The following is a 144,179-nucleotide window of genomic DNA, read 5'->3' as shown; positions in this document are numbered from 1 at the left end:
TTTGAATGGACCGAGTTTATTGATTAAACAATGGTCCGAGTTTAATGATGTTAGTATGACCGAGTTTAGGGTAGCTTGTTTGGTCCGAGTTTAATGGTAGTCGGTTGGGCCGAGTTTAAGTGACTATCTAAGTGGACCGAGTTTAAATGACTATTTAGTGGACCGAGTTTAAAACATGATCACCCATGTCCGAATTTGTATGTTAATTATATGCCCGAGGTTGTATGCTATGTCATGTGTTATCCGAGTCTCAAACAGGGGAACCCCCCCCCACACACACACTTGTCTGATATTGTGTAACTGTTTGATGCTGTGTAATTGTCAAATTGAAACAAGTAGCTACATGATATTATGTTAGTCCTGTTAAGCCTGTGTGACGTATGATTCTATGTGAATAATTGTGTGCAACGGTATGATTCGGCATGCGTGAACATTGTTTGTAATATCGTCGTGTACACAACAAACACACACAAAGCACCGTTGTTTGAATATCGAGGATTTGTAAACCCTAATGGAACAAATCATGTGCAATATATCCTAGGTCGTGTGTAACGGACTTAGAGACTAATAAACCCTAGAAGCAATAACATACCGAGCAAACCAAGGTGAGTTCACACTCTTACCAAGGCATGGGATTCCCGGGGTGTTGGGAATGGGATTGAAAGGATAAGGATGAATAGATACACTACTGACACTATGACTGGACTACTATATTACTATCCTCGGATGTGAAGGATACTTATACTGATCACTATCCTCGGTTGTGAAGGATACTTATACTGATCACTATCCTCGGATGTGAAGGATACCTATACTGATCACTATCCTCGGTTGTGAAGGATACTTATACTGATCACTATCCTCGGATGTGCAGGATACTTATACTGATCACTATCCTCGGTTGTGAAGGATACTTATAGATACGAATAGTCTAGTGGTTATACAACGTGGGAAGCCCCCACCAATAGAACGTACTAACGGCCCAGTAGAGCCACCTGTTACAAACGAACTTACTATTACACATTTACTTTCTGTGAACTCGCTCAACTAGTTGTTGACCCTCTGTTACATGCCTTGCAGGACGTTAGGTATATGGAGCTTGCACACGGAGGAGCTGGTCGTTGTGGGGCTTGGATCTTGATCATCTTGTTAAACACTTTTGATATTTGATACTTATTTGCTATGGGTTTTACAATAATACGCTTCCGCTAAACAATGACAACTTACTTATGTTTTGGAAACACCTTTCATATGGAATTGGTTTGGTTTATATTGCATTTACTTTTACTTTATACAATGTTCTGTATGATTGGTGGCTTGATCCTGGTCAGTCACGCTCCCAAGCGGTGATACCCCGCAGGTGGATTTTGGGGGTGTGACAGATTGGTATCAGAGCCATTGGTTATAGAGAACTTGGTTTTAATATGGGGAAAATTTTTTTATTAAAACCAGACTATAACCAGAACAGTGCTCTCAACGATCCACAACGACGCTTCGCTCCACGTGCAAGACTCGACATCCTAGGTAATAAGGTTTATGTTTATTACCTGCTTGCTAGAATTGCATAGAACTTTGCTCGTAGTATGCTTACATTACTTTGCTCACTACTTGTTATTGCTTAAGAACACTTACGTGCTTACACTCTTCTGTCATCGCACTATTCGCGAACTTTTCTCACTTATGATGCCTTTGATGTGAAGATCAATGGCCGGACGTATCAACATGACTCAAGCCCAGCTAGAGGCTCTTGTTCAGGCTCAAGTTGCTGCGGCAGTTGCAGCTGCTCAAGCAGGTAGTATACCCTGCAGTATAGACACTAGGATCTTTAGATCCTACATTAACTCTCGTATTTAACTTTGTCCTATTCGTACACAATAGGTCAACACGCGCAGCAGCCTGTGTGCACCTTCAAGAATTTCATGGATTGCCGTCCTAACACGTTCAGTGGCACGGAGGGAGCAGTTGGACTCCTTCACTGGTTTGAAAAGCTCGAGTCGGTTTTCGAGATGTGTGAATGCCCTGAGGCTCGCAGGGTGAAGTTCGCCACTGGCACACTTGAAGGGATTGCGCTCACTTGGTGGAACGCACAAGTGCAGATCTTAGGGTTGGCAGCTGCTAACGCCACACCCTGGAATGATTTCAAGGAACTGATTAAGAGGGAATACTGCACTAGAGAAGACATTCACAAGTTGGAAGACGAGCTGTATAACTTGAAAATGGTTGGGTCGGAAATCGAAGCTTACACCAAGAGATCAAATGAGTTGGCTGTGTTATGTCCAACTATGGTGGACCCTCCATACAAGCGTATTGAGTTGTATCTCAAGGGTTTGGCACCAGAAATCCAGAGCCATGTAACATCGGCAAATCTTGACGACCTTCAGGCCATCCAACGCCTCGCTCACCGCATCACAAATCAGGCAGTGGACCAGAACAGACTGCCAAAGCGTATCAGTGCTACTACTACCACTACTACTTCTACTACACTTGCTACTCCCAGTGAAAGTAAGCGAAAATGGGATGGGGATTCTAGCAAGGGGTCAGCTTCAGCGCAGTCGCAAGCCCAGCAACGAAAGACAGACAGTTACCAGAGTCCCAGTCAGCACTCCTCAGGCAGCCACAGACAGGGAGGGTATCGAGGAAACCTCCCAAAGTGTAACACCTGCAACAAACATCACAGTGGCCAGTGTAATAAGGTTCGTTGTCAAAGATGCCTCAAGATGGGTCATGAGGCCAAAGATTGTAGAAGCGCTCGACCTGCGAACCAGAATCAGCAGCAGCCACCAGCACAGCAGAATCAGCAGCAGGGTAACAAAGGGTGTTTTCAGTGCGGTGCAGAGGGTCACTTCAAAAGGCATTGCCCTCAGCTGAACAGAAATCAGAACAACAACCATAACAACAATCAGGGTAATGGTAACAACAACAACGGGGGAAACACCAACAACAATGGCAATGAAGCTCGTGGTCGTGCATTTGTGTTGGGTCGAGGAGATGCAGTGAATGATCCCAATGTGGTTATGGGTAAGTTCCTTCTCGACGATATTTATGTTACTGTCTTATTTGATTCGGGTGCTGATACAAGTTATATGTCCTTGAAAATGAGTAAATTATTAAAACGTACACCAACACCCCTAGACACCAAACACGTCGTAGAACTAGCTAATGGTAAAAGTGTAGAAGCCGCTCATGTAGTCAAGGGTTGTGGTATTGTTCTAGCGGGTCAGACTTTCTCGATTGATCTCATACCCATAGTATTGGGTAGCTTTGACGTCGTCATCGGTATGGATTGGTTATCCCAACATCACGCGGAGATCTTATGCAAGGAAAAAGTTATTCGTATTCCTCGCTCCAGTCAGGAACCTCTCGAAGTTCAAGGCGACAAGAGTGGTGCTGTGGTTAGCATCATCTCTTACTTGAAGGCTCAGAAATGTTTACGAAATGGCATACTGCCATTTTGGCTCTCGTTACTGATGCAGCAGCAAAGGAAAAGAAGCTGGAGGATATTCCAGTTGTACGTGACTTCCCTCAGGTGTTTCCTGAAGATTTACCCGGTTTACCGCCTCATCGTCAAGTCGAGTTTCAGGTTGAGTTGGCTCCTGGAGCAGCACCTATAGCTCGTGCACCGTATCGTTTAGCTCCAACCGAACTGAAAGAACTGTCGAAGCAACTGCAAGAGCTCTTGGAAAAGGGATTTATTCGTCCAAGCTCTTCGCCTTGGGGAGCTCCAGTGTTATTTGTAAAGAAGAAAGACGGTACGTTCAGAATGTGCATCGACTACCGTGAACTCAACAAGGTGACGGTGAAGAACCGTTATCCTCTTCCGCGCATAGATGACTTATTCGACCAGTTGCAAGGGTCGTGTTATTACTCCAAGATTGATTTAAGGTCAGGGTATCATCAGCTGAGAGTCCGGGATGAGGACGTCTCCAAAACCGCTTTCAGAACTCGTTACGGACATTACGAGTTTCTTGTCATGCCATTCGGGCTTACGAACGCGCCTGCAGTCTTCATGGATCTTATGAACAGGGTGTGTAAACCCTATCTAGACAAGTTCGTCATTGTTTTCATCGACGACATTCTAATCTACTCCAAGAGTCAGGAGGAGCACGAGCAGCACTTACGTCTTATCTTGGAACTTCTTCGAAAAGAGCAACTGTACGCAAAGTTTTCAAAATACGACTTCTGGCTTCGTGAAGTCCACTTCCTAGGCCACGTGGTAAACAAGGATGGGATTCACGTCGATCCATCCAAGGTAGATTCGATCAGAAATTGGCCTGCACCGCGTACACCGACAGAAATACGCCAATTCTTGGGTTTGGCAGGTTACTACAGACGGTTTATCAAGGATTTCTCGAAGATCGCGCAACCACTTACACTACTGACACAGAAGGGTGTCACCTACCGTTGGGAAGGATACTTATACTGATCACTATCCTCGGATGTGAAGGATACTTATACTGATCACTATCCTCGGTTGTGAAGGATACTTATACTGATCACTATCCTCGGATGTGAAGGATACCTATACTGATCACTATCCTCGGTTGTGAAGGATACTTATACTGATCACTATCCTCGGATGTGCAGGATACTTATACTGATCACTATCCTCGGTTGTGAAGGATACTTATAGATACGAATAGTCTAGTGGTTATACAACGTGGGAAGCCCCCACCAATAGAACGTACTAACGGCCCAGTAGAGCCACCTGTTACAAACGAACTTACTATTACACATTTACTTTCTGTGAACTCGCTCAACTAGTTGTTGACCCTCTGTTACATGCCTTGCAGGACGTTAGGTATATGGAGCTTTCACACGGAGGAGCTGGTCGTTGTGGGGCTTGGATCTTGATCATCTTGTTAAACACTTTTGATATTTGATACTTATTTGCTATGGGTTTTACAATAATACGCTTCCGCTAAACAATGACAACTTACTTATGTTTTGGAAACACCTTTCATATGGAATTGGTTTGGTTTATATTGCATTTACTTTTACTTTATACAATGTTCTGTATGATTGGTGGCTTGATCCTGGTCAGTCACGCTCCCAAGCGGTGATACCCCGCAGGTGGATTTTGGGGGTGTGACAGCACAAGCTCTCACGAAATTCTCACACACTCTGTTATAGCTGATTAACCTAAACCCTAAAGCCTAACCTTGTTTATATAACACAAGGTTTACAAGTTGGACTAGGGTTTACTACATGGACAAGCCCAATTCGTCCCCCCTAGACCCAATGTGGGTTTTGTTTAGCCCAAACTCTATTAATTTACTAATACAAAGCTAAACCCGCTAACCGTTTATCATTTTACTAATTACAAGATATCCAAAGACCAAATCTAAGTTGTTGTCAGAAATATGCACCAACAAACTCCCCCTTGACAATAGCTTCATAAAATAACTTTATCTTCAGTCTTCTTGCACTCTTCATGTAGTCTTGCACTGTCTTTGGTCTTTGGTCTTTGGATAGCTTCAGCTTCAATAGCTTTTGTCAGCAACAGACTCCCCCTAAGCTGATGCATCCAATCACCAAATCTTCAACACGTTAGCACTTGAGCAAACTCTAGTTTAGCATTTGCACAGCAATCTCCAAACTCTTCAATCTTGTCTGCAATGTAGAAAGGAGGTTCTATCATGCATCCAATCAAACTCTCATCTTCACAGCAACTTCTCAGCAACAAACTGCTTTAATCTGTATACTATAAAACAAACATCTCGAGAAACCATAAGAATTTTTCAACAAAGTTAAATAAATTATTATTTTTCAAGAGATAGTTAAACTGTATTACAGATTAAGCATTTTCAATTTATCACCAACACGCAAAACTTTTGTTCAACACACAAGAACCTGTCTGATTTAAAATTTTGAACTCACTTTCTAACACCGTCTCCCCCCATCAGTAACAATTCCTCCAAGAATAACAGTTTTCCATACTTTAAGAATTTTAAACAGAAAAAGACACTATTTTTGGATTTTTATATTTTCTAAAAGCAAGTAAATAACAAAAAGCAATAAACACTCTATTTTTGTGAGAATCACCGGTAAGAAGATCATATCAGCACAATCAAACTGCTTCACACAATTAGATAATTCTTTATGTAATTTTTCATGAAAAGCAGTCCAAGACGACTACCAGTATGTTTGTCCACTTAAACAAAATGCATGAACATTTCAAGTACCATTACCGTATGATACGTTAAGGTAATTTTATTACTGATATACTAGTGTGTCCCACATCAGGATATACCCCCGCGATCAAGGTATGCACAAAAATTCATCGTAGTAGGTGAGTATACTGAATTCATCCGTTTTATTTTTCAACGATAGATAATTGGTGAACAGGTCAGTACTTCCGTACAGCAGAGAGACCAAAATATCTTATTGAGGGCTAAGACAAATACCATTTTTGGTACGATTTATGCTTTTTGCACATTTGAATGACTCTCTATGAGAGCTTCTTCATTTATGGGATTTGGCATTTTTGCTCTTTTAAGATATCCTGATTGTGCCTAGGTCAGCATGTATCTGGATGTAGCCGAAGAACAACCCTGATATCCCCAGATGAAATAACAGTATAAAGACCCAAAACCTCAGATTTTGGCAATCTATCAACGCAAGATTTAAGGTCATTAAACCATACACCACTGATGTGTTCCCCACTCATATTCAGTTCATTTATGTTTATATCACATTGGTAAGTTGATTATTTCATGCTTTTTGCCTACGGGTACATCGTATGATGAAGCTGCTATCACACTTAAGCAATATTAATTTCAGCTTGAGTGTGACAGTCTAACTAGCTGATGTACTATCATTTCTTCTTTTTCACACAGTGATAACTCATTTTTAATTTTCAATTTTTTTATGTTTTTGATTTTTCAATTTTTTTTGTATTTATGATTTTTAAGAAAAGCAGTAAACTATTTACAAAAATTCTTATGAAAAACCGGTTATTCAGGATTCCTCATCCGGTTGAGTTCGACTAAATGTTCAAAGCGAGCCCTGTCAAATGCTTTAGTATAAAGATCTGCCAGGTTATCTTGTGTGTTGACTCAGCACTTTGAACTTCAATTTAAATCATTTAATATATATATATATATATATATATATATATATATATATATATATATATATATATCAACAATCTCACATCCCCCTTCATATGCCTGAAGCAGCCACTATCAACATAAGTTGATAATCCTCCTAAGCAGCTCCTGCACACACCAACTAAGAAATTAGTTAGATTGGGGGACCCAAGCCTTAATGGTCTTGGGTCGTCCAAATTCACCAACCACCGGAACATCCATCCCATATCCATTACTCCTAACTGGAGTCTTGGATCTCAGACCTGTTGATGGAATTTGATATTGATTTCCACTAGGTCTCTGGTCCTGAGGGTTCCTATACGTGTTTGGACTATTAGACCTTTGAAATTTCTGATTTTGAAACCTTGAGTTTTGATTCCAAGAATCTTGATTATTATAATTTCTAAAGCCATTGTTATAAAAAGGTCGACCACCATTATTCTGGTATCGATTTTGATATTGACCTTGACTTCTGAAATTATTTGAATTGTAATTGTTCATTCTAGGTGAACTGCTTCTTGGTCTCTCATATCTGCCTGGTGGAGATCTAGGCTGAAATCTTGGTTGATTTCTTTGAAAACGAGGAACTTGTGGAGTTCCATTTTCAGCCTTATCTACACCAACAACATTCTGTGGTTGCTTAGGAGCAGATTTCTTTGGAGAATTTGAGCCTTTCTCCTCACTATCACCTTTCTTCTCTGGTGATTTCCCTCTTTGTTTGTCACTAATTTGTGCTTCACTGTTTTTGTTAGGACAACAACTAGCTACATGTCCCTTTATGTGACACCTGAAGCACGATCTCCTTTTCAAAGACTTCTTAGCTGGAGTCTCTGAGGTAGATCCCTTATCAGATGGTGATGATGCCTTCGAAGAATTTGGTTCAGTTTGCTTGGATTCAGATATTTCTTTGTTTTTATTATTAGCAAACTCTACATTGGATTCATTTTCAATAACAGTGGTTTCGTTGTTCATATCACTACCTTGAACAAAATTAATCTTTTTAACAAAAGTTTGATTTTTGCTCTTAGGAGGTGATGTTAGTGCAGTAATGTCTATCGCCTCCGTCAATTCCGTTCGTAGCAGAAACAGAAGAACTTTAGTGATTATAGTGTAATATCTTGTTACTAAAAGGTAAGGTGGCATTATTGTAAATAAGGAAAGATTCCTTATTGCCCCTTGGCCTATAAATAGAGAACTTAGGGTTTTCATTTAGAACTTTTGTAACTTTGGTCACTTTAGAGCTTGGGAGAAGATAGGAGCTAGAGAGAGAAACTAGAGAGAGAAAGTGACATCGTGATTCAGGTTCTTGTACATTTTTAGATTTGATCAATAGAATCACAGATTATATTACGTCTTGTGTGTTCGGTCACGTTCGTGTACGGATTCCGCACGTCACACGTTCGGTTACGCAATCGTTTCGGAGTCAAAACCGGTCCTACAAGTGGTATCAGAGCAGGAGCTCGATTGCACTGATCCAACACACATTTCCGCTCGTGATTTCATCGATTTCAGATCCGGATTTCATCTATTTCTTCATCTTTTTCATATTTTTCACGTTTTTAGCTGAAATTCGTCAAATTGAACGGGTTTTTACGGTCCAAATCGTCTGATTTTTTGATATGTTGTGCGTAAACACCTGATCTATAACCCTACCAAGTTTCAGATCCAAATTCCCAACCGTTTAGGAGAAAGCTAAGATTTTCAGTTCGATTTCGCGTCATAATTGCAGGTTTCGCTTATACGTACAATATAGTTTCGCTTATTCGGTCATAATCACTTTCGCTTATACAGACTTGATAGTTCCGCTCATAGGTGTAACAGTAGGTCCGCTTATTTCCAAACAGTTCCGCTTATTTGTCCAACAGTTCCGCTTATTAGTCAGTTAAGTGGTTCCGCTCGTATGGACCAATAGAGTTTCGCTTTTTAGTCATCACTGTGGTTTTGGTTCTTCGGTCCAATCAAAGTGTTGTGAGATTTGGAATTGTCTGACATATTGAAAATGTGAACAGATGTTGTCAGCATTAGTGATTAGATAAGGCTCAAAGCATTAAACATTTGCATGTGCAATCATAGTCGTCAGCTGCATGTGATATTCAAAACAGTTGTTATCGAGAGCCATTATAAAGTGCATGTGACAAACATTGAAAATTGTTTTAATTTGAGAGGTGACTTTTATGTGATGGCCCAATGAGAATAAATCAAACACAAATGATGTCGGCCATAAAATTAAATGAATTGAATTGTGAAATGAAAATTATCGACCCATGAGATTGGTTCCTGTTTCGGTCCAATAGGACTATAAAGCGAATAACTTTTGTCGGCCACATTTATGTTTGTTTAAGAGATACATGTGATTTGCATAATTGATGTCAGCTCGTTAAAGTTTTGCGGCCCAATGAGTTAAAAAAAAAAAACAACAAAAACAATTAACCAAAATTTATGGGCGGCCCAATCATATAATTGAATTAATAAAGTTGTCGGTTACATGGTAAAAGGCCCCTAATTGATTCTGTTTGTCGGTTACAGTTTTAAAATTTGAACTTGTCATTTTAGTGGTCGGAATTTAGGTCCAATAGAGTTGATTTGGTGAAAATTATTATCGACCAGTTGTGTTTTGAATTGATAAATCTATTAAATATAAAGGCCCAATCATAGTTTGTATGTGTTAAGTGTTTACGGCCCAAGTGCATAGTTTGAATTTTAATTGTTGAAGTCTTATTGTGTGGCCCAATCAATCAGATCACATGGTTTGATTCAATGGGGAAAGTCACTTGAAAGGGTCAAGGTAGTCTGAAAGTGAATTTTGTGTCACACGGTTTGAATTTGATCCCAGTTCACAAGAGGTGGTTCAGTCTCAGGTCTTGTGGTTTTGTCAGGGTATTTGAATTTGATCCGGGTCATAGCACTTCGTACGGTTTGACAACTTAAATCTGAGTTCGCATCAAGTTCAGTCTGCACAATCTGTCATCCTTCAGCCCGCACAAGAATATTCACCAGTTCGAGTATTATTTTGATTCAGTTGTTTGATAAGTGTTTAAACTGATAAGTGTTTGTTTGTTTGTGATTCAGGTAATTCGAGATATTCAGGTAATTCAAGGTTTGCATCATGGCTGAAGAATTCTACAACACGTTTTTCAACGTGTTCACATCCGAATCGTCAGAGATTGCAAATGTTACACCAAAAACTATCACGAAGGCGATCAACGAAAATGTAACGCCCGGCTCTTTTGTACTTTCCATTTATAGAAAGTTTTGTTCGTATTTCTATTTTTGGAAACTTTGTAGTCTTGTAATCGTTCCTTTCTTTGTAATCATTATCAAACCGAGACTTGGATCATTAATGAAGCTTGTATTTTGTTACGTTTATGTTATACGCATTCTATGTATGCTCGTATGATCGATTTGGTGAATCAATCAATGTCTAATCGTTATTCTTGGAAACTATGTGCGAGACTTGTAATTAATCTAAACTTATGCATTGAACGTCTTTTGAACGAGAACGATACTTGGTTATGACATTTATACGCTTAAACATACTTTGGTTTTGATTATCATGCTTAACTACACCTTATACTATGCTTTTGTATCAAAACAAGTCCCTAAACTCTCAAGATTGTACCTAAAAGGATCAAATACAAACTTCAGGGACTAAAGTGTAACAAAACGAAAGTTGGGAGACCCCTACCCGCCGCGTGACGCGAGAGTCCTAGACGTCACGCGACGCCCTTGTTTCGGCAGAAGGTGTGCTTCTTGAGCTGTTGTGCACGAAATCCAACTCTCCAACCTCACCCAATCACCTTTAATCCACCTCTAATCACCTCCAATCATCTTCTAACTCCTCCATTATAAATACCCACCTTCTCCAACCCATTTGATACTTTCACAACTCTCTAATCTTCACAAATTCACTCTCAATCTGCAGTAAATCTGAGTTTTGGACAGATTCTTGTAACTTCACTAAAGTGAGTGTAACTTGCTTATTTCTTAACCAAATCACTTGATTCTTCTTCCTATTGCTTTGTTATGTCCTTGGGTTTGAATCCTTGGTTTTTCCTTGGAAGAATCATGCTTGGATTTGCCCTAAAATGGACTAAAACTTTCTGTTTTGTTTATTATTAATCAACAACTTGTTATTTCTTATCCAACTTGTGTCTAACACATCTCACACCAATGTCCTAATGCTTACAACCTCTCCTATGGTTGGGTAAGCTTAAAAACATGGTTGAGACACTAAAAATCAGAGGATTAAACCTCATAAACTTGGTGTTTTGATTAGGGTTTTAACCCACAAATCATGTCAAACTTAGACTTTGATGCATGAGTGATTATGGAACAACTTGGGTTGTCCAAACATACAATCCTCACATGATTTGATGATTTCTCTTAGCTTAGTTCATTTACCTACTTGTATAAACCTTAGTTCGTGACCCTCCTTGGTTGTTTTTACATCAAGTGTAGTGGTGAACATCTAAGGGGTATCTAAATGGAAGCTTGTCTTCCTACCCCATACATGACATCTATGACATAACTTGAGGTACCTAAATGAAGAATAAACCTTCTACCTCTTACTTGAATATCTAAAATATATATATTCTACAAGTTAAATAATATATATGTACATACACCTCTTTGATAATCATCTAAGGACCTAAACCTTGCCATGATTCTTATGAGTGTTCAACTCATGAAATCATTATAATCCTTGTGGTTACCAAGTGTCATGCAAGTGTTAAAGGGAAGATGAGTATTTTGATATTATATTCTATTACATTTTCGTGTCACCTTAATTCCGAATCTTCCGAACTCCCCAAACTCATACGCTTTGTTTCTTTGTGTAGAAGAACAAGGTGCTCCAACTAGCTAACTCAACCACCAACTTGCTCTCGGATTCTCAAGTTTAAAGACTTGCAAACCGTGAGTATACTCGTATTTCCCCCTTTTATTTTTTACCACTTTTGGGGTGTAACATGTTTACCTATTGAAACTTACACATGAACTTTTGTCTAAACACATGAACATTCCTATAACATGCTTGTATATGTGATGGCTTGATACTTTAAATTTGGGTGATTCTTATGTGTTGAACTTATCATTAACTTCGTACGAGCCAAACCGTGACATATGTAGCGCTATAGGATTAACGACCCGCCTCTACTGAAACTTTGGTTGTGTCATGAGCAAGTTGCGTTTTCTTGGTTTGATATGTTAGACACATGCCATATTTAATGTTTATCTTGAATCGCATGCTTGCTATGAGGGATTGTTCACACTTTTATCTTATGCTATGTATGTACCAACCTTGTATACTCGCCTTTGCTTTTGCATTGAATTGTATTTTAAACATGTTACAGGTTGATGATGATGAAATGAAAGAGGTAGCACGATGCCTAGATACACACTTTAGACGTTAGGTTTAATATGTTGTATCGAATTTTGGTTATGTTAGTTTGTTATTTTGATTAAACTTGTTGTTATTTGGGATCTTGTATTGATGACTACTTGAAGTTTGGGAAATGAAATTTGGATTATTAAATTATTGTCACAAATAGTGTTATGATGTCTCGAGCAATCTTCACACTTCGTCTCATCCCGATGTTTCCGCCATTGGTTGGGGTGTGACAGATTGGTATCAGAGCCATAACTATATGGAATTAGGAAAATTGCCATGCTTTTGCCCTAGTCTATAGTTTTAGGAACTTTGTCTCTTATTTGTTGTTTAAAACATTTGTACTCTACCTTACATGCTTCCTAGCTACACTTCTTGTTATTAAATTTATGCGCCTTTCCTAAGGCTAACACGAATACAGTTATGCTATTTTATACTCTTGTAACATCAACGAGACAACTTTACCAAAATAGGCGTGAAACCCACAATTTGGTAAACGACTCTCACTCTACCTTTAATCTATTTTTGCACGAAATTTCACCATTAAGCTAGGAGTGACATCCACAACTTAATGGTAATTTCCATTTCAACTCTAGTGGACCCTTGTCAAAGTGTCAAAATTTTATTTTGGCCGACAAGTACCAACCACATTTAGGGTACGAAATCGTCAAGTTAGGGGTGAAACCCGCATCTTGTCGATTAAGTCCCATTCCTTGATTTTTATTCTCGCCAAAGTCCCGAATGTTCCAATCATTTAGAGATGTGTAGTAACCGGAAGGGTAAGATACCGTTAATCGCTTCTCGACGAGAGTATCTTACTTATAGGCCAAAGCACAATATCTCTAAATCGAAAGGACTTTCGACCCACTTTGGAATTGTCGACGTTTCTCTACCCGAAACAATCCTATGTTTTATTGAGCCTCTCTTTTATGTAACTCAATTTATATGTGATTTTATACTTGAACGTTCTTTCATTTCGAAATGTCGTTTTAATCATTTCGCACGTTACCGCAATCATAAACAATAATAATTCTCGTGAACAAACTAAATTTATACCCTCCTTACGCAACTTATGTGTTATACTTGTTGAATGCATGTGGAAACTTATGCTCTATGTGAACATTACTTGATACATGAACAATTACTTGCTTTTACATACACAAACCTTATTTTCAACTAATGATCGAGACTCATCCTTTCCTTCACTTTTCAATCTTTTAGATGTCGTCTAGTTCCTCCAAGAGACGCAAGTCAAAGAAGGGTTCGACTTCCACCGCCATGTCTCAGAAAGATTGCATGAAATTTATGGCCAAGCAATTTGCTAAAGTCCTACCCGACATCGTTAGCAAGATTCAAACCGATTCACCGCATGGCTCTGTTGACTCAAAGGCAGACAAACCCAAACCGACCTTCCAGTTTAAGCAATTCATGGCTTGTAAACCCTTAAAATTTACCGGCAAGAATGGTGCTACCGCCATGATGAACTGGTTTGATGCCATCGAGCTTACCTTCTTGCAAAGTGGTTGCCCTGACGAACTCAGAACCTTGAATGCAACTGGGGTGTTTCGTGAAAAGGCACTCGAGTGGTGGACGACTGAACGTAACAAAAGAGGAAACGAGGTCGCACATGCTATGCCTTGGGACGATCTCAAACAGCTCATGAAAGATCACTTCTGTCCCCCTCATGAACTCCAAAAATTGGAGAACGAATTTTGGAACCTCACTCAAAAGGGGAGTGACATGGATGGCCTGATTACGCGCTTTAAACAACTCAGTGTTCTTTGCCCTGGGCAAGTTGAGACCGTTCCTAAGACCATAGCCAAATTCGTTCGTTGTGTTGCACCTTCCCTGACAAACCACCTTGCCTCTGCTAATCCCCAAACCATCGAAGATGCTTTTCGTATAGCCACCGAACTTAACAACAACTGCGTTCTTCAGGGAACCTATGACAAGGTTTCAACAAAGAATGCACACCAAGCTACCGTTGACTCTTCTGATGAGCCCAAACCCTCCCAACAGTCTAAGAGGAACCAAGGCAATAAGCGGAAGGCTTCAAGCCAAAACTGTGCGGTCGTCACTCCGCCAAACCCACAATGCCTTCAAACTGTGCCCGCATTCAACAGTGAACGCAAGGTGTATTCTGGAACACACCCAAAGTGCGACAAGTGCCGATATCATCACCCTCTAAACACTCAATGTCGGAAGTGCGACAGGTGTGGCCGAGGTGGGCATACCGCCCCATTCTGCCGCTACACCAGTCATGTCAACCAAAACCAAGCTCTCTTAGCTCCAACCCAAGTCGCTCCTGTGCGAGCATGTTTCACGTGTGGTGATACCAACCATATGGCCAATGTGTGTCCTCAACGATATCAACCACAACAGCCTCGACAGCAACTACCACAGCCACAACCCCAGCAACAACAACAACAGGTTCAAGAACCCGCTAGGGGTCGAGCTTTCCTCCTCACCACAGCTCAGGCTCAAAACGCAAACGACGTCATCACTGGTACGTTTCTCATTAACCATGTCTATGCTTCATGCCTATTTGATACTGGTGCCGATAAAAGTTTTGTGTCGTTAGAATTCGAGTCCTTGCTCAAGTGTAAACGCTCTAAGTTGCCAAAATCTTTCGCTGTCGAAGTCGCTAATGGTAAAACCGTCGCTGTCGATTCCGTTCTCTCCAATTGTTCCTTGATTCTCAACGATCATACGTTTTCGATCAACCTTATACCTATGCAAATGGGTAGCTTTGACATCATAGTAGGCATGGACTGGCTTAGGCAAGTTCGTGCTGAGGTTGTTTGTTCTGAAAAGTTTATCCGCCTTCCTCTTCCAAACGGTGATTCTCTACACGTCTATGGTGAAAAGCCTTCTCGAGGCCTTAAGCTTATGTCGTGTATCAAAGCAAACAAATGCTTACGCAAGGGTACCTTCGCCTTTCTCGCCCACATTGTGGAAAAGAAGGACAAAGGCCCAAGCATAAGCGACGTTCCTGTTGTACGCGACTTTCCGGATGTATTCCCCGACGATCTTCCTGGTCCGCCTCCTGCTCGTTCTGTTGATTTTCGCATCGATTTAGTGCCTGGTGCTACGCCTGTCGCTAAGTCCCCCTATCGTTTAGCACCCTCTGAGATGCAAGAGCTCTCGAGTCAACTTCAAGAGCTCCTTGACAAAGGCTTTATACGCCCTAGTACTTCTCCTTGGGGCGCTCCCGTTTTGTTTGTCAAAAAGAAAGATGGATCATTTCGTATGTGTATTGACTATCGTGAGCTCAACAAGCTTACTATCAAAAACCGATACCCTCTTCCTCGCATTGATGACCTCTTCGACCAATTGCATGGCGCGACCTGCTTTTCAAAGATCGATCTTCGTTCTGGGTATCATCAACTTCGAGTACTCGAAGAAGATGTACCTAAAACCGCTTTCCGTACACGTTATGGTCATTACGAGTTCGTGGTCATGCCCTTTGGTTTGACCAATGCACCTGCTGTTTTCATGGATTTAATGAACCGCGTGTGCAAAGCATACTTGGACCGTTTTGTGATCGTCTTCATCGACGATATTCTCATCTATTCTAAGACGCAAGAAGAGCATAAGCGACACTTGCACCTTATCCTTGAACTCCTTCGTGCTGAACGTCTATACGCCAAATTCTCCAAGTGTGAATTTTGGCTAAAAGAGGTTCAATTCCTTGGTCATACTGTCAACGAACATGGAATTCACGTTGACCCCGCTAAGATCGAAGCTGTGAAAAATTGGATCGCACCTAAATCTCCGTCTGAAGTTCGCTCGTTTCTTGGTCTTGCTGGTTACTATCGTCGTTTCATCTCCAACTTTTCAAAAATCGCTGTTCCTTTGACCTCCTTGACTCAAAAAGAGAGACCTTTTGTTTGGGGTCCCGAACAAGAGGAATCTTTTCAAACGCTCAAGGACATGCTTTGCAATGCTCCTATCCTAACGCTTCCTGATGGTAACGATGATTTCGTCGTGTATTGCGACGCTTCAAACCTTGGCCTTGGTTGCGTCCTTATGCAACGTGACAAGGTTATCGCTTACGCATCGAGACAACTCAAAATTCATGAGAAAAACTATACTACCCACGACCTTGAACTTGGTGCAGTCGTTTTTGCATTGAAGATTTGGCGACACTACCTCTATGGTACTAAATGTGTGGTCTTCACCGACCATAACGAGCCTTCAACACATCTTCAACCAAAAAGAACTGAATATGCGTCAACGTCGTTGGGTGGAATTGTTAAACGACTACGATTGCGAAATCAAATACCACCCAGGTAAAGCGAATGTAGTAGCCGACGCTCTTAGTCGTAAAACTCACGTCAAGAGTATCCGTTGTTTCCAACTCGTCCACGACCTTCAAAATCGCATACGTAACGCTCAGTACACATCCGTTAATGAGGGTAACCTCTACAACGAGATGCAATGTGGTGCTGAAGATAGTCTCGTGTCCAAATCTGATGGCATTTTATACTATCTCAATCGTATCTGGATTCCCGACCGTGATGATCTTCGCAAATTCCTGATGAAGGAGGCCCATAACACGAAGTATTCTATTCACCCTGGTGCCGACAAGATGTACCATGATATGCGTACATCCTATTGGTGGCCTGGAATGAAGAAGGATATAGCCACTTTCGTCTCAAAATGTCTCACATGTTCCAAAGTGAAAGCTGAACATCAACGTCCCTCTGGCTTACTCAAACAACCAAGGATCTGGAAATGGGAGAGCATTGCCATGGATTTTATCACTAAGCTTCCTCGCACTACGGCTGGTCATGACAGCATTTGGGTAATCGTTGATCGATTGACCAAGTTAGCTCACTTTCTCCCTATTCGTGAAGATTTCAAAGTCGAGAAATTGGCTAAGGTCTACATGAAGGAGATAATCTGTCGTCATGGTATTCCCATCGACATCATTTCTGATCGTGATGCTCGCTTTACGTCTCGTCTCTGGCAAACTTTTCAATCTGCTATAGGTACTAAACTCAACCTTAGCACTGCCTTCCATCCTCAGACTGACGGTCAAACCGAGCGTACTATCCAAACCTTAGAGGATATGCTTCGTTCATGCGTAATAGATTTTGGTGGCAACTGGGATTCACACTTGCCCTTGGTCGAATTCTCGTACAATAACAGTTATCACACGAGTATTCAAATGGCACCTTTCGAAGCATTGTATGGTCGTAAGTGCCGTTCGCCTATTTGTTGGCACGAGATTGGTCAAGCCCAACTCACCGGTCCCGAGCTTATACAAGAGACGACGGACAAGATTTTACAGGTTCGAGACAACTTATTGAAAGCCAGGAGCAGACAAAAGAGTTACGCTGACAAAGGACGCAAACCTATGGAATTCGAGACAGGTGACTTCGTGCTTCTCAAGGTATCCCCTTGGAAGGGCGTGATTCGATTTGGCAAGAAAGGGAAACTCGCACCTCGCTACGTCGGTCCTTTCAAAATCCTCGAGAGGATTGGCGAGGTTGCGTATAGACTAGACCTGCCCGAAGAACTCAGCAATGTACACCCTGTCTTCCACGTATCCAACTTAAAGAAATGTCTAGCTGACGAAGGACTTCACGTTCCCCTCGAAGACTTGCAAGTCAACGAAACGCTTCACTTTGTGGAAAAACCGGTCGAAATCATGGACCAAGGAACCAAGCAATTGAGGCGCAGTCGAATTCCTATTGTCAAGGTTCGATGGGAAGGAAAGCGTGGCGCTGAATTTACTTGGGAGCTTGAAAGTGAAATGAAGTCGAAGTATCCTCATCTTTTCCCCGAGTCTTCCTAAATTTCGGGACGAAATTTCTTAAAGGAGGGGAGACTGTAACGCCCGGCTTTTTTGTACTTTCCATTTATAGAAAGTTTTGTTCGTATTTCTATTTTTGGAAACTTTGTAGTCTTGTAATCGTTCCTTTCTTTGTAATCATTATCAAACCGAGACTTGGATCATTAATGAAGCTTGTATTTTGTTACGTTTATGTTATACGCATTCTATGTATGCTCGTATGATCGATTTGGTGAATCAATCAATGTCTAATCGTTATTCTTGGAAACTATGTGCGAGACTTGTAATTAATCTAAACTTATGCATTGAACGTCTTTTGAACGAGAACGATACTTGGTTATGACATTTATACGCTTAAACATACTTTGGTTTTGATTATCATGCTTAACTACACCTTATACTATGCTTTTGTATCAAAACAAGTCCCTAAACTCTCAAGATTGTACCTAAAAGGATCAAATACAAACTTCAGGGACTAAAGTGTAACAAAACGAAAGTTGGGAGACCCCTACCCGCCGCGTGACGCGAGAGTCCTAGACGTCACGCGACGCCCTTGTTTCGGCAGAAGGTGTGCTTCTTGAGCTGTTGTGCACGAAATCCAACTCTCCAACCTCACCCAATCACCTTTAATCCACCTCTAATCACCTCCAATCATCTTCTAACTCCTCCATTATAAATACCCACCTTCTCCAACCCATTTGATACTTTCACAACTCTCTAATCTTCACAAATTCACTCTCAATCTGCAGTAAATCTGAGTTTTGGACAGATTCTTGTAACTTCACTAAAGTGAGTGTAACTTGCTTATTTCTTAACCAAATCACTTGATTCTTCTTCCTATTGCTTTGTTATGTCCTTGGGTTTGAATCCTTGGTTTTTCCTTGGAAGAATCATGCTTGGATTTGCCCTAAAATGGACTAAAACTTTCTGTTTTGTTTATTATTAATCAACAACTTGTTATTTCTTATCCAACTTGTGTCTAACACATCTCACACCAATGTCCTAATGCTTACAACCTCTCCTATGGTTGGGTAAGCTTAAAAACATGGTTGAGACACTAAAAATCAGAGGATTAAACCTCATAAACTTGGTGTTTTGATTAGGGTTTTAACCCACAAATCATGTCAAACTTAGACTTTGATGCATGAGTGATTATGGAACAACTTGGGTTGTCCAAACATACAATCCTCACATGATTTGATGATTTCTCTTAGCTTAGTTCATTTACCTACTTGTATAAACCTTAGTTCGTGACCCTCCTTGGTTGTTTTTACATCAAGTGTAGTGGTGAACATCTAAGGGGTATCTAAATGGAAGCTTGTCTTCCTACCCCATACATGACATCTATGACATAACTTGAGGTACCTAAATGAAGAATAAACCTTCTACCTCTTACTTGAATATCTAAAATATATATATTCTACAAGTTAAATAATATATATGTACATACACCTCTTTGATAATCATCTAAGGACCTAAACCTTGCCATGATTCTTATGAGTGTTCAACTCATGAAATCATTATAATCCTTGTGGTTACCAAGTGTCATGCAAGTGTTAAAGGGAAGATGAGTATTTTGATATTATATTCTATTACATTTTCGTGTCACCTTAATTCCGAATCTTCCGAACTCCCCAAACTCATACGCTTTGTTTCTTTGTGTAGAAGAACAAGGTGCTCCAACTAGCTAACTCAACCACCAACTTGCTCTCGGATTCTCAAGTTTAAAGACTTGCAAACCGTGAGTATACTCGTATTTCCCCCTTTTATTTTTTACCACTTTTGGGGTGTAACATGTTTACCTATTGAAACTTACACATGAACTTTTGTCTAAACACATGAACATTCCTATAACATGCTTGTATATGTGATGGCTTGATACTTTAAATTTGGGTGATTCTTATGTGTTGAACTTATCATTAACTTCGTACGAGCCAAACCGTGACATATGTAGCGCTATAGGATTAACGACCCGCCTCTACTGAAACTTTGGTTGTGTCATGAGCAAGTTGCGTTTTCTTGGTTTGATATGTTAGACACATGCCATATTTAATGTTTATCTTGAATCGCATGCTTGCTATGAGGGATTGTTCACACTTTTATCTTATGCTATGTATGTACCAAACTTGTATACTCGCCTTTGCTTTTGCATTGAATTGTATTTTAAACATGTTACAGGTTGATGATGATGAAATGAAAGAGGTAGCACGATGCCTAGATACACACTTTAGACGTTAGGTTTAATATGTTGTATCGAATTTTGGTTATGTTAGTTTGTTATTTTGATTAAACTTGTTGTTATTTGGGATCTTGTATTGATGACTACTTGAAGTTTGGGAAATGAAATTTGGATTATTAAATTATTGTCACAAATAGTGTTATGATGTCTCGAGCAATCTTCACACTTCGTCTCATCCCGATGTTTCCGCCATTGGTTGGGGTGTGACAGAAAACATCAAGCATGATAACTTTTACGGAACTCATTCAAAGCCACCAACTCTGGAAAGCATTGAGGATTATACCTGGTGGAAAGAACGTTTCATCAACTGGGTGAAAGCGTATGCGCATGAAAGCTGGTTCTGTTTGGAATTTGGATACGAAAAGCCAAAAGATGATAAAGGCGAAGAACTACCATTCAAGAGATTTACCAGAGAAGATAAATCCGAGTTTGCTGCCGAGCAAAGAATGATTGCATTGATCCAGTCAGCAATCAGAAATGATATATTTGCCTTGCTCACTCATGATGGATCGTCAAAGTCAGTTTGGGAAGCTTTAAGAGTTAAAGCGGAGGGGGGAAAACAGATTAGAAAAAATAAAATTGCTTTACTCAAAAAAGAATTTGATCTGTTTGACAATATAAAAGGAGAGACAGTGAGACAAATGATAGAGAGATTCTGTCACCTCAAAATCGAGCTTGAACGTTTTAAAATTGACAAAACAAGAGAGGAACTTGTTGATAAAGTCATTGAAGCGTTACCACGAGCAGATCAGTGGCAAACGTTTGTTTTTATCTTAAAAAATGATGCTTCGTATGATGAAATTTCTCTTGATTCTTTGTTTGAAAAGATTGAAAGTCATGATCTGGAGTTACAAAAGCAAAGCAAGATGACTGGTTCTTCACATCAATAGAATGTGGGCTTGTACTACAAAGGCAGTGTACTTTCTGATAAATGCATTGGTTCACCAAAAACAGCATTTAGTGGTGAGAAGATGATAGAACCACAAACAACGTCGACAAGTCATCATTCTGGATATCATTCATCGTCAAAGTCAAGTTCTGATGAAACTGAAGAGATTCTGTGCAACATTGCTCTCAAATTGAAGAATTCTCCTGCAATGAGCATCAATGCAGCGAAGCAGCAAATGAGTTTTCTTGCATCGGTTCTGGAGTCATATGAAGGTCTTGTAGTTGGCAAAATTGGAAATTCTGAATTGACCAAAGAAGACTACGACCAGATTGATCCAGAAGAGATGGAGCTCATAGACATCCGTTGGTGTTTAGCTAGTTGTATTCGAAGAGCTCAGAGGTATATGGAGATTACCGGGAAACAATCGCTTGGAGGTGCGTCAACAAAGCTTGGATTCGACAAATCCAAAGTGACCTGCTTCAAATGCAAGCAAAAAGGTCATTTCAAAAGAGAATGTAGAAACTCTGAAGTTGCTGAAGAAAATGAACGTCCTTTCAACGATGACTACTATCGAAAGGCGATCTACCATCGAAGCAGAGAAGATCCGAAACTGATTGAAGATAAACCCAAGTCAAGGGCTTGTGCAGTCTTCCATGAGGATGAAGGATTTGATTGGAGTCAGATTTGTCCAGAAGAAGATCGGCTTGATTATCGATTCAAGATTAGAACAAAGGAAGATGCAGAAACTATTTCAAAGAAACACGATCATTATGCTTTTGTTTCTGAGATTCAAGATGAAAACAAAGACAAAGAAACTGCTGAAATCCGTGAAGAAAAAGTTGAGATCAAAGAGAAAACTCGAGAAGAAATCTTGAGTGAGAAGACTTACAAAGAAAGAAATGTGGTCTACAACAGAATGGACGACATGCAGGAAGAGTATGAAAATTCTGTCAGCAGTCGAAGATGGGATAAGAAGAGAGAATGTTACTACAACAGAGAAGGAGAACCGGTTGTTCCAATGAAAGACATAATTTTTGATGATGTTCTTCTCGTAGTCCCAATGAGAGCCGAATATTATCGAAATGTGATGAAAGATGACACATATGCTAAAAGGCTTGAAAAGGAGATTAGATATGCCATGCTATCATGTCTGAGAAAAAGGGATGAAGAGAGAATGAAGAAGAATGTTGAAGAAATGGTGAATAATTTGAAGAAAGTTGCTGAAGAGGTTAAAACAGAAGTTGTTGAAGTTGAAGCTGTGAAGGAAATCAAAAACGAAGAAGTTGAGGAGAATGAAGAGGTTAAGAAAGCTGTTACTGAAGAACAGCAGATTGAAGAAGAAAAAAAAATGAGAAGCTAGAAACTGGTAATGTTGGTGATGAAGTCAGTGTTGAACAAAAGCAGAATGATGCTGAGATGAAGCAGACAAAAGCTGCTGAAAACACCGAGGTGCCAATCACTAAGGTAAATTCTGATTCTGAAAGCTTAAAACTGATTGATCAGTGCAAGAAATGCATGGAACCGTGCAGAGCTTGTACTGAAAAAGATGAGCAATTCAGAACAAGAGATCTTGAATTCACAAAAATCGAAAACATTTTCAAAGAAAAATGCAAAGAGATGTTAGAAAAAGAAAAGGTTTTTAACGAAAATGATGAAAAACTTTCAGGAAAATGTACAAAGTTAGAAAAAGAAAATGAAGTTTTGAAAGAAGATGTTTTGAAAATGAAAAATGAATGCAAACAAAAAGAAATTGCTTGTCAAGAAACGAAAAAGGAATATGACTCAATGAAATTATCATATCATGTTACAAAAGAGTCATATGATAAAGTAAAAGACGAAATGAAATATGCTCAATCTAGAATGAATTATCTTTCTGAAACAACCAAAGAGCTTAAACGAATGTATGCTATAAAACAAGAAGTTGTTAATTCCTATATTGAAGATGTTGCTAAGCTAAAGCGACAGATTGCTGATTTAGAACAGGATAACAACAAGTTAAAAAGTTACCACGTGTCGTCATATGTGCTTGAACGAATTTTCAATATAAAACCGAGAGATGGTGAGTCTGAACAAAACAAGAAAGGCATTGGCTCAGAGTTTCATCAAGTTCCACCACCGGAAAAGTTTGCATTTTATGATGAGGAAAAGGTCGAAAAAGCTTTCAACATGGTAGACCAATTGCCAGACAACATTGACATAACCTATTCCAAATCTGATGATTCTCATGATTCAGAGGTGGTAGGTAAAGTCGTTGAAAGTGTGTTGAAAGAAGAGTCGATTGTTACAGGTAAATCTGAATCACAGGATGAAGATGAAGGAAATCTTCATGATGCATATATGAAAAACATAAAATCCGAGAAAAATTTGAATGATGATTCAAAGGGATTGGTTTATACCATGATTGGATCGGACAAATTATTCTTAGATGTTGTATTCCCGATTCAGAATGTGATTTCAGAAAAGCTTGACAAAGTTTTCAAAATGGTTGAGATTGAGAAGTCTGAGATTTCAAAATTTGTTGGTAAGAGTCATAAAGGTTCGTATAACAAACCTGGTTTCAAAAAGAAAAACATGAAGGCTGGGTTGGGTTATAAGAAGAAACAACATCGGAACAAAAATGAGATGCCAAATTATCAGGCAAAAATGATTTTTGTTCAAGGAAACAGTTTAGCTGAAGAAAAAGAACTCAAAATGAGACAGTCTAATGATGAGTTCTTTGATAAAAAGAAAAAGCAACAACCACAGGTCAAAGATGTGTCCATGAGAACATGTTTCAAATGTGATCAAAAAGGACATCTTGCACGAAAGTGTCCAAATCTAAAACCTGTGGATGTTGACAACAAGAAGATTGATTCTGAGAAACAAAAATCTGAGTATGTGAGACAAAGGTCAACCAGATTTGATTCAAAACAAACTTCGAGGTACAACACAAACAAGTTTGCTTCGAATCAAAATTGGAAATCAAACCAGAACAGGTTCGATTCAAGACAGACCTGGAATTCTCACACACCCAGATTCAGAACAACACAGAGTTGGAAAACATCAGTTGATATGACAAAACCCCAAGAGTTTTGGAAACCAAAAGTTGTTGTTCAAAACCAAAGTGTTCAAAAAGATTCATATTTTTACAAACGTGGTACACCGAAAGGTCATACATGGAGTATTAAAAAACATGTTGATTCGGTAAAAGATGAGAAAGCTCAAGTTAAAATTGAGAAAGTTTTTGTGAAAAATGACAATGAATTTCCAGCATTGAATGAAAATTATTGTGTTGAAATGCCTAAGGTCCAACAGACCTGGGCTAAATTGTTCAAGTAATTCAATTAGTTGAATGTGCAGGTGCTCAAGAATACTGATGACTGTGAGATTGAAAGTTGGAGCAGCCTGGCACATGAAGAGGAGGCAGACGCTGCTGGACCCTGTGTTGGTTGAAACAGGGGGTTTGTTTGTTTTTCTGTACATAAATAAACAATATTTTCAAAACCCTAAAAATTGAAAAATTAAAAACTCAAAAATATATTTTTAGTTTGTTAAAATTTGTAAAACCAAAAAATATGTTTGTTTTTAATTCTTGTTAAAAACAAAAAAATTTCAAAAATATGTGTTGATTGAATACGCCGAAACCCTCACGGCTGAACAAACATGATTACTTTCACCAGATTGAAAAACGGTTTTCAAACTGTAAAAATCAGTGTGTTGTAAATCATGGGGGTACTGTATGTTATGTTTTCTGTAATTCGGTACACGAGAAGCAGAACATGGATGGCGAGACAAAGCTATCAGTATCGGTTTGTCAAATTTCCTTTAATGGTTTTGCATTTTAGGGGGAGAAAAATTGTTAGAAAATACAAAAACATTAGAAAATTTGAAAAAGCCAAAAACATGATAAAATTCAAAAATTTGAGTTTTGCGTAAAAAGAGGAAATGATAGTACATCAGTAGACAGTTACGGTATGCTAAAGAATTGTAATGATTAAATAGCGTTAAACACTCTCACTGATGATATGTCGATAGGTTTTTATACACTTAGTAAACTTTTTCGGGATATAAACCTAAATTCAAACACTTGCTTATTTCGTGGGGAACACTACTTGGATATATAGGTGACCCCTGAAATCTCGTTTGAAAGGTCCCTTATTCTGAGATACTAGGTCTTTATACTCAGTGATATCTAGGGTATTATTCCGGGACTTCTGCTGAATGGAAGTTCTGACCTAGTCCCCGAATAATACTTTCTGCAAATGCTTGAAACATAGCATCACCTCAGCAAGCTGATGAAACAATAAAATTGATAGTCGCTGTTGTTGTAATCAAAAGATCCTCTAAAGGGGACACACCGAAAAGTCGAAGCCGTCATCTCTCTGCGTATATGGAAGTATCGACCTGAGCTCTCACGGCCCTCGCATCTAACCCCTTACAGATATCATCTGTGGTATACTCACCTGTAAGACTGAATATCTGGGATTCTGGATACGGGAGTATATTCAAGAGGTGGGACACATGAATGAGTTTAAGTTCTTAAAACATCTAATTCGTATCCTGAATCAGTTGAAATTTGTATGAAAATTTAAGTGGATCAGTATATCGACAATCTAAGTGAATTGTTTAATTCTTAATGTGTAACTAAGCTCAACGGTACTTGTGACTTGTCAAAAACTGATATGATCCTCTGACGCATACTCAAACAAAAATATTGTCTGTAAATATGTTTGTATATATTTCTTTACTGCTTTATATTTTCAGAAAATACAAAAAGATTTTGATTTCTGCTTTATTTTCGATAAACCGATGTCTGAGTTGCTGAGTTTCAAAATCTAAGTAAGCTGATTGTGTTTATGAAAATAAAACAAGTTCATTAATTTGATACTTGAATTAAAATCAAAAATTTCAAAAACAGTTTGTGATATCTCCAAGGTCATTAGTTTGGACTTGGACGATTAACTGTGAGGGAGTTGGATTCTTTAACACTGCCAAATCTGTAAAGATTGTTGATAGGGGGAGTGATTTAGAGAGTTGAATAGTGCCAGATTACGATTTCTGGAAAATTGAATCTTCAAAATGTTGTTACTTATAAATGTTTGAGAATTGCAGATGTTATACCAGACTACGATCCCGAAAGCCGAGTATAAGGGGGAGTCTGAAGACGAGCTCAACGCAAAAGGAAGCATGGATTTGAGAAGCCATGTAACTATCCCAAAAGAGCTTGTATACGGAAAGCCAGGTGTCGATCCCAAAAGCACGGAAGCTTGAAGAAAGGGGGAGCCTGAAGAGTTTACCGAAAGGGGGAGCTGAAGCTGAATACAGATCCACGGGGATTCTGTTCAAACAAAAGAGAGTCTACGTTGATGAAGACGTGTTAAAGCTTCAAGAAGACTCAAAGCGAAAGACAAGACGCTACGAGATTGACTGCGGCAATATCCAAGGGGGAGTCTGTTAGTGCAGTAATGTCTATCGCCTCCGTCAATTCCGTTCGTAGCAGAAACAGAAGAACTTTAGTGATTATAGTGTAATATCTTGTTACTAAAAGGTAAGGTGGCATTATTGTAAATAAGGAAAGATTCCTTATTGCCCCTTGGCCTATAAATAGAGAACTTAGGGTTTTCATTTAGAACTTTTGTAACTTTGGTCACTTTAGAGCTTGGGAGAAGATAGGAGCTAGAGAGAGAAACTAGAGAGAGAAAGTGACATCGTAATTCAGGTTCTTGTACATTTTCAGATTTGATCAATAGAATCACAGATTATATTACGTCTTGTGTGTTCGGTCACGTTCGTGTACGGATTCCGCACATCACACGTTCGGTTACGCAATCGTTTCGGAGTCAAAACCGGTCCTACAGGTGAATTTTGCTTTTTCAAATGTTCCCTGTTATTGTTCTTCTTAGCATCATCACTCTCAGACCCCTCACTTTGACTTGATGCGAAACTACTTGGTGCAGTTGCCATAAAGTCTGCTAGCTCATCTTCATCTGGCAGGAAAGAATAGTCATGACTAAGAGGAGGTGGGACTTCATTAAAGCCCTGGAAGCCCAAACTGGTCTTGTCATTACTCTTCTTTAACCCACCCATCATGTGTTTCATAACAAAAGTAGAATCCCTGAATTGACCTAATTTCTTTTCAAGTTCAACAATTTTGAGTTGTGCATCTAACAACTCTTTGCATTTTTCAGAAATCTCTTTTGTTTTCTCAGCCATCATGTCATGAGCTAAGTCTATGACTTGAAGTTTTTCGTTTAGTGTGCAGGTTAAGGCTTCAATTTCACTTTCATAACCTCTTATCTTCTTCAAGTATATAGATTTGTTTCTTTTAGAAAAAAAGTTTGACTCTTTTATGCTCGACATCTCGCTTACCAGACTCTGATTTTGTGTTCTCAACCTGTCAACCTCACCCTGTAATTCACAACACCTCAAACACACAGAATTAGATTTTACCTCTTCCTCGTGAACTTCTGTAGTTTCAAAGCAACAACCTTTTCAGCTTCACTCTCTTTCTCTACTTCAGCATCCACTTTCGCTTCAGCATTCTCCACTTGAGATTCAGCATCACTCACAGTAGTTTCAGCCTCATCAAGTTGCACTATCTCTGCCATTAATGCCTGAATGGCATTTTTATTATCTTCCAGATGAACACTACAATCATTTGAACCTTCTTGTGATGTAGAGCTCGCAGCTTTATTCCTTTTGACATCTTCATTTACTTGATACCTCTTTTCTAATGCATCCTACATATCCTTTGAATTTGTGTACTTCTTGAAGATATGCTTGATGCTATCAGGTAAGGATGTCTTTACTGCAGCCAAAGCTCTCTTTTCAGCCTCATACATCTTTTTATCATCCTCTTGCATGTTCACATAGTCTATTCTATGTGGTCTGCCCTCAAAGTCGTGTGTTGGGTTTGTGTACCCATCTACAATACAGATCCACATGCGTGCATCCTGAGATTCAATGAAGGATTTGAAGCTGTCCTTCCATGTAAGATAATTCTCCACCTTCATCATCTTAGGTGCGTTCAAATTGGTCATGTTCGACATTTTAAACATTGCAGACTGAGAAAACCGTACAAAATATCTCCGAAAACAGTGGTTACCAAATTACACCGTTAGAATCGTCTCGAAAATACGAATCTAATAATATATAATGTCAAAAACCGAATTTGGGATTTTCCAGAGTCTTTTTTGTCCTAGAAATGCAAGGAATTCAACGGTGCAGACGGTTCTGTTAAACGAGCTACGAATCAATTTCTATTTGCAAAACACTGAAATTTTATCGACGCTTGCCAACTGAAATTCCACCCTTTTAAATTTGCTGGTTTAAATTTGCTGTTAATTTCGCTGGGAAGCAATTAATTTCGCTAGTCAGTCAGTTAAATTTGCTGGTCTATTTCGCTGTCAAGTTGAAGTTCGTTGATAAATTTGCTGCCAAGTTCGCTGATCAATTTCGCCCAAATTCGCTGGTCAATTTCGCTATTACGACGACCAGTAAATTCGCCGAAAACCGTAATAATTTCGCTAAGGAAAATTTTACGGTTACCAAAGTCGCCTTTGGATTTAACTTCTCTGGTAATTTAGCTGATCAGTTAATTTCGCAGGTCCTGACTGCGAAATTAATTAAATTCGCCTGTAAATTTGGAAGTCCAATCTTTTCGAAATTTTTGATGATTTTCTGGATTCTCCTAACACAAGTCTGCAAAATCAGAAAACCTAATCAGACAATAATTTCGAAAATTTATCAAGAACAGATCGAAAAACACGAAGAACACGGAGAACAGTCTTCAAATCTTCAAGTCTTTCAGCCAACAACTTTTCCAGAATCAACCACAACTTTCCTGAAAACCTGCAACACACCAAACAAACAAAACAGAAGATCAAAACAGCCAAAATTTTCGAAAATCTTATCAAACCAGCCAACAATTTCGAAACCCTAATTGTCAGATTTAACAAAAAAAATTCGAAAAACTCCCTGTTCTTGCAGCCAACAATTCTGAACCGAGCCTTCAAGAGCCTAATGCTCTGATACCAATTGTAGGTCCCCTTGATGTATGGATCTTTCACAGAATTGTCAATCCGATCAAGAGTGCGGAATCCTCTTGATCAGAATATAGCAGAAAACGTGTAGGAACAGAAACAACAATTCACTTTCAAACCAGGTTTCTATTGATTATCAATTACAAGAATTACAATCAATCAAACCCTAACAATCTCCAAATTCGTCTAAGCTGCACAAGCTCTCAAGAAATTCTCACACACTCTGTTTTGGCTGATTAACCTAAACCCTAAAGCCTAACCTTGTTTATATAACACAAGGTTTACAAGTTGGACTAGGGTTTACTACATGGACAAGCCCAATTCGTCCCCCCTAGACCCAAGGTGGGTTTTGTTTAGCCCAAACTCTATTAATTCACTAATACAAAGCTAAACCCGCTAACCGTTTATCATTTTACTAATTACAAGATATCCAAAGACCAAATCTAAGCTGTTGTCACAAATATGCACCAACAATTTGGTTGCCCGTTATGCATTTATGCATTCGGATCGGTTTATGTAACTAGTTTACGTAAGTTTAACGAAACGGGTTTAACCTTATCTTTTTTATCTCAAAATCCGGAATGTGTTTAGTTTACCCATATTATACAAGAATCCAAACTTGTAAGGTCTAAGTCACATTCTATTCTGGTCATCGCTTAATCTAGCGTGTCGTAGCGTTTTAGATACTTTAAGCTAGCCGGTCTAAGTCTACGACTTAAATAAGACCGTTAGCATTCTGAATTGGTTATATATTACCATCACTCCAGACTAGAGCCACCCAGTAAAAGCTACCTGCATTTAGATAGATTGGATACGACTGAGTTATTGTGCTGTGAATCAAGTATTAGCTCAGGTAAATACTTTTAACTTATTTTCCCTTATACGGGCTTGGATATGGTATTATAATAATACCACTTGGTCGGGTATGAAATCATTTAATCGGATTGTGATTAATAAATTTACATAACCTATTTTAATCTGTCTTGTTTGATAACATAAACATTGGGGGTTAATTCGACCATGTCCTGGATATCCTCGGCTCATTTGATTTGAAAATGGCCACGACCTATGCACGGGGTGTAGGCATACACCTGACAGATGCAAATGCTAAAATATAAACCCTCATGTTGGGGATAACTCCTTTGTGGGTTCTATAAGTGGTGAGTCGGTTAATCATGATCGGCTTCCAAACCGGCCCCGATTGTATGACAAACATGTAAAACAGTATACAAGATTCTGTTAAAGATTGTCCCAAGTTATAAATGGTTTGTGCCTTGTGCACTTAAATCAATTTTCATAAACTCTTTTCAAAAGAGTCAGTTAATTGTATTTACAAGTGAAAACTGACGTATTTTCAAAAGACTAAGTGGCACGTACTACTCGTAATAGGCTGGGAGTTGCTCTGTGTCGAAAAAGAGGATCTTGCAAGTCCTTAAAGATGCCATAAAGTCTGCTAAGCTCCATTTTATACATTCTGTAGTGATCCACCTGTGGAATTGATATTACAGGCTCGTCTATAATAAATACTTTGATATTTTCAGACATTTGAGTTTGTAATAATATTTTTATATTCCAAGACTTCGGCTGTGCTATTCTGTGTATGTTTGACCATAATGATATCAACTACGTCACGATACTCCTCACCGGGCCCACCGGTAATATATGGAAATATCGGGGTGTGACAGTATATGAGGTTTAACCTCTGATTTTGAATGTATCAACCTTGTTTTTAAGCCTAACTAACCGTAGAAGTGGTTATAAGCATAAGGACATAGGTTTGAGATGAGTTATACTCAAGTTGAACAAGTTTAGTAAAGATTAGATGAAATCAGAAATGAACAGTGAACTTTGGAGCCTTTTTTCCGATGTTCCAGGGACTTATTTATTGTCAAAAACCCTTGGAATCGAAGCTAAGGTCAATCCAAGCACATAGGAAAAAGAATGGACTAAATCGGACAAGTATTGAGTGAGTTATGCTCACTTTTGTGAAGCTTGAAGAATCTGCTCGAACACTGAATTGCAGCTACTTTTTTGAGAGTCTGAGAGTGATTTGGATGAGTTTGTAAAGTGATTTGGGCTTAGATTAGTGTGGTATTTATAGTAGAAGGGTTGTGGGTGGTGGTTGTGGATCATTAATGCAAGAAACACACCTTAAATCACTCAAAACCCACCAAAAAGTCGACCAATCCAAGGCTGTTAACGAGCTGGCTTCGGATTCATAGGTCTCGCGGCCAGCAAAGGTTTTTAAGGGGGTCTTCACGGCCAGAAACAAGGCGCAGGGGTCAAGTTTTAGTTCATTGCAAATAGGCCCCTGAAGTTTATAAATTAGGGTTTTAAGGTGTTTTAGGGGCTATTTTCGACATATAAGCATAGTTTAAAGGTAAATAAAGTATGATGAACATAATCCAATATAATTAAGTGTATGAATGTCATATTTAAGTTTCATATACGTTCAAAAGACGTTTTATGCATAAGTTTCAGATATTTTGCAAGTTTAGCACATAGTTTCCTAGAATTTCGAATAAGTATAAATTGTTTCACGAAATTGAATGTATGAGCATGTATAACGTATGTAAAACATGAATTTAAAAAAAAATATGAGTTTTATTTATGATCCAAGTCTCGGATTTTACAACGATTACAAAGAAAGAACGATTACAAGAACACAAGACTTCCAAAAATAGAAATACAAGCAAGCCCTTCTAAATATGGAAAGTACGAAGAAGCAAGGCGTTACAATCAACATCACCAAAATATAAAGATTTGGCTTTAGGGAATCTATGTGTATAGAAATTCAGATTTTACATCTCCAAAGTTAAAGATTTTGCTATGTGGGAGGTTGAACACAATTTAGAGAAAGTTGATTTTCTACTGATAGAGATAGAAATTCTAATAGAAACTATTTAGCATTCATATTAGACTTTTTATCCATATCCATATAATTACACTAAAAATAACTATTTTTTCTCTTTCCTCTTTAATTAAATAATATTTTTTATACCTCTGTCAATACATTTTCTCTTTTCTCCACTCATAACCACCTTTAAAAATATTAAAAAAATTATAAGGGATAACAGTGTTTCTCAAATATTTACAGATGAATAGTAACATTCACATATATTTAATCTCTTCTCCACTCACAACTATTCCTTATAATATATGTAACTCACTCACATAAATATAAAGGATCCACTCTGAATGCTCTTAAACCAATAAATTTCCATCAATTCTTAGATTCAGTTTTACCTTTACACTATCTATAATATGGATTTGTTGGCTCATTTAGATTTTTAAAATTATTTCATTCATCATCATTATATATATATATATATATATATATATATAGGGGACCGCTAGAATGAGAACCACCTCGAGTTGTAAGAACCGTGAGAACCACACCATACGGGGTGAGGTGAACCAATTTTTTTTTCAAAAACGTAGATGCATGTATTATAAACACATTCGTAAAAAAAATGTCGTGCGTGTAGTTTTTTACACCACAAGTTTGTGGTTTACGAGTTCCGTAAATTTACGGATCAAGTAGTTCTAGCGGTTCTTACAACTCGAGGTGGTTCTCATTCTAGCGGTCCCCTATATATATATATATATATATATATATATATATATATATATATATATATATATATATATGGAAGAGATATTAAGAGAACAAAACGTTAATTGAGAACCATGTAAACCAGTGGCGTGTAACACCCTTACTAGTTTTTTTTTAACAATTTGTCATATAATATAAGCATTTATACGGCATATATGTCATTTTACAAAAACATTCCAAAATACTGATTTTAAGTGTCTACATAATTGACATTATGAAACAAAACAAAATCAATGCGGAAGCTTCATTTAACGTGTGTTCGGTTCTTATGTCTCACTTGATATTCATCCGAAAGCTTCATAACATTCACCTAGAGTCAAAACCAACATAAACATTAGTTATGAAGGCTTTGAAACATGTTTAAACAAGTTCCTTAAACAAAACAATCAAAATATAAGATTTTTGCCAGCTGAAACAGCCCTCGCGGGCCGCGACGGAGACGGCTAATGCCCTCGCAGGGCGCGACCATCGTTGCGTGACGCGACGGTGATGGGTCTCACCTGTCGCGTGACGCCAAGACCCATTTTAGATAGAATGATTCTTGTTTTGTGTTGTAACTTGCCCAACTATGCATTTATACCAAGTCTTAACTTGTAACTAACATAACTTTCAATTTACTTATCCGTTTTACGCCATTCTCGCTTCTACGTGATCGTAATTCATTTACCTCTACGTTTATCACCTTGGTTCGTAACAAACTTGATTTATAAGTCAACGGCTTATAAATCCCTTAGGTGATTGTTTGACCCGTTTCACTTTAACACAATACACATATTCAATGAAAATAATTAATTTACCATTTCTACCCATTCCGGGCTTGTTAGAAACTAGCGTCTTCGCTTCCATTACATGATTCGTGTACGTGTTTATGACATGCTTGGTATCTCCTATTCAAGCATAATTTTTTTTATCGAGACTCAATTTAATCAAGTCTTCTAAGTTTCAACCCAATCCAAGGTTCATCAATCAGATTTTTGGGTGCCCGTTTCTCGACTTACGCATTCAATTAATCGGTTTGTTGCATGACATTCAAGTCACTTAAAATTTGCTATCTTCCCAACTATATATTTTGACCCGTTTGGTTTGTCGAGTGAATTCCATCACTTCTTAGACTTTCCAAACACTTACAATTTCACTATTTCAACATCATACATATTCCAACTATTTATTTTGACCCGTTTGTTTTGTCGAGTGAATTCCATCACTTCTTAGACTTTCCAAACACTTCCAATTTCACTATTTCAACATCATAAATATTCCAACTATTTATTTTGACCCGTTTGGTTTGTCGAGTGAATTCCATCACTTTTTAGACTTTCCAAACACTTACAATTTCACTATTTCAACATCATACATATTCCAACTATTTATTTTGACCCGTTTGGTTTGTCTAGTGAATTCCATCACTTCTTAGACTTACCAAACGCAACCATTTTCGCTATATCAACATTAAACATATCTATGACTAGGCTTGTCTATATAAATGTAAAGAGACGTCAAGTCGCGTACCTTTCAAAGCATATCCTTCAAGCGCGCGTCCGCTCCGACTTGACCGCTTGAAGATTCAACCACCGTGCCTATAGAGTTCAACCAACATCGTGTTTAGAACTCATATCTATGACTAGGCGTGTCTATATAAACACCTTTTGGGCATGATTTTTATTCTTCTTCTATCTAGTTCATATTTAACTTTTAACCAAGTTTCAATCATCAAACTTCAAGTCCTTATGGCTAGCATTCATAAACAATATCAAGACTTGTATCATAATACAATTTCTACACTATTTCAGCATTGAAATTCAATGTTTATCACTTAGTTACAACACCCACTTAACACATGTATGGGTAATTATCAATTTCATAATTTTCATCACTAAATCACCAAACTTTCGACTAGGGTTTACTCCTAGACACAGATTTAACACAACATCACTCATAGATTCAACATTCAAGGATGAATTTCAATTATGAGTGTTCATCCAAATTTCAAGATGTAACCAAAAGATGAAATTTAACATATCTTGTGATCCCTTCACTTAGGTGATCACTAATATGAGCTTGGATTTCGATTTGGAACTGATTTGGCCTTTCAATTCGATCATTTTTTGCAAGTTAGGGTTAGGTTGGAGGAGTTCTTGTTCGCCCATGTGTTTACTTCGACCAGAACACACACTTAGTGTGTGTTTTGGTTTTTTGTTGTTTTATTTAATAAAAACCATTTTCGGTTTTGTCACTTTTGGCCCCTCAATTTTCCTCAAATTTTATATAGTGTGTTTTTTACCAAGTTTCCTTATTATTACATGGCTTGTGATTAACTAGGTTATTTATTCCTAGTCACTTTATCTTGGTTATAACCGACATTTAATTTATAATATAAAAATTTATATTTTCGGGGTGTTACAAGTCCACCCCCCTTAAAGGGGTTTCGTCCCTGAAACCTTCTTTAAGTAGTTATTTGGTTTAGACTAAACTAACTTAGTTTCATTTTCAAGGCATTCTTTCTTTTAGTCAAAAATTATCATTTGCACTGACGCGTGCGTCTTCCCACGTGTAAGTCCTCACGGACTGTAACTTGTATCTTGTGTTTCTTATCCCGTCACCTATTTGTCCCAATTGTCAATCAACCACTCAATAGTATGAGTTCGTCAACATGTTTACTCCATACTAACCCTATATTGACAAGTGTTTTGTATAAATCACAGCACTATTTTGACTTTGGATGGTCTTATCGGCTAGACTGATTAGTCACCATTTTACTTCATACCTTGTTATTCGGGTATACTATATTGCCGTCATCGGCCCTTTGTGCGCTTATAATTTCATATCTAGTAACTCATATTACAACGTGGTTGTATTCTATATCACTTTTTATGACTATGATCGAATCGCATCAGGTCATGTTTAAGTTTTCATAAACTTTTCATTATTAGAATCTTCTTTCTAACGTATCGTCTTACACCTATCGGTGTTAAGACCCATATTGAAAGGACCGCTTTTCCGCCTTTATAAAATAACTTACAAGAGTAATTTAAAGACTTCAAAATAACAACTTTAATACATAATTTTACAAAATTTGGGCATGACCCGTCCGTAAAACGAGTATACCCCTGTTTTAACCACAATCAAGACAATACCATTCTACAAGATACTACTAAGACCAAAACATCAAATACTAAAAGGTGTGTTTACCAACAAATTGTACAAAAAGTATTTTGACCCAAAACATTAACATAAACTAGCGGAAGCGCTTGGTAAGACATATTTTGATCACGTGCTCGCTCCAATTCGCCGAGTCGCCTAAGTCGAGGATTTACCTACATTTAACAACAAGCTTTAGAAAGTTAGTCATAATACTTATTTCACTTACAACACCAACTTTTGAAATTGCATTCCTTTATATACTTTCATTACTCTTACGCATTCGGTTACCCAATTAAATGGGTATGGCATATACTCTCATAATGAGATTCAAGCATACCTCTTACGACCCGTTAACATCGGGTTAATAGCTTACAACATAAATCTTTCGTTCTATCCGTATAACGGATTGAACTTCATACATTCTTTATTTCATTCATGACCACCCGTTCTAAGCGGATGGTACCATATTCTTACTCGACTTGTTCAACTTGAACCGGTCGATTTGCATAACTTGTCATAACCTTCGTTAGCATAACCAAATCCGTAAAGGATTTACTATCTACTTATCAACCACCATAATATTTATAACAAGGGTTGTGTGTTGTGATTATTAATAAAAATTCAAGTAAAGTTTTGTATGCAATGGAACATACCTCGATCTTGTGAGCCTTCCAGTTTCTTAGTACTCGAACCTTCTTCCTTCACGCCTATATCAACACATCCATTCATTCGTTTAGTAACCCAAACTTCATTCCATTATTTTCCAAATTACACATAATTGTTCTTTCAAGCATTTCATCAAACACTTAGTGTGCGTTACATTAATAAAGCATAATGTACAAACATTCAAGGCATACTTTACTAGTTCATCTTGTATGTCATTAATAATCAACCTAGTTCTTGCACAATCTTTATTCTACATCAATTTAGCTAGCATTCAAGTACTACAAACAAGATCGTATATCAAGATAACATGCAATCATAAACACTATGATCTTCCTAATCATAACACAATTTCACAAAGTGGGTTTTCACTACAACCTTTCATACAACCTAAAATCAACATGATTCTTGTTCTAGAAAGCAACTCTAACTCAGATTTCCCATATTTGATACAAGAAATCGAGATTGGGTTGAACCCCTCTTTCTACAAATCATAATTTCAGAAAATTAAACTCACCACTTCACTAACTAGGGTTAGATTTTCGAAAAAGAGGGCTCAGGCACTGGATTATCTTGTGATTTAGGCTTCAATAGCTTGATTTCTTGAGTTTAGGGTTTCCCTCTTCTTGCCTGTTCTTGGTCGATCGTTCCCCAGACACATTCACTGTGTTTTTGGGTTTAATTTGTTTTTAGTAATTTAAGTTTAATCATTTTGCACTTTACCCCCTACACTTAGTTGCTAATTACAACTCTAATCTTAAAACCACATTTAACTACCATCTTACCATAAATCCTTAATTATATTAAGTTTATTATCTATCCTCATTTATTTTATTGTGTTTTCATTTTTGGGGCGTTACACGTATCCTTTATTATTAACTATTTTCTAATTTGTCTCATAACATTCATATTTGTTAAACGTTGTTTCTTACTAAAACTAAATTTTAGTTTAACGTTTTTCTCTTTAACACAGGACAATTAATCATATTGAGAATTTGACGACAAGAATTATTCTTTTTCGTTATTGCTTTTTTTTTGCGGGGAATCATAACTAGTTCCCACGCTTTACCCAAGTGACTCGTAGGTTATTTTGCTTAGCCTCGTAGGCTATTTTTTTAGGCTTTCACCCTTTTATGGTGAGGCCCCTATAGTTTATTTCTTTCTATTCCTGACGCGAGGGTCATTTAATCCTATAAACCCTTACTTTGTTTATAATCCCAAAGGTTATGACGATCCCGTAAATCATCTTTTGACTGTGTCATTTCATATTCTTAGAAATACATTTTTGGTGTCATGGCATCCCTTTCGGGCCTAAAAAAATTCGTTCATTTTCATTTTCGAATTTTATCAATTTGACCGTAGTCTGAGGCTACACCCGTTTTCTTTTTAGACTAATCTTCCGACTCTATGACTTCCTACGTCATTTACGCACCGGTTTGTTTTCCACTCACCATTATCCGGTTCACACATTTATTTATTTACAACCCATTACCCGGGTTCTTTTATCTTAATGTTTTAATGCTTCCGTTGTCTGGTTTGCATTTTCCTTTTTATACACTGTCACGACCCATCACATAGGTTTATTAATATTTTATGCTCCCATTAATGGTTTGCGCTTATTTGCACTACCGAGCATGATACTTTATTCGGCCCGTTTAGCATTGAAATAGTTAAACATAACTATCAAAATTTCTGTTTTGCATAATTTCTATCGTCTTTCGGTCATAACTCTTAATTCGAGTCTTTTGACTTTTAATCTGTGTTCCCATCTCTTGGTTTACGCATATATATATCTGAAATCATACCCATCTATCGGGTATTTTACCGAAGTCATTATCAAAGCAACCATCACGCATGCATCAAGACTTCATTTAGATTTATTTGGTCGTATTAGCGGAATCCATCGCCTTTATCTGACCGAGCCCTTTATTCTTTTATTCATCTTGTTTGACTTGTTCGTGTGAATTTCATCACTTATGACAGCTATACTTTATCCCTATGCCTTAACATTCTCATTTGTTGGTTTATATTTTCGTTTACTTTGATTCTTATCCCTTCCTTTGGGCTCGCTATTCTAATGCAATACACTTCCGTTACCCGGCTTGCGTTTTTCCTTTATTATTAAACATTTTACTTATTTGATTCGAACACCATCTCTCTCTTGTTAGTGACCCTTAGATCCGTCTCTTTTATCAATGTTCCGAAGGTTCATTCCTTAAGCCTTATTTGGTAAAACCACTGCTATTATTATACGGCTTTTGGGGTTTACCCATTTTCATTCCAACACTTTTTAATACGTTTATTTTACTAATCTTTTATACAATCACACCCATCAATGTGATCATCTTTCTTTCTCATAAGGATTTTATTTATAACATGTTAATTAGATAGTTACCCATACCCAAGTTTCTAAATCTATATTTATTGATACTTCATTGTTCACAGTAGCGAATAATACATATCATCCATTTAGCTTCTTTCTCGAGGAAATTTTCTATCCGAGTCTTAATTTTTCATTTTTGACCTTAATCCATTGTAACAATAACAGAATTCAACTCATTTCATTTTATTATTCCATGTCGTTGTATGGAATTTACCCACATCGTTTATCAATATAAACGATGTTTCTACGTGTTTTATTTGGTTTGGGCAAGTATATAACCTTGTCCTTATCATCTATTACTATTGCAAATTTCCGGGTTCGGGTGTAATTACACTCCTTCCAAATACATCATTTATTTACTTTATTAAGTTTCCCGGGTTCGAGTGTACGCGCACTCCTTCCCATTACGACACTTATCTTTCATTTCATTCTCGGGTTCGAGTGTACGCGCACTCCTTCCCATTGCAATATTTATCGAGATTACTTTTACCTCGGTTTCACATGCTCACCATTATATATATATATATATATATATATATATATATATATATATTTCTTTTATATAATTCACTCATTTCACTAATCATGTATACCCATATGCAACTATTATTCATCATGTGAATTGTTGCATTCTAATTTTCTTATCGTAATTTAGAATGTGTACCTGATTGATATTCGCCCCGATGTACTTCGTTGTCTTAAATCATCACTTGATTTGGGTCCTTTGCTAGCATGTACTCTGTCATGCTTCCGAACCTTCCGCCATTTAAATCATTTGACTCCCGTTATCTTCAGATGCGACATCATATCATTCGAACATTTCCAATTTATTAACAATCTTGTTTTTCAATGTTGCCCGTATTGTTATACGAGACATCCAAATATACTTATTTCACAACTACATATTTTATAGTCAATCTATGGTTAGGCTTTATACTACTAATCGTCTTTTACCAATACTAGACCTCTCGAATCTGAAATGTTTATATCAATTGTCAAACATTTTGTTTCATTATCATTTGCATCTTTCACTTTGATTTAGCCAAGTTTGTAACTTGCTTAAACCATTCGTGATTAGTGCACTTTCCGGGTTTGAGTGTATTGACACAATCTTCCAATGCACTTTAATTCATATTATTTTCCTAATGTTTTGTTACAATCTACTCATATAAATAATTCTTACCGAATGTTTGATCAAGCTTTGAACCGAACACACTTTGTCAATAACCTTGAGCTCTGATTACCAACTTGTAACACCCTTACTAGTTTTTTTTTTTTAATTCGTCATATAATATAAGCATTTATACGGCATATATGTCATTTTACAAAAACATTCCAAAATACTGATTTTAAGTGTCTACATAATTGACATTATGAAAACAAAACAAAATCAACGTGGAAGCTTCATTTAACATGTGTTCGGTTCTTAGGTGTCGCTTGTTCTTCATCCGAAAACTTCATAACATTCACCTATAGTCAAAACCAACATAAACATTAGTTATGAAGGCTTTGAAACATGTTTAAACAAGTTCCTTAAACAAAACAATCAAAATATAATATTTTTTTCCAGCTGAAACAGCCCTCGCGGGCCGCGACGGAGACGGCTAATGCTCTCGCGGGGTGCGACCATCGTCGCGTGACGCGATGGTGATGGGTCTCACCTGTCACGTGATGCCAAGACCCATTTTCGACAGAATAATTCTTGTTTTGTGCTGTAACTTGCCCAGCTATGCATTTATACCAAGTCTTAACTTGTAACTAACATAGCTTTCAATTTACTTATCCGTTTTACGCCATTCTCGCTTCTACGTGATCGTAATTCATTTACCTCTACGTTTATCACCTTGGTTCGCAACAAACTTGATTTATAAGTTAACGGCTTATAAATACCTTAGGTGATTGTTTGACCCGTTTCACTTTAACACAATACACATATTCAATAAAAATATTTAATTTACCATTTCTACCCATTCCGGGCTTGTTAGAAACTAGAGTTTTCGCTTCCATTACATGATTCATCTACGTGTTTATGACATGCTTGGTATCTCCTATTCAAGCATATTTTTTTATCGAGACTCAATATAATCAAGTCTTCTAAGTTTCAACCCAATCCAAGGTTCATCAATCAGATTTTTGGCGTCCCCGTTTCTCGACTTACGCATTCAATTAATCGGTTTGTTACGTGACATTCAAGTCACTTAAAATTTGCTATCTTCCCAACTACATATTTTGACCCGTTTGGTTTGTCGAGTGAATTCCATCACTTCTTAGACTTTCCAAACACTTACAATTTCACTATTTCAACATCATACATATTCCAACTATTTATTTTGACCTGTTTGGTTTGTCGAGTGAATTCCATCACTTCTTAGACTTTCCAAACACTTACAATTTAACTATTTCAACATCATACATATTCCAACTATTTATTTTGACCCGTTTGGTTTGTCGAGTGAATTCCATCACTTCTTAGACTTACCAAACGCAACCATTTTCGCTATATCAACATTAAACATATCTATGACTAGGCTTGTCTACATAAATGTAAAGAGACATCAAGTCGGGTACCTTTCAAAGCATATCTTTCAAGCGCGCGTCCGCTCCGACTTGACCGCTTGAAGATTCAACCATCGTGCCTATAGAGTTCAACCAACATTGTGTTTAGAACTCATATCATTTCATATTACACGTAACTTGCCATATTATTCAATTACGCGTTTCATTCGTTTAAGCATTTAATCAAACACCTTGTCGGCATGATTTTTATTCTTTTTCTATCTAGTTCATATTTAACTTTTAACCAAGTTTCAATCATCAAATTTCAAGTCCTTATGGCTAGCATTCATAAACAATATCAAGACTTGTATCATAACAGTAATTCTACACTATTTCAACATTGAAATTTAATGTTTATCACTTAGTTACAACACCCACTTAACACATGTATGGGTAATTATAAATTTCATAATTTTCATCACTAAATCACCAAACTTTCGACTAGGGTTTTCTCCTAGACATAGATTTAACACAACATCACTCATAGATTCAACATTCAAGCATGAATTTGAATTATGAGTGTTCATCCAAATTTCAAGATGTATCCAAAAGATGAAATGAACATACCTTGTGATCCCTTCACTTAGGTGATCACAAATATGAGCTTGGATTTCGATCTGGAACTGATTATTCGATCAATTTTTGCAAGTTAGGATTAGGTTGGAGGAGTTCTTGTTCGCCCCTGTGTTTACTTCGACCAGAACACACACTTAGTGTGTGTTTTGGTTTTTTGTTGTTTATTTAATAAAAACCATTTTTGGTTTTGTCACTTTTGGCCCCTCAATTTTCCTCAAATTTTATATAGTGTGTTTTTAACCAAGTTTCCTTATTATTACATGGCTTGTGATTAACTAGGTTATTTATTCCTAGTCACTTTATCTTGGTTATAACCGACATTTAATTTATAATATAAAAATTTATATTTTTTTTTTGTGGGGGGGGGGGACATGGCGACCTGGCTAGTGACGAGCCGTAGCACGGGCTACAGCTCAACTTTGTACGGCAGTGTAAATTTTTCGATTCTTATACAAAGTACACCCCTAAACAACTACGAGGACACGCCTAAAAAATTGTAAGCCCAAATTGCAGTTTATATAGCCCAACCCAAATCAATTTACATGATTGTTACAAGTTACAAACCAATTGTTATTAAAGCCCAAATCAATTGTTAATGAAGATTGTAAATAATAACCCCAAATCAATTGTTATTAAAGATTGTAAATAATAAGCCCAAATCAATTTATATAGCCCAACCCTTTGAAGTTTGAATGTGCGGCACAAGGAGGATACCAAACATCAACTAAGGAGAAGGAGGGGAAGTCGCTGAACTGCTGATGTTGTGCTGAACCGACGCAGAAGTGGGCTGAAGTCGCTAATGATCATTGATCAGATCATCCAAACAAGAATAGGCAACAATCAACATCGATTAGTTGATCATCCGCAAATTGTTTGTGAATTGTGACTTGTGAGTATTCTTTATTTCTTTTCATCTTGAGTTCTTGAAGTGTTTAATTGTTTGATTAATTGTATTCTTGGTAATTTTATATGTTTGTACTTGTCAAATTTTCGTTGTTAAACTAGGGATTGTTATTCAATCTTGAATTCTTTGAAGTGATGACGAAACCATAATCTAAAAAACATTCTTTAATTGGGAACTTTTTCAAAAGAAAATACAAAGAAATTAATGAAAATCGGGATGTCACTACGGTTTCAGCTTCTTGCAAACGAAAAGATATGTTTAGGGAGGAAAAAAGGCGAGAGTGGAAAAAGAAATACTTGAAGGTGAAATTGAAACGAGTAAAGGATTAAACCAAGAGGTTTCCCTAGCACGAGTCGGTTATACACGATGGGGTTCACATCATAGAACCATCATCAGTTTGCTTAGATTGTTTTCGGAAGTTGTTATCGTACTTCAATATGTTAAAGAAGATAGAGATTGCAGTCAAAAACGAACAAATGCAAAAGGTATTCTATCGTATTTTAAAAAAATTGAGTTTGTTTTTTATATGCATTTGATGGGAGATATATTAAGCTACATAAATGCTCTTTCAAATCAACTTCAACAAAAAGGTAAAGATTTATATTAGAAGCGGCCAACTTGATAAATGGTACAAAACGAGCATTAAATGCTTTAAGACAAAATGGGTTTGAACAGATGTTGGAAAAAGTGACTTCCTTTTCTAAAAAATACAACATTACAATGTTGGACTTGACAGAAAGTTATGGTAATCCAAGAAACCGCAAGAATGTCATTACAAATCGACATCATTTTGAAGTTGACATTTTTAATGAGGTTTTGGACATGCAAATTCAAGAATTAGGAAAACGATTTAGTGAGGTAACAACTAGTTTGATAAAAACTATGTCGGGTTTACATCCTTGTAATGGTTTTTCTAAGTCGCTAATGATCATTGATCAGATCATCCAAACAAGAACAGGCAACAGTCAACATCGATTAGTTGATCATCCGCAAATTGTTTATGAATTGTGACTTGTGAGTATTCTTTATTTCTTTTCTTCTTGATTTCTTGAATTGTTTGATTAGTTATATTCTTGGTAATTTTGTATGTTTGTACTTTTCAAATTTTCGTTGTTAAACTAAGGATTGTTATTCGATCTTGAATTCTTTGAAGTGATGACGAAACCACAATCTAAAATACAATCTTTAATTGGGAACTTTTTCAAAAGAAAATACGAAGAAATTAATGAAAATCGGGTTGTCATTACGGTTTTAGCTTCTTGTCAAACGAAAAGATATGTTTAGGGAGGAAAAAAAGGCAAGAGTGGAAAAGGAAATACTTGAAGGTGAAATTGAAATGGGTAAAGGATTAAACCAAGAGGTTTCCCTAGCACGAGTCGGTTATACACGATGGGGTTCACATCATAGAACCATAATCAGTTTGCTTAGATTGTTTTCGGAAGTTGTTATCGTACTTCAACATGTTAAAGAAGATGGAGATTGCAGTCACAACGAACAAATGCAAAAGGTACTCTATCGTATTTTAAAAAACTTGAGTTTGTTTTTTATATGCATTTGATGTGAGATATTTTAAGCTACACAAATGCTCTTTCAAAAAAACTTCAACAAAAAGGTAAAGATTTATTAGAAGCGGCCAACTTGATAAATGGTACAAAACGAGCATTAAATGCTTTAAGACAAAATGGGTTTGAGCCGATGTTGGAAAAAGTGACTTCCTTTTGTAAAAAAATACAACATTACAATGTTGGACGTGACAGAAATTTATGGTAATCCAAGAAACCGTAAGAATGTCATTACAAATCGACATCATTTTGAAGTTGACATTTTTAATGAGGTTTTGGACATACAACTTCAAGAATTAGGAAATCGATTTAGTGAGGTAACAACTAGTTTGATAAAAAAATATGTCGGGTTTAAATCCTTGTAACGGTTTTTCTAAGTTTGACCCATCGAAGATATTGGCATTTGCTGAGATGTACCCGGATTATTTTACTGCACAAGAAATAGGGACTCTTTTGGGTGATATCGAGTCATTTCATCACACTAGAAGCGATGATGATAAATTTGCAAACTTGAATGGAATAAGTGATCTTGCGCGTGTTATAGTTGAAATGGGAACGCATAGTTCTTATCCTTTAGTTTATCGGGTAGTGAAGCTAGCTTTGCTTTTACCAGTTGCGGTTGCAACCGGTTGAAAGATGTTTTTCGAAATTGAAGCTTGTCAAGAAGGATTTACGCAATCGAATGGGCCCAGAAGTTTTGAACAATGCTATGGTTTATGCAGTCGAAAATGATTTTTTACATGAAGTAAAAGACGACGATGTGATGGAATGATTTCAAGCAATGAAAAAGAAGAGGATAAATCTATTTGGTATTTGTTATACTTTATTTATTTATTGTCGTTTTTAATATTGTATGATTGCATGGTGAATTTTTTTTCTAGATACCCCTAAGTTGATGTTCTAGTTCCGCCACTGATGTGAACAATGTTTTAAAAACCGGTGTTTGAACCATGCCGGGTTGGGCTCTGAAATGGTTTAACCGGTTCAACTGGGTTGTACCAGACGGTTCAACCGGGTTACGAGTTAACCCTATGATTCCATAAAATATAAATTCATCTAAAAAAAAGCCCAATCTCAATTAGAAGTTACGTAACTGATCATGGTTATATCTAAAAAATGAACTATTTTCTTGTAAAATATTAAGCATTTTCATTACTTATAAACAATATTACATTAGACGATGTAGATAACATATTCAAACAATGATGGAATATTAAAATGGAAGGCACTAGGTTAATTACCGAAAATATGGAAGGTCAGTATTAGTATTTACTAAAATTAAAAAAAAACAAATTTTAAGATAATGCAAACCGGTTGAATGGTTTGAACCGGTAGAATCTGGATTTACCGTCGATACATAAGACATACCGTATTCGGGTTTTACCGACCTTTATAGTATCGGACATGTATCTGATTTTAACCGATATAACCGGCTGGTTCATACCAGTATTTAAAGCATTACATGTGAACGATTCTATACCACACATTTTATCTAGGCCAAAGATAAAAAAATAAAAAAAATTACTTCAAATCACACGTTTTTAAGAGTTTTTTCTTTTGTTTTTTTATATACAATTTTTAATTATACACATTGTATATTGTCAATTTTTAAACTATAAATATGTGTATATTATAAAACATAAATATATACGATACTTATTTTTCAACTTTTAACACGTATTTACACATATGTACAATACTAGAATAAACATGCTTAAAACCATAATCTTCGTTTATATGCATATATGTACAATCATTTATACACATTTGTATATATATGTACATTATCAAATATAGATGTATGTACAATACTTGTGTCTCAATTCTAAACACCTATATACATAAATGCATAGTTAAAGATTCAAAATATACACATGTGTATATATCTAAAAAATTACATTTTTTTGTATTTTTACTTAGGAAAAATGTATGGTCCAGAATTGTTCTCAATGTTCTCAATTCACATAATACAAACCCTATATATATATTTGTGTACGTATGCATGTGTGTGAGTAAGGGTCACCAAATTGGGGAAAGAATCAAGGAAGCCACCAAGATTGTGGTCCAAAATATTGTGGTCAATTTAGACGGAGCGGTGTTAAGATTGGGGCCTCCCGTCCCATTTTTCTCCGAAACACCATATTGTGTTCCCTAATGGAGTCCTTTAACCCTTCGATTAACCAAAACTCATAGTTTCCTTCTTAAATTATCATCATAGACAATAGAGTAGTGAAATGAATAAAAAAATACTGGACTCACAAGTTAGAAAAGATTGATTTTTATCTCTACAAATAATATAACACTAGCAAAAATACTAATTAGTTAAAAACTAGTGTCATTCCCTCGTGTGGTATGGCGGTCATTCTATATATACACAAAATAGAGAATAATGTTTAGAGTAATAACAAACTTAGTTACATAAAAGTTATGCAAGCACAAATATAAAGTTCTGAGTTACAAAATAACATAACTGTGAAGATGAGTGTTGAACTTTAGATAAAAGATTTTGGAGATTTTCTTTTTCTTTTGTGTAGTATTCATCGTTACCAAGACGAACATAAGAGCATTTGTTGGTAAAATTTGTTGTGTATTTGTTAGAAATCATTTTTAGGTAGGCGTTGAATATGTATCTGGCGAACCTGGTGTGCGTTGACATAACTCAATTTGCATGAATATTATGTTGAAACGTAGATAAACATAAACACGTCATAATGGTATATTCGGAGTTGTTTATAAAAATTAAAAAGACTTGATTGGCTTTTTACTCACAAAGATATTCTCAAATAAATAAAATATGTAAAATATAAAATAACATATTTAAAAATTATAAGAGAAAAAATATTTAAATATAATTATACAGATGTAATCATACTGTTTACTATCCTTGGATTTTAATGTGTACTAGTTTTTTTAAAGTCGCGCGTTTCGGCTAAACCGAGGAAATGATAATGTAAAAAATGTGATTTGAAAATAAAGCATATTGTTTAGAAAACCAAACCATTAGAACGGTTTAGTTTATCATTGTAGCGTTTTATGATATAAAATAAATAAATTATTTTGAGTACAACTTCGTTTTTAACAAAATTTAAAACGGAATGTCGAGGGAAAAATCAAACACAACTACGTACTTAAGTTTTTAGAAAAAAATTATAATCGTAAATTATCAAAGAAGTATCAAATTATTTGATAAATTAATATATGTTCTAAAAAAGAATTATTAAAAAATGATAAAGAAAATATATGGTTTTAAAAAAGAAAAAAAAATAAAAGTATGTTTTTAAAAGTAAATATAATAATAAACTATTATAATATATTAAATAAAAAATAATAAAATGCTATATATAATTTTAAAAAAGGGAAAATAGCCAAAATGGCCAAGACTTGGTCAACCTTTCGAAAATGGCCAACTTGTCTTGGGGAGACGCCACCAATGGGGTCTAGCGTCTTGGCGGCTGACCAACCATACGTTGCCACGTGTCCGACAGTAAACTCAGGCGTCTGGACGTCTTGGCTGAGACACACGGCTTGAGACGTTTCATTATGGCTGCCCATTTTTCAGACGGCTTGAGACGTTTCCCCCCGGCTTGAGCCATTTCACTCTCTTTAGCCGGCTACATCAGCTCGAGCCGGATTTCTTATTTTAACACGTTTGTTGTACGAATTGAAGACGTTTCTGTACGAGTCTAAGACGTTTTATTTGGAAATTTAAGACGTTTTGCATTTATTTAGAGGGACCCCTTATTTAAATACTGTACATTATGAAAAACCGTATTTGAAGTATAAATCTAAGATTCTAAGAGTTTGTTTTTTGTAATTATCTCACAACATGAGGGTCAAGTTTGTTATTTATACTGGGGGGAAGTGGGATGTCATTAACGGAAACATTGAGTATGTTACTCATGGCGATTCAAGGAGACTTGGTTTAGAAATTGAAACAGATCATTCATATAATAGTTTTTTAAACTATGTTTCTAAGATGTGTGATACTCCAAACATTACACGGTTGTCATACCGGATGTCTACGTTTACTGATCCGATCGATATAATTAATGATCGAGATGTTAGATTTTTTTTTTGATTTGGCGATGCAGAATCCTTTTGAATTATATAAATTATATGTTATTCAAGAGTCTGGTGTTGGTTCCTCTGGTTTTTCTTCTTTAAACAATTTCAAAACTCCAGATCTAAATATTTCAGTAAAAGAAAGTGTTGTTGTTTTAAACGATGAGTGTCCTATTTTAGAAATAATTTTGAAAAATCATCCACTTCTAACAACGAATCAGCTTCTTCATCTATAGTGTTTGAGGCCGGTCATATATTCAATAACAAAGAAGAGATGAAGATTGAGTTGGGAAAGAAATGTTTGTTAGAGCATTTCGAGTTTAAAGTTGATAGATCATCAAAGACACGGTATGAAGTGTCATGCATGGGTGATGGTTGTGAATGGCAATTTAAGGCATACGCTATTCCTAGTGGTAGTTTATTTTTTGTTAAACATATGAACGATAGACACACCTGTTCGAAGACGCAAACACACCCACATTTCCGTTAGGCTAACCCAAAGGTTTTGGGTCACTTTTTAAAGGAACAACTAAAAGACAGTGGTAGGATATATCGAGCGAAAGAGATAATCAAAGATTTTAGACAAAGGTTCGAGGTTGAGATAACAAATCTTCAAGCTTGGCGTGGTAAAAGCCATGCACTTGAACTTCTACAAGGAACAACCCGAGACTCTTTTGCCGAACTACCAATATACTGTTACAATTTGAAGCTTGCAAATCCTGGAAGCGTTACTCGCATCTTGGTTGATGAGCAGAGTCGTTTTGAAATGGTTTTTGTTGCTTTAGGTGTTGCAGTAATTTACACCTTTTCTTTTGTACTTGCTCTTATTTTTTTTAAAGTAACATGGGTTTTGATCTTAATTTGTTATCATTAATTTTCAGATTCGTTTTTTTTTTTTTTTTTTGAATGGCTAAACTTGCACACCATGGGGATTGAACCCATGACCTCCTACTATCTTACACCTTATCTAACTCACCAACAGCTTTATGTTTAATCTAAGACCGGTCGTTATCATTGATGCGGCACACCTAAAGGGTGAATTTAAAGGGACGTTGTTTTTAGCAGTGGGCATGGATGGAAATAATCAGATTTTACCAATTGCTTATGGCATTGGAAAATCAGAGGATGGTGAATCTTGGACATGGTTTCTCTCAAACTTAGAGACTGTGTTGGTGAAATAGCAGATATGGCGATCATTTCGGATAGGGCGAATTCTATACATGTAGGTGTTAGAAACGTGTTTCCACGTGTTTACCACGGGTTGTGTTATCGTCATTTAATGATGAATTTACGTTTGCTGTCGTCTAAAAAAAAGAGTACGAGGCACTATGGTGGAAGACATGTAAATCTTATCGGATGTCTGACTTTAACGAGTCATTCAATGCTTTGTGTCTTGTCGTTCCTAGAATACGCCAGGTTTTAACAAATATTGGGTTTGGTAGATGGGCAAGAGCTCATTGTCCCGGCAATTGATACCACTATATGACATCTAATAGTGCGGAGTCTATTAACTCTTTGTCTAGATTCTCGCGTAAGATGCCGATAACGCAACTTATCGAATTCTTCCGCGAGTCTATACAAAAATGGTTTTATGACCGTCGACTGCAGGGCATGTACGAGAGCCACTCACTAACTCAGTGGGCATAGAAGAAAATTTTAAAGAAAATTGAAGGGTCTAGAACCTGGACTATTGCAGGCATCGGGGTAAACAGTTTTGTTGTTGAAGACGGTGGGAAAAGGGGTGTAGTTGATTTTTTGAATCGTTCGTGCAGCTGCCGTGTCTGGGAAGTTTCGGGTCTACCTTGTGGGCATGTGATTGTTGTTTCAAGATTTTTGGGTGAATCTAACTGCAGTCATTATGCATTCTCGTGTTATTCAAACGAAGTATACAAAAAAACGTATGAAAAATCGATTAATCCTCTGCCTCATAGGTCTGAATGGGTGATACCAGAAGGCCTTGGCAGTGTATTACCCCCGCATATTACAAAACGTCAATCTGGCCGTCCAAAAGAAAACACCCGAATCTTGTCTCGTGGGGAAGAGCCCGTTCAGGTATATTTTTCGCGGTGTCAAACATACGGCCATGTTCGTGACGTTTGTTTAGATCCAATGCAGGTCACAGATTTGTTCACGTAAATCATCAGGCAAAGGAAAAGGGAAAGAGATAGAAACCCAGAGTCCAATGGATGACATTTGTCCATCTTATAATTTAGCAGAATTTTAATAATAGCTTAGTTTTTTATGTTTTAATTAGGAAAATCATGTAACAAATTCTCGTAACCGCAATAGTAATAGTAATTAGTACTTTTAATTTATATAAGAATTAAATTTTACAATGTGTACGTCTAGCCTTCAAAAATTAGTTGGTGTGTAGCGCCCGGCGTAGAGTTCATCAGCCATGTAGCGTCTATATCTGACACAAGCATCCTGCATGTTTACTTCGTTCCATGTCAATGAACGGTTGTAAACTAGATTTTCCATTAGCATCCATATGATAACACCTGAGTTTCGGCCAATATGAGCTCCGTGATCAGGCCACACAACATCCCCGTAATACTCTAAGGCTTCTACACTATCTATCCCCGAGTGTTGCCAGTATGATATACGGCCCAGAAACCGTACGAATGGAGATTCAAATTCTAAAATAATTTGATGTATTTTCCTGTGTATGCAAAATCCTTCTCCGCAATTACTTAGGTTACAGTTATCGGGAAAATAAGTATATATTTTAAGCGAACGCATATTTATTTTTAGAAGTAACCAGTGGTTTTCGTTGTGCGCTACGGGCATGTAAATCTGCAAAAAAAAAAATTGAAATGTAAATAAGCCCCGAAAAAGGTATTATTTTTAGGGAATTTTTTTTAAAGTTACAAATTATTTAAAAAATCAATATTTTTTTATAAAACATAAAATATAAAAATTGCTAATTTCTTTAAACAGAAAGTTTATTTTTAAATTTATTAAAATACGTACAAGTCTATTCTTTCCTTGTCAAATGTTGGTGTAAAAAAGTAAAGGTCTGCAAATTTATAAAAAGCGTACATTCCGAATAAGCATATTTCACAACGTACCGTATCAACGTCCCAAAAGGGAGGAAAAAATTCTTTTGAACCATCTCCATATCTGTAGGCCTCTCTATTTTGTTCTATTGTCATGTTAAAAAAAAGTAGGCGGGACTACTGTCCACCGATAATCATTTGACGACATCGCCCTTAACCGTCTGTGAAGCTCCCGTTGATACATTAGCTTGTTACACCATGCATTGATATGCTGAGAAAAATATGGTAAACGTTTGACTAAAAAAGCACTATCATTAACAGGAAAGTTATTTCGAAGGTACCGTTCCTGAATAAATCCGTTTCCACAAAATCCAAGTAATCCGCCCCACCATTCTTTTCCGAGAGGTGTTTTACTCATGTAGGTTGAGTAGCAAGTTGGAGTATCGCCGTCATAGTAAAACTCTAGAATATTTGGCGACCAATGTTCAAACCGATCATTTTGGTTTATCCAAATGGTGCGTTGCACAGAATGAGGAATGTTTGAGTAAGACATCTGGTGTGGCATTATTGACATAGTGAGGGCACACATATATATATACACACATGTTCACAATAAATATAATATAATATATAATATATAATATTTAAATATAATATTCAAAACATACATACAAATAAGTATATATAATGAATTCTCTTTTATAAAATATAAATTAATACAAATCATTGAATACATTCAATATCGTCCTCTTCTATCTCGTCGACCGATTGTTTAGGAATAAGCGAGTTGTAGAAAAGTATCGAAAGATGGCGCCTCATCCTTGTAGCCGTTATGCTTGTGTCTTCACCATCATTTAGTGGTTTTTTTGTTAATCAACCGGTCTAGAAATATACAAACCCAAACCCCACAGTCCCCTAATGATCCTGACTGCTGTGGCACGTCATCTGCATATACTATTTGAAACGGATACTTTAATGGTAAAGGTTTGTTGTCATAGTAACCATGCATACGAAGCCAATGGTCAAAAACAAAATTTATAAAACAAACCACTCCCGTTCTTCCTTTTTCCAATTGTTGCATGCCCATCAAGCTACAAAAAAAAACGAGCATTGATAATTTTAAAGTCATACCTTTTGAGAGACCGTTAAGTAAAACTATTAAATAATCAGCTACAAAAAACCAGCGTTTATAAATTTTTACCTGTCGTAAATAGTGAGGGCCTGGTTAACTAGGTTGAAAACTCCTAAAAACCAGTGAATTGATGGTATAAATAACGGTACATACACCTCGTCAACGCTAAATATCGGAGGAAAAGGTTCGACAACCCCGTTGAAGTAACCTTCGAACTTCTAATCCAAAGTTTGACAAAGCATCTGGATATGGGGGTAAAATGGACCAACAGTCGGATGGATTTCTTGAATGATACATGTGTAGCATCCATCCAAAAAGGTGTTGTTATAAGGTTGGACAATTTTAGGGAAAGCTTATAGGAAAATTTAGTATATTTAGTATTAACAAAATTATTTATTTATAATGCTTACATCATCGCTTAACCAGCCAATCCCGTTAGTGCCTAGCAATGCCGCCCAGAAATCAGGACCAACAAAGCCGCCTGCTGGGAGGGTTAGTTGTCTATCGCCGCTAGTTGGTGCCCAATTTTGTATCGTTTTGATTAAATTATCTTCATTATTTGCTATCTTTTTTTGCTTCCGCTTCATGTTTCTGTAAACTACAAACGGTGATAGCATAGCCTTGGCGGGCTTCACAAGCCTTTCAGACCGCCTCAGTTTCATCATCTCCGGATCCTCATTCTACAATAACATTAATTTAAGAGGTAAATTAACAAAACGTACATGGATAACTAAAATAAACATATACGCAGCCCAAACTTACGGTTTCTTCCGTAACATTTTCTGGATTTGCTGACACATGATATACATCCTTATCGAAGTTAAAATAGGAATCAGCTGCCGCCTACAAATTAAAAAAAATGTTAGAAACATTTTTAAATAAATTTATTTTTTAGACTTTTATAACCAAATAAACAGATTTTTGGATGAATACATTATCGTCTTCTTTTTGCGATTGTTCCATCGGTGTTCGTATGTGGCTTGGAGTATTAACCGGAGCCATACGAAAAGTTTGCAACAACTCCGACTTGATCATGTCAGTCAACGCCCGGTTGTTTGAGAACATCATTGACTGAAATTTAGAGACAACCTGCTCTTTAGAATAAAATCCTGATGAAAACTGACCGGGAGCAGCATCCCGTTGCAAGTCAGCCATGTTTAACGGAATATCATGCGTCTGAACCGGTACTTCAGGTGCAAATCCGTGCATTTGAGGCATCTGAACCGGTACTTCATCATCTCTGAACAAGTCGGCCATGAAGTCCTTCATTGGCTGGCCGCAGTTTTGACTCGGGTCGATTGAATGTTGCATTGGGGGGGGGGGGTAATTTAGTCGGCATAGCAGGTTGATACATTTGACATTCACGGTCCAAATAATCCGAGCTTGAAATGTACCACTGTGTCTCGGCCTCAAACTCAATTGGTAGTATGAAGTTTAGCGGTTTATATTCACGTCTCTATCAGATTGAAACCAAACATTTTACATAAAAATGTTACACATAATGCATATAAAAATGGTTCATAAACTATTAACGTTTGAAACTGTTAAAACGTCGAATTTGTTTTTTAAATTTTATAATTTATAAAATTATAATTTGAAAATTCATTATAATTTTCAACATTTAACAGTTTTTGTTATAACATTATAATTTGAAATTCATATAAAATGTTTCAAAAACTATCAATGGTAGGAATTTTTTTTTATAATTTTATAATTTTATAATTTTATACTTTTAACAGTTTTTATTTTATAATTTTATAATTTTATCGGTTTTTATAATTTCTTATAAATATAATTTTTTAAAATTATAAAATTTTATAATTTTATAAAATTTGTCAGCAATTTCAGACACAATATAGCAATTTACCATTATTGCATTCGCTAAGATGCCATCAACACTACCCTTCATCAGCCTTTGTCCTTCTTGCCATCCTAAAAATCTTGGAATGGTCTGACCATTGAAATACCCCCTCCTTTGTTTGAATTCCAGAAATACCTCTAGAATCCACATCTATAAATGCATTAACATATTTAACAGGTATTAGTCTACAAATTAAAACGAACATTACACTTAAAATATAAAATATATATACGATTTCCCAGGTACCTTAAAGGGCCAAACAAATCCGTCTAACGAAAAACCCTTCGCGTCTTCCTTCTGACGAATGTGCATATCATACACGTTCCTATACGTGCTCTCCTAAAAATAATTACCCCATGGATATTGGTTAAAGTCATTCAGATTAGCCACCAGGTGTAACAGTTTATTATCGATTGCATTTGAATCCTGCAACCCTAAAAACCCTTGGCCCAAAAGCATCAGTAGACATATCCGTGTGCAATCTTCGTTGCTATATAGCATCGGACCTTCAGACATACCTCTTATTCGTTTGAAAGCAATACGTTCACGGCCCGGGAAATGTCGGTTTTTAAATGAGTCAGGGTGCTCAATCGGTGTCCAGTTACTGAACCCGAACCTTAACCCCGTTATAAGACAAAATTGTTTCGGGGTAAACATTAAAATTTGTTGGCCTAGGCGATATGTAATCCCTAATCTAGGTGTAGGTGTATGCACTTGTAATTGTGCAACACCGAGTAAGAGTAGGCTATCACACATAACACACTTAATATCCAAAAAAGGCCCAAAACATGTCTGCCTAATCTGGGATTCAATAGGTGTCGTCATTCTTTCGTTCAAAGTCTTTACTATATTCCACGTTTGCCGAACTTTGATCTTTTTGGCCTTGTAAAGTAACAAATGAAAGAAAAAACAATTGAATCTTAAGTTTGCGTTATTAAAAATAGTAAATATACTAAAATACTAAAACAGTATAATAAAGGAAATAAAAGAGATAAACAAAAGTGATAAAATATCACCGCTACACTTGGGACAAGATTTTCTCCAACATCTTGCATGACGTGATGTCACACCCCGATTTCCACGTGTCTCACCGGTGGGCCCGGTGGGGGATTACCGTGACGATGTTGGCAACAATATAGTCAAACCACACAATTATATAATGCACAGCGGAAGCATAAGATAAATATATAAATTTCAACCTCTGATTGTAATATCAAAATGTATTACAGGGGTTGAATATATCCACAGTGGATCGTAAATAAACATAAAGTATTTGTTCCATCAGATACTGCAATCAAGCTTGCGAGACTTATCACGACGCTAGGGAGCTAATACCAGCCAAATTACGTTCAGGTACCTGCACTTAATCTTTTGGGGAAAATACGTCAGTTTACACTGGTAAATACATTCAACTGACACATTTGAAAATGTTTATTAAAAATTGATTTGAATGCACAAGGCACAAACTCTTTTATAACTTGGGAAAATTCATAATGATCTTGTGAACGTTTTACATGTTCTTTTATGCGTTCAGTAGCCCGGGTCGTGCCGGGTTAAAGATTTATAGACACACCACGTTTGCGTAAAACCGTAGTATAAAAACCAACGGCTACGTCTTTTAATTTTAATGTCGACACTTTATACCGGGTGTACGCCTACACCGGGATGTCGATGGTCGTGGCCATTTCGTAAAATGATGCCAAGGATATCCGGGACAACGGTCATTAAACCCCCCAAAGGCTTATAAGCAACAAAACTGTTTAAATGAGCCGATTATATTTAATCAATTAACCACCTAAGCGATGGAATTATATAATGCTCAATCAAGCGGTATTAACATACCGTAACCCAAGCCCATATAGGGGAAATAAGTTAAAGTATTTACCTTTGCAAGTATAAATCCTTAATTTAGATCAAGTCACCGATAGCTTTTACTGGGGCTCCTAATCTGGAACGAAGGTTTTAATTAACCTCTTAGAATCCTAACGGTCCTTATATTAGCCGTAGCTTAAACCGGTTGATTCCGATACATAGATATGGTTAATTCGCACGAAAAGGCGAAAACCGAGAATGGAGTATGATTTGGACCCAACAAGTTCAGAGACTTGTTTTATATGGGTTTATGGTTCACACTCTGGATTTTGGGGTTCAAATAATATAATTTGACCCGTATCGGCTATTGCACGAAAACTAGTTCCATGAGCCGTACCGTGTGCGCAAATAGGCGAAACGGTTAACCATAAGTGTCCTACGCTTATTTCCTAAGTCAATATGCCTTAAAAGTATTTTGGTATCAGTAGGATACCTTCCGTGACGCCCGTAACGAGTTTAAGTTTATATTATGCCCCGTAGGGGCTTTTTGGTCATTTTAAAGACTTTAAAAGGGCTTTTCGAGTTCTACAGGAAATCTGAGTTTCCCGAACAGCTTATAAAGCTTAAAATACTTTATTTATTATTTAAAACCAGTGGCAACTGGAATCGGGTCAAAAGACCTTGTAGAACTCCCGTTTTGGCCAAAAAGGGCATATTCGGTATTTACCGAACCGTAGCCATAACCGCAGGTTATGAGCAAGGTAAAAATTATTAAAAATCTTTAAAATTCCCAAAATATTATTTTACCACAGTGGGTAAAAGTTTTGGTGACGAAAACTTGGGTTAGATGGGCGTTACGCTAATTGCGCTGTTAATTACTAAAGTTTATTTAAATTGCGCTAATTAGCATAACTCTCATTCTAGACCTCGGATTGACGTGAAACTTTAAGGACATGCTTATAATTTAATAAGCAAGGTTTTGGTCCGTTCACGTGTCCGAAATACTCGTTTTAATTTTAAAAGGCCGTTACGGTCAACTTTTAGGCGAATGACGGAATTGCGCAAAAGACTCGGATAACTCATGAACCGACCACAGAGGTTTATACCAACATGTGACCTGGTCCTAAGAGCGTCCTAAGGTATATTTATACCTCACTAAAACGGGTCAGAACTGAAGTCAAAGCAAAAGTCAAACTTTTGCGACATTCGGCTCCGAACCGGTTCAATATAGCAAATGGTCGATTCAAACGAGCGCAAACAGGTTTATATACTTATTATCATGTTTTATGATTGTCAAAACAGGTTCCATAACATATACATTACAGATTATGCATAAATCGTTAAAATAGCTTTCTGTTGACTTTTTAACCGCACGTTTGACTCGACATTTGACATAGTTAGAGTGGTGATCGGGGGGAACCATTTTAGAGGTTTATTACCCACATAAATACCAACTCATAACCACTTTTGATTCGTCATAAGACTGAACCATTATTGATTTATTGTAAAGTCAAACCGTAGTTACGACGGTTTGGTTCTTAGCCATTTACTAAGGAAATGTGGAACCACAAAGGGTTAGATCACTTACAGAGGTTGTGTTCTTGCTTATGGAGCAGAGATGAGGACTTGAGAGCACTTGGGATGATCAAAGATGTGAGTTTGAGTTGTGTGAATTGTTATGAGCTTAAGGCATGCTATTTATAGCCAATGCCAAGCAAACATGATCATTACAACACTTACAATCAGACCAGAGGTGATGGTAGGTGTCCCCTAAGTGATATGGGTCAAGTGTAGGGTGCCCATGCCTCATTTATTGAGGTTTGATCGTTCAAATGGTCCAAAGGCCAAGTAGTTACAACAATTCTGCATATGGGCGTCTAATGCGGCCCGCATGGAGGTTCCATGCGTTTACAATGCGGGCCGCCTGGGATTAAAAGATCAGACGCGTAATTGAGGAGGCTCGCGGCCCGCCTCAACTTAACCCAACGTGCAATGCGGGCCGCGTGGGGTTAAGATTTCAGAAATTTTAAATCTTTTGTCATGATTACAGAATCTGGTAATTAATAACGAAATCTTTCGTAATGATTTACCTGACCTTTCGGGTTTGAAGGGGTAACTTTGCGGTTTGGCCCTCGGTTATTTACCGATAGGGACCTCGTGTTATTTACCCGCGCTATTAAGTCCCCGGTTTATTTATTAATTATATTGGAAAGCCTTAACTTTCACTGTTGACGCTTTTAACCCTTCTCATACGAATTTGAGTATAACTCTTTCGTTTTAAGACGGAACTTAGCGGAATTTATACAGTATATTCTAGTGAGCGTATAATACTGTTACGAAGTCTTTTGGGAACGTTAAAGGGTCACTCAGAGGTAATATTAAACATGTTGACACAGTTAACCCCTGTAGTTCGTAATCTCTCACTTTCTTCCGCGTTTCGCTTCCGTACGTTTTATGATTTATTCGTTTGAAGGTACAAGCATTTATTTAGGGTTACTATACAGTATATTACCCTGGTTTTATAACCCTCGAATTTATATACTTTCAAGGTTTGTCAAAATTAGTCCTTTATTTATTATAGATGCCACGTGTAAACAAATGACACGTGTTAACACATCATTGGACACAAAAATTCGAGGTGTTACATCCTCACCCCCTTAAAATAAATCTCGACCCGAGATTTACTCAAACAAATAGGGGTACTTTTCTTTCATTGTAGCTTCGACTTCCCACGTATATTCAGGACCTCTACGAGCATCCCATTTGACTTTTACAATCGGTACGTGCTTTCTGCGAAGCTTCTTCACCTGTCGATCTTCAATCGACAAAGGTTTTTCTATAAAATTTAAGCTCTCATCTATATGCACATCTGTGTGTGGAATCACCAATGATTCATCGGCGAAGCACTTTTTGAGATTGCAGATGTGGAACACATTGTGAATTCCATTGAGCTCTTCAGGCAAGTTCAGTTTATAGGCAACTGATCCGACTCGTTCAATGACCTCAAAAGGCCCTATGTATCTCGGACTCAGCTTGCCTTTCTTGCCGAAACGCATCACTCCCTTCCAGGGTGACACCTTAAGTAATACCTTTTCACCCACTTCGAAGTGAAAATCCTTACGCTTTGGGTCAGCGTAGCTCTTCTGCCTATCACGGGCAGCCTTGAGACGTTCCCGGATCTGGACAATCTTGTCCGTCGTCTGGAAAACAATCTCTGGTCCTGTTAATTGGACCTCTCCTACTTCCGCCCAACAAACAGGCGATCTGCATTTCCTACCGTATAATGCCTCGAAAGGCGCAGCCTTTATGCTGGTGTGGTAGCTGTTATTGTAGGAGAATTCGATCAGGGGTAGGTTTTTATCCCAGTTACCACCTAAATCAATCGCACACGCACGAAGCATGTCTTCTAGCGTTTGGATAGTACGCTCACTTTGACCGTCCGTCTGTGGATGGTAAGCCGTACTAAAGTTTAAACGCGTGCCCAAAGATTGCTGGAAACTTTTCCAGAAATGAGATGTGTACCGAGTATCCCTGTCGGAGATAATGGACACAGGTATGCCGTGTAAGGCTACAATCTTATCAACATAAAGTTGGGCTAACATATCGGAGCTATACGTCTCCTTGATGGGTAGAAAATGAGCTGATTTAGTCAGCCTATCGACTATGACCCATATTGTATCGTTTCCTTTCCTGGTTTTGGGTAACTTGGTTATGAAGTCCATAGTTACGCATTCCCACTTCCACTCGGGAAGCTCAGGCTGTTGTAGTAAGCCAGACGGCTTTTGGTGCTCGGCTTTGACTTGAGCACAAGTCAAGCACTTTGCTACATGGGAGGCTACAGACTTTTTCAAGCCTATCCACCAATAATTTGCCTTTAAGTCTTGGTACATCTTGTCAGCACCAGGATGGACTGAGTATTTGGAACTATGGGCTTCCTGGAGAACAACATCTCGTAGTCCTCCATAAATCGGAACCCATATACGTCCATTCAGCCTCAAGATTCCATCCTTGCTAAGAGTCAACTGATCCTCAGTTACTCCTAGCTTTTCATTAGGGTAATTAGCTTCCAACACAGCCTCTCGCTGTGCAGCTAATATCCTTTCAATTAAGTTGTTCTTTACTTCAATGCTCTTGGCATTGATTCGAATGGGTTTTACCCTTTCCTTTCTGCTCAAGGCATCGGCGACCACATTCGCCTTGCCGGGATGGTACCTGATTTCACAGTCATAATCATTCAGGGTTTCCATCCAACGGCGCTGTCTCATGTTCAACTCTTTCTGGTTGAACAGGTGCTGGAGGCTTTTGTGATCAGAATAAATCACAAATTTAATACCATAAAGGTAATGCCTCCACAACTTCAGTGCAAATACAACGGCACCCAACTCCAAATCATGGGTGGTGTAATTCTTTTCATGCACCTTTAATTGCCTTGAAGCATAGGCAATCACCTTGCCCTTCTGCATAAGCACACACCCCATGCCTGTGTGTAATGCATCGCAGTAAACTACGAATTCATCTGTACCCTCAGGTAAGGTCAACACAGGTGCGTTGCTTAGCTTCTGCTTCAGTATTTCAAAGGACTCTTGCTGCTTCGGGCCCCAGATGTACTTTTCTTTCTTCTTGGTCAAAGAAGTCAAAGGCGCAGCAATCCTCGAAAAATTTTCAATAAATCTCCGGTAGTATCCTGCTAACCCCAGGAAGCTACGGATTTCGGTAGGCGTCTTTGGCTCTTGCCAGTTCATGACTGCCTCTACCTTAGCGGGATCCACTTGGATACCACGCTCACTCACAACGTGTCCTAAAAATTGAACCTCTCGTAGCCAGAATTCACATTTCGAGAATTTGGCGTAGAGTTTCTCATGCTGTAGTAATTCGAGAATGCAACGGAGGTGCTTCTCGTGGTCAGCTTGGTTCTTGGAATATATAAGGATATCGTCGATGAAGACTATGACGAATTTGTCCAAGTATGGCTTGCAAACGCGGTTCATGAGATCCATGAACGCAGCCGGTGCATTTGTGAGCCCAAAAGGCATCACTAGGAACTCGTAATGACCATAGCGAGTCCTAAATGCAGTCTTGTGTATATCTTCATCTCTGACCCTTAGTTGATGATAACCCGACCTTAAGTCGATCTTTGAGAAGTAGCTCGCTCCTTGCAGCTGATCGAACAGATCATCGATCCTTGGCAAAGGATATATGTTCTTTATGGTAACTTTATTCAGCTCTCTATAGTCGATGCACAACCGCATCTATCCGTCCTTCTTCTTTACAAATAGGACTGGAGCTCCCCAGGGAGATGAACTAGGTCTGATAAAACCTTTCGCCAGCAGTTCATCCAACTGGGTCCTCAGTTCTTTCATTTCCGTTGGCGCTAGTCTGTAAGGTGCTCTTGCTATCGGAGCTGCTCCAGGAATGATGTCAATTCTGAACTCCACTTGTCTATCTGGTGGCAAACCAGGTAGTTCTTCAGGAAAAACCTCGGGGTATTCAGAAATGACAGGAAGATCCTCGATCTTCGGCTTTGGTTCTTCTATTATCACCTGAGCCATGTAAACTACACAGCCTCTGTTCAAACATCTAGAAGCTTTCAGCATAGATACGTCTTCGGGCAATCCGTACTGCGTATCTCCTCGAATGGTAAGAGATTCACCACTCGGAGTCTTTAAAACTATCTGCCTTTTGCCGCAAATGATTTGGGCCTGATTACGGGATAACCAGTCCATGCCTAGCACAATGTCAAACCCCGCTAATTTGAAAGGAAGTAGGGATAAAGGAAAAGAATGGTTCCTAATGGACATTTCACATCCTTCTAGAACAGTAGAGACGGTTTCTATCGTGCCGTCTGCTAACTCTACTTCGTATTTCACGTCAAGGGTTTTGATTGGCATATTTAGTAGTTGGCAAAATTTCTGGTCTACAAAGGATTTATCAGCGCCAGAATCGAATAGTACTCTTGCAAATATATTATTTACGAGAAAAGTACCTGTAAGCACATTGTCGTCCTTAACCGCTTCCTTTGCATCCAAGCAAAAAACTCTCGCATTTGACTTCTTAGTCTCTTCCGCCTTCTTGGCATACTTCGGGCAATTACTCTTTATGTGCCCCTTTTCGTTACAACCATAGCAGGTTGCATCCTTTATCTTTTTGCATTCCACGGTCTTGTGATCCTTGGACTTGCATAGCCCACAGGATGGAGTCTTTTGTTGCGACTGTGAACCAGACGCAAACCTACACTTCCCGGAGTGAGGTTTCTTGCAGACCTTGCAGTGAGGTCTTCCATCAGCTTGCCCCTCCTTCTTTGCCTCCGATCCTTTCTTGCTCTCACCGTTTCCACGGTGCTTTTTCCCAGACCTTCGTGAGGTATCATCCTCACGTTTTCGCTTTTCAGCCTCCTTGCTCCTTTGTGCCCTCAGACGGACAGCATCAAGTGTAAGAGACAAGGAGAGGTCAGTAACTGACTTGAAGGTCATCGGCCTAGAGGCCTTCACACTGGCCTTGATTGCCGGCTCTAAGCCCCCAATGAATCGGGCAATCCTTCGAGGTTCTGGTGTCACAAGATATGGCACCAGGCGTGACATGGTGTTAAAGCTTGTCAGATATGCTTGACAATCCAGGTTTGTCATCACTAGTGAGACAAAATCCGCCTCAATCTTCTCAACCTCGTGCTGAGGGCAGTAGTTTTCTTTTATGAGGGCAATAAACTCCCCCCATGACATTTTGTATAAGGCAGACTTACCTGAAGCCTGCACCAGAGCTCTCCACCACGCCAGGGCCTCGCCCTTGAATGACTGGGACACAAACTTAACCACGCCCCTCTCAGCGCACCCGCTGATGTCCACAATTGTGTCCATCTCGTCTAGCCAGGTGATACAGTCAACCGCACCTTTCTCCCCTGTAAACTCACGGGGCTTACATGATACAAAGTATTTGTAGGTGTAACCCTTAGCACTGGATGCATCAGTATATTCTCTATCGCGATGAACGCTGTGCTCAGTGGACGAGTGTTTGTCGTCCTCTTTCTTGGGTTCAGAGGGTGGTTTGGAGTGTGTCTTTGGTTTAGAGGGTGGCTTTGACACAGTTCTGCCTTGGGACTCAGTATGTTGACGATCAATAGCTGCCTGAACAGCATTGTCAATCAGAGCCTTCAGTTGTGCGCCTGTCAAACGTACCGACGCATTGTCATAGTCATCTTCATTCGTGTGGCTGTTCTCTCCATGGGATCCGCCATTGTAACTTGAATCTGTTACAGAAGATAACAAAATTTTATTTAGGAGATTATTATATAATTGTCTTTTATGACAATTCGTCAACCATGGTACAGAGACCATATTTGGTTAACTTTTTATTTCATTAAGTATTAGGATTTGAATATCCTATTTCAACTATATAAATAGTATTGGCGGCATAAAGCCTAGTCATGATGATGTTTTATAATATTAGCCGAGATTTCAGAGAATCTGAGGCATAGAGAATTGAACCGTAGTTCTTTTATCTCTTTCTGACAGGGAGTCATAGACCACCACTGTCTTTGTCGTTATAAGACAATTATTACGGCCCATAGGCACTACACCTCTAATGGATGTTTTAGTATGGTTGGCCCGTAGGCACTACACCTCAAATGGATGTTTTTAATATGGTTGGCCCGTAGGCACTACATCTCTAATGGATGTTTTGATAGGGTTGGCCCGTAGGCACTACATCACTAATGGATGTTTTTAATAATATTGGCCCGTAGGCATTGCATCACTAATGGATGTCTTTATAATATTGGCCCGTAGGCACTATATCACTAATGGATGTTTTAATAATACTGGCCCGTAGGCACTGCATCACTAATGGATGTCTTTATAATACTGGCCCGTAGGCACTACATCAGTAATGGATGTTTTAATAATACTGGCCCGTAGGCACTGCATCACTAATGGATGTCTTTATAATACTGGCCCGTAGGCACTACATCACTAATGGATGTTTTAATAATACTGATCACCTTCATTGGTGATTTAACCCATGACTTATAAATCATTTAGTTGGGTTTGAAATCTTTAAAGGATTATTGCATAAGAATGACGTGCGTGATTTTAACGAATCACATCTGCCATGAATGTTAACATGCGTACAGAGGTTAACAGGGAATCAGAATCTTTTCAAGTTGGTCGTACCATCTTGGCTGGATCTTAAAAGACACCAAGCTAGGTTTCACCTTTTAAGATTCTTTATTTAGGCAGATCAATATAAAAGGAATGGTTTTGATTTATTCTATACATATTAAAACAAAACTCATAACATACATTCCATAATTTCAAATACAGTTACATATTGCCCTAAACGGGTCTTTCAAATAGTACATACCCCCATAGGGTTTTAAAATAAGTGATAAGTCCACGCAGGGACTAATACGAGATAGGTGTCCATGCAAGGACTAAAGATAAGTCCACGTAGGGACTGAAATACGATAAGTTGTCCACACAGGGACTTATTTCAAAGTAGAAATTACATTAGTACAACTATTAAGGGCTAATGGTCACGTTTCTTCTTTTTGCCCTTTAGTAGGTTCGCCAAGCCTTTGAGAAATCCTCGGTGGCTCTTCTTCTCTTCCTCGAACTCTCTCTCCACACGATCTAGTCGATGGAGTATTTCTTCCTGTTCAGGAGGAGAGAAACGTGGCTGCGGCGCTTGATGTGGAACTGGAGGTCTGGGAGGTATTGGATACCCATGAGTTGAGTAATCCGGTGGTCCCATGTTTCCATGTGCTCCGTCAGGGTAGCGCGCATTATATCGTGCCGACACCACATATGGGTCGCGCTCATAGCCATAGTTGTATTGTGCTTGTGACGGTTCGAACGGGTTGTAAGCCGTCGGACCCGTATAAGCAGGTATGGGTTGGTCATACCCAAATGGTGGCGAATTTCGTGCAGCTGGTGCGGAGTTCGCCTCCTGTATAGGACTTGAAGGTCCTTCTTCTTGTAGCGGCGGATAGTGGCTACTACTAGAATGTCGAGGAGTGCTGAAGTGGATACCCCCTCCTCCTCGTGTAGACATACGAGCATTTGTCCTCCTACGCCTCGACGGATCAGGTATTACTGGTTGTGCCGGTGGCGGAGGCGGTGGCGTAACTGCCTCAAAGCGTGAATCCTCAGAGGGATCCTGTGGATGTCTCGGTTGTTGAGATGTCTGTTGAGGTGGTGTGTAGTACCACTCATGTCGGTCAAACATCGCTTGGAAACTGTCTGGTCCTTGATAGGGCGTTCCATGGAAGGATGACCCATCAGAAACTTCTATCGGATGCGTGGGCGTACCACGAGCTGGTTCAGTAGGATCCTCATCTTCCTCCATGGGATCTTCAGAAAAGTGGTCTTGTGGACCAAGCGGAACAAATCCTGAAGGTTCCTGTATGTAGTCAGCCGGATTAAACTGACCTATGTAGTAGGGAGTAGGGTCGTCGTAATTTCGGTGCGAAACCGAACGTTGTAGAGGTATGAAGGAAGGTTGTGGGTTGTTGGGATCATTTTCTGAATTTGGCCCAAAGGAGTGCCGGTAGGATGGCGTTGAGCTGTGCGAAGTGGAATGCCTCGCTGGTTCGTAAAGATCTCTTCGTCGTTGTGGCTCTTCGCTCCTTGTCATCGAAGGATGTCTTGTACCAGATGGTCCAGCTTCGGTATCGTGATGTGTCACGATTTCTCCTCGGCCTCTTCTTCCCCTTCCTCTTCCTCGGAATATAACAGGTGGCATTTTCCTGCTCCAAAACTTATTAAAAATCAAGTCGAAAGTAAAGACAAAAAGGAGTATCAATCCGAATTTGTCCTAAGTTCTTGTCTAGACTCAAGTATGTGCAATTGTGTCATTGAGATCAAACACATTAGGATAGTGTTTAATTCACTCAATGTTGGCTCTGATACCAACCTGTCACACCCCGATTTCCACGTGTCTCACCGGTGGGCCCGGTGGGGGATCACCGTGACGATGTTGGCAACAATATAGTCAAACCACACAATTATATAATGCACAGCGGAAGCATAAGATAAATATATAAATTTCAACCTCTGATTGTAATATCAAAATGTATTACAGGGGTTGAATATATCCACAGTGGATCGTAAATAAACATAAAGTATTTGTTCCATCAGATACTGCAATCAAGCTTGCGAGACTTATCACGACGCTAGGGAGCTAATACCAGCCAAATTACGTTCAGGTACCTGCACTTAATCTTTTGGGGAAAATACGTCAGTTTACACTGGTAAATACATTCAACTGACACATTTGAAAATGTTTATTAAAAATTGATTTGAATGCACAAGGCACAAACTCTTTTATAACTTGGGAAAATTCATAATGATCTTGTGAACGTTTTACATGTTCTTTTATGCGTTCAGTAGCCCGGGTCGTGTCGGGTTAAAGATTTATAGACACACCACGTTTGCGTAAAACCGTAGTATAAAAACCAACGGCTACGTCTTTTAATTTTAATGTCGACACTTTATACCGGGTGTACGCCTACACCGGGATGTCGATGGTCGTGGCCATTTCGTAAAATGATGCCAAGGATATCCGGGACAACGGTCATTAAACCCCCCAAAGGCTTATAAGCAACAAAACTGTTTAAATGAGCCGATCATATTTAATCAATTAACCACCTAAGCGATGGAATTATATAATGCTCAATCAAGCGGTATTAACATACCGTAACCCAAGCCCATATAGGGGAAATAAGTTAAAGTATTTACCTTTGCAAGTATAAATCCTTAATTTAGATCAAGTCACCGATAGCTTTTACTGGGGCTCCTAATCTGGAACGAAGGTTTTAATTAACCTCATAGAATCCTAACGGTCCTTATATTAGCCGTAGCTTAAACCGGTTGATTCCGATACATAGATATGGTTAATTCGCACGAAAAGGCGAAAACCGAGAATGGAGTATGATTTGCACCCAACAAGTTCAGAGACTTGTTTTATATGGGTTTATGGTTCACACTCTGGATTTTGGGGTTCAAATAATATAATTTGACCCGTATCGGCTATTGCACGAAAACTAGTTACATGAGCCGTACCGTGTGCGCAAATAGGCGAAACGGTTAACCATAAGTGTCCTACGCTTATTTCCTAAGTCAATATGCCTTAAAAGTATTTTGGTATCAGTAGGATACCTTCCGTGACGCCCGTAACGAGTTTAAGTTTATATTATGCCCCGTAGGGGCTTTTTGGTCATTTTAAAGACTTTAAAAGGGCTTTTCGAGTTCTACAGGAAATCTGAGTTTCCCGAACAGCTTATAAAGCTTAAAATACTTTATTTATTATTTAAAACCAGTGGCAACTGGAATCGGGTCAAAAGACCTTGTAGAACTCCCGTTTTGGCCAAAAAGGGCATATTCGGTATTTACCGAACCGTAGCCATAACCGCAGGTTATGAGCAAGGTAAAAATTATTAAAAATCTTTAAAATTCCCAAAATATTATTTTACCACAGTGGGTAAAAGTTTTGGTGACGAAAACTTGGGTTAGATGGGCGTTACGCTAATTGCGCTGTTAATTACTAAAGTTTATTTAAATTGCGCTAATTAGCATAACTCTCATTCTAGACCTCGGATTGACGTGAAACTTTAAGGACATGCTTATAATTTAATAAGCAAGGTTTTGGTCCGTTCACGTGTCCGAAATACTCGTTTTAATTTTAAAAGGCCGTTACGGTCAACTTTTAGGCGAATGACGGAATTGCGCAAAAGACTCGGATAACTCATGAACCGACCACAGAGGTTTATACCAACATGTGACCTGGTCCTAAGAGCGTCCTAAGGTATATTTATACCTCACTAAAACGGGTCAGAACTGAAGTCAAAGCAAAAGTCAAACTTTTGCGACATTCGGCTCCGAACCGGTTCAATATAGCAAATGGTCGATTCAAACGAGCGCAAACAGGTTTATATACTTATTATCATGTTTTATGATTGTCAAAACAGGTTCCATAACATATACATTACAGATTATGCATAAATCGTTAAAATAGCTTTCTGTTGACTTTTTAACCGCACGTTTGACTCGACATTTGACATAGTTAGAGTGGTGATCGGGGGGAACCATTTTAGAGGTTTATTACCCACATAAATACCAACTCATAACCACTTTTGATTCGTCATAAGACTGAACCATTATTGATTTATTGTAAAGTCAAACCGTAGTTACGACGGTTTGGTTCTTAGCCATTTACTAAGGAAATGTGGAACCACAAAGGGTTAGATCACTTACAGAGGTTGTGTTCTTGCTTATGGAGCAGAGATGAGGACTTGAGAGCACTTGGGATGATCAAAGATGTGAGTTTGAGTTGTGTGAATTGTTATGAGCTTAAGGCATGCTATTTATAGCCAATGCCAAGCAAACATGATCATTACAACACTTACAATCAGACCAGAGGTGATGGTAGGTGTCCCCTAAGTGATATGGGTCAAGTGTAGGGTGCCCATGCCTCATTTATTGAGGTTTGATCGTTCAAATGGTCCAAAGGCCAAGTAGTTACAACAATTCTGCATATGGGCGTCTAATGCGGCCCGCATGGAGGTTCCATGCGTTTACAATGCGGGCCGCCTGGGATTAAAAGATCAGACGCGTAATTGAGGAGGCTCGCGGCCCGCCTCAACTTAACCCAACGTGCAATGCGGGCCGCGTGGGGTTAAGATTTCAGAAATTTTAAATCTTTTGTCATGATTACAGAATCTGGTAATTAATAACGAAATCTTTCGTAATGATTTACCTGACCTTTCGGGTTTGAAGGGGTAACTTTGCGGTTTGGCCCTCGGTTATTTACCGATAGGGACCTCGTGTTATTTACCCGCGCTATTAAGTCCCCGGTTTATTTATTAATTATATTGGAAAGCCTTAACTTTCACTGTTGACGCTTTTAACCCTTCTCATACGAATTTGAGTATAACTCTTTCGTTTTAAGACGGAACTTAGCGGAATTTATACAGTATATTCTAGTGAGCGTATAATACTGTTACGAAGTCTTTTGGGAACGTTAAAGGGTCACTCAGAGGTAATATTAAACATGTTGGCACAGTTAACCCCTGTAGTTCGTAATCTCTCACTTTCTTCCGCGTTTCGCTTCCGTACGTTTTATGATTTATTCGTTTGAAGGTACAAGCATTTATTTAGGGTTACTATACAGTATATTACCCTGGTTTTATAACCCTCGAATTTATATACTTTCAAGGTTTGTCAAAATTAGTCCTTTATTTATTATAGATGCCACGTGTAAACAAATGACACGTGTTAACACATCATTGGACACAAAAATTCGAGGTGTTACACGTGATCAGGTTGCATGTGCTCTGCACGACCCATGGGTGGGTAACCGTAGTAATTTGGATCCATTCTGAGTCAACGAGTAACGTGGTAGTCCGGCAGCAAAAATGAAACGGTGGTTTGATCTTCAACGCGGGTCGGGTCTTTGGTCGGATCTTCAACGGTCTTCGGGTCTTTCTTCGGATCTTCAATGGTCGTCGGGTCTTTCTTCAGGGTGGTCCTAAACGAGAATGTCCCGAAGACGTTTGTTGGGCGAAATGAAACACATGAACCCACACTCCTAAAGTTAAAACCTCTTCCGCGACACGTGTCACGCGATGGCTACACGGGGACCCAAACTGGAACACGTGTCGTTCATCAAACGGTTTGAATGTCTGAAACGTCTCAAGTAGCAGTTTAGACGTCTCAAGATTCTTGTGTAACGTCTCAAGTATGTGGGAAACGTCTTAATAAACAAAACGTCTCGAAATGTGGGAAACGTCTTAAATGTCAGAAACGAACGTCTTAAAATGCCACGTGTCAAACGTCTTAAACCCTGAGACGTCTTAAATGTCGTGAAACGTCTTAAATGTCCTGAAACGTCTTAAATCCTGAGACGTCTTAAATGTCCTGAAACGTCTCTGCATGCATGCCACGTATCGTTCATCAAACGGTTTGCATGTCCGAAACGTCTTGGTTAAAACGTCTTGACCAAAATTCTCATTTATCGAAATTTTTTTTAATAAATTAGAATTCTTCCCTTTAAGTATAGTATTTGAGTACATTTCTCGAGCACGCAAAAATGTCTGAAAAAAATAAAAATGATGTATACTGCTCCCAACCAGCAAACAAATCATCATCTTGGATTCTCAAAAAATGGAGAAGTTCCAAGGGTGAAAGTTCTTCTGAAGTTCCACAACGAAATGATTCAGAACAAAGCCACTTTGTACACAATCGACAAAGTTTTCACCTCCACCGGGCTGGTACATGGGCAATTCCAAACGACGAAAGTGAGAACTGGTCAAAAGACGTGGAAACATTCTACAGAAATGGAGATGCGCCGTTCTGTTATTCATCAGTTTTCACAAGATCAATAGAGTTGGACGAAAAATTTTGGGGGACTCTATTAGGTTTTCGCTGTGGCGGCTACCTAACGTCAACAGTTAATTATTCTTCCTAATATTTTGATTAAATCTAGAATTTTTTTCCCGTTATTAATTAATTTTAAATTACAACTTATACAGCATATTGAAGGATGGGTGGGAAGGCTGATGGCTTGGAGGAATAGAAAGATTCAAAGGGATCCGTTGTTAAACTTGCGGTGGACAATTCTTCCACCACAATTTTATGAAACGTTGTTAGATTCTACTCCTAAAAACGTTGTTAAATATGCCAATGGCATATTACACCCATTTCCTTCTTTCTTCGAAGTGGATTACGTCTTCTTTCCGTTACCGTTAGAAAATAACGAATGGCTCCTAGCTCGACTAGAGTTATCGTCACAGGAGTTGGTGTATTACCCGTGCGAAAATGTTTGTGTCGGCAATAAATATATAAACGTTATTCACCCCCGTTTGACGAAGGTTAAAGTTTACTTAGGAGCATTACTAGTGCATTTGCGAAATTGGAAAAAAACGGGAAAACCAAAAAAATGTATCTCTGCCGAGCTCAATGACAACTACGTGGTATCTAACACATCAATCACAGTGAATGAAGCTGTTTACCTGTGTATGCTTATGGAGCATCTGGTTACGGATAAACCAATAAACATAACTGGAGACATTTGTAAAACTTTTTTGTCGTACAGACAATTCATTGCATAAAAACTGTATTTTTGGCGGTGTTTACCCCGTCCAAATGTTGTCTAGTTTATGCAATAAAATACCTGTTTTTAATTTATTAATTTAATGAATAGTGATCAATGAACCCACTATAAATAGGCATAGGCATTCTTGCCATTTAACCACATCCAATCACAATTTAACCTCAAACTTGAAATTTGTTAACAAAATCATGGATTCTTCTTGGACCGACGAAGAAGACATTGCTATTACCGTCTCCTACGCCGCCGCTCGTGATGAAGGCACTTACTCAATTTCTGATCTCGCGTTCTGGGGTCAGGTTATGAACTATTTCTGCATTCACGTGCAACAAACGACCCGTAGCGCCAATGACCTCAACACTCGGTGTGCTTTCCTAAGCTTCAAATGTAGCCGTTTCTTAGGAAGGTACAAGAACGTTAAAAAAAATCGCCACAACAACCTGGCTGAAGAAGAGGTCATTGAAGAAGCCCTGCTAGACTACGCAATAATTTATGACGAGGACTTTGAACACATTTCAGTGTTTGAAACCTTGAAAAATTATATTTAGCTAGCGTTTTTAGGAAGTTATTTAAATTTATCTTGTATCGTTTTTTAGGATGTAATAACTTTGGTAATTTAAAGTTATTATTGTTTAAAAGTCAATATTTAACCAACATATCAAAAGCCACTAAAACGTGACCCTGAGAATGACTTACATCCAGTTTTAAGTTTATTTATACACGTTATATATTTTAATTAATTATAACTTGAAGTTATATTGTATAGAATTGATTTCGGTTCCTCAGTGCGATCTATGTTTGTTTGAAATAATATAGTTTAATATAACGAGTATATAAATACAATATAACTTCAACTTATATCATCTCCGCGACGGAGGAGAAACTGGTTAAGACGTTATGGTTATACATGAGTTGCACAGGTTCGAGTCTCACTAAGGGCCGGTTCTTTAAAGAAGACCCCCTTTTTAAGATCTGATTTCAAAATTAAATTTTTGGTCCCTGTACTAACATAGTTTAATATAACGAGTGTATAAATAAAAATATAGCTTTAAGTTATATCAGCTCCGAGACGGAGGATAAACTGGTTAAGACGTTTCTGTTATACACGAGTGTCGTGGGCTCGAGTCTCACTAAGGGTCGGTTCTTTAAAAAAGACCCCCTTTTTAAGATCTGATTGAAAAATTACATTTTTGGTCCTTGTACTAACATAGTTTAATATAACGACTATATAAATACAATATAACTTCAACTTATATCAGCTCCGAGACGGAGGATAAACTGGTTAAGTCGTTTCTGTTATACAGGAGTTGCGCGGGTTCGAGTCTCACTAAGGGCCGGTTCTTTAAAGAATACCCCCTTTATAAGATCTTATTTCAAAATTACGTTTTTGGTCCCTGTACTAACATAGTATAATATAACGACTATATAAGTACAATACAATATAACTTCAACGTATATCAGCTCCGAGACGGAGGATAAACTGGTTAAGACGTTACGGTTATACACCAGTGGCGCGGGTTCGAGTCTCACTAAGGGCCGGTTCTTTAAAGAAGACCCCCTTTTTAAGATCTGATTTAAAAATTATATTTTTGGTCCCTGTACTAACATATTTTACATAAATGGTCCCTGAGGTTTCGAAAATTGTTATAATTAGTCCCTGTTAATATAAGTTTCCAACTTTACCAGTTTGGTCCTGTAACACCCCGTGTTTTCGAATGTCAAAGTCAAAGTCAAAGTCCAAGTCAACTTTGACTTTCTTTGACTATAACTAGTCTATTTTATGTTTTACCTGTATTATGTGGAGTAAGTGTTGTTAATCAGAATTAATCGAAGTAATCGAATGTTTAATCGACGCGAACCGATTTACGACTGTGAATAGTAGGAAGTAACAATGCGATAAAGTTAACTAATCGGTAATCAAACCGATCTAGCCATCATAGAACTCGAATCTCGAATAACACGAACTTTGGTTGTTGTTAGACGTGTGTGTGTGCCTTATGTGTTACCTGTGCGTGTTTACTTTATGTTTTGTGTGGTGATCAATCGAAACTCGAAACTCAGATCAAATGCAATCGAAATCGAATTATGACGAATGGTAACGTAAGGATATGGTGAAATATAGATGATTGTATGTTAGATATAGTAGTTGGGACTGAAAGTAATTTGAATAGGAAACTCTATCGTACTCGTATCGTCTTCAATCGAAATCGAAATATAAAAAATCATTGCACCAAACACTCGAACCAGGCTGTTGATCGATCAGGCTGTCAGCCGATCGAACAGCCCAGCCGATCGGACGGACTGTCCGATCGAGCAGGCTGTCCGATCAGGATGCCTGGCCGATCGGCCAGCCCTTTCCTCTTTTGGAGCCTATAAATAGGGCTTTCATTGTCAGTCTTTCCACTTTTGGAAACTCTCTGACCGACCAGCTCGTGCTCCTCTCCTTTTCTCAGATTTCTTTCGATTTTGGTAAGTTTTCATCCTAAATCTTGTACTTTCTTGATCAAAACACGCTCCTACACCTTTCTATCTTTCAAATCTTGATTTCTAACCGTGAAATCATCAAGATCTAAGCATTCTAGGATGATGTCATCATGGTGTTCTTCAAGAACATCATGCTTTGGCCTCAATCCACCATGAACAGCTTGGGTCTAACCGATTTCCACATAAACAAGCTAAGATCTATCATAGATCTAAACATTCTCATGGTGTGAAGGATTGAAAGAAGGATTTCCAACTTTCTTCCAACTCTTTTACACCCAATGCCTTCAAACCGGTAGAAACGGAGCTTGAACCAACTCACTAATCATTCCAGTGGTTGTGTGATTCAAGAACCGGGTTCTATCTACGAGGTTCATCGACTTCGGGTTAAACGTTAAACCGCAGTTCCGAACCATTCACCGGCCGGACATGGGTGATTCCTGCCCGAGTAGGGGAAATAGGTAAGAACGAAAGTGATATGGTTCAGCTCGTTGTCAAACTACCTCGATATAACGTCAAATAATCAGAACAGCCAAGTGTTAGACGAACAGGCCGACCAGGTCAGGATGCTGGCCGAACGGTTAGGCTGTTCGAACGAACAGCCCACCGATCGGACATGCCAGCCGATCGACCAAGCCAGCCGATCGGCTAGCATATGGCCCCACACTTTGACAATTTCATGAAGTATAGTATTGAACGAGATGATGTTCGATCGAACGTATTGGAATGCCACCCGATCGAGCATGTTGTTCGATCGAGCATGCTGTTCGATCGAGTGACATCCTGCTGAGGACTACTACTAGAGTTCCTAACCGATCGGTTGAGCCGGCCGATCGAACAGACCGTTCGATCGATCGACCTGAAAGGTAAGGACACTTCAGTGTTCTCAAATACTACAACGAAAACTTCTAAAGGTCAAACCATCATACACAAACACATCTTACTCAAAGGAAGAAATAATCCACTCGAACAGTCCAGCCGATCGAGCCTACCGGCCGATTGAATAGACTGTCCGAACGGATTGTCTAACCGAACGAACAACCCATCCATCGAACCTGTTGTTCGATCGACCAGGCTGTTCGACCCCTTATTAGGTATTCCATTTTACGCGATGCTTATCGTTATGCTATCGAACTATTCAGGCTAACCCTACTCTCAAGCGCTCCCTTCAATCCATCAATCAATCGTTGTGAGTATACTCGATCCCTTTTTGCTTATAGCACTTTTGGGTGTTACATACGTTACTTATCAAAATCACAATCGAACACACTACTCAATTATTTGAACGCTAACCATTATGCACGTATTACGTGACTAAATGAATGCTTGTTGATTGTGTTTACACGTTGAATGCTGTCTACCTGCCTTAACGACGTAGTACTATAGTTTGGACTCAGCACCCGTTCACACGGGGGTTGTTAAGGACAATTACTTGCATGGATTATGGTGGTAATCATGTATTGCGAACTGTCCCGGACAGTCAACCCGCAGTCATTGGTATCGATAGATCCATGTCGATAATTAACATGCTTCGTTTTCCTCTGTGTACGTGTTGGTTATGCGTAAACTATTTCGAACTCTATATGCTATTATCAAACTTGTATGCTCACCTTTACATTATATGTATTGACTTTATTTTAACGTATGTGACAGGTGTTTAAGATGTTTGCTTGCTAGGAAAGCGAGGCTAGAATAAAGCTCTAGAGGCCCCCAACAAATAGTTGTCTATCAGGAAAAAGCAACTAGAGCATAGTTGTCTGTAGATCTTGTCAGGCTGGGTCTTTAGCAGTATTTGAACAATATTTATGTTATTTATTTAAATTTGAGTTGTCGGAACAGAATATTTGCCTAGTTGTTATCTGTAATAATATATTGTATTATTTGAGATACGGTATGGGACGTATCATTTAACTGAATAGTATTAATAGTTGTTGTGGAAACTTCTGGACAATCTTTTCGCTCAGTGCCATGCCCCGATGATTCCGCCATCGGTTGGGGTGTGACAGATTGGTATCAGAGCCATAACTATAGGGAATTAGGCTAGACACGACCTAGTCCGGGTCGCTGTCTTAGAGAGCTAGACTATAGTTAGGAACCAACAGACCAAGCTTATGTGCTAGATTCTGATATTCTTCGCTATCACTGCACTCGAATTTTCAAATAAAATCAAGCGGTTTAGTTGAGATTAGGTGTGAAAGCCGCAAACTCTCGACTAAATTGTTTGATCAATGCTGATTTTATCAATTTATCAATGATTTCCTCATTATTTTCAATAACGAATGAGGAGAATTATACCAAATCAGGAGTGAAATCCATATTTTGATGAATAATCTCCTCAAATTTTACTAAAACAAGGAAGAAATTGCTAAGCCAGGGGTGAAACCCGAACCTTGGCAACTTATTCCAACTTTTACTCATCTCACCAAAGCCTCGACGGACTCCAACGACCTGAACTCACGAGTATGACCCAGGGAATACGCGTTGAATGCCCAAGAATCGAGGCAGAAACGCGATCCCGAAAGTCGAAAAGTGACGACAAGTCTATTGTGAATAGTCGAATCGCTTTGGGTAGTCAATGTCTAGTAGCCGCAGATAATCCATTTTCTCGATTTTATGTGTTTCGATTCTGAGCCCGCAACTGCCTACTCTGATCATTCGTCGATTTTATGTGTTTTAAGTGTGCTTGCCTGTTTATGTGTTTAATTTTGATGTTCGCTCGATTTTTTCTACCGCTTCGATCAACACACACGACTCGCATTGCTATTCTATCTCAACACGCTAACAAGTCGCTGCAATTCTAGACAATACTATGCTACGATATACGCTATACTATACTCGACCTGCTATACGATTATGCGATACTATTTCGATATACAATACGCGATCACTATATACGAACGACTCGCGAGCTTTGAATAATAGGTTTCTGTATTCTGACTGCTTTTGTGTTTAAATGTGTGTGTGCTTCTGTGCTTATGTGCCTCTGTGCTTTACGTGCCTACGTGTTTATGTGCTTCTGTGATTATGTGAATCTGTGACTATGTGCTTATGTGATTACGTGAGCGTGTTTCGACGTATTTCTAAGCTTTAGTAAGTAGTAAACGTGTGAGGTGAGATCCGATTGTTGTGTCTGAGACCCTACGACAATGTTTGTTGCAAACCCTGTCGACATCTGGACACCGAACCCCACTTACTCGCCAAGAGAAGAGAGACAGGCGTCTCGCTGCTATCATTGCCAAGAGTGTAGTAAAAGCTATGAGCGATGTCTTTGAAAACGCCAGCAAATCGTCTGAGGAGTCGCGAATCGATGCTCCTAAGAATGCCAACAAGACCGGTTTCAGCTTTAAACAGCTCAAGGCATGCGGACCAAAGGAATTCACCGGAGAAGATGGCCCAACAGCTATGTTTCAATGGTTCGATTCTATTGAAGTCACTCTGCGCCAAAGCGGCTGTCCAGAAAATCTCCACACCCTCAATGCTACAGGTGTCTTCCAGTCCCGAGTTCTAGATTAGTAGACGGCCGAACGAAACAAGCACGGAAATGATGCAGCTTACGAGCTGACTTGGGAGGAGTTGAAGGCAACCATGATGGACGAATTCTGCCCTCCCCATGAACGCCAAAAGCTGGAGGACGCATTTTGGAACATTAAACAAAAGGATGGAGATAATGCTGCCTTGACTGCACGCTTTAAACAGCTTAGTATCATCTGTCCCGATCAAGTCAAGACGTCAGACATGGCCATCAAGAAGTATATTCGAGTTCTACCCGATTGTGTTGCCGATTTTGTTCATGCCGCCAAGACCTCATCGATTGAGGAGACTTACCTACTTGCCGCTGAGATCAATGACAAGCGGGTAAAGTCAGGTTTTTGGGATAAGTATACCAAGTCTCTGCACGAAGCCACCACCACATCGACCGTCGACACCACCACTGCTCAACCCTCCAAGTCATCAAGAAGAAAGAAGAAGCACAACAACAACAGCTCCAGGAACAAGAACTATGCTGTGACAACGACTGCTGCTCCTCTGCAAGCCGTACAGGCTCAGCAGCAGTCGCACCATCGACAAGCTCCAGTGATCAATGCGCCGCCAGCTAAGCGCGCTTACACAGGTCCCCACCCGCTCTGCCCGACATGCTCATACCATCATCCGATGGGAATCGCCTGTCGCTTCTGCACCCACTGCAACCTCTACGGGCATTTCACTGCGAATTGTCGCTATGGTCCCCGTCAAGCCCCAGTTCAATCCGCCGCTCATCAAGCTCTACTTCCAACCCCTCAAGGCCAACCTGCAGCTCAAGCACCAGTGGTCAATGCTCGAGTCTGCTTTGCATGTGGTGATCCTAACCACTTTGCAAACATGTGCCCGAACAGGGTTGTGAAACAAGAACCCCAGCAGCAGCAGCCTCAGCAGCAACAGCAAGCAGCCCGTGCCAGAACCTTTAACATCAACGCCCGTCAAGCCCAGGCTGACAACAACGTGGTTAATGGTACGTTCCTTGTGAATGGTATTTATGCATCATGTTTGTTTGATACTGGAGCTGATAACTGCTTTGTGTCGTTTGAATTCGAGAAGCTCCTTAGACGTAAGCGCTATTATCTCCCCTCGTCATTCGAAGTCGAAGTTGCTACTGGAAGAACCGTCGCCGTTAACTCTGTTCTTCGTGATTGTACCCTCGAGCTCAACAATCACATCTTCCCAATCGACCTTATTCCGATGCAACTCGGAAATTTTGACGTCATAGTAGGCATGGACTTTCTTCGCGAAAACCATGCTGAAGTTGTGTGCTTTGAAATGATGATTCGATTCTCGCTCGCGAATGGTGATCTATTATGTGTGTACGGTGAAACAGCTTCGAAAGGTCTCAAACTCATGTCATGTACCCAAGCTAGCAAGTATCTCCGCAAGGAATACAGAGCTTTCTTGGCCAACATTGTAGTAGCGGAGAAGGAGAAGAAAAAGAAGGTTGAAGTCAGAGACGTCCCAGTGGTTCGTGAATTTCCTCAGGTGTTCCCTGATGATCTTCCCGGACTCCCGCCAAGTCGTGATATCGACTTTCGTATTGACCTTATTCCTGAAGCTACCCCTGTTGCCAAAGCCCCTTACCGACTCGCGCCATCTGAAATGAGGGAACTCTCAAACCAACTCCAGGAGTTACTCGAAAAAGGCTTTATTCGCCCAAGCACCTCTCCTTGGGGCGCACCAGTCCTTTTCGTCAAAAAGAAGGATGGGTCGTTCAGGATGTGCATCGACTATCGGGAATTGAATAAGCTGACCATCAAGAACCGTTACCCTTTGCCTCGAATCGATGACTTATTTGATCAGCTGCAAGGTGCCAAGTGTTTCTCGAAGATCGATCTACGTTCAGGCTATCATTAGTTACGCATACAAGAGGAAGATATACCCAAAACAACCTTTCGCACTCAATACGGCCACTATGAGTTCGTTGTTATGCCTTTTGGTCTAACCAACGCGCCCGCGGTTTTTATGGATCTGATGAATCACGTGTGTAAACCTTACCTTGACCGTTTCGTCATCGTGTTCATCGACGATGTCTTGATTTATTCCAAGTCGAAAGCCGAACACGCGCAACATCTACGTTTGGTTCTCGAGTTACTCCAGGGGAACCAACTCTACGCCAAGTTCTCCAAGTGCGAATTCTGGTTGGAGGAGGTTCAGTTTCTGGCTCACATCGTGAATAGTCAGGGTATTCATGTCGATCCCGCAAAGATTGAAGCAGTTAAGAGCTGGATTACGCCAAAGAACCCGTCAGAAGTCCGATCTTTCCTTGGATTAGCGGGTTATTATCGACGATTTATCGAAGGATTCTCTAAGATCACTGTGCCGCTTACCGCTCTTACCCATAAAGACAGGTCTTTTGTTTGGGGAACTGAACAAGAGTCTGTTTTTCAAACCCTTAAGCGCAAGCTCTGCAATGCTCCTGTTCTCACATTGCCGGACGGAAACAACGATTTCATTGTCTACTGTGATGCTTCCAACCTTGGTCTCGGCTGTGTTCTTATGCAACGGGACAAGGTTATAGCTTACGCATCTCGACAGCTCAAAATCCACGAGAAGAACTATACAACCCATGATCTCAAGCTAGGCGCAGTTGTTTTTGCATTAAATATTTGGCGACACTACCTGTATGGTAGCAAGTGTACGATCTTCACCGATCACAGGAGTTTACAACACATCTTTAATCAGAAAGAACTTAACATGCGTCAACGCCGATGGGTAGAACTCCTTAACGATTACGACTGTGAGATTCGTTATCACCCGGGCAAGGCAAATGTTGTAGCCGACGCACTCAGCAGACGGAGTTATTTGCTCAGTATTCGCAATACCCAAGCCCAGCACAATCTCGAAGCTCTCGTCCGCGAAGCCCAGCATGCCTGTTTTAATGAACGCACTTTGAAGAAGGAGAGAATCTATCACGATGGAGCTCAGCTTGTAAGCAAAGCAGATGGGATTTTCTATTATCTGGACCGAATTTGGATCCCTAAGCGGACCGATTTGCGAAAGATTATAATGAACGAAGCCCACAAATCCCGATACTCTATTCATCCCGGTGCAGATAAAATGTACCAGGATCTTCGCTACAAGTACTGGTGGCCGGGTATGAAACGGGATATCGCCCTCTATGTTGGAAGTTGCCTGACTTATGCGAGAGTTAAGGCTGAACATCAACGACCTTCCGGCTTACTCGAACAACCTCCAATCCCCATATGGAAGTGGGAGAGTATAGCTATGGATTTCATAACCAAACTTCCGCCCACGCCATCAGGTCACGACAGCATTTGGGTTATAGTTGATCGTCTGACCAAATCAGCCCACTTTTTGCCAATACGGGAAGACTACAAGGTAGAGCGACTAGCCCGAATCTACACCGACGAGATCATTTGTAATCATGGTACACCTCGTGACATCATTTCAAACATTGACGCTCGGTTTACTTCACGATTGTGGGAAACGTTTCAAGCGGCCCTTGGTACGTCGCTTAACCTGAGTACTGCATTCCATCCTCAAACTGACGGACAGACTAAAAGAACGATCCGTACTCTTGAAGACATGCTCCGCGCGTGTGTCATCGACTTCGGTGGTAGTTGGAACAAATACCTACCGTTAGTCGAATTCTCGTACAACAACAGCTATCATGCCAGCATACAAATGGCAGCATTCGAGGCTTTATATGGAAGAAGATGTCGTTCGCCTATTGTGTGGCACGAGATCGGTCACTCGCAATTAACCGGTCCTGAGTTACTACAAGAAACGACTGACAAGATCCTCCAAATTCGAGACAACTTGCTGAAGGCCAGGGATAGATAGAAAAGTTACGCCGATAGAAGACGCAAGCCCCTTGAATTCAACGTTGGCGACTACGTACTCCTAAAGGTATCACCTTGGAAGGGCGTGGTCAGATTCGGCAAGAAAGGGAAACTAGCGCCTCGATATGTTGGACCTTTTAAGATTCTGGAAAAGATCGGAAAAGTCGCCTACAAACTCGAACTACCGGAGGAACTCAGTAACGTCCACCCGACTTTCCATGTGTCGAACCTTCGAAAATGCCTAGCTGACCATGATCTGATTGTACCTCTCGACGATCTTCAGGTCAACGAAACGCTACACTTCGTGGAAAAGCCTGTCGAAATCATGGATCGCCAAACCAAGCAACTCTGGCGCAAGCGCATCCCTATCGTGAAAGTTCGATGGGAAGGCAAACGAGGCGCGGAGTTCACTTGGGAACTCGAAAGCGACATGAAGGCCAAGTACGTTCAAATAAAGATCTGGAGCATCAAATTGGTAATTCACGGTGCTGTGCAGCTTCGAGCCTAATTTCGGGACGAAATTTCCTAAACAAGCGGAGGCTGTAACACCCCGTGTTTTCGAATGTCAAAGACAAAGTCAAAGTCCAAGTCAACTGTGACTTTCTTTGACTATAACTAGTCTATTTTATGTTTTACCTGTATTATGTGGAGTAAGTGTTGTTAATCAGAATTAATCGAAGTAATCGAATGTTTAATCGACGCGAACCGATTTACGACTGTGAATAGTAGGAAGTAACAATGCGATAAAGTTAACTAATCAGTAATCAAACCGATCTAGCCATCATCGAACTCGAATCTCGAATTACGCGAACTTTGGTTGTTGTTATACGTGTGTGTGTGCCTTATGTGTTACATGTGCGTGTTTACTTTATGTTTTGTGTGGTGATCAATTGAAACTCGAAACTCAGATCAAATGCAATCGAAATCGAATTATGACGAATGGTAACGTAAGGATAGGGTGAAATATAGATGATTGTATGTTAGATATAGTAGTTGGGACTGAAATTAATTTGAATAGGAAACTCTATCGTACTCGTATCGTCTTCAATCGAAATCGAAATATCAGAAATCGTCGCACCGAACACTCGAACCAGGCTGTTGATCGATTAGGCTGTCAGCGGATCGAACAGCCCAGCCGATCGGACGGACTGTCCGATCGAGCAGGCTTTCCGATCGGGATGCCTGGCCAATCGGCCAACCCTTTCCTCTTTTGGGGCCTAAAAATAGGGTTGTTATTGTCATTCTTTCCACTTTTGGAAACTCTCTGACCGACCAGCTCGTGCTCCTCTCCTTTTCTCAAATTTCTTCCGATTTTGGTAAGTTTTCATCCTAAATCTTGTACTTTCTTGATCAAAACATGCTCCTACACCTTTCTATCTTTCAAATCTTGATTTCTAACCGTGAAATCATCAAGATCTAAGCATTCTAGGATGATGTCATCATGGTGTTCTTCAAGAAAAGCATGCTTTGGCCTCAATCCACCATGAACAGCTCGGATCTAACCGATTTCCACATAAACAAGCTAAGATCTATCATAGATCTAAACATTCTCATGGTGTGAAGGATTAAAAGAAGGATTTCCAACTTTCTTCCAACTCTTTTACACTCAATGCCTTCAAACCGGTAGAAACGGAGCTTGAACCAACTCACTAATCATTCCAGTGGTTATGTGATTCAAGAACCGGGTTCTATCTACGAGGTTCATCGACTTCGGGTTAAACGTTAAACCGCAGTTCCGAACCGTTCACCGGCCGGACTTGGGTGATTCCTGCCCGAGCAGGGGAAATAGGTAAGAACGAAAGTGATATGGTTCAGCTCATTGTCAAACTACCTCGATATAACGTCAAATAATCAGAACAGCCAAGTGTTAGACGAACAGGCCGACCAGGTCAGGATGCTGGCCGAACGGTTAGGCTGTTCGAACGAACAGCCCACCGATCGGACATGCCAGCCGATCGACCAGGCCAGCCGATCGGCTAGCATATGGCCCCACACTTTGACAATTTCATGAAGTATAGTATTGAACGAGATGATGTTCGATCGAACGAGCTGTTGGATAACATTACTCCTCGGATCATGAGATACTATGCTTCAACACTTAGTTGATTTTACAATTCGTTCGACGTATTGGAATGCCACCCGATCGAGCATGCTGTTCGATCGAGCATGCTGTTCGATCGAGCATGCTGTTCGATCGAGCATGCTGTTCGATCGAGTGACATCCTGCTGAGGACTACTACTGGAGTTCCTAACCGATCGGTTGAGCCGGTCGATCGAACAGACCGTTCGATCGATCGACCTGAAAGGTAAGGACACTTCAGTGTTCTCAAATACTACAACGAAAACCTCAAAAGGTTAAACCATCATATACAAACACATCTTACTCAAAGGAAGAAACAATCCACTCGAACAGTCCAGCCGATCGAGCCTACCGGCCGATCGAACAGACTGTCCGAACGGATTGTCTAACCAAACGAACAACCCGTCCGATCGAACCTGCTGTTCGATCGACCAGGCTGTTCGACCCCTTATCACGTATTCCATTTTACGTGATGCTTATCGTTATGCTATCGAACTATTCAGGCTAACCCTACTCTCAAGCGCTCCTTTCAATCCATCAATCAATCGCTGTGAGTATACTCGATCCCTTTTTTGCTTATAGCACTTTTGGGTGTTACATACGTTACTTATCAAAATCACAATCGAACACACTACTCAATTATTTGAACGCTAACCGTTATGAACGTATTACGTGACTAAATGAATGCTTGTTGATTGTGTTTACACGTGGAATGCTGTCTACCTGCCTTAACGACGTAGTACTATAGTTTGGACTCAGCACCCGTTCACACGGGGGTTGTTAAGGACAATTACTTGCATGGATTACGGTGGTAATCATGTATTGCGAACTGTCCCGGACAGTCAACCCGCAGTCATTGGTATCGATAGATCCATGTCGATAATTAACATGCTTCGTTTTCCTCTGTGTACATGCTGGTTATGCGTAAACTATTTCGAACTCTATATGCTATTATCAAACTTGTATGCTCACCTTTACATTATATGTATTGACTTTATTTTAACGTATGTGACAGGTGTTTAAGATGTTTGCTTGCTAGGAAAGCGAGGCTAGAATAAAGCTCTAGAGGCCCCCAACAAATAGTTGCCTGTCAGGAAAAAGCAACTAGATCATAGTTGTCTGTAGATCTTGTCAGGCTGGGTCTTTAGGAGCATTTGAACAATATTTATGTTATTTATTTAAATCTGAGTTGTCGGAACAGAATATTTGCCTAGTTGTTATCTGTAATAATATATTGTATTATTTGGGATACGGTATGGGACGTATCATTTAACTGAATAGTATTAATAGTTGTTGTGGAAACTTCTGGACAATCTGTTTCGCTCAGTGCCATGCCCCGATGATTCCGCCATTGGTTGGGGTGTGACAGGTCCCTACTCAGTTAAGAAATCTTAACTGAGTTATTGTTTTAAAAAGAAATTCTTATATAAACACTAACCCGGTTAGTGTCTACAGTTAATATATGTTTATAAAATATCAATTTCAGTCCCTGGAGTATAAGTTCAAGAAATTGACCAAATGAACCCTGGACTTTATAAAACAAAATATATATTTATTTATTTTCTTTTATAAATAAGTTTCAAAAATGGCCAAAAGAACCCTAAACTTGTAGTTTGCAATAATTGCACTTTTAGCCCTTGTATTTATATAGTTTCAAAATAAATATTTATAATTTATAATTTTAGTAGTTAAGGTTCAAGTTTCAAATAGTTAAGTTTATTTATACAGTTTAGCCCCAAACTCGTAAGCCCAACCCCGTAAGCCCAAACCCGTAAGCCCAACCCCGTAAGCCCAAACCCGTTAAAGAAAATATAAAACATTATATTAAAAAAAAGAAAATACATACTAAACATTAAATTAAAAAAACAAATATATACAAAAGAAAAAAAACAACATTACATTCAAAAAAAAACAAAGATCTAAATCCAAACCCTAATCGTTTCCCACTGCGCGACATGTTCGAAATCATGTCCTTCATCGTGGCGAAGTTGATGAGGGCAACCGCCTTGATGTCCTCCTCGCTAAGGCCCTGGGATGAATCCTCCACAGACTTGTAGTAACCCTCGAACTTCATACAGTCCAAGCGTATAACCCGAAACCTTGAAGATAAGGCGTCAACGGTGCGGCCGTGGTCCGGAGGACGGAGTTGTGCAAAATATTGTTGCACCCGGACCCATAGACCCCCAAGCCCTCGACGAGGAGGATTGGTATACACCTCTTCCCAAGCCTCCACCAATGCAATGTCCTCAACTTCGGTCCACGAGGAAGAAGCCACGTCTGCTTGTAAATGTTGAACGAAGAAAGTAGAAGAAGAAGAAGAAGAAGAAGAAGAAGAAGAAGAACGGCGTGTGTGTTTCTGTGTGTTTAGGATTAGGGGTATATATAGTGTGGTTGGTTAAATGAATATTTAATTTAATATAACTTTAAATATTGTAACATCTTAACATAAAATTCAAACGTCTTAACATTTAATTGCCTGTTGAAACGTCTTAACATTTAATAGGCTGTTGAAACGTCTTTAAACATTGAATTATACTGAATTGAACTAGAATTCAAACGTAAATTAGTAAAATTTATAACTTTATTATCATTGAATACAAAGTACATAAAAAACATAACACAAAAACATACAAACATAATCATTTGAACTAGAATACACCAAACCGCTACTTCCATAAATTTAAAATGGGGTAGGAGATCCGGATTTTGATTCCGGAATTTGCATCGAAACATCTAGGAATAAATATGGGTCGTGAACTGGTAATTTCCATCAACCCACATTTATTTTGGCCTAGGTGATATGTAACGGGTTGTTCACATTTGGTTCTGCGGTTCTGCGGCTTCGGGGATGTTAGAGGACCTGGCAAACACATTGCTGAGAGCCCATTGTGTTAGCCAAACTCTCATCAACCACCCTAAACGGGCAGAACCGTCATGACCCGAACAACCCGTTTAACCCTTCACGTGTCCGTTGTAGATGAGTTCTTGAACCCGATCGACCCCGCAGAGCACGTGGAAGGGGAAATCCGATCTCATCCCATTAAAAGGGAGAAGATCTGTGTCCGTTGTAGATGACTTCTTAGACCCGTTATAGATGACTTCTTAGAACCATTTGTTGAATCAGGGGGTCTGCCCATTTTTTGAAGCTGTGAACACCAATGGGGTAGAAGATATGGTGAAGAAGAAAACGTTGTGTATAACAGGGTCGAAAATTGTGAACGACTTAAAAAAAGGTTTCAAACGTCTTAAAATAACTTTGAAAACCAGGAAACGTCTTAAAAAGAACTTTGGAAAACGGGAAACGTCTCAAACGTCTCAAGGTTTTAATGAAACGTCTTAAAAAGAACTTGGAAACAGTGAAACGTCTCAAGGTTTTAATGAAACGTCTTAAAATTTTTTTTTAAAAAACGTGATAATTTCAGACGTCTCAAGCCGGCTTCAAACGTCTCAAGCCATGCAAAACTATCAGCTTATCAACTCAACTTTTAAAACGTCTCAAGCCGCCGTCTGAAACGTCTCAGCCAAGACGTTAAGACGTCTGAGCTGTGTCGGACACGTGGCAGCGTTTGGTTGGTCAGCCATCAAGACGCTAGAACATGTTTGTGGCATCTCCCCAAGACGTTTCAGTTGGCTATTTTGGAAAAGTTGACCATAACTTGGCCATTTTGGCTATTTTCCCTTTTAAAAATAAAGTTACTATTCATCATTCTTTATTAACTATATATATATATATAATAATAATAATAATAATAATAATAATAGAGTAAAATTAAAACATTATAAACGATTAAAAATAAAATACAACAAAGACTAGAATTGGAAACCGAGTATAAAAGGAAATTTGTATTTATTTAATAATTGTTTGTTTAAAGGCAACAATATCCTGTTAAGATTTGAAAACATGTTCCCCATAGTCATTGCCGACCAATTCTGGTCTAATCAAATATATCACGTGACGTACATATGGTTTAGTTCGTTTGCTGTAGTTGAAATATATCAAAAGTTACCCTGAAGTATTGTTTTGGATTTTTTATTTAGATTCTAACAAATGATAACCAAATGAAGTTCAGGCAGATTTCATGTGTTTTGAAATCTCGTACCTAGTTTTGATGTTTTTCACGTTTCATAGTATTGGTTAGAGAAACATGTGTGTGTCACACCAAAATTATATGTTAAAATAATGTAATGTTCAACTTATGATAAATGTTAAATTAATAAATTTTTTTAGCTATACGTTTTCTTATGTGTGATATTCACAACTCACAAGTCACATTCTTTAATTTACAATTCATGTATAGAATTCATGTTTTGTACAAAGGCTTGAACCCATGAGTTCAGGACCATGTTTCCAGTTTTTTTTAACTTATTTATATTTAAGTCATTTGTCTTTTAACTTGTTTAATATATCACTTTAAATTTTTATAAATAATTTAAAAATAAACGGCCATCTTAAATAAATAACAAAACTGAAATTGTTTGAAACATTTGCATTAATTCGGTCAATAGAGGAGCCAATGGCCAGGTAACAGGTCTGATTGCTATGGCCTACAATATCTCGTACTTAATACAAGTGTTTTATAAAAAGTTATAAATCTTAAATCACATTATTATTGTTGCTACTAAATGAAAACTTAAAATCAAATTATCAATATCATTCCTTAAATATTTTCTTATTACACAAATGCCCATAACCCTAAATGAAAACTTAAACTCAAACCATGCATAGCGGAAGGAGGGACGGGCACGTTAGTACCGCTTATTAAACTGACATTCTCTAATCCTTTTTCTCTTCTCTACTCCCCTCTCACATCCTCCGCCTGGGCCCGCTTGTCCAAAAGGATTTTTCGTTGTCTCTCTTTCACAACGGAAAGAGCCTCAACGGATGTACGGAAATGTTGGAGATGGTCTAATAATCGAATAAGTGTTTCCTTTATAAAGATTATATGATAATGACTGATAATAGAATAACAACACATATGTAAAAATGCAAATGGAATGAAAAAACGGCCCATAAATCCTAAAAGAATCATAATCATTTTTGTAATTACTTTTATTCTATATTTTTAATTTTTAATAATTATGTTAGTTAGGTGAAAAGCATTAGTTACTACGAGCAAAAGTAATATTTAAATTATGTTCTTAATTCATTTAAGTATCTAGTCACTACAATACAACACTTATCTTGGCCAAACTTAATACTTTATTACTAAAAATCTATAAAATCTCATGGATTGAAACATTTTTGTAATGTTTGAAACAACTTTGATATATACATACATATATATATATATGTGTGTGTGATATAAACTTGAGTTTATCCAAGTTGAGCTAAATATATGTAGATTATTTCATTTCCATCTTGCATACAGGGGCGGACCTACTCTTTGGCCAGGGTGGGTGGCCGCACCCTTTGAAAATATGGTTGAACACCTCATCCGTACTCCCAGCAAATAATTTCTGGATCCGCCACTGCTTGCATATACACGACAGATAGCAATTTGGTGTCAATGAGTCATGAACACATGACATGTAACCGGGATTAATCAAATCCAAGGAAATTAGACCAAAAAGTTAATATGATACAACAGATGGCTTGTTAAATATGGTTGAACCAGGACCATGTTTACCCAAAACCATAGTGGGGCTAACCATGTACCCTACATGGTTCCACCTCTGCACACACATAGCCGAAACATGATCGGCCGGGATGTTTTCTCTTATATGTATCTATCAATACACCACCCAATATTACATATCTACCACCCCTTCATCCTTAATTCCAACCATATATATATAACCTCCCATTATATGCATTCTAACTCACTTACCTTCCATACTCAACTGCTTAATTATTTTCTTACGTCCGAATATTCGTAATGTCGAGAAGATCCGGAGGAAGTACTCCAAGAATCAGCGACGACCAGATCATCGAACTCGTCTCCAAGTTGCAACAACTTCTTCCTGAGCTTCGAAACCGCCGTTCCAACAAGGTATTTTATGTTTATGTTTATGTTTATGACAGATGGTTTGTTAAAAGACTGTTGGACTAGGGTTTTTTTATTCTTAATCCTATCGAAATCCACTCAATAATGTTCTTTTAAAAGTATTTGTCATGTCCCTACACCTAATTATTGGTTATACATAGATACACGGTACAACAAACCTTTTTTGTACATAGATATTTTTCTAACCGAAAAAACTACTCAATCCTATAACATAACTACCGTTCATCATGATGAATCAATCTTGATTCGTTTGTTCGGATTGATGGTCGGGTTTCATTTATAATACCCTAGACTTAAAGATCACACACTTGCTCGGACATATGACATTTTTTTTAAAACAGCTAACTCACACGTACACATCTACTGATCCACGGTCCACAACGGACTAGAACCCTTGACCTCTAGCACATATGACAAATGTTTATACACAAATGATTCGATATATATGATAAAAATATGATTTTTGTGTAGGCATCAGCTTCGAAGGTGTTGCAGGAAACTTGTAACTACGTGAGGAGCTTGCACAAGGAGGTTGATGACCTTAGTGATCGTCTCTCCCGCTTGTTGTCCACCATTGATGATGACAGTCCTCAAGCTTCCATTATTAGGAGTTTAATTAATAACAATTAAGTACAAAGATATATATAAGTATTTCAGCATTTTCCTAATTGCTTAATCATATATGTTTGTAGTGGTTTGCAGGTTATGCCTATCTTTGTATTTGATCACTCAAATTATAGTTGGATAATGAATGATATTAATCATGCTTGTGTTTATAATCGTGTAATTTCGTCTCTTGATGCTTGTGTTAATCGACGATTTGATATCATTTCTTTGAAAGAAAGACTTGAAGAGTAAACTGATTATGATGCATGGATATAAACTAGCAATAAGATCTTCATCTTCACAACTATGGCATGCATGGCTTAAAGTCTTGATCTAGACTTAGACATAACTCGGAATGTAACCACTCCAAACAATTAAAAACGCTTCGAAAATACATGAAAATATTCATTTTGGTTCAAGTACACCAATATACTTAATCATATATAGGTCATGATTTCAAATCTTGTTATTGTTATCGATATGCTAAATAGACCACCAACAATGTTGTGTCATTAGAAGTTTAATTATCATAAGCTGAGAGTCAGAAGTCGTTTATGTTAACGTTAAATCTCTTATTTATAAAACGTCTTAATAAACATATATATAGGTAATATAGTTTTAGAGTAATGATTAAAAAGTATTTTGAATGAAAAGAGTAGAAGTTATTTTTGAGATAAAATGGGACCAAATGTATAAAGAAATGGGACCATGGATTTTGTTGGACAATCAAATGTCACAATCCAACTTCAACATGTAGATATTAGAGATGAGGTGGTCATTCAATACTCTTAATAGGACAGTGTACCCACGAAAATGATGTATGTCAACTCACCCTTCCCACCACACAATTATTTAATTTAAATAATTATTGTGTTAATTGTTAATTTGGTTAACCTTTTTTATTACAAACATATAAGCAGACATAAATAATCCAATTAATAAACACCCAAAAGGCCAAAGTGGAAACTTATGTAACCTTTGAGAAACAGAAATTATGAGTCAGTCGTCTGAAGTCTGAACTCTTGTACCATGAGCCCATGAGGCCATGACCAAACTTGGGCTTGAATCAGTATTTTAGACTGATTTGGGCCACTAGCAAACTCCAACTCCAACCAATATGTGACATGCTTTTTACTAATAACTACGGGGCTGTTTGGTAGCCTCTTAATGACCATTCAGATGTTACCTCTTAATGGTTTAAAACCTCTGAATGAATAAGAGGTAACCTCAAGTCTGAATGGTTAAGAGGTAACCTCTGAATGGTAAATCATCACATGTCACATTCTTCTACCTTCTCATTGGTAAAATTCTTAATGGTTCCATTAAGAGGTAGCCTCTTAATGACCATTCAGAGGCTACCAAACAGCCCCTAAAAATCAGAAAGTTATCCAAAAATTTTTAACACGGAATCAATTAGTTTAAACACTTCATTAATTTGAACTAAAAATATTATATCTGGCCTTCCCGAGAAACATAAGAATTTGTCATTCTTGTAAAGGTCGATGGAGAAAAGAAGACTCCCCACCACCAAAATTTGAGTGAAAATATACTAAAAATAAAATCAATAAAAAATTTAAAAATTAAAAATAAAACTAGTATTTAGACTCACGCGCGTTAAGGCAAAGACAAGATCTTTAAACCGAACAAAAAATAGATGTAAAAGTGTTAAACCATGTATGTGTATTGTAGCATGTTATGGTAGAAATGAACAATTAAACTAAGTCGAAAGGGTAACAAAACCCACGTAAAAAAACTGAAAAAGCTTTATAATAATACATTATAAAGTATAGGATTTAGTAATAATAAAACTAAATCATAAGGGTTATTTTATATTTTTACTAATGCTCTAAGGAAAGAAAAGTAAAACATATCATATGCAATCAAGTTTGCACACAACACTTTTGAAGTTGTACCAAAATAATAGTGCATGCCACGTGATATTGAACCAAAAAAAATTGAATAGTATTTATATGAGGAGAATGGTTTTTTTTTTTTTTTTTTTTTTTTTACAATTGAAAGGGGATGATACTTTTGAATGAATTATACGGTTGGTCCTATGGTATACCGTATACCCGTGTTACGGTTTTAATATATTTAAAAACTGGAGAATTAGATTTAAGTAATCCCAATTATTACCTATTGGCCGGCAACAGTTTCAACTAACGAAATTCTTTGCGATAGTCTTAGTTTTTGATATTTTTTTCTTTCAACGAGTTTTTTTCTATCTAAGGTCTAACCCAATTAGTTTTTTTTTTTTTTTTTTTTTGTTGACGTTGACTGCTTATGTAGCAAAAAATATCAAAGGTTTGATGACGTGGACTGCTTATATGGCAAAAAGTCAAACTTTTGATGACATGAACTACTTAGTGGCCAAGTTTTGAGGAGGTGGACTACTGGTGTGGCAGTCCATGTCAGCAAAAATTAAGTGGGTTAATCCTTAGTTAGAAAAAACTCGTTGAAAAAAAAATAGTTTAAAAGTTGAAACTGTCACAAAATATTCGTTCGTTAGAACTATTTCTAGCTAATAGGTAACAGTGAGATGATTTAAATCTAATTATCCAAAAAAAAATGCAAGTTTGGTCAAGTGATTGTCCTAAATGTAAGATGTTTAGTACCTGACCTTGAATGAATGTTTAGTCTCTCTTTATGGGCGCAACTTTGTTTGGGCCGGGGGTTCCCAGCCCCCTTTGCTTTTTCTTCATCGTGTAAATTATTCCATATACAAATAAGCAAATCTTTTGTGCATAACAACTTGTAACATGTGCTTTGAGAGTTTTTCAAAAAAAATACTTTCTTTTTTAATTTTAACCCAAAGGTTTTTAACTTTTACAATTTTAACCCTACATAATTTGTTTTTTAACTTCAACCCAAACATTTTATTATTTTTAACTCAAATGTTTTTACCTTTTGCAATTTTAACCCTACATAATTTGTTTTTTTTAACTTTAACCCAAAACTTTTCATTATTTGCAATTTAACTTCACAACTTTTGTCACTTATACTTTTCATCTTTAGCAAATTTTCGTTTTATGTATAGTTCTTAATTTTTCGAGTTAATACGACGCAACGTACATGTGTGGTTCAACTTTTTTATGTTTTGTTTCAAATTTTGCAAGTTAATACGACGCAACGTACATGTGTGGTTCAACGTTTTTACCTCTATTTTTTTCATGTTTGACAGGTTCGTCGCAACACGCAGACCCTAGGTCGAGTCAGTGTTCGTGGTCGATAACGGTTGTGTGACATTAGTACTCTTTGACACCGTTTTACGCCCCGTCGCAATGCGGCGTGTGCTTTAGGGTTTTCCAAAGAAAAAATCGTTATGCATATGATTGTCGTAACCTTGGCTTTGGGGGTTTCAAAAAAAATTGATTTTTTTTTACTTTCCACCCAAAAGTATTTCATAAATTACTTTTAACCCGAAACTATTTGTTTTTTTACTTTTAACCCAAAACTTTTTATCTTTTGCAATCTATCCTCACAACTTTTTTTACTTTCAACTTTGGTCCTTTATAGTTTTCATTTTCCACAATTTTTTCGCTTTATGCTTGGTTCTAAATTTTGTGACTTAACACATCGCAACGTGCGTCTTTGGTTTAACTTTTTTACGTTTCGTTCTAAATTTTGCGAGTTAACATGACGCAACATGCGTGTGTGGGTGAATGTTTTTACATCATCTATTTTTCCCGTTTGACAGGTTTAACATAATATGCGGGTCCTAGATCGACGTAGTCATAACTAAAGAATCCCCGCCGCATTGCGGCGGGTCTCAATTCTAGTTAACATATAAAGAAGCAACTTGTGTATGCATATATGTGTTGTAAGATTTGCTTAGAGGGTTTTTCAAAAAAGAAATAGAATTTTTCTTTTCAACCCTAAAGTTTTAATCTTTCACAATTTAAGTTTAAAGTTTTAATCTTTGTTTCCTTTTTAACCGTAAAGTTTTAATCTTTGACAATTTAAGTTTAAAGTTTTAATCTTTGGTAATTTAACTCTTTTGATTAATTTGATTTTTCACTTCTAATTCAAAAGTTTCTATCTTATACAATTTAACCCCTTTGATTAATTTGATTTTTCACTTCTAATTCAAAAGTTTTCATCTTTTGCGATTTAACCACTTTGTTTTTTTTTACTTATGTGTGGTAATCTTGGCTTTGGGGGTTTATTCATATGGTTGTTGTAACCTTGGCTTTGGGGGTTTAAAAAAAATTGATTTTTTTTACTTTTCACCCAAAAGTATTTCATAAATTACTTTCAACCCAAAACTATTTGTTTTTTTACTTTTAACACAAAATTTTTTATCTTTTGCAATCTAAACTCACAACTTTTTTTTTACTTTCAGCTTTGGTCCTTTATAGTTTTCGTTTTCCGCAAATTTTTTGCTTTATGCTTCGTTCTAAATTTTGTGACTTAACACATCGCAACGTGCGTCTTTGATTTAACGTGTTTACGTTTCGTTCTAAATTTTACGAGTTAACACGACGCAACGTGCGTGTGTGGGTGAACGTTTTTACATTGTCTATTTTTTCCCGTTTGACACGTTCAACATAACGTTCGCGTCTTAAATCGACTTTTATAACTAAAGAATCCCCGCCGCATTGCGGCGGGCCGTAATTCTAGTTTTATCAAAAATTTTCAAACATCCCTCCCCTTATCTTTTCCCTTTAAAACTTTTGGCCCTTATTCAAACTCCGTTTCTCCCTCCCTCCGTGACGAAGAGGGTAAGACCGAAAGATATATAATATTAATTTTTATTCTTTTATATTTAATAGAAAAAGATAACCTCATCCTTTATTCTTTAATCCTATAAAGTATTTTAGTCATGTTTTTATATTTAATAGAAAAAGATAACCTCATCCAAAGGACTAAGACTAAATATGTTACTTTCATGAAAATCATTGATCAAACATCTAACTTCCGTAAAAAAAGAAAAATAATAGAAATCCGAAATATGAGTATACCAAAGGAGCATAATTGTAACTAATTTTAGAGTAAACTGCTAAAATAATCCCCGAGTTTAACACTTTTTTCACTTTAATCTAAAACTCAAACCTTTTGAATCTAAGTCTATGTGGTTTCAATTTTATTGTTATTTTCATTCAAAAGCAAAAAATGGTCAGATTTTTCAGTTAACATCCAACTTTTTTGGTCTTTTTCCTCCCTTTTAATGAAGGGCAAAATGGTCTTTATCCGTAAATACCTTCCGTTTCTTCGAGATCTGAACAGAAACTGCCGGTAGAATCAACTTATGTGGCGATTAAGGTTAGTTTGTTAAAGAAATCTATTACGGATGCAACAACGTCGTTTCAATCGCCGGCGTCTTTGTTCGCGTCTTCGTTTGCTAGAGGAAGTGTTGAAAGAAGCGTTTCGAACGGCAGACAGGTGTCCTCGTTAGGTATAGTAGCTCTAGCACTGTCGTTCTCGTCGAGGGAACCTCTGTTTCTGCCGTCTCCTCGGAAAAGACAAAGCACTGAGATGACATCAGCTTCTTTTCACCGATCTGGAAGAGAGAACGTTTCCAGCACCGGTTGTCATTGTTGCAAAAACCATTTTGCCCTTCATTAAAAGGGAGGAAAAAGATTTAAGAAAAAAACGGGATATTAACTGAAAAATCTGACCAGATTTTGCTTTTGAATGAAATGACAATAAAATTGAAACCACAACGACCCAGATTCAAAAGGTTTGAATTTTGAACTAAAATGATAAAAATGACCAAACCTCAAGGACCATTTTAACAGTTTCTCTTAATTTTAAAAAACTTTAGTTACTAAAAAGACTATAGAGAAAGTAGGCCCATAGTGGTTGGAATTTGCATCATTGCAGCCACTGTCCATTGACCTAGCACTAGACTACCATTATGGGCTTTATGGGTTGTGAAGGTTGGTACCTTCAACAAATTGCATTAGTAAATGCAAGACCTATAGGAGGGTTGTTAAATAGCGTGGAGAGGTTTTGTGGTCTGTCAAATTAGTCGTATTCAAGTAGTGGCCTATGGGTTTCGGAGGGTCCGAACTATCAAAATATCTATATGACAAAAGATCAATACAAATATCTTTATCATATAAAACGTATCAATAGAGTGAAAAGGCAAAAAAAAAAACGCGGTGACATTTTCGTAATTGTTTACACATAGAGTAATTATCAAAATTACCCTACAAATGATCTTGTAGGGTAATTTTTTAAATGATCTTTTACATAATTTTGATCTTGTAGAGTAATTTTGATCTTGTAAGGTAATTTTGAATTGTGTGTTGTTTGACAAACTTGTAGAGTAATTTTGATACACTTGTAGAGTAATTTTGATAATTGCCCTATAAGATCATTTTACAAAAGGGGAATTGGCCTGTAATAATCTCACCTAGACCTTATTGGCCATTAATAATCCCACCTCAGAATATTTCCCCCCCCCCAGTCCCACCTTGCACCTATTTTTCCTACAATGGTTCCTCGTTAAAAAAAAAAAAAAAAAAAAAAAAAACCTAACGGAATTAAGCTTTTTTCCAAATTACAAACAGATTTTTTAGGGCTTTTGATCAGAACGATGATACGAGTCCATTGATGTAAAACTTACTTCGAAATTGTGCTCCAAGTGACTTGATTTTGGTTAATTGGAAATTTAAACACCCGATTTGAAGCGTCGTTTTCATCGTTTGGAGCACCGTTTTGAGGATGGTTTTACATCAATGGACTCGTATTGTCGTTCTAATCAAAAGCCCTAAAAATATGTTTGTAATTTGGTAAAAAAGCTTAACTCCGTTAAGTTTTTTTTTTAACAGGGGACCATTGTAGAAAAAAAGGTGAAAGGTGGGACTGGTGGGGGGAATATTCTGAGGTGAGATTATTAATAGCCAATAAGGTCTAGGTGGGATTATTACAGGCCAAATTCCCTTTACAAAATTACCCTATAAGATCAACATTACCCAACAAGATCATTTGTAGAGTAATTTTAATAATTACCCTACAAGTAAATAATTACGAAAATACCACCATTTTTTTTTACTTTTTTATGCCTTTCATACGTTTTCTATGATAAGACTCTTTGTACGTGAACTTAACTCATATCTATATATAGAAATTAAAGGATTTGGATTATGTCACAAATGAACTAGAAAATAATCGTATTTTAAGTATGTTCGAGTTGGGCCCCACCAATTATAATAGCAAAGTAGAAATAACAAGAGGAGAGTGAAGAATGAATATAACATCATTAGAAAAGAAAATTTCCGATAGCGGGGCATAGACGTTTATAGGGGAAGATTTGGTGTGAAGAAGATGGTGGTTAATGCCATGGTTATTAGGGTTATTTACTAAAATGAGAAAACAACTATTGGATCTTAATATTTTTTTCCTTAACTGGGCTTTTTGTAAAATAAAGCCCATATCTAACTTGTATTTTTAAGTTTTTATTTTTTATTTAATATTTAGCTTACATGTCATGGATAAATTTAGGATTTATAGTGTTATATTTTTATATTACTAGTAAATACGTAATGTTGTACGATTTTTTAATCATTTCTTGATATATTAATTTTTTTCTAATGAGAAAGAATACCGTTCATGACTAAAAATACGTACGAAGAATACGCGATATAAGCAGCCGTCAGATTTGAAGATCAATGTCCCAGATAAGCGCATGCAAATTACATAACTTTAATGATCAAACAACTGAAAAAAAAAAATAAAACAAAAAGCGCAATTTGGTCATAAAATTTGAAAACCCTTCTATTCAAACAAACCGTCTCTTCTTCTTCATTCTCCTTTCACTTTTCAAAATCAAAAGAAGACGATAATCACGAAGGCAAAAAAAACCTTAAATCGTTCAATCGTCTTCAAAAACACGAAATCGACATGGAAATTACACAGAATTATCAACGTAAGTGCATTACGTTATTCTATATTCAAGTTTATAGTAGGATTTCATCTAAAATACGTCATTAAAACTTCACAGGTAAGAAAAAACGACCATCAGAAGAAAGAAAAAACCTGAAATGGGGCAATCGAAGAAGAGGAAAGATGAAGGTAAGTACATTACGTAGTTTTTACAGTCGATTTTTCTGAAAATGAATTTAACTACGATTTTTTTTATCTTAGGTACAAGCAGCACAATAGTAGCAACAACATCAGCTTTGCAAGCTAAGGAACTAAGAACAAAGAAGAACAATGACATGCCATGTCTTAAAAAACTGATGGTATGTGAATCGAGATTTAGCTATTTGTTTTTTATGTGATACATGATTTTAGATTTAGGCATTTATTGAGTATCTGCAACGTGATGTGTTCTGTATATGACACGTGATTTTAGGTTTGGGCATAAATTGAGTATCTACTACGTGATTTAACTATTTGTTGTTTGATTTTAGGTTTGGGCATACATTGAGTAGATTGTTGCGTGATTTAACTATTTTTTGTTGTATATGATACGTGGTTTTATATTTAGCTATTTGTTGTGTATCTGATACATGATTTTAGATTTGGGCATACATTGAATGTTTGCTACGTGATTTTAGATATAGGAATACATTGAGAAACTGCTACATGATTTAGTTTTTTGTTGTTATATTAATTTTAGATTTGGGAATACATTGAGTATCTGCTACGTGATTTAGCTGTTTGTTGTTGTATATGATACGTGATTTTAGATCTAACTATTTGTTGTGTATTTACTATGTGTTTTAGCTAATTGTTATGTATCTGATACGTGATTTTAGATATAGGCATACATTTAGTATCTGCTACGTGATTTAGCTATTTGGTTGTGTATCTGACACACGATTTTAGATATAGGGTTAGTTGCATTAAGCATTTGTTATTGCTTGCACATGGTATGTGATTATAGATGTACAGTTAAGTTAAGTCGAATCTCACATTTCACTGTTTCTTTGGCATATAGGTAACCGTCAAGTGTGTATTGTATCTTATGATGACGATGACGACTTTGTTAACAGATCAAACGATTAAAAGAATCAGATACAGTTTTGGAAAGCATGTTGCCTCCAAGAAAACCCTTTGTTCCGTACAAAGACAAGAAGCTAACAGTGAGGGCATGTGTGAACAACCTCAAACAAGCCATAGATAGCTTTACCAAAGCTCAAACATAAGCAATTAAAAAACGGGTTTTGGTCTTTGCTTTCAATGAATATAACAGATCTACCAACAAGGATGGCACATTGGTTGTTATCAAACTACGATCATGACCGAAGCGAGCTAAACATAGGGAACTACATCATTCTAGTTACCCCACAAAAGGTGAATGACATATTTGGAATTTCTTTGGGTAGTGAAACAGTGATCGAGAAAAACAAACCAAGGAAAAGGTCATCGAAAGCACATGATGCATGGGCAGCCCAGTATAACATCGGAAAAGTTTTAGTCACAACTGTAAAGAAAAAAATGATAAAGAGCAAAAAAGCAGACTGGATTTTCAAGTTAAACTTCCTTGGTCTCTACAACTCGTTGTTGGGAGATACGACAAAAAGCTCAACAGTGAACAAGAGATTTTTAAAAGCAATAACAGATGATTCAACGATAAGAAACCTGAATTGGTGTAATTATATGATCACCTGCTTGAAAAGGACAAAAGAAGAGTGGAACGGAGTAAAGCCTTACCATAGACCACTAACATTTCTTGCGGTATGTTTATATATGAATATATACAATACTCCACATCTTCCTATATCGCAAAAACATCTAACGAATATTTACTGATAAACATTGCAGGTACTTTACGCGCATGAAAAAAGGTTGTCACATAATCCATAATTAGCAAAAACCCTAGCAGTAATGTATATTAATACTGAAGATCTATTTAAGATTGATCAAGATTTATACAACAATGGCCCGTTTTCAAGTGAGGAACGAGAAGATGAAGAGAATGAAGAAGAAAAAGTAGCAAACGAGGAAGCACTTCATGCATAAGTTGATCAGCAAAATGAAGCAGAAGCGGTTGAAGTTCAAAATGATGAAGAAAATCAAGAGGCAAACAAAAATAACGTATCAAATAACATTGATTTGTTACACCAACCAAGCTCCCTTGATGATATAACAAATTACATCCGAAACTATAACACTCATAGCATAGCAAACAATGTAAGTATATATATATATATACACAATTACGAAACATATCAATATAATATAATATAATATAAATTAATGTTTACAGCAGGAAGATCAACATGGTGAAGGTAACCTGAATCTGTAAAATGATGATGTTGGCGATTCAAGTGAACACACTCAAAGTGAAGAAGCACAAAGAAGAGAAAATGAAAAACAAAAATCAACAAATGAAAGCCAAACTCCATTGAGCATTCAAATTCATATTGATGAGAATGTAAGTGCTACAAAACTTTATAGTTAAAAATTTTCAAATAAACATATCTTTGTATGTATAACTAATAATCACGTAATGGATGCAGGAGTTGTTGTCAAAAATAATGAATAAAATGGAAAATTTTGAGTTTGATTTCAAAGACATGAAAGGCATTTTCCAAGAAGCCATATCAAAGTACCCAAAACATAATGGCATAGGGGAAGAGCAAGATAGATGGAACTGTTGGGTGAGCATGTACAAAGGTTACCTAGAAAACGAAAAGGCTGAAATTGAGAACCTGCAATCATGTAATGAAGAAGACAAATCACATAATGAAGCCAATGAAGCCCAAAAACAAGCTATTGATATTGAACAAGAAAAAAATGAATCCAATGAAGAAACTACTAATATCCTAGAAGAAGCCGAAGTTGATAAAGAAAGAAATGAAGATGAGTTGCCTGCAATACCGGAGGCGTCAAATCAATAAAACACATCATTCTCGTCATCGGTTGTTTCTAGGTTTACAATATGTTTTAGTTCTAGAAGATCACTTTCACCTGCAAATAGTAAAATCATTCTCCAATTTTGTGTAGCATAAATCTGTATATAATGTCCCTCTCCTAGAATTTGGAACTTCCCCCAATGAAAATGTTTAGGTAAATCTGGGTTTTTTTTTTTTGACACTTTACAATAAACTTGTCTAGTAATCTTGTTTGAACTTGTGCTTGAACATCTGGGGTAATTTCTAGAGTTTTATGATCTGTTTTTAGCCAGGGCATGCTTGCAAAGTTTATACTAGTAGTTACTACCAGGCGTTCTTGGTAGGTGTTTGTAGAACTATGGTGATCAATAAAAACTCGTTTTCTCGCTGGTCTGTAAGTGTTGGAATCAGCATAAGGAAATGAGGCAAAAATTGTACATCCGATTGTAGGTTGGAAGTTGTGTGTAGCAATGTTTCTTGTGGTTAGAATGATTTTTTTCTCCAAAACGATTGAGAAGTTGTTCTGTCTTGCTATTTAATCTGATTTCCATATAGTCAATCATACTATGGTGGTAGAATTGAACTATTTCATCATCCGTTAGCTGTGTAGGAAGAAAACTTGTAACAAAAGAAAGCTAGTTCCATTACCTTCATTATCTGTTCTTTCTACTACCTTTACTCTAGTGGCGATTGGATCTCCAAAGGCTAAATCTATCAATCTTTGTTGTAATTCATACAAAATTAGAGGAAATTCTACAAAAATCTTTTGTGATACAATTTGTTTAAACTCAGGAAAACGTTTTATTACAGACTTTAGACAATATTTCCATGGTGTATAAAGAATTCTAATCTTGAACATTTCATAGTTTCTGTTTATCGTTGTATTTTCCTTTTTCTCAATTTTTTTGTAGTAACTGCCTATATTTTGTTTCGAGAACAACCATTTTTTGTTTTAATAAACCATGCTCAATCTTTTCTTGTATAGACTGTGTATTTTTTCCTTGTTGTACAAGTTGTTCTTGTAACTTAGTGATTAGCTCTTCTTGAGCTTTTATCACTTGTTTCGGCTTTGTTTTTGCCATTTCTGCAAATGTTTGAACCTCTTCAGGTTCTATGTAAAAGCCACTTATCCTAAAATGTTCTTTTGTAGTTTCCATAGCTTTTTGAAAATCTATAAATCCTTTATTAATTGGATTGAGGCATTGGATGTGTTTAGCCACCGTTTCCCATTTATTTAGGCTAGCTAGCTTAGTCCAACATCACAGGTGAAGTTTCAACTCAAGCTAATTTAATAAATGACCTCTCACAAATATGGCTGTAAACGAATCGAGTGAACACGAACAAGGCCTTGTTTGTGTTCGTTCATTAAGGATTGAACCCGTTCATAAACGCTTACTGAACAAGATTTCTTGTTCGTGTTTGTTCATTAAGGAAATAAATGTGTTCATGAATTATTCATGAACGTTACCGAACGTAAACAAACGCAGAAAAATGTTCATGAACACAAACAAACTTTCATACACACAAACGAATATATATTCTTCATTTTAGAATAAAATCAAAAAATTTCTCATCACAGTGATTACAAAGAATCCACTAAAAATAAATATGTACTTAACATAATTTTCCGAACATAATAGACATAATTGTCATAAACTTTACTAACAAAAAACATTAAGAACTTTCTCAAGCTTTAACACAAAGTGAAATTGAAATGGTCAAATGAGAATGTTAGAGGCGTATAGTATAACGGGGTTTTCCAATTTAAAATAAAACCAATAGAATAAAAATTGAACATATAAAAACCTTTAAGTGAACAAACACAATTGAATGTTGGAATTAACTGGATCAAAAACGCAGCAACACAACGATTTTGTGAGAACTCCTCACGACTCTTTTATATATTAATAAAGAACAAAGCAAAACATGTAATTACATAACCTAACCCATCTATTTATACTAAACTAATTACTTGCTAAACAAGCTATCCTAAACCAATACCAACTCTAATACTTAATTAACTAATAAATATAATAACAAGATAAATCTTTTAGTTCAAACTAATAATTATCTCTAAACAACTAACTACTATTTATTATTTTCTTCTTTTTATCCGCTCATCCATCTTTATCTTTCTCCCGGTTTATCTCATTCCACAATTTTACCCGAACCATTAGGATTAACTCTTCATTCTCCCCCTTAATCCTAATGTGTTCCTCCTAAATCTTGAATTCCAAGTAATGCTCTCATCTCTTCAACCTTAATTCTTGGACCGTCTTTCTTTCATTCAATCTCCCAATCCATTCCTTGGCCACGTATACCCCTTGACCCTGGTTTATTTTCACCGCCAAGTTGCGCCATACTAAATGCACTTGGCCCATCTAAAATCGCCTCAATCGTATACGTAGAAACAATCATCATGCTTTTTTTTTTCTTTGTGCCTAGCCAAACAAAACTTGTTTCCTAGCCAAGCTGCTCACAATAGCCACCAAATATTTATCTTTCAAATTCTTTATATTTATTCTTTTTTCCCTTTCTTTGCACCACCGAGTCCTCCTTTATTTCGTTCAATACCTATTATAAAAATAACTTCCTTGATCAAAGAAGCCTTTGATAATCTTCAACTAATAGATCTCTTCGAATGATCACCACACAGAGATCCCGTTTTTCAATTCTATGATTGCTTCACTAAGATTGCAACCTTCCTTCACAACTTGTCGATTCACTCAGATTTCGACCGCCCTGCTCGATTCACTCAGATTTTGAGTCTTTGTCTCTGCTCGATCCACTCAGATTTCGAGTCTTCGTTCTTCTCGTTGTCGATCCATTTAGGCTTCGACTTCCTGCTTGATCCACTCAGGTTTCAAGTCTTCTTTCTCCTTGTCGATCCACAAAGGTTTTCGACTTCTTTCTCCTTGTCGATCCACGAAGGTTTTCGACTTCTTTCTCCTTGTTGATCCACGAAGGTTTTCGAGTTCACCGGGTTGATTTGCTTCGATTCTTCTTGCTCCCGCTTGATCGTTACACGCTCTGATACCAATTGTTGGAATCAACTGGATCAAAAACGCAGCAACACAACGATTTTGTGAGAACTCCTCACGACTCTTTTATATATTAATAAAGAACAAAGCAAAACATCCAAGTAATTACATAACCTAACCCATCTATTTATACTAAACTAATTACTTGCTAAACAAGCTATCCTAAACCAATACCAACTCCAGTACTTAATTAACTAATAAATATAATAACAAGATAAATCTTTTAGTTCAAACTAATAATTTATATTTATATATACTCTAATTTGCAACATTTTTATGCAATAGAACTTGTAGCATGTGTTTCATTTGTTGGACCACTTTAGAAGATTTTTATGCAATAGAACTTGTAGCATGTGTTTCATTTGTTGGACCACTTTAGAAGATTTTTATGCAATAGAACTTGTATCATGTGTTTCATTTGTTGTACCACTTTAGAAGGGCTTCATGCTTTTTAGGAATGGCAATGGGCCACTTGTACCATGTGTTTCATTTATTGTACCACTTTAGAAGGACTTCATGCTTTTTAGGAATGGCAATGGGCGGGGCTTGGGCCGAGTATTGGTAATCCCAAGTCCGTACCCGGTTGTTAATTCTTTATCCCATACCCGGCCCGTTACCCGTCGGGTATTTGTCAGGTAATTACTCGTCGGTTATCGGGCATACCCACGGGTGTCGGGACATTTTTATGCAATAGAACTTGTACCATGTGTTTCATTTGTTGTACCACTTTTGAAGAGCTTCATGCTTTTTAGGAATGACAATGGGCCACTTGTACCATGTGTTTCATTTGTTGTACCACTTTAGAAGGGTTTCATGCTTTTTAGGAATGGCAATGGGTGGGGCTTGGGCCGGGTATTGGTAATCCCAAGTCCGTACCCGGTTGTAATTCTTTGTCCCATACCCGGCCCGTTACCCGTCGGGTATCTTTAGAAGGGCTTCATGCTTTTTAGGAATGGCAATGGGCCACTTGTACCATGTGTTTCATTTGTTGTACCACTTTAGAAGGGCTTCATGCTTTTTAGGAATGGCAATGGGCGGGGCTTGGGCCGAGTATTGGTAATCCCAAGTCCGTACCCAGTTGTAATTCTTTGTCCCATACCCGGCCCGTTACCCGTCGGGTATTTGTCGGGTAATTACCCGTCAGTTATCGGGCATACCCACGGGTATCGGGACATTTTTATGTAATAGAACTTGTACCATGTGTTTCATTTGTTGTACCACTATAGAAGGGCTTCATGCTTTTTAGGAATGGCAATGGGCCACTTGTACCATGTGTTTCATTTGTTGTACAACTTTAGAAGGGTTTCATGCTTTTTAGGAATGGCAATGGGCGGGGCTTGGGCCGGGTATCGGTAATCCCAAGTCCGTATCTGGTTGTAATTCTTTGTCCCATACCCGGCCCGTTACCCGTCGGTTATCGGGCATACCCACGGGTATCGGGTATACCCACGGGTATCGGGTATACCCGTTAATTTCTTAAAAATACCCGTTGGGACAAATGTGCAATTTTTACTTTGACGTTTATATAATTTACTATTTTAATGACTATAACAAGATTATGACAGAAGATTTTTTTTTGGGTAAAGGGTATAACAGAAGATTATGGTATTGTCCCTGACCTCAAACATTATGCTTGTGTAGTTGATTTACCTTTGCGTGCATGGGAAGAAGCTTACATGTTTATTAGAGATGCCTATAAAATCAGATTGATCAATATGAATGGATAAATGCCGGGTATTATACACTTTTGTGTAATTTTTATGCTGATAATGGTAAATGGGATGAAGTTGCAAAGTTGAAAATGACAATGAGAGAAAAAGGGGTTATAGTTGATCTTGGGTGTGGTTGGGTGGAAGTAAAGGGGAACATTCATGCATTTCTTACTGCTAATAAGAACCATTCTTAAGGAAAAGAAATAAATTCAATTTTGAATGACTTTTATGAAAAGATGGAAGAAATCACGTAATTTGATCATTCAAAAGCAGATGCTTTGGGTGGCCGTAGTCAAAGACTGGCCGTTGGATTTGGGCTTTTAAATACGGCTCTAGGTGTGCCTATATGAGTAACAAAAAATCTTTATATATGGTTTGTGGTGGTTTTATTTTTTTACGGTTGTGGTGTTGACGAATGCGATGTTGTGGTGGCTATTGTTGTGATGATTTTGGTGGTTGTGGTCTACCATCGAAAAAACATTTAACATAGTTACATATATCTAAAATCTGTGAAGTTGCATGGGAGCCGACAACCACATACACATGTTTAGAAACAAAACGTATACAAACCTTGATTCTCGAACGTATGGGTATTGTCAAGGGTAAATGGACAATGATGGTTTATGGTGCAATAATCTGTACTCAAAGCGGATTTACTATCTTAATGATTGTGCTTAGTAAATATACTTTATAGATCACCCTAATCTAACTTGCCGGAAAAAAGGATCTGTTAATATATTTTAACACCGCTACATTGACTCGGTTTCGCAACACATCTTCAAGCCCCTGCCGCATCGCGGCGGGGTGCGCTTCTAGTTATCTCTAAACAACTAACTACTATTTACTATTTTCTTCTTTTTATCCGCTCATCCATCTTTATCTTTCTCCCGGTTTATCTCATTCCACAATTTTACCCGAACCATTAGGATTAACTCTTCATTGAACATGAACATACTGAACGTTCACGAAAATAAACGAACGAACGCATCCTTTGTTCATGTTCGTTCGTTTAGCTTAACGAACAGAATTTCTTGTTCATGTTCTCATTTAATAAACGAACAAACATAAACGATTTAGAAACTGTTCCGTTCGATTCATTTAAACTCGGCTTGATTTAATCTTGTACCTCAACTCGTTTAGATCATCCCATCATACCCTTGTAGATATAACACACCTAGTTAGTGACGAAGAAGTCCCCTGTTGATATACGATCGCTTTTGATCTCCGTAAATTAGTAGATGGTTTCACTCAATTCGGTTGAAACATTCACCCGATCGTCGGTAATTGAATCTACTTGTGTTAATTTCAGTGACTTGATTAGTATTACATTTAATTGAATTGAGTTAGGGTTTAGTGAAGTTGGTAAGATGGTGTTGGTATTGGCAATTGGGGATTTGCATATTCCACATAGGGCACCTGATCTTCCTGCAAAGTTCAAATCTATGCTTGTTCCTGGAAAGATTCAGCATATTATTTGCACTGGTAATTTGTGTATCAAAGTAAGTATGTACTTACTCATTCATTCATTCATTCATTCTTATACTGCTTTATTAGATTATTAAAATATGATTAGCATTTTAGCGTTTAGAAAGCGTATGCTTGTAACTTCGTTTCTTAACCCTAATTAAGGGATCACTGAAATTTGATTGGTTCTTTAAGCAAACTGAGTTAGGGGCTGTTTGCTTACCTCTTAACGAGGCTCTTAATGGTTCAGACCTTACTGGTTCAACACTTAATGGTTCAGACTGTTTGTTTCGTGGGCAGATATCTGAATGGTTAAGACCTCTAATCTGAAATGGTCTCTGAAGTCTGAACGGTTAAGCATTATACTGGCTCTTAATGGTTCGGACCTCTTACTGGTTCTACACTTAATGGTTCAGACCTCTTACTCGCTCAGCACTTAACCATTCAGAAGTTGCCAAACAGCCTCTTACTGTTATAGGGATTAGCCTTTACGCATTTCAAGATCGTTTGCTAGGAACTTTGCTTCTAAACGATCAATGTACATTGAGAAAAAGATAGAAAACGCAACGTTAGAATCTTTAAGCTCATTATATCTGTTAGTGTAAGCCTTGTTTTTGCTGTCTTTTCATGTATGTTTGTTGTTTATAAACTAATGATCATTTGAAATATTAACCACTCTTTGGAACAGTAGTTGAATCTAATTATAAGTCTAAGAGAGCACTAATATTGGTAATGTGGGTTCTTATCGGTTTTCATGTCTAAATTTGGCAGTTCCATTATCATTTTACCTACTTTCTGTTCTGAATGTGACTGTGTGGCTCTCAGTATTGTTAGTTCTCTTTTGTTTAGCGAGACTACTTTACTAGCATCCTTTAACTTTGATTACATTCCGTGCAAATTTAGATAATTCCTTAAGCTTCTTCCTTGATTGGCTTAACACTATAGTTATCAAGTTGTGCTTACACTGCAAGTTAATATGTATATTGTAGCCAATGATCTCTAGATCAAGTGGTGGAGGGCTTGCATTTCTCTTGAGAGATGCAGGTTCGACTCCCACTTGGTGGAGTTGGTGCAGAGTGAGGCACTGGTGGGCAATGATAGGAGACCCAGGGAAACCTGGGTTGGATCCTTGAGCCAAACGGGTTTTACCGGTAATTTCACTGTCGTGCCTACGGGCGGGTGGGTTACCGGGTTTTCCCCGGAATTGGTGGTGGACTCGGGTTACTCTCGGAGTACTCCAGTGCTCGGGATTGAGTTTGTTGGCCATTCAAAAAAAAATATGTATATTGTATGGAAGTTATTAAAACAAAGTTGTTTTGTGTACTGTGTGTTTTGCAAATTTCGAGTATGTTTTGGATGTTGATCTGGCGTCTCTTCGGATTTTTCTCTGGTTTATGTCTCTTTGATCAGGAAGTTCATGATTATTTGAAGAGCCTATGTCCAAGTTTGCATATAACGCGAGGTGAATATGACGAAGATTCTCGTTATCCAGAGACCAAAGTTATTACTATTGGTCAATTCAAACTTGGATTGTGTCATGGTCATCAGGTGAGTTTATTTAACACCTTGTAGATTTATGTAACCTATGATGGTTGAGGCTCGTGAACCCGTATTAACCCTTCTAATGTGGCTTTTCACATACGCCCCGCTTGCGGTATGCGCATATAATGTATATATGTGTGGGCGCTCGGGGGGCAAAAGTGAAAGTGCACTAATTTTAACGGGCTATGAGCTTTTGATAAAAGACATGTAGGAAGAGTAAGGAAGAACCACTCAGTGTATATAAATGGCATACGAGCATTCACATCGGCTTCTCTATCCCCATCCACATAATTACACTAAAAATCACGATATTTTCTTTCTCCTTTTCAGTTAAATAATATTTTTTTATACATCATTACCTTTTCTCTCTCCTCACTCACAACTACTTTCAAAAAATATTAAAACAATAAATGCAGGGGAACAGTGTCTTCACAAATATACAGATGAACAGTAACCTTTTCTCTCTCCACTCACAACCACTTCCTAAAATATGCTTAACTCACTCACAAATATATGCAGAACCTGTTGTGAATGCTCTACTATTTGGAGTTAAAAGTGGCGCTTTGACCCAAGCGTTTGTAACGTTGTACTATGCTTAACTCATTCTGTTTTATCCCAAGCGTTTGTAACGTTGTACTATGTTTAGGTAGTCCCATGGGGGGATTTGGACTCATTAGCGATGCTACAGAGACAACTGGATGTTGACATCCTGGTTACAGGTCATACTCATCAGTTCAAGGCGTACAAACACGAGGCTGGTGTGGTCATAAACCCTGGTTCAGCCACTGGTGCATACAGCAGCATCACGTACGATGTGAACCCAAGTTTTGTTCTCATGGACATTGACGGTTTACGTGTTGTTGTCTATGTTTATGAACTCATCGATGGAGAAGTAAAAGTCGACAAGATCGATTTCAAGAAAACATCCACCGCCACTTTATAATAAGGTAACTCATTCAAGTTTGTACCTTTTTTTGTTTGGTGTATGTGAGCTGTTTGTTCCTTTTGTAAGGATTTTTAAAAGTTGTAAATGATTGATCATTATCTTATTTTGATTTTCTTTGGTTGTTTTTAATGGGTGGTTAGATTTGATGTATAAGATATGGATGTTAGGGGATACGGTGTGGCAAATATGTGTGTCGGTAAACTTGGTTTACCGAAATGGCAAACCAATGCCTACAAAAGTTTACCGATCATAATTGGTTTCATGCGGTGACGGTATACCGATGCGGCAAAGGGAGGAAGAGGAGAGAGAGAGGGGGTGTGGGGTGGGGTCCATTCCAATCTCAACCAATCACATCTTTTTTCCTTTTTTTTATTTAAAAAGTTTACCACTTCACCAAATGTTTAAACCATTGCCAACACTTTTCAGTAAAGTTTAAACATTTTTGACTGATTGACATGGCGCACTCTGATTGGTCGGTTTTTTGGTTTACCACTCCAAAGTGTTTAACCACTCCTTACACCCTTAGTTGGAGGATTTTACAAGATGGTTGACTTCGAGACTTGCAAGAAATCATAGCTTCATTTCTTGAAAAGTCAACATTTGATTAATTGGTTTGAACTTCGAAGTTTCATTTAAAACATATTAAAAGTACTTAAGATTAAGTTTGCATGATATAGACTTAATGTTGATACTTCCATATAACAATTAATACCATGGGTATATATAAATTCTTCTCTACAATGAGACCATTCATAGTGGTGATGTGAATGTGGAGTTTTTGTAATAACTAGGTTTAAAGAAGTTCGCCGCATTACGGCGAATTTCTTTTGTTATTTAATCTGTGTTTACATGTGTTTTGAAATCACTACGAGCGTGTTGCGAACAAAACTGCTGAGAAGAACGAAAAGAAAATGTAGAAAAAAACACTAAAAGATAACCGAAAAAAATCAACCAAAAAAGCTGTATGATGTTGTTCGTATGAAACCTGTGGTCAGAGATGAGCAAATTGTTCTGGGTACCGGTACCAAATTTGCTGAACCGAAAGATCTTAAGTACCAATTCGGTACCAACTTTTGGTGTCCCTGGTACCGGTTCACTACCATTTTTTACCTTCATATACCGGTACCGTAACCGGTATTTTCGGTATCAGTACCGATTCTGTATCGGTTGGCACCGAGCTCATCCCTACCACTGAAACTAAAAAAGAAAAAAATTAAAAGTTGAAGAATCAACAAAAAAAGTTGTATGATACCGTTGTTCGTACGGTAACCGTGATCGGGGATGAGCAAATTGTACCGGGTAGACGCATTGAATTTCCCGAACCAAAAGATTTCCAATATCAATTCGGCACCAACTTTTGACGTTTTCTGTATTAGTGCCGGTTTTTACCTTCATGTACTGATACCGAACAGGACCGTATTGGTATTTTCGATACCAGTACTGGTTCGATATCGGTTGACACCAAACTTATCCAAATCCCTGATATTAAAAAAATGATTAAAGTTAAAAAGTAAAGAAAATAACTATTATTATAATATTAAAATAATAAAAGTATTAAAAAAACTATATATTATTATAATATTAAAATCAAAGTAATAATTACATAATCATTGTTTTTTAATTATTTCTTACATTATTTTTTAATCTGTAATTTTTTTTTTTTTTTTGAACGGCCAACAAACTCAATCCCGAGCACTTTCGGGGCACCCACTGGACAAACGGAGTACTCCGAGAGTAACCCGAGTCCACCACCAATTCCGGGGAAAACCCGGTAACCTACCCGCCCGTAGGCACGACGGTGAGATTACCGGTAAAACCCGTTTGGCTCAAGGATCCAACCCAGGTTTCCCTGGGTCTCCTATCATTGCCCACCAATGCCTCACTCTGCACCAAGTGGGAGTCGAACTTGCATCTCTCAAGAGAAATGCAAGCCCTCCACCACTTGATCTAGAGATCATTGGCTTTTAATCTGTAATTACAAAACCAACATTAAGCATTGCTTAACGTTGATACTAAATAAAAAAAAAAGGAGTAAACTACCATTTTGATCCATGAGGTTTGGTCATTTTTGCAATTTTAGTCCAAAACTCAAACCTTTTAAAAGTAACATTAAGCATTTCTTGCTTAACATTGATATTTGACTTGACTTGTTTCCAAACAAAATTTACGTCAAACGTAGATCAACTTAAAACGTACGTAAAATAAACACGTATAGTGGCATCGCGATGTGATAAAGTATAGACTACAATTGACCCGACTCGTATCTGAACTAAGTTTACGTTGAACGTATAGTAACTCAAATTTATATCGTTGAATGAAAACGTATTATATTTGACCCAATTTATTTCCAAACATTTACGTCAAAATGTACATAAAAATAAAACAGTTTATAATTAATCCGATTTGTTTGCAAACTAAAATTACATTAAAGTGTAGACGAACTCGAATTTATATCAGCACGTACATAAAAATAAAAACGTAAGAAATAATTTTAGGGTAAGCTAGAAACTTAACAGGTTAAAGTGACACTTGTTCTTATAAACAGTACATAGTGAACCACGTCTTTCTCTTTTTTTTTCAAACTCATAGGAAAAACTAAAACCTGGTGGTTTACGACAGGAGCATATTAATTGTTGTTTTAAGCCAATGACATTATAGCCTAGTGACATCTTGTAGGTGGGATAAGGCTTATAAACTATTAGGTTCTGAGTTCAATTCTCACAAGGGGGTTTGCCTAGTGGAGATGAATATGATCAGGTGGTTCTGCTGATGATACGATGATGCTCTAGTAATCCGTCAGCGATTCAAATTTACCGTTCAAATAATTTGTTGTTTTAAATACGATCGAAATAACTATGATTTTATTTTAGAGTAAACTTTCGTTTTGCTCCCTGTGGTTTGATCATTTTAACGGTTTTGCTCTAATAGTTTAAAAATAGCCATTTTCCTCATTGATTTTTCTAACTTATCTTCATTTTGCTCCCAGCCTCTAACTCCATCAGGGAGGAAACTGGCGACAAACTCGAAAGATTAGGGAGCAAACTGACAACAAACTCGAAAGATCAGAGAGGAAAATGACTATTTCTAAACTATTGGAGCAAAACCGTTAAAATGATCAAACCACAGAAAGCAAAACTAAAGTTTACTCTTTATTTTAATAACCTATCGTTGTATCATTCGTCACCCGACCGACCGACCCACCCAAAACCCTAAAATACCCAAAAAAAGAAAGAATTAGGGTTTTTGCGATACATCTTCAACTATCACTCACAAATCTGCAAAACAAAAAATGTGGCGATCAAGATTATTAAGATTCCGATCATCCCACACAAGATCCTCTCAATTGCACTCTAAGGTACACACTTTTCAAACCCTAACACCTACACAACATTTCAGATCCATACCCTTATTCCCACAATCAAACGTCTTTAGATTCTTTAGTTCCACCTCCACAGACTCAATTACAGATGTAGAAGATAGTAATAATGCTGTAATTCCTGATAAAAATCATACCTTTAATATTGGGGAAATCTGGAATCAAGGTGTTGATGAGGTTAAAAATGTGTTCGAAACCGAAGCCTTCGATTCGGAGAATCCGAATCCGGTGGAGTTAAATCATGAGGTTGATGTAGAAGAATTAGATAGAGTGATAACGCTTTTGAAGAGTGAGTTTAATGGGTCGATAGAGTCGAGTCTTGATGAAATGAATTTGAATTTGAGTGAAGAGTTTGTGGTGAGAGTGTTGGTAAGTGAAAATGTTTCGGGGGAGCGTTTGATTGATTTCTTTAAGTGGGCTGCTGCTGGAGGTAGTAGTAGTAGTAATGAACAAGTGTTTTCGGTTACGACGAGGTCGCTTGATGTGCTTGTGAGAGCGGTTTCTGCGGAGATGAAAAAGAAGGTTGCGTATAAGTTGTGGGATTTGGTTAAGGAGATTGGCGAAAAGGGTGATGGTGTTGTGAGTACTGAGGTGCTTAATGCGTTGATATCGTTGTTTTCGAGGTTAGGTAAAGGGATGGCTGGGTACGAGGTGTTTGACACGTTTGGAGACTTTTCTTGTGTGACGAATGCGGATTCGTATTATTTTACTATTCAAGCTCTTTGTAGGCGATCGATTTTCGATCGTGTTGGTTTGGTTTGTGAGAGGATGGTTAGTGAAGGTAAGTTACCCGAAGCAGCAAAAGTCGGTGATGTTATATATTATTTATGCAAAGGTGGGATGGTGAAAGAAGCTCGTTCCGTTTATCTATCAGCAAAAGAGACGCAACAATACCCGCCGCAGCCGTCTGTTAACTTTTTAATCAGTTCTCTTTGTGACCGGAAGAAGAACGACGCTGATTCAGTTCACTTTGCGTTGAAGATGTTGGACGATATAGAAACTAAGAAATACGCAATCAAGCAGTTTTCTTGTGTCATCCAAGCGTTGTGCAGAGTTAACGATATCGAAGCGGCAAAAGCTTTGTTGTCCCGAATGATTGATAATGGTCCTCCGCCTGGAAATGCGATCTTTAACACCATTATCAACGCGCTTTCGAAGTCGGGAGATATGACCGAAGCTATAAACGTAATGAGGATGATGGAAAACAGGGGACTCAAGCCGGACGTGTTCGCTTACAGTGTGATTATGAGCGGGTACGCAAAGGGTGGTGAAATGGAAGAAGCTTCCAAAATGTTAACCGAGGCTAAAAAGAATCACTGCAAGCTGACACCTGTCATTTACCATACGATTATTCGCGGGTATTGTAAACTTGAGCAATTCGGAAAGGCGGTGAAGTTATTGGAGGAAATGGAAGAGTATGGGGTTCGGCCGAATACTGACGAGTATAATAAATTGATTCAATCTCTTTGTTTGAAAGCGGCTGATTGGGTAATGGCGGAGAAGTTAATGGAGGAAATGACGAAAAAGGGTTTGCATCTGAACGGGATTACAAAATCGCTTATAAGAGCGGTTAAGGAGTTGGAGGAAGAGGGAAAAGGGGCCAAAGAAGCGACTGTTGCAGCGTAAAGTTTTTGGTAGTTGATCTCTACCATGAAGGTATGTCAAATGTTATTTATTTATTTTTTTTCTTGATCTTTTATAAGGTTCAAAAGAGAAGAAAAGGTTTCTATTTTGCAACAAAGATTTCCCCAAAATTCAAGGCTAGCAGTATGTAGCCCCCCTTGTATGTTTTTTCAGCGTTTTGCGTTTAACCATCAAACAATAACGAGGGCACACAGTGTATAAACACTTGACGTATCTAATGCTATGTTGTCAAAGTCGCAAAGCGCAGGCGAGGTGCATACAATAAAAAGTTTAAAAAATAATAAATTGTTTAAAAAATGAAGGGGAAGCACTAGAGCAAATTGTACTTAAGTTGATGTAGTCGGTAACGTATACAACAAATTATTATTATTATTGTTTGTAATTTTTATTATACTGTTTTGATCACCTGGCCATGGAAGGTGAGCTACTGAGCTTCCCAGGGGCAGATATAGAGTGTAACTCCCCGCTGCCCCTTGATTCTTCGGTGAGAGTGTAAATTTTGGAAAAATTTGTCGTTTTTTCGATTTCGTTACCCCTTTAGATTTTTTTTGAAAGGTTGCCCCTATAATGATTTTCTAGATCCGCCATTGGAGCTTCCTAATCTCTGCCAAAAGCTGGAATTGAATCTGTTGTTTAGTAATCAACTTCTCTAGATTTTTTTTTTGCAGGACATCCTCATTTATAAACGAATGCAGTGGTGTGTATTATTCACTTCTTAACCAGCAGTTTCAGTGGAAATAATACGAAGCCAAATGCTAGACTTGTTATATTTTATTCATAATCTGGGTCACTAGCCCCAAGTTTATGCGGACTGCAGTTATTAAGTAGCTTAACTCAGCAGCAGTCTAGCAGATTTTCAGGCGCTTGAGTTTAAAAAGCGCACGTTTTGGTCTTGAAAGCCGAGGTGAGGCGAGAGCATACGAGAGGATCCTTTGGTTGTATTTACATCAGCCTGGAGCGAGTTTTTTCTAGGGCTGGCAATTGGGTACCTGTTAAGACACGATTAGACCTGTTTGACTGAAAAATACACCCTTTGACTTTTTTAATTTTTAAAATAATTAAAATTACAATGTTACGATCTATCATTTATTCATCTTTGTACATAAAACATAAAACTGTTTTATAAACATGAGGTAGAAAGTAGTTAAACGAATCGTAATCATGTTTGAAACTTATGTTGTGCGCGCCGTCAGAAACCTGTTAAACCTGTTAAGACACGATTTGCCAGCCTTAGTTTTTTCGCATCTGATGCACACTTTTTAAAATCAAGTTTAGGTTGAAGATCCAATGGATAAAACTTTAAACTTTATTCTGTGAAAGGTTTACATCTAAGTAAGTTTAAAATGAATTTTCGAATTGTTTAACCTATTCGACGCATTTAACCTGCTTCTTTTAATCATACTTTTTTAGCTGAAGCTATTTGACCCGGTAAATAAAGCATAACCTAAATCACTCTTATCCATATATAAACGAGTCAAATTAGATCACCAAGTCAAAAGATGCAAATAATGCATTGTCTTGACAACCACTGCAGGCTCTTATCAACCAAATTCCTTAAAGTTAGATTGTCTACAAAATCTAAAATCTTGAAGTAGCAAAACAGAAGGAAACAAATACAAATAAACACGCGCATAAATTCAAGTAAGAAGAAATGCTCCAACTACATATCTTATTCGTTAGAAACCGCGATAAACCAAATTGCGAATGCCAGACACATGAGGTTTTCAATTCACTGTAACTAACAAGTGCAATGCACAAAAGTACTTTATAACGCGTCTCAAGATTGTACAATTTGGTTGGTATAAGGATGTGTATGATAACCACAAAATTTAAAACTATGTTCATGTTCATCAAGACTTGTATTTGTATCTACAAGTTCCTGCAGATCCAGTTTCATCAAGCAAAATGTCTAAACACATATCATCTTGCACCAAAATGTCTTCTAAGGAATCAGCTACAATAACAAAGTCTTCTAGATTATTCTGTCGGACGCGAGTAGTACCTTTCCGGGACGCAGCAACGGGCGCTGCGTCGGCAGTCTCCGTCTTCTTACTCGCTGCCCCTCCCGCAACGGTAACCTTCTTCTTGGCAACCCTTTTCAGTCTCTTCTCTTCATGCTCAACTCCTAAATCGCGCAACACACCTGCAAACACATCATATGATGGTTTTAACTCATGTTCCGACGAAGCGACAGACTCCTCGCTGGAAAGATAGACAAATTCTTTTGCAGCAAAGGTTATGGCCCTACATGGTCTAGGTTTTGGAATACGCGCTCCTTCAGTTGCAGCAGGAGGAGCAGCAAATAACTCAGTTCTGGCATACAAAAAGTTTGGCTTGATCTGCTCGAACCAGTATTCTTCGCCACCGCGTAGCGGCCTCACGCCCATTGTTCCAGCAAAAGCAGGAAAAGCGTTTTGATAAAGCGCAACCTCTGCATATAAAGTCAAGAGGTTAACGAAATAAGTTCCCAAAAACCAATCAGTAAAGAAACAACAGATCAAGGAGATTTACCTTCACCATCGTGCAGTAGAACAGGCACATACTCGTTGCGCTCTGGCCACTTGTCGCTCATGCCTCACGCGACCAGTACTTGCTCTCCAACACCCTATTCGGCAACGCCAATAACTTTTCGTACCAAGCCACCCCGCGCGGGACCTCATATCCTCTTTGGGGATCGACGCGGATTGACGAAATTCTATATCAATCGGAATGACCTCCTCACGGATGAAGAAACTTCATCTTCCAGTCGTGGAAGCTCTTGGGGGGGGGGGTGATTAAAATTTTCTTAACAGCGCAAAGGCAAAGGAGAAAAATCCTAAGTTGCTCTGCAACTGATAAAACACTCGAAATTTATCAACAGATAATTCCTCACCCTGCGATCGACATACAAACTCGAAGTGCCGAATCCGCACCATGCCCGTGGGGCTTAGTTGAGAGATGTGAAAGGCGGTAAAGTAGCAAAACATGTAAAAGAATTAAAAAAAATAAAAATAAAAAAACTGGCAACGCACTTGGTTAAAAAACATAGCAACGCCTATTGTTGGTCATCTAAAGAATGTGCAATCTTTAAATGCATATCTCTACACTTTGAAATGATTTCATGACTTGGCAGGTATCCCCCCTGCCCTTTTTTTGTGAAATCTGTTACGAGCATGTTTTCAAAACCTTTCGTTCCTTTGACTAGTTTATTAAAAAAATATATATATATAATGATACATAAAAACAGGTAAATACTAAAAATAGATAAACACCGCAACAATAAAATGTTACTTGTATTTGCATCCTCCGTCACTTCGCTCCAAGCCATAAACATTTTGTGTTTTTCGTATGGCGTCCATTTCACCTAATTCTACTCGTTGTGGAAGTTTTCGGTTGTTCCATGTATGAGAGGTTGATAAGAACAATAGTGTAGAAGAAGAGAATTAGCCTGATGCGTGGGGAAAGGGCACAAATCTAAAGTAGTCTAAAGCTAGTCAATCCTGCACTGTCACATCAAATCTACCTTAAAGTACTCTAAAACTACAAAAACACTGGCGGCACCTACCCTAAAGTACCATAGAACTTTTTTTAACATTAAATAAATTAAACAATTATCGTTAAAAGGTCACAAACCCCCCACTTCACCTTCGACAAAGAGTAGCCAAGCTCCCCTAGCCACTCACCTACCCGAGGGGGTGGCGGCGGTGTTTCACATGCGGCTTCAAAGCTGAGCACCTCTAGCTTCCCCTCTTAGAGGTAATATTTAGAATTAGCTTGATGTGTTAAAAATGGTAGATATGGGGTAATTTTTATAGGAGAAAAATGGAGTTCAAAACTTGCAATCAACCATGGTTCCTGGAACTTGGAAGTTCTTGTATAACTTGAAGTTTGGTGTGAATGACAGATTTTGTGATCTTGCTTTATATTATTCGACTCGAATTTACGATAGATTTCTTTTTGGTAAATAGTAAAGGTGTTAATAAGCCGTTAAAACTGACTTGACAGTCCAAAACAAAGAAAATCAGTTGCATTAAGATTCATACTGTACTGTTGGTTCAAAAAGCTGAGTTTGGCAAGTAAACCCATGGGTTAAAGGCGGCCTCACCCGCAAACCAAACCATTTTTGATAATTTGGCTGGTCCGACCGACCCAGCCAACCTAGGTTGTTTGATTTGTTGTTTTCTGAAATAGTAGTCACCTGTTTAGATGCTTCATAACCTATTTATTTGCTTATTATTACGTTTTACTACAGTAACAAGTCCTATTAGGATGAATTTTTGCAATTCGTTGATTATAACATCTCAATCACACAAATTAGGGAAAAAAAAAATAAGACACATCAACATCAAAAAATTAAAAAAAAAATAAAAATAAAAAAACTTTAGGTTCATAACTATACATTCAGACATTGACTATGACCCAACCCGACCCAGAAACAAAACATTTTTTTATCAAACCGGTAACAAGAAACACGAGTATCAAACTATTTAACACAACACAATAACATCAATACCCAACCTGCAATAAAGGATTCACAGATACCTGTACTCACCTCCTCCATCCCGCCTGGATCGCTTTTTCTAAAAACAAAAATTAATCAATCACCCTACTAAAGTAAATAAAGAGTAAATTACACTTTTCGTCATTTATCTTTATACCAAATTTCAGTGAACGTCCTTTACCTTTAAAAATGTCAGGAATCATCCTTTACGTTTTTAAAAAACCTTGCATGGTCTATCCTTTGACACTAACCCAGTTGAAATTTTCAGTTAAGTCTGGTCACATAAGGGTAGTTTAGTCTTTTTATGGTATTTAGAGAGAGAAGGAGTGTTTATATCTCTTATTCGTTTTGTTTAATTTTTAATATACCTTTTTAAATAAATGGATAAAATGACTAAATTGCCCAAGCTTAACTGAAAATTTTAACTGGGTTAGTGTCAATGGACAAACAGTGCAAGGTTTTTTAAACATAAAGGATGATTCCTGACACTTTAAAAGGTAAAGAACATTCACTGAAATTTGGTATAAACATAAAGGACGAAAAGTGTGATTTACCCGTAAATAAGTACGGCAATTGGTTTGCTTACCATCTTTAGGAGATATTTGGGGTTTGTTAAGTTTAGTCCCTCCTTTGCCATTGGCTTGCAACGGCTTCTGAACACGTGGCGAAGCCAAGTTTGGTTTACCAGTGGAGGATGGTAGAGACTGCCGCCTGGTGAAACCGTTTTCACCGCCTTCTTCTGCCGCCTTTGCCGCTGCTTGTGCCCTAAGTTTGGCCTTCGCTGACTCGGTGGCCGCCATGTAGCTTGGCAAGGTGGGTGTGCTCAGCGATACAACGCTCTCATGGTGTTCTTGTTTTGCTGGTAACGACTTTCTTCTTCTAGCTTTCTGATTTTCCTTCCCGTTTGACTCACCCTTTGCAGGCGATTCAGTTTCTAGCTTCGTTGTGGCTTCTAGGGACGGTGGCTCGATGTCAGGTTGATCAAGTGGTTTGTCTTTGTCCTCTGGAGGTTGAACCGGAGATTCTTCTGGCTCGGGTGGTTTAACCGGAGATTCTTCTGGCTCTGGCGGTTTAACGCTTTCAGCGGATGAATCGTTTATCGAACCGTTGTTTTTCTCCAAAATCTCTGAAATAGTGGAGCTTGATACTTTATTTAAACCGGGTGAAGTTTTTTCAGTGGCGAGTTCTGATTTTTCAGGAGGTCCAGAGGCGGAAACAGCTATTTTTCGTAAATTACGTTTGACTTTCTCAAGTTCAGTAAGAGATTGTTCTTGACCAGCGTCAGCTTGGTGGTTGACTTTTCTCACGGTACGCTTGGACTTTTCGTTTTCATTATGGGGACTGTTATCATTATTTGCTCTGCGAACACTTCGTTTTGGCCTCGCGGTTCCATTGTCGGTTTCTTCAGTTTGTAATTTAGTCTGCTTTCTTTTAGGCTTTGCATCAAGCGGTTTTTTCGGATGGGGTAGTGGGCCCCAGAAGTTAGTAGATGACCAACGCGTGAGCCAGCTCGTTACTGAATTTGGGTCTGTTGGTTCGTATTGAATTCTTAACGGCATCGTAGTACGAGATGAAGCAACAAGCTAAATTAAGGAATAACGCACCGGTCAACTTCTCGGAATGTAGACATGTAATGAATGATACTGATATATTAAAAGAGTTAAAGTACACGGATGGTCCCTGTGGTTTACCAAAACTCTGGATTTGGTCCCTAGGTTTCCAAAAGTACATGGATTGTGAATCGTCCCTGTGGTTTGCACTTTGTAACGCATTTAGTCCCCAAGTTTTTCCAGAAGTACATGGATGGTCCCTGTGGTTTGCACTTTGTGACGCATTTAGTCCCTAACTTGGACATGCTAAAACCTTTAGATTTGTTGGCTTGGGACTAAATGCGTTACAAAGTTCAAACCACAAGGACCATCCGTGTACTTTTGTAAAGCTAGGGACCAAATAAAAAATTTAGGTAAACCACAGGGACCATCCGTGTACTTTACTCTATATTAAAATGACATAATACCTTAGTGGCGAACACATTTGTTGATAACTTCTCTACTCGGAGGGATGTTACAAGCAAGTTTGCAGGTTTCTTATCCTAGAAAACAAGTATCGGAAAAAGTCAAAGTCAGTAAATACAAAAGTCAACATCAACTGATTAAAGATAATAAAGAAGAGAGAATTACCGCAAATGCTGTTGAAGTCTGTTTTTTAAGCAGTTGACCATTAGAAAGTCTGACCATTCGGCCACGAGTCAACGCTTGGAACTCAATAATTGCACGCATGCATCTCAAAGTAACAACAGCCTGTCTCCTAACCAAGTGGCCACGAACTAAAGCTTGAAGCCTTATGATACCCTTGAGAGCCCGAAATGCTCTTCGGGCCTACACGTATGGTTAATTACGTTAGCGTATAAAAAGACAAACAGACTCGATAATGTAAAAACACGATTTAAGGCATAATATTGCATAACCATGAAAAGAATGAAACTATGAAAGTAAATGTGGAATGGAGATATAAAAAGATGAGACACTTAAACAAACCCTAAACATTCAGCATATTCCATTGAAAAAAAAATAAATGAATCAAGCTCAATAATATTACCAAATAGCCCCTGAAAGCAGCCTGTGCTTTTGTGGCAGCTTGCTCTAGCTTGATTTTATCCTCACCATTTGATGCATTTGATTCCACATTAATTCTTGAATCTTCAGCTGTATCAGGCATTAAGCTGGCACTCGAACTCTTCTCTAGTTCTGTACGTTCTCCGATTGAAGAAGTAACGGGACGCACTGGGCTAGAGATAACCATAGAATCAGTGCCAAAATCCTCTGATTTTGCCTTGCCAGATGTCTTAATTTCTGAGGTAGCATCCTTCAAGAAATAGTATGGTATCGGGATTAATTTGTCAATCACAATAATAAAATAAAATAAAAAATGTATCTCCTCAATTGATGTGCATAAATAGTATTTTCTTACTTTGGAGAGATTAGATTTCGATGACTTCTTCCCGAAAAGCACAGTTTTGATCCACTTTCCAGGAGACTTCCCCATTGTCAAGTTAGCTGCTGTAGAGAACTGTTAATAAAACTGGAATGGAACCAGAGACCTAAGTATATAAACGAATAATCTACCGTTCCTACATAAAAAGACTAAAAATTGACATTAAGCATGTTGATTCATAGAGGATTGTTGTTTGAATTCAATTTAATTTTTCCCTAGCTGTTAATGTTTGAACAGTAATCATCCTGATGCTAACTGCTAATTTCCACTTGTGTTCCATATCATAAACCATCTTTATCAAAAGAATCCCATCACACAATGTTAAAATTACACAACATGTTCAAATTAAGTTTATAACAATTTTTAAACATATAGAATTTAACTGGTCACTACCCATAAAGGAAAACAGAATCTATGCATTTCCAGCTACAACTGGATCCTATGTTGTCAAAGACGCAAGGCGCAGGCGAGGCGCATTGGCCTCGCCCGGAGCCTAGGCGCAAGGCGCAAAAAAAAGCGTGGGCTTTTTTAAGAAAAGCGCACATAGAGAAAAAAAATATAAAAAATATGTTATGCTTTGAAAATAAATAAGATTCCACATATAAAATTAAAAAAACTATTATATATGCCATTTAAGATCATGTAGCTAATATGATAAGAACTTGAAATTGAAAGATGAAATTGATAGAATAATCCAATTCGAGAAGGATTAGATCTCCGATTACAAAGGTATAAAAACCCTAATTATTTTATAAATAAACATCGACACCATCAGCCTAAATCTCTAAGGACTTATAAAAACAAAAGGTAAAACTGTCCCATGATTTACTCCTCTATTTCTGGTAACTGAATAATTGAGGTTGACCCGAGTTGACCCATGATTCAAAATATGAATCTGCTCCATAACTGTATCAGGTTTGACCCAATTAATTCTGCGGGTTAACCAGGATTGTATCAATACATCCCGGCCGGTGAAACGACTTGTCCTCAAGTCGGAATGACGGAAAATTGTTGTACCAGGCAATAAGCCATTCTATGGTTGCCGAGATCTGTCCCTCCACTAATCTTCTAGTCGAATGCTTCCAGAAATCACGAGCTTTAACAGCGATGGTAGAGTTGAGACCTATATCGAACCAATAAGCAGTCACTTTGTTATGTGCAAGTGGGCCAACTCCCACTCGATGAGGGTAATGGTAACCTCTGTTCCCAATTTTCCACATATCTGGATCATTCCGTCCACCATGTTTAGCCCATTTATTAGTTTGAGCAGCCCACGAAGTCATGTGAACAAGAGATAATTTGGCACACATCAACTTCATGGGAATTTGATTTTTTTCCAAATCTCCAATCTGGAATAGGACGCCATCTCTTGCCTTCAATCGAACACCGCCTCTGATTCTATAAACACCATCGTTGATCTTCAATTGACCACCCAAGACGTGCTCAAATCGATCTTCGTCGACACTATCAGGATGTTCCTCTTTGACCGGATCTAGGAGCGGTCCGTGAGGTTCATCCTCGGGTTCCTTGGTTAACTGTGTTTGTCTTGCTAGCCAAGCTTCCCTGATCGCTGCAATATCATTCTTCAGGGATAACAAGGAATCGAGTTTTTCTGAAATGATGTCCAATTGCGCAGCGATTGAATCGTGATCAATTTCGTTGCCTCCAATCTGGTTGCTCCGGGTCTGCATCATCGGGATTCCCGGCAATGGAACCATTGATAAGAACTTGAAATTGAAAGATGAAATTGATAGAATAATCCAATTCGAGAAGGATTAGATCTCCGATTACAAAGGTATAAAAACCCTAATTATTTTATAAATAAACATCGACACCATCAGCCTAAATCTCTAAGGACTTATAAAAACAAAAGGTAAAACTGTCCCATGATTTACTCCTCTATTTCTGGTAACTGAATAATTGAGGTTGACCCGAGTTGACCCATGATTCAAAATATGAATCTGCTCCATAACTGTATCAGGTTTGACCCAATTAATTCTGCGGGTTAACCAGGATTGTATCATAATAGTTAGTAGCAAAAGTTTAGGACTTATATGTCGTAAGTTTTGGATGTGTGAATAAAAAGTCTCAAAAGGTGGTAAATACTTGGTCCCACATTGGTATGGGAACAAAGTGAGTGGTTGTTTATAAGGTAAAGCCTTTACTACTCCATTGTAGCTTTATGACACGTTTTACCACAAGTCCTACCCGCGCGGGGTGCAAAAATGGGTTTCTGAGCTGGAATTTGGTTCCTGCGGACACAAATGCAGCTCCAAAAACCCGGGCCCGTGTGAGGCGGGTTTTGCTTTTGCACGCACTCGGTTTTCTGCTTATGCGCTGCGCCTCAGCACCATTTTTTGCGCCTAGTCGCGGCGCTTTTTAGCGCCTCAGCACCGTTTTTTCAAAAAAAAAAAGCGTCTCGCTGCGCCCGGGCGTGCGCTTTTTGCGCTTTTGACAACATAGACTGGATCTACTAAAAAGATATATAAACAAATCTGAGCGGTGAAAAACAAACTATGTCTCTGAAATACAATCAATTTCCATTCAGTACTATGTAAAATTGTAGATAACAACTTAACAAAATAGCATTAGTAACAATAATAAACCAATTGCAAACACCTGCAATTCAGTACTATGTAAATAGCATGAGTAGCACTTAAAAACAAAGTGCAAACACCTGCAATTCAATACTATGTAAATTCAAGTGACCAATGCAAGATCTGCATATCCAAAACATAATCATCAGAAAAAAAAAAAAAAAAAAAAAAAAAAAAAAAAAAAAACACTATAAGCTAAGTAAAATGTAGATGACAACTTAACAAAATAGCATGAGTAACAGCAATACACCAATTGCTAGGGGTGAGCAGAAAACCGAAATAACTGAACCGTAACCGAAATAACCGACAAAACCGAACCGAAACAAAAACCGACGGTTCGGTTTTCGGATTTTTAATAACCGAAAATTTCAGTTCGGTTTTCGGATAACCATTTTCAATAACCGAACCGAACCAAAACGAAAAAAAACATATTTTTTTATGTTTAAGTTTAAGTGTTTAACCCATGCTATTAGAAATTATTAATTATATTCTTGAATATTAAGTACTTATAATAAAAACATTAAGATGTTTATTTATAATTGAGATGATTTATTTATTGCCTATAACAAATAACAAAATTTAATATAAAAATTAAACAATCTTCAAAGTATTATAAAAGAAAAAGTCCTAATAAAAACTTTGAAGAAACATAAAAATAGATTAGAAGGTTACGTTTATGTAAACATTATTAGTTAAAAAGATTAAGTATAATAACTTAAATGTAACCATATAAGAAAGATTCTTAAATTTTGAATTACACTTTTTTATTTTTGAATCTTACTTACTTTTGTTTCAAAAACCGAAATAACCGAAAAACCGAACAGAACCGGTGTAAAAACCGAAAAAACGAAACCGAAAAAAAAACCGAAACCGAACGGTTTTGAAAAACCGAAAACCGACATTTCGGTTTCGGTTTTGATTTTGCCCAAAAACCGTACCGAACCGAACCGAACCGTGCACACCCCTACCAATTGCAAACACTATACACAAAATCACTATCAATTAACTGCAAATTCTCTAAATGTCAAGTGAACTATACGAGATCTGTGTATCCAAAACATAATTATTACAAAAACTACACTATAAGCTAGGTAAAATGTAGATAACAACTTAACAAAATAGCATGAGTAACAGTAACAAAGCAATTGCAAACAACACACACACACACACACACACAAAATTGCTATGAATTAACTACAAATTCTATAAATGTATCCGAGATCTGCATATCTAAAACCTAATTATCATAAAAACTACACTATAAGCTAGGTTTTGAGATGAATTTACTTCAGATCTGGAGATGTACCTGAAAACAATTGACTATCGGAACCCTAACTTGCGAGTGCTGCAAACAAACTGCAATTGAAGAGGAGAATGAATCCAAATTGAATAACGGTGAAGATGAAGATGAAGAAGAGATGTACCTTGAAGTAGATGTCATGCGGTTGAGGAACATGGACCCCTGTGCTGTGCTTTCTCTCTCTACTTTCTCTCACTATATAATGTGTATGTATATGTATGTATATCTGTATTCAGTTTCACTCACATTCTCTTATTTAAAGGTGACTTGGTTATTTAATTTAATTTATATTTCCTTTTAGTATTATTCTCTGTCATTTTTTAATAAACTGTTTATTTATAGTGAATAACTTTAATTATTTACTCATATTAAATAATCTTGTCCTAATTCCTTACCATCCTCAACTAACACACAATATAATAATATTACTTGTAATAAGTGGTCCCAAAGGCCCTTTATTCTTTTAATTAATATAGTTATATTAATACTTCTGATATTTTAAAATTTTAATTTAATAATTTAGTAAAGATGAATGGCTTAAAATAACACGAATCAAGGTGAGAGTAAATAAGCTGGAATCTGAGCTCAAGTTTAAAATGGAGCTTATTTAGTAAACGAGTTCAAGCCTAACATTCATATATGGAATTTTACGAAGTTTGTGATCCTCATCCTATTACACATAATATTAAAATAATTTGTATTTTATGTAATTACATAATAAATATTATATGAGCAAAGTTATGATAAATATAATGATAGCATATATATATATATATATACATATATATAGGTAAAGGATCCTGTAAAAAAGTCCCAAAGTGTGAGAAAGGTAAGAAAAAATCTCAACCATTAGATCTTTTGATCTAATGGTTGAGATCAATAGGGACCAAAATGGTTAATATTTTTCTTAATTTGGACTGAATTGAAAATTATAGGGGTAATAAAGTCTTTATATCCATTCAAAATAGGAAACTGTAAATCAAAATTCCTATAATTCCGATCTCTCTCCAATTAATCGAACAATAACCTAAAAACCTGAAATCACAACCAATTCAAAAGTAACAAACCTCCAGAATCCAGATTTTACCGTCAATCGATCCACGTTCTCATTTACAAAACCTAAACCTAATTATCGTTTCATAATTTGTTGTTTCACGAGTTTCTGAGGCGCGATTCTGTTCGATTTGGATCTGGATGTCCCTCAACTGATGTAATTTTCGTCCAAGATTGCGGCCCTCTGATGTGCGGCCCTCTGACGCTGGTGGTGCGGCGGTGGTGGGTGCCGGGTCGGCAGTGGTGGTGACGGAAGTGGAGAAGATGATGCAGAGGTGTTTTTATCTTTTTGTGAATGGTGTTTTTTTTTTTTTTCTGAATGGAGTTATTATCTTTTATGAATGGTGTTATTTTTTACTGAATGGTGTTATTTTTTACTAAATGGTGTTATTTTTTACTGAATGGTGTTATTCTTTTCTGAATGGTGTTATTTTGTTGCTGAATGGTGTTATATTTATTTACTGAATGGTGTTATATTCTTGTACTGAATGGTGTTATATTATTGACTGAATGGTGTTATATTGTTTATTGAATGATGTTATTTTTTGTTTACTAGATGGTTTTTTTTTTTTTTTTGTTTCTGAATGGTGTTATTTTTGTTTCTGAATGGTGTTATTTTGTTTCTGTATGGTGTTTTTTTGTTTCTGAATGGTGTTATTTTTTGTTTACTGAATGGTGTTATATCTTGTACTAAATGGTGTTATTTTGTGTACTGAATGGTGTTATATTTTTGTTTACTGAATGGTGTTTTATTTTTTTCGTAAAAACACCATGCATTGAACTATGAATTTTTTTAAAACACCATGTCATGAACATGGCTCTGATTCTGTGAATGATGCAAAAAAAAAATTAAAAGGAATGATGTTATGGACGGTTATATTCCTTAAATCAAGGATTTTCTCTCTCTAAATCCTTAAATCAAGGATTACCATATTTGAATTTGTTAATGCATTTACTATCTTACCCTTTTCAATTAATTTAGATCTAATGGTTGAGATTCTTTCTTACCTTTCTCACACTTTTGGTCTTTTTTACAATAACTCCACCCTATATATATATATATATATATATATATATATATATAGGGAGAAGATCATGCGAGAACCACCTCTTATTGTGAGAACCGTGAGAATCAATGTGAACACACCAAAAATGCCTAAAAATAGCTAAAAATCACACAATTTTTTTTTTTTTGAATTTTTTAATATTTTTTATAAAAATATTAAAAAAAAAATTTTGGCTTCTAAAAGTAGCGATTTTAACATAAAAATATTAAAAATTCAAAAAAATAATTTTAGATTTTTTTTTAATTTTTTTAGATTTTTTTAGGTTTTTTGGGGGTTTAGTTTTTAGCATTTTAGCTTGGGGGTGGGGGGGGGGGGGGGGGTTTAGGTTTTTGGGGGGTGGGGGAGGGGGGTTTAGGTTTTTTTTTTTTTTTGGGGGGGGGGGGGTTAGGTTTTTTTTAGGTTTTTTTAGCTATTTTAGGTTGTGTTCACATTGGTTCTCAAGGTTCTCACAATAAGGGTGGTTCTCGCATGAGCCCCTCCCTATATATATATAGTACACTAGGTTAGCTACCCGTGTGATACACGGATTGAACAATTTAATTTTATAAGTAATAAAAAATTTATAAAAAACAACAAAGATTGAAACTTCATTTTCATTCAACAATCAAAATCCAAAAAATATAAATTGCAAGTAAAAGAAAAATAAAGTAATCATCAGTCTCTACAAATTTCCTTGTAAACAACATTTGTCGTTTGATTCACATCTGATAGGCACCAACAGTCTGAATCATTTTGCAACAACAGACAAGTTCTTTTTTATATAGTGTCTGTATGTTCATGTCATGTTGTTTACATAAAGAACAGTACACAGATCGTAGCAGGACGCTTAATTGGCCACCTAGGAGTAAAGCAGCCCTCACCACCCCCATTAGCAAGTAACTGTCGTATCATACATGTTTGAAGGGAATATTTACACTATCTCCTTGTGTGGGACACGCTGAACGGTAACAACAGCACTTTCCCTGGTTTAGGATTGCTTACTATCTCCTTGTGTGGGATACGCTGAACGGTAACAACACTTTCCCTGGTTTGGGATTGCTTACTATCTCCTTGTGTGGGATACGGTATTACTATCTCCTCGTGTGGGATACGGGTAACATTTTCCCCTTGTGTGGGACGTTTTATTAATTACTATTTATATTAGATTCAACAAGTGTACTAAACGAAACTCTATCACGGAAGTCCCCACTTATGATACCGATTAGTCGTCGGGGCCTGGCGAACGGGTTATTAGTTGATAGCGCTATCTAGGTCTCACCAACCTCACACCGTTCCTGGAGAGGATCGGTCATGAACTAATAGACTCAGGCAAAACCCGTCAATGATGATAGACATTGACAACACGGGGCAAACAAACAGAGGTCGCTGAATATTCGGTATGACGCAGTTTAGTAGCTTACATATGGGGTAGCTCCTCATGGCATGATATAAATGAGTAATTAAACAACAAAAATGTTTTTGGAAATAAAACTGGAAAACTATGAACTGGTGAACTCGCTAACTTTATGTTGACACCCTACTGCATGTAGGGCTGTTCAAAAAGCTCGCGGTTCGGAGCTCGCTCGAAGCTCGCTCGGATTTAGCTCGGAAAAGGCTCGCTCGATATGGCTCGGTTTAAAAGTGAGCCGAGCCGGCTCGGCTCGGTTAGAAAGTGAGCCTAGCTCGGCTCGGCTCGTAACGAGCCGAGTTGGCTCGCTTTGTAGCTCGGCTCGGTTTAGCTCGGATTATTTTACTTATAATAAAATTTAATTTTATATACATTATAATATATTACAAAAAAACGGATTACTATTTACATGTATATAGGTTTGTAATTTGATATCTATGACATATTTGAAGGTTGATTACCATACTAATGAACTAATATTGTATTTCATTGAAATTAAAACTTATTTTGCGTTGTTGGACTTGATTTTGGTTTCTAATGTATTTGGTTGAACTTGTTTTGAATATATTCTTTTAAAGTATTGAATAATATTTTAGGCTACTGAATTTTAAGATGTTTATATTAATATTTCTTTATAAAATCGAGACAAACCAAGCTGAGCCGAGCCAGCTCGGTTTAAAACCAAGCCGAGCCCGAGCTTAGATTTTCAGCTCGGTTTCAAAAACGAGCCGAGCCGAGCCAGCTCGGTTTATAATCGAGCCGAGCCCGAGCTTGGCCTGGCTCGGCTCGGCTCATGAACAGCCCTAACTGCATGCTTTGCAGGTTGCTCGTTACAGCTTAGGACGGACATTGCAATCGGCTGGAGTGCGTGGTTGGTAAGTTTCATGGTTAATGTATAAATAACAATCTTGTGGTTTTAAACTAATATGGGCTTTCTTTATACTTCCGCTGCTAAATTAAACTGTGTCTTTAACGTTTAAACCTTGAACACTAATTGTGTCAGTTAGAAAAATTTATATCGTATCAAAATAGTTCATCATGATTAGTTGTTAGGATCCTGGTCGGTCACACGCCTCGCGGTAGTACACCGCGTGTGGATTTTTGAGGATGTGACAGTATAACTTGGGAGCCTAGAATGTTAACACCTAGGATTTACAAACATTCCTTTATTATATAGAGAGATTATTACTGATAATAAATAATATATATAATAACTTTATAGGTATATAAATATAAATAATTGTTTAAATATTCAAGAAATTATATACGAACGAGCTCAAAAATGAGAAACTATTAATGAGTCGAGCCCTTGGTGTAAACATGGAACTTGAAATAAGTCAGATTTGAGCTTTCTTAAATTAAACGAGTTGAGTTCAGGTGTAAATAAACTCATACTCAGTTCGACTTGTTTATGCTCCTATTTCTTAGTAGGTATTATTGTTATTTGTAACTTTGTTTTGATTATTAGAGTTTTAAAATTAAATGCATAATTAAACATGGCAATAAAATGTGTGTCAATTTAATACAAATATTTAGTAGTCGAATGAAGCAATATATTTAATTTCTAACAAAATGTTGGAAGAAACTTATTGTTATTTATAAATGTTGTTATGGTGTCTATATTTTTCTTGTATTTGAAAATATTACAACGATATATTTAAGTACTTCAAAAGATATTGTTTGATTGGTAGGTGCATGATTATTTAACAAATGTAACAAAGACAGCTAAAAGTATAGAGGGGTTAGTGGGTCACTATCATAGGCATTGCCCGTTGATTCTTCTTAATAAGACATGATATACCTTTTTCGTATCAAATAAAATATGCACATCAATATTCTTACGTAGAAAACACAAGTTATGTTAGAAAAGGCAAATATTGTATGTTCATTTTATCAAAACTTGGGCTAAACTTTGAAAATGTTATGTTCTTTTACGGTTAATGTAAAATAATTTTTTTTAACAACATCCACTATATATAAAATTATAAATATAGCATCTAGCAAGAAGCTAGGAAAATATAACAAACCAAAGAAACAGATTAGCACCAATGTTGAAATCTACCAAGTTGACCCATTCGATGTTATTACACAACGCCCTATTTTTAACCCATAGAAATGTCTCTTCCTTGATTAGGGCCGTAAACGAACCAAACGTTCGGCAAACAGTTCATAAATTGTTCGGCAGGAAGTTCATTTGTGTTGTTCGTTTATTATACAAACGAACACAAACAAGAAAAATTTCGCTCGTTTAGTTAAATGAACGAACATGAACAGAGGCCGCGCTCGTTCATTTATGTTCGTAAACGTTCGGTGACATGTTCGTTTGTGTTCGATATTTCATTAGTGTTTTTAGTTTTTAATTTTATATAAATACTTCAAAATTACGACAAATAAAATATTTAATAAGTGTTATTCTTTTATATATTCTATTCATGAACGCTTGTTTGTGTTCGTTTGTTTCTATTTGTGTTCATGAACATTAGTTTGTGCCCATTTGTGTTTATCAACGTTCTTTTTCGTTCGTTGCCTAAAACTAACAAACGAACACGAATAAGTTCCTTTGCTTAACAAACGAACATGAACATAAAATCTCGGTAAGTGTTTATCAACAGTTCGTGAACATGTCTATTTCTTAACAAACGAACACGAACAAGGTGTTGTTCATGTTCATTTGGTTCGTTTGCAGTCCTAGTTGTAATAGTTAGATATATCGATTTTATGGTATTAACTTCATTAAATAAAATGTATAAAAGTCATTTGACATTAAAAAAAAGTTAGTTGAACTGAAATTTTAATGTAAAAGTCAACAATGGCAAATTGATTCTCTTTTTCGTGCATGATGGGGGATTGTTTTGACAAAGTGGGCCAAATAGTTATGTGGAAATGGAGATGGAGACACCCTATAGTATCCTATGAGGAAACCACTGAATGGAATAGGCTGGTTGGGATGCTTGATTCGGTAGAGATTTCTGGTTCCAAGGATGAGTGGCAATGGTTAGAAAACAATGAAGGCCTATTCTCGGTTGATAACTAAAAGGGTTGTTGAAAAAAAATGTTGACGTAAGTATGAACTATGCTATAGAATGGAGTAAATGGGTGCCAAAAATGTATAATATTTTCGCATGATGGGCAGAAATGGATAGGATCCCGACGGTGGATGCTCTTAGAAGAAGGAACATAATTGTGAATTCTCAAGGGGGCACTTTTGTGAGGCTAATTATGAAGTCACGGATCATATTTTCATGGCGTGTAGGGCAGGGCGGTGACGGTGGTGGCAAGGTATATGCTCTTGGTGTAACATCCCTCAAGTGTTTACGTTCTAATTTAGAGATCTAATGGAGGCTCATAACTATATGAATTTGAGCAAGAAGGCTAAAGTAAAGACGTTTTTATGGGATCGCTATTGTAACGTGTTGATGCATATAGAAGACGAGAAATGAGAAGATTTTCTTGAACAAGGAGATCAAGATTGATGATATTATTATGAGTATTAAGTCTCTTGGATATCTATGGCTGAAAAATAGGTCGAATTTAAGTCTGTTTCGTGGGACAATTGGTTCAAATTTGATATAGTGCAAATATGTTAGTTGTTGTTGTCAGCCCTGTTGTTTGGTAGGGGCTTCCGCTGTTCTTAATGAGGTTCTCCTTTAAAAAAAATAAAAAAAATGATATGTTTTTTTATGAAAAAAATATCATATTTTAAGTTTTTTCATAATCTATGAAGAACCATTTTGCCATAATTTATATCTTAAAATTGTTTATCAACCAAATGTTTAATTTAAAGATTAGATATGAGAGGTACTAAAAGCATGTAAATTTTTAAAGTTAAATAACGATGAAACACCAGTTCTAATCTACGGGAGATAGAACCTAAAAGGTGGTCTCAACCGGGGGGGGGGGGGGTAATCCTTAATCTCTTCGTTAATTAAACAATCGATGAAGTCTTGAGAGTAATCTGCAAAACAAAACACCATGAGCTTCTTACGAGAAGGAGAGGTGGGGGCTTCTTCTCGTAACAACCTTGCGGTGTGAGAATAAGGTGCTGTTTGTTTTTTCTGTAGGAAAAGGTCTGCAGTCTGCGGACCACATCTGCAGGCATCTGCAGAAGAAGAGGTGGACCAAAGGTCTGCATTCTGCAAGAAGAAGAGGGTTTGTTTTTTATACATAAACCTCTTCACACACATTACACACACAACACACACCAGACTATTCTCTCTGCTTTCACTTCACCACCGCCACCACTTCACCACCGCCACCACCGTCACCACCGCCACCACTTCACCACCGCCACCACTTCACCACCGTCACCACTGCACCACAGCCACCACCGTCACCACTACACCACAGACCGATGATGATGATGCAGATCGACCACCGCCATCAAAACCCACCACCACCGCCGCCCCCTCTCTCTCTACGATCTCTCTCTCTCTCTCTTCGTTCCAGATGTCGATGATGATGATGATGAGGGTTTTCGATTTAGGGTTTTGTTTGCGATCGATGTTGATGATGATGAGGGTTTTCGATTTGGGGGTTTTGTTTGTGATGTTGATGATGATGTCGGAGGTGGTGGCGGAGTGGAGGTGGAGCAGAGGTGGTGGCGGAGTGGGGGTGGAGGTGGAGCAGATTTGGGGGTTTTGTTTGTGATGTCGATTTGGGGCTGGACAACAGAGGTGGTGGCAGAGTGGAGGTGGAGCAGATGGTGTCGGAGGTGGAGATGGTGTCGGAGTGGAGATGGTGGTGGCAGAGGAGGTTGGAGGTGGAGATGGTGGCGGAGGTGGAGGTGGTTGCAGGTGGGGTGTGATGGCAGGTGGGTGTTGGTGACGGTGGTTGTGACAGGGATGTGGTGGTGGCGGTGGTGGCAGGGATGTGGTGGTGGAGGTGGTGGCGGTGGTGGCAGGGATGTGGTGGTGGAGGTGGTGGCAGGGAAGAAGAGGTCTGCGTGGTGAAAAGGTTCAAAGAAGACATGGGTCATTGTCTGCGTGGTGAAGAGGTCTCGCAGACCTTTTTTAATGAAAGGTCTGCGAGAAAACAAACAATCTGCAGCATCCAAACGTCTGCCCGCGTCTGCGCGGCACAGACATAAGTGGCCAGAAGTACTTCTGGACAAAAAACAAACACCCCCTAAGTAATCGCTTTAAGGGGAATAAAGTAATGTGTGTGTTAAGAGTGAGAAATTGGATTCTTAACAATTAAACTTTTGGAGGAGGCACGTGTTTATAGCCGAAGGGTTTGGAGAAGATTGTGGGTTGATGCGCCTTTGGCCAGACGTTGCTTTCAGGGAATATACACTTGGTCCCTTCTTATACGACTGGTAGTGTGTGTAGAGGTGGTGGTGGACTGGCGTCGTGTGATTGGCTACACGTCGCTTTCCGGGGGTACTTGTCGTCTCGTCTGTCAACAATTGTGGGTAGAGATCATGTAGCAGCGAATAGTGCAATGTGATTGGTAACACGTCACTGTCCTTTTGTCCTCATTGTCCCCTGCACGATTTATCCATCGTGGGGGTTTTCTTAGGAGGGTCTGTTGCACCCTGATTGGCCACAGGCTGCTTATGCTTGCACATGTTGTACTTCTTGTGAGGTGTGGTAGTTGCGCATCTGCACTAGGTCCTTCCAGGAAACTTGGGGTAAGCTGAGTGTTTGTCAATTAAGTGCGGGTATGGTCCTGTATGTGTATAGCTATGCGCGCCATTTTGGACCATACCCCTTCAAGTCCCCCGGTGTAATGTTGCTTCCATGAGAGAATGCTAAGCGGGTAGAACTCTTAACTAGATGAGTGTTTGATCCTCTGTTAAAGGGCGTATTCTCGGCAAATGAGCATCTAGAGGGTGCCTTTGGGCGCATGCATGCTTGTTTGGTGCATCTGGGCGGACGCATACTGGCATAGGGCACGCGTGTTGGAATGAACCATTTTGGCGCATGCGTACCGGAATGGGGCATGCGTGCTGGAATGAGCTGTTTTGGCGCATGCTTACCGAAATGGGGCATGCGTGCTGAAATGAGCCGTTTTCACGCACGCGTACTGGAATGGAGCATGTGTGCTTTAATGAGCCATTTTGGCGCATGCGTACCAGATTGGTGCATGCTTGTTGGAATGAGCCATTTTGGCGCATGTATACCGGAATGGGGCATGCGTGCTGAAATAAGCCATTTTGGTGCATGCATACCTGATTAGTGCATGTGTGCTGAAGTGAGCCATTTTGGCGCATGCGTACTCGAGAAAATAAGGTTATGTATTTCCGAACGTGCAACTTGTGTCGTGGTTGGTGAGGATTCATGTGACAGCTGGCAACCGAGGAGGCACGTCTGTTGTCGTTTGAAAAAGGTGACTGACACGGCAGGATATGAAGACTGTCACATCAACATGCTTTTTCGTCTTTTGCCGACCCATGAAGACACTCGCCCACTATTCCCGTTGTTTGCTCTTCTCTCTCTTGACGGGGCCCCATCTGCCACTTGTTGGGCACGTTTACAACATGACATTAAATGAAATGGGTATAAATAGGTTGAGGGAAACCCTAATCGGTTATCTTCTCCTTCTTTATCTAGGAAACTGTTTGTAGCAGTTCGGACGGTTTCTGATGTTCGTGCAGGAAACTTGGGGTAAACTGAGTGTTTATTAATTAAGTGTGAATATGATCATGTACGTGTATGGCTATGCATATCATTTTGGATCCTACCCTTCAAAAAATGAGTCTAGAATCTTATTTTATATAAGTTGATAATGAAATCCCACTAAAAAGGTGGGCGTATCAAGTGCATAGTATTGACTGAAATGAATTTCTATGTAAAATTAAGCTACTTATTATATACACTCTTATATACATTGTCTAATAAAAAATCGAGAGATGTTGGTATTATAGTAAATTAAACATTTAGGTTGTCCTCTTACCTTGTATCATATCATATATAGAATTTCATTAATCATTATTGCTTTAACAAAAAAAAAAGTTCACATAGCAGGTACAGGATCCTGCAAGACAGGAGGAAGGAAGATTCGAATGATAGAACAACCAACTGGCGAACGAATTAGACTTTTCAGAAGGACTAAGCACTAAACAGCGAAACATGAGAGGTTCATTGTTTAAGCTTCAATAGTGAGGGCAGAGAGGGTATAACAGAACTTGACTTGCTGGAAGACTGAAAGTGAAGGTTTCTGCTTCTAGCATTCATGCCTCATCTTTAAGATTGATCTATCATTCTGTAACACCCCGAAAACGGGTTTGGTAATTAACCCACGTTAATACTGAAAGACGGGTAAAGTATCGCTAGTAGTAAAAATAACCCGGTAAATAATTGGGATTTAATAAGAAATCCTAATATTAAATACAAGCGAAACAAAGTTTTAAGGAATTGAGTTTATAAGAGCCCGAGTTAACGGGATTTAAAACACTACGGATTATAACTCCCGGAACCCACCAAGTTAACTAGGTAAAATTAACCTAGTTAGTAAAGGGTAATTAAATAATAAACTATGAGTTATGGTTTCATATATGAATCTCTAAACTTGAGGGACTAAACATGGGCAATTGGAATAGTGTTTTATTAAAACACTTATAAAAAAAAAATAATAGAAATCAATACACACACATACGTATGCGACCAGAGGAAAGCTCCATGGGAGCTCAAACCCTAACTTCAACAAATCAACAAAATTGAAGGATCAAACCAAGTTCAAATCGAAAATGGAGCATAGATTACTGATCCTCATCACAAGAGGATCACAAGGTATGTAAAATTTCATAAAAACTCTCAACTTGAAATTCTCATGTAATTGGGAAAATCTGAAATTATAGTTGCATGTATGTCATATGATGATCTAGGAACAACTATAGTGTCTAGGGAGAAACCCTAGACAAATACAAGTTGAAAATCATGTGAAATTGTAGTGAAACCTATGAACACCATTGTAGGTGATTGATGGTTTATGTGAAATTTGATGAACACTAGGAAATAGAGTGTTGATCTAGTATAATGTGACAATTTGAAGTGATTTCAGAAATTATGGAAGTTAACAACTTTGTAAGATGATTGATTTATGTGAAATTAGGCTAAGAGATAAGCTAGAGACTTGATAAATAAACATGTAAAATTCTGCCCTCAAAGTGTTTGATGAAATGCCTCAAAGAAGGCTCGAAACTAGAATTTTTGTAGTTAAAACACTTAATTGTGATGTTTTGGCTAAATTTTGATATGAAATTTGTAAGGTGGAATAATCGTACTAAGTCATGATTAAACTAACCACCTTGTGAATGACGAATAATAGTTGGCGCTTAACAAGCTAGGTGGAGCTTGGGGAGAAAGCGGGTCAACCGAATCAAGAAGGAAAAAGAAAAGTGTAGCTTGGATACGAGGTAAGTGTAACTTACACCTTTCGTAGAATAATTAGTTATTCTATAAGCTTTCTTTTAATTCGATAAAAACAATATTGGGAAATGTGGATTCCCGACGCAATTGATACGAGTCGGGGCATATGCAATATTTGGTAAAAACCATGATGAAGGGTAAACATTGGAAAATGGTAATATCGCCGTAAATGATAAGCATACAATGAATCTGGAAATGTTACCGTATGGGGTAACTCATGATAAGGAAAGGGATAAAATGGTAATTTAGTCATGTGCCGACAAATATAAGTAAAAGTAATAAGATACCCTACGGCGTAAGTCGAAATGGGGTTAAATAACGAAATGGTATATATATGTAAATATATACCATTCTAAATTCAAATGCAAAATGTTTGGTCGTTTAGACCAAACGGGTCAAAGGGTGACTTGTAGTGCCATTTGACCAATGACGACTAATAAGTATGTGTCAAGTCTTATGCTTACAGGATAATAATGGTTTATGGATTTAAAATGCTACGAATTAGCATATTATAGAGACAAGGTATCGAAACGGGTCAATAAATTGACCCGAGCCAGGTACGCGTAATTATAGTTGTGGATAATATACTTTATGGCTTTATATGTGGCGAAAGCCCTTCGTAGTAAATGAGGGGCTAATGTTGACTAAAATGCCCTCGAAGGATAAATGAGGCAAACAACCCATAAAGGTTGTTTAGGAACTTACATTAAGATCTTGTAATCCTTAGACGCGTATGAAAATAGTAGGTATAAACTATCAAGGGTTAAATGCCTTAAAATACGTGTTGTTGCAAAATAGCATATTTGAGGGGTAAGACTCGGGATAGATAGTCTATTACATTATACTCACCACATTCATAGTTGTGGTGGGAAAACTAATCAAAGTAAACGGGCGGGATTATGAGGCATAGAAGAAATGAGCGAAATTAGGCTTAAAAAGGACATAAATGTCCTTAACGGGTCAAAAATAAGCACTTGAGCATAAACGGGTTTAGAATGTGTAATAACCCATGATTTGAGCCTTGTACAATAGGAAACGATCACAATGTTATGTTTACAAAAGAAATAGGGACCGCAGACAAGTTGTTAGATGAAATCACAAACGGGTCAAAAGTTGGCAAATAGGGTAATAAGCCGAAGAGTTAAAAGTCTTAATTTTTGATAATCCGGATGCTGGATTTTAACTCCAAATGATGGAGGATCAAGTTACAAGTACGTAGGAAGAAACGGTAGGTCAAACGGACAAACGGATTAAACGTTATGAACGTTGCCGTTTTAGAAAACGGCAAACTTGGAGAATTCTGCAGAGGCCACCGTAAATTACGGTGGTTACCGTAATTTACGGTAGGCCATATAACTTTACGCCATGAACCTCCTGAATTACGGTGGAGGAATAAACATTCAGGGGTTACCGTAAATTACGGAAGCCACCGTAATTTACGGTGGACCCTGAACAAAAATGTATTTTTGATCAGTTTTGTTTCCGGGACTCGTTTAGATACATATTAAATCCCGTATGACTAAATCATTTCATGTTTTTATGAAATGTAGGTACTTTTTGGATGCCGGAAGACGATCAAGCTCAACGCAGGACCGAACACGATATAGTCACATGCTTCCGCATTTTGCCACGTTGTAAATTTCAAACAACAAATTTCGGTCACGTTATGTAGAATATATCATAATTTGTAAAAGTTTTAATAAACCCGAATTTTTGTAATATGTGTTGTCTTAGTTACACAACTAATTGTTGGTAATTACATACAAAATCGTTAATTAGTAACTAGGGTGTTACAAGTTGGTATCAGAGCCTTGGTTTAAGAGATTCAAGTATGGTGGGAAAACTATGCTTGGACTTAAACCTTATGCTCTTGATAAAGAATAGTGTTCGGTTCGAGGCTTGATCGCAAATCCGGTAAGTACGCGTATGTTAATAGTTTAGTATGCTAAATTGTTGTAAATAACACATAGGGCTATCGAGTAACGCATGTTACCCCAATTAAACGATAGATGTAGTTGGCGAAAATGCGCACGTTGACGCGTATAGTAGAAAAAGCCTTGTATTATAATACGGGCGATTATTAAAGTTGACTTTACTAACTTTTGTGAATGTTATAATTGAAGGACACTCGCGTTTGAAGACGACGAGAATCAAACAAATTGTGGATATGATGATGGAACGGTCCGAAGTATACAAGAGGAGCATGCTCACCAAGGACTAAATCGCGCAACGACCGTGAACAAGGTTATTGGCAAAGAGAGCCTGTTAAAGCAAGCTTTATCAGGTGCACACTTTTAAATTTAAATGCACAAGTAGTATTATGCAACAAACACGTAAGTAATGACGGTTGCATACATATACGATAGAACTTGGAAAACCTGATTTCCAAGAAAAAAAAATTAATAGAAAATGTGTTATTCACGACGATGAATAACAAATGAGTAACAAGATTTGTTCACATGGAAACTTGGATTGGGGTAACTATCCAAGTGGAAAACTCTCAATTCGATGCTATTGAGAAAAGTAGCAATCACGTTAACAAATGTGATTATATATATTAGTTTGATAAAAAAAAAGAGAAACATTGTATATGTTTAGGAATGAAACCTATAAATCTAATAATTGTTAAATAGTAACTGAATAAATGGTTGCCAATGAAAGACAAGAATATAGAAAGATTAGAGGCGTCACTTACATGGGGTGTAGTACGGAAATTATGAAAAGGTCATGTGTGTCATGTGTTGATCGCTTACTCTGGCCAAGTAAGTAGTGAACACATGATGTTATGAACTTTTTATGATGGACATACTTACATTCGATGTAGTAGGGACGGGGTGAATGGGACTAGCATAAAAAGTACCCAAATGAATCAGATAAGCAAAATATTTGATTATCATGTAAACGCACAGCTGAGTGACAGAAGCGTATTATATTAGAAAAATGAGCCCGAGAGAAGGGGGCAAAGAAACATGTAAAATGATTAAGATATGCATTGGGAAGGAGTGTACTTACACTCGAACCCGGAAAATGCAAACATGTAGAATGATCAAGATATGCATTGGGAAGGAGTGTACTTACACTCGAACCCGGAAAATGCGAATACGTCTCTAAATGGGTCGTTTTTGTAAAACGCCAAATTCGAGAACAAAGTAGGAATATAAAGGCGAAAGGAAGTCATAATGCATACCGTAAAGGTTGCAATAATAACGACTTCGGTAAAACACCCGGTTGGTGGGTAAGGATTTAAACACATGCGTGAACCAAGAAACGGGAACTCGGATGGAAAGTTAAAAGACTCGGGTTTTGAGTCTTAACTAAAAGACGACAAAATAATGTAAATAGAAATTTTGAATAAATTATGTTCAGCCATTCAAAGCCGAACAGGTCAAACAAAGACTGAAGTTTGGCATTCGTAAGCGATGAATGTTCACACGAACAAGTCAAACAAATTTAATAAAGGATGACACTTGCTAAATTAAGTAAGTGCGAATCGAATAAATAAAAGTGTAAAATATTAATAAACCTATGTAAAGGAGTTAAAGGCGTTAAAAACACTGAAATAAAAGAACCCGGGTAATAGGACGTAAGGAAGTACAGGTAAGAACCGGGTAACGGTAAGTGTATGGAAAACCGACGTGTAATTGACGTTAGAAGTCGAGAAGTCGGAAAGATGATTCGAAAGAAAACAATGTAGCCTTAGACTACGGTCAAGGTCAAATGAAATCCAAAAAGTAAAAAGATAAATAATTATAAACATAAAAAGGGATGCCTTAACGCCATATGCGTATATAAACGTATACACATTTGAATAAAGACTAGAATAAAAGATGATCTACGGGATCATCATAACCTACGGGATGTTAATTAGGGTAAAGGTCTACGGAGCCAAGATGACCCACGGGACATGAATTGAAGCAAAGGGATCATAAAGACCTCGTCTTAGAAAGGTGAAAAATCTAAAGAAATAAGCCTACGAGGCTAAGTGAAAGAACCTACGGGTCAATAACGTGAAGTGAGGAAAATGGTTAAACTTCCCGTGTAAAATAAATAACGGAAGGTAAAAGTAGTATAAAAGCGAGGGTTTTCGCTAACATAACTAAGTGAGTTAAAAGCTAAGGGATCGAGAAAGGCCTGGTTGACAAAAGTGAGGGATTTCACTAAAACATCTAAACGGACAGAAATATTACCGAAAAAACAACGGAAAGAAATGAATTTTCAGACGAAAAGTCCTGGAATTGAGTAAAAGATGTAAGACAAGGAGAAAAAGGGAAAGCTAAAAAAAGAATTTAGTTTTAGTAAGAAATAATGTTTTAACAAATATGGATATTACGAGAGAGATTAGAAAATAGTTAACATCAAAGAGCATGGGTCTCGACATTGATAGGTGCGAGACAATACATTCGAAAAAGAGAAGTATGATGAAGAAACGTTAATATAAATTAAACATGACGTGACACGATCGCGATCAAGAAATGTAATGTGAAGTAGAATCACATTATAGCCAAGCAAGCGGTAAAAAGTAACTGGACTAATAAGTCGAGTAAGCGAGACCGGTTAAGGTCATTTAAGTAATTTGGTTGCTTGTAAGCGGTGGATTCAGTATAACTGAACCGAATAAATGAATTAGAAAATAAAAGAAATTGTTGCTAAAAGTGAAAGATTTCACTAAAGACCTTTAAACGGTTCAAAGTAACGGATTCATAAGGAATTCGATGGTATATGAAAGCGACGGATATCGCTAAGTTAACTAAACTAGTGGAAATAACGAGATTACGTTATTTCGAAGCTACATTATGTCATAGGAGATACGTAGAGGTTCTGTAACCAAAAAGGCATTACCATAATTTTTCCTGGTAATGCTAACAATTGGTTAAAGTATGAGTAATGCTTAAGAGATTACTCAAGTCAAACGCATTGAGTTTAGAAACTCAATGAACTAGGTAAGCAAGGTTTCGAGGACGAAACCTCTTTAAGGGGGGTAGACTTGTAACACCCCGAAAACGGGTTTGGTAATTAACCCACGTTAATACTGAAAGACGGGTAAAGTATCGCTAGTAGTAAAAATAACCCGGTAAATAATTGGGATTTAATAAGAAATTCTAATATTAAATACAAGCGAAACAAAGTTTTAAGGAATTGAGTTTATAAGAGCCCGAGTTAACGGGATTTAAAACACTACGGATTATAACTCCCGGAACCCACCAAGTTAACTAGGTAATATTAACCTAGTTAGTAAAGGGTAATTAAATAATAAACTATGAGTTATGGTTTCATATATGAATCTCTAAACTTGAGGGACTAAACATGGGCAATTGGAATAGTGTTTTATTAAAACACTTATAAAAAAAAAAAATAATAGAAATCAATACACACACATACGTATGCGACCAGAGGAAAGCTCCATGGGAGCTCAAACCCTAACTTCAACAAATCAACAAAATTGAAGGATCAAACCAAGTTCAAATCGAAAATGGAGCATAGATTACTGATCCTCATCACAAGAGGATCACAAGGTATGTAAAATTTCATAAAAACTCTCAACTTGAAATTCTCATGTAATTGGGAAAATCTGAAATTATAGTTGCATGTATGTCATATGATGATCTAGGAACAACTATAGTGTCTAGGGAGAAACCCTAGACAAATACAAGTTGAAAATCATGTGAAATTGTAGTGAAACCTATGAACACCATTGTAGGTGATTGATGGTTTATGTGAAATTTGATGAACACTAGGAAATAGAGTGTTGATCTAGTATAATGTGACAATTTGAAGTGATTTCAGAAATTATGGAAGTTAACAACTTTGTAAGAAGATTGATTTATGTGAAATTAGGCTAAGAGATAAGCTAGAGACTTGATAAATAAACATGTAAAATTCTGCCCTCAAAGTGTTTGATGAAATGCCTCAAAGAAGGCTCGAAACTAGAATTTTTGTAGTTAAAACACTTAATTGTGATGTTTTGGCTAAATTTTGATATGAAATTTGTAAGGTGGAATAATCGTACTAAGTCATGATTAAACTAACCACCTTGTGAATGACGAATAATAGTTGGCGCTTAACAAGCTAGGTGGAGCTTGGGGAGAAAGCGGGTCAACCGAATCAAGAAGGAAAAAGAAAAGTGTAGCTTG

The 144,179-nt window shown here is 37.6% G+C and overlaps 4 protein-coding genes and 2 long non-coding RNA genes across 13 annotated transcripts in view; 5 read left to right on the top strand and 1 right to left on the bottom strand.

Moving 5' to 3' along the window:
* The first annotated feature begins 89,457 nt into the window (after positions 1-89,457).
* LOC110927123 (transcription factor PRE6) lies at positions 89,458-90,456 on the top strand. Its single transcript, XM_022170733.2, has 2 exons — positions 89,458-89,665; positions 90,152-90,456. Exons 1-2 carry the CDS (start codon positions 89,552-89,554, stop codon positions 90,308-90,310), a joined length of 273 nt encoding a protein of 90 aa, XP_022026425.1. The 5' UTR covers positions 89,458-89,551; the 3' UTR covers positions 90,311-90,456.
* A 16,512-nt stretch (positions 90,457-106,968) lies between these two features.
* Positions 106,969-109,910, top strand: LOC110927124 (vacuolar protein sorting-associated protein 29). The gene is made up of 3 exons (XM_022170734.2): positions 106,969-107,328; positions 108,704-108,841; positions 109,482-109,910. Exons 1-3 carry the CDS (start codon positions 107,197-107,199, stop codon positions 109,776-109,778), a joined length of 567 nt encoding a protein of 188 aa, XP_022026426.1. The 5' UTR covers positions 106,969-107,196; the 3' UTR covers positions 109,779-109,910.
* A 3,118-nt stretch (positions 109,911-113,028) lies between these two features.
* Positions 113,029-115,579, top strand: LOC110927125 (pentatricopeptide repeat-containing protein At3g02650, mitochondrial). Of its 2 annotated transcripts, none has more exons than XM_022170735.2 (2): positions 113,029-114,813; positions 115,470-115,579. In XM_022170735.2, exon 1 carries the CDS (start codon positions 113,071-113,073, stop codon positions 114,781-114,783), a length of 1,713 nt encoding a protein of 570 aa, XP_022026427.1. In that variant the 5' UTR covers positions 113,029-113,070; the 3' UTR covers positions 114,784-114,813; positions 115,470-115,579. The 2 variants fall into 2 exon arrangements, with proteins under 2 accessions (XP_022026427.1, XP_035831206.1); XM_035975313.1 differs by lacking the exon at positions 115,470-115,579 and adding an exon at positions 114,955-115,228.
* Positions 115,580-119,115: 3,536 nt separating this feature from the next.
* Positions 119,116-126,434, bottom strand: LOC110927126 (protein IQ-DOMAIN 31). 7 transcript variants are annotated; one of them, XM_035975309.1, is made up of 9 exons: positions 126,297-126,434; positions 126,179-126,228; positions 124,953-124,995; positions 122,252-122,362; positions 121,880-122,146; positions 121,462-121,659; positions 121,299-121,373; positions 119,868-120,864; positions 119,116-119,360 (listed from the first exon to the last, which is right to left on the bottom strand). In XM_035975309.1, the coding sequence occupies exons 4-9, from the start codon at positions 122,324-122,326 to the stop codon at positions 119,329-119,331; spliced, it is 1,644 nt and encodes a 547-aa protein (XP_035831202.1). In that variant the 5' UTR covers positions 122,327-122,362; positions 124,953-124,995; positions 126,179-126,228; positions 126,297-126,434; the 3' UTR covers positions 119,116-119,328. The 7 variants fall into 7 exon arrangements, with proteins under 7 accessions (XP_035831202.1, XP_035831203.1, XP_035831204.1 ...); XM_035975310.1 differs by having other exon boundaries at positions 122,252-122,340; XM_035975311.1 differs by having other exon boundaries at positions 122,252-122,337.
* Positions 126,435-137,272: 10,838 nt separating this feature from the next.
* On the top strand, positions 137,273-139,676 carry LOC110907706. The gene is made up of 3 exons (XR_002573977.2): positions 137,273-137,409; positions 137,948-138,035; positions 139,599-139,676. It is a non-coding gene; the product is annotated as an uncharacterized LOC110907706 (long non-coding RNA).
* Positions 139,677-143,424: 3,748 nt separating this feature from the next.
* LOC110907711 overlaps positions 143,425-144,179 on the top strand; it is a 2,404-nt gene continuing 1,649 nt past the window's right edge. The window contains exons 1-2 of the long non-coding RNA XR_002573978.2: positions 143,425-143,561; positions 144,100-144,179. The exon at positions 144,100-144,179 is cut by the window's right edge and continues 8 nt beyond it. This is a non-coding gene — a long non-coding RNA (uncharacterized LOC110907711). The remainder of the gene's footprint in view (positions 143,562-144,099) is intronic.

The sequence above is a fragment of the Helianthus annuus genome, chromosome 7 (assembly GCF_002127325.2).
Source record: "Helianthus annuus cultivar XRQ/B chromosome 7, HanXRQr2.0-SUNRISE, whole genome shotgun sequence".
Classification (NCBI taxonomy): Eukaryota; Viridiplantae; Streptophyta; class Magnoliopsida; order Asterales; family Asteraceae; genus Helianthus; species Helianthus annuus.
Note: the sequence above shows the minus strand (reverse complement) of the source record. Positions and strands in the feature narration are given on the sequence as shown.

Coding starts and splice junctions, on each gene's coding strand:
- LOC110927123 (XM_022170733.2), top strand. CDS start 89,552: ATGTCGAGAAGATCCGGAGGAAGTACTCCAAGAATCAGCGACGACCAG. Junction 89,666..90,151: donor GAAACCGCCGTTCCAACAAG/GTATTTTATGTT, acceptor ATTTTTGTGTAG/GCATCAGCTTCGAAGGTGTT.
- LOC110927124 (XM_022170734.2), top strand. CDS start 107,197: ATGGTGTTGGTATTGGCAATTGGGGATTTGCATATTCCACATAGGGCA. Junction 107,329..108,703: donor CTGGTAATTTGTGTATCAAA/GTAAGTATGTAC, acceptor CTCTTTGATCAG/GAAGTTCATGATTATTTGAA. Junction 108,842..109,481: donor GATTGTGTCATGGTCATCAG/GTGAGTTTATTT, acceptor TACTATGTTTAG/GTAGTCCCATGGGGGGATTT.
- LOC110927126 (XM_035975309.1), bottom strand. CDS start 122,326: ATGGGGAAGTCTCCTGGAAAGTGGATCAAAACTGTGCTTTTCGGGAAG. Junction 121,660..121,879: donor CTGCTTTCAGGGGCTATTTG/GTAATATTATTG, acceptor CCATACGTGTAG/GCCCGAAGAGCATTTCGGGC. Junction 119,361..119,867: donor CCAAATATCTCCTAAAGATG/GTAAGCAAACCA, acceptor TTTTGTTTTTAG/AAAAAGCGATCCAGGCGGGA.
- LOC110927125 (XM_022170735.2), top strand. CDS start 113,071: ATGTGGCGATCAAGATTATTAAGATTCCGATCATCCCACACAAGATCC.